The sequence below is a fragment of the Emys orbicularis genome, chromosome 2 (assembly GCF_028017835.1).
Source record: "Emys orbicularis isolate rEmyOrb1 chromosome 2, rEmyOrb1.hap1, whole genome shotgun sequence".
Taxonomy (NCBI): domain Eukaryota; kingdom Metazoa; phylum Chordata; order Testudines; family Emydidae; genus Emys; species Emys orbicularis.
Genome location: NC_088684.1, coordinates 30,367,489 through 30,511,667, shown reverse-complemented (window position 1 = coordinate 30,511,667; position 144,179 = coordinate 30,367,489).

Below are 144,179 nucleotides of genomic sequence, written 5' to 3'. Positions count from 1 at the left end.
CATGAAAGTTGAACTTACAAATGTAGAATCATACAAAAATAACTGCATTTGAAAATAAAACAATGTGAAACTTTAGAGCCTACAAGTCACTCAGTCCTACTTAGCTAATGCTGCCCACATCTTGTTTACAGTGTCACCTGAAAGTGAGAACAGGTGTTCGCATGGCACTGTTGTAGCCGGTGTCGCAAGATATTTATGTGCCAGATGTGCTAAAGATTCATGTGTCCCTTCATTCTTCAACCACCATTCCAGAGGACATGCATCCATGCTGATGACGGGTTCTGCTTGATAATGATCCAAAGCAGTGTGGACTGACGCATGTTCATTTTCATCATCTGAGTCAGATGCCACCATCAGAAGGTTGATTTTCTTTTTTGGTGGTTCAGGTTCTGTACTTTCTGCATCAGAATGTTGCTCTTTTAAGACTTCTGAAAGCATGCTGCACACCTCAGATTTTGGATGGCACTTCAGATTCTTAAACCTTGGGTTGAGTGCTGTAGCTATTTTTAGAAATCTCACATTGGTACCTTCTTGCGTTTTGTCAAATCTGCTGTGAAAGTGTTCTTAAAACGAACATGTGCTAGGTCATCATCCAAGACTGCTATAACCTGAAATATATGGCAGAATGCAGGTAAAGCAGAACAGGAGACATACATTTCTCCCCCCCCCCCAAATTTAATTAACACATTATTTTTTTAACGAGCATCATTAGCATGGAAGCATGTCCTCTGGAATGGTGGCCAAAGCATGAAGGGGTATACGAATGTTTAGCATATCTGGCAAATAATACCTTGCACCACCGGCTACAAAAGTCTATGTGAATGCCTGTTCTCACTTTCAGGTGATGTAAATAAGAAGCAGGCAGCATTATCTCCCATAAATGTAATGAAGCTTGTTTGTCGTAGCGATTGGCTGAACAAGAAAAATCCTACATTTGTAAGTTACACTTTCACGATAAAGAGATTGCACTATGGTACTTGTATGAAGTGAATTGAAAAATACTATTTCTTTTGTTTATCATTTTTACAGTGCAAATATTTGTAATCAAAAATAATATAAAGTCAGCACTGTTCATTTTGTATTCTGAGTGGTAATAGAAATCAATATATTTGAAAATGTAGGAAAACATCCAAAAATATTTGATAAATGTCAATTGGTATTCTATTGTTTAACCGTGTGATTAATCACAATTAATTTTTTTAATCACGATTAATTTTTTTGAGTTAATCACGTGAGTTAACTGTGATTAATTGACAGCCCTAGTTTTAAGACAAATTTTTGGTCTCGTGTGTATATGTCTCATTGCAGGTATTGGCAGGGGTGACATATAAAGAGAGTGTGGGTTATGATGGAACCTCTTCATCTTTTTACTTTCTTTTTAGGGTGTTAATAGATTTAAAATGAACCCTTACAACCTTAGCTGTAAGATTACATTTTTTGTGGTTGGGATTATATAAGAAAGGTTGTATTATCACTTTCATTAGTAATCCACTTTTGTGAATTTAGAACTCAGTTCTGAAAAGAGATTCTAGGCTGAAACTTGCCATCCAAGTTTCAGCTATGAACACAATTTTTTCTTTCTAAGATATCTGATAAACATCTGTCTGACCATTTGAGTTTTGACTGGGTGGAAAAGAATTAGTGGTGTATAAGTTTCAGTCAGTCTTTGGTGTTTTCAAGTAATTTCTTTTATTGGACTAACTTCTGTTGGTGAGAGAGAAAGACAAGCTTTTGAGCTTTGTAAAATTAAGTTGTGCAAACTCTCTCTACTGACATTAACAGCCTTAATAAGCCTGACAGCCATTGCTTTGATAAGAAGGCAAATGAGATTTTTTCTTCTTGCATGTGCAACCCATTGCCCTGGAGCGTGCAAGGTAATAATTTCATTCTTGGGCAGCAGGAACAGTGAAAGAAGCAGCAGCAGTAGCAGGGGGCACACTGGATTCCGTTGGAGCACACCTGCTTTAGGAGACCATTATGGGAATATATTAGCCTGCAAGAGCCAGAAAAGGCATTCTGTAGAGGAAGTTATAGGATCCACTTAAAGATTATTTTTTTATTTGCTTCTCTTTGTGAGGTTTAATGAATTTTACAGGCAGAAGTTAGAAATGAATTAATATTTTGCTTGTCTGATAACACATAATGAAATTTAATTGTTTTCCTTAATGAACAAATACACCTCTACCTCGATATAACGCTGTCCTCGGGAGCCAAAAAATCTTACCGCGTTATAGGTGAAACCGCGTTATATCGAACTTGCTTTGATCTGCTGGAGTGCGCAGCCCCGCCCCCCCCCCCGGGAGCACTGCTTTACCGCATTATATCAGAATTCGTGTTATATCGGGTCGCGTTATATCGGGGTGTAGGTGTACTACTTAAGTTTCATTCATTATTATTAGCAGTACAATGACTAGCTAATCTGACTTGTATTTCATCTTTGTAAAAGAAAAACACATGGGTCAGCTATCCATTTTTCTCAAGGAAAGCCAGTTCACCAAGTTTTAAGCTCCCGCCCCCAGGGCCAGATTAAGGCAGGGGCTATAGATGCTGCAGCCCAGGGTCCCGGCTCAAGGCAGGCAGCAATCTCCAACTCCAGGCTGCTAAAAGTCCCATGGCGCAGCAGGGTGCTCAGGCAGGCTGCCTGCATGCCATGGCCCCATGCCGCTCCAGGAAGCAGCTGGCTGCTAGCACATCTCTGCAATTGCCATTCGCTGGTTTCTACGGGAGTGGTGCTTGCGGGTGCGGGCAGAACACAGAGACAAGCTGTCCCCCTCCCCTCAGGGGCTACAGAGACGTGCTAGGGGCCAGCCGCTTCCAGGAGCAGTGTGGGGCTATGCCGCCGGCCGGGAGCCGCCTGTGGTAAGCTCCTCCTGTCCAGAGCCTGCACCTCGCACCCCCTCATTCACCCCAACCCCTTACCCCAGATCAGAACCCCCCTCCTGCACACAAACTCCCTCCCAGACCCCGCAACCCCTTCTGCATCCCAATCCTCTGCCCCAGCCCCCTCCTGCACCAAACTCCATCCAGGAAAATCTAATAGCCCCGGGCCCATAGGAGCATTAATCTGGCCCTGCCCGCATCCACAAATAATGCTACCTATGCAAGTACATGAACTAATACATTATGTGTAAAATTTGTTTGGGGAACAGAAAGCTGTACTCCTACCATTTCTAGCTTGTAGATCCTATCAGACCTCTCAAAACTAAGTAGGAGTTTTCTTGGCTAGTACTCTAATGGGAGACAGCTATGGAAAATCCAATGTGCTTCAAAAACTGAGGCTAAAAATAGAGGATCTAAGTGTTCTTTTCTCCAGTTCAGCACAAAATCCGGGATTCCTGTAGAGTGTTAGCTGACCCTGACCCTGAAGGTACCCATCATTCAGATGAGAGGTAAAACTAAGGCCATGACTACACCTGGGTGAATAACAGCTTATTCAGGTTGCTGGCCATTCTGAAAAATTGAAAAAAAAAAATCACTCCAGATTGAATGAAACATTTCACTCAACCCCAAACAAACAAAATTTCATTTAGATTTTCAGCTGTTCTTGTTTTGTTCATTAGTTTTAAACAACATTTAAGTAAAAAAAAATCAAAACAAAAAGTCATTTCAAATAGAAAACTAATTTTTTTTTGTTTTTAAAAATGTCAAATGTTTCATTTTAAAAAATTTATACAGTTTTTATTATTTAAGAATTGGTAAAATCAACAAAAATTCAGAAAAGTTTTCAGTGTCATAAAATTTGGATTTTTTTCCTGAAAAAATTTTGGTTGATAAATTTTGCCCAGCTCTATTCATGACACATTTACGAACCCACTTTAAGAATAGAGCCATTAATTCCAGTGCAGTGGCAAGTTCCACTTCAGTTGATTACAGTCTGGCTGCCTGCAGTTTCAGTTGGATATGGAAACTTAATAGACTGGAAGTTAAAACAGCTCGTTTATCTTATGGTGAAATTCACCTTGTTATTGTGCAGGACTATGTAAATTATCTCTGACTCACATATGGCCCATAGGAGGCTGCATAGTGAGAGCTGTGAGATTGCCTCCTATCCATTTGTACACTGCAGAAAGGGCTGTGATAGAATCAGGGCCACAGGATGCATGATTACATGGACCCATTGAACCTCATGCCCTGAGAAAGTGGCATGGAAGTTCTGTGGCCACTACCAGATACCAGTTTTTGGAGGGGTGGAGGAGAAGGAAACATTGCAAGATCTGGGTTCAGGAGGGATTAAGTAGGCAATTGTTGATATGAAACAAAGAGATAACTCTCATTATATCCAGAGAGAAGAGGCACTACATGCATTTCAGCTGAGAATAGGGTCCTTATTTTGAAAATTAATCATTTCCCTTAATACCGTGCTTTGCAAAGTGTTAATCCCATCCAAATTAACAAATTGCTAATACTGATATTATAAACTAACAATTGCATGTATTGTCTCCATGAGAGTATCTAGACATGAATTTGTGTGAGTGAACATAAGCCATTGTGTTAATTAGCTTCATTAAGGAATCACTACTTTAGCTCTGTTAATTAGTTTGCCTAATTGGGATAGAGAATTATTGTTGTTGCAGCAGCACAATTCACATAGCTCAAGTTAAGATCATTTTGATGAGTTGTTTTTTTTTCCTAGAGTGGCTGGGTTTTTTAGGCAGTTCATCCGGTGCTAAAAAACCTGACTTGGAAGTGTATCTGGTACAAAGATTTCTGTGTAGAAATATTTTTTAAAAAGCAATTGGTAATTGTTAAAGTACTTTCAAATTTAAGTATTTTTTAAATCTGTAATTCTATCTTTAAAAACATTTTTTCCAGATTACTGATCAAATGGATAAACTGATTATGGCATTTGAAATAAAAGTCAATTAAGGAATATTACAAAAGTGGCTAATAGGAAAATACTAATTTTCATTGTGTATGTTAGAATTTCAACAGACACCTGCCATCCTTAGTATTATTTTGAGTAGTCATAATCATGTATCAAGAAAATGATCTGGTGACTAAGGGGCTTCTAAGAGTACATATTGTCATGATATACAGTAATAGCTCCAAAGGAACTATTACAGTGTTTCATTTTAAAAGATCTGCACTTTTGAATGTCACCATAGTTCACCGCTTGCAATATATACTGACGCAATAACAGAACAACAGTGCATTTCAAACACACCACAACACAGAATGAAACAGATTGGAACGAGTCATGATTTTTTTTTTATTATTTAAAAGCCAAAAAAACTGGCAAGTGGTGTTCAAATCTGCTTGTCAGCATTCAATCCATTTGGTTTCTTGACTATTCATTTGTTACATTCTATTAACTTTTCCTTTTTCAGCTCTCCAAGTTCAAAAAGAATACTGTTTGCTCAGATATATTACTCACCATATTTCAGTGAATAAGTCTTTTTATTTCATTCATAAGCACTTTATGAATATTAAGAATTTGAAACTCAAGTGATATGATTGGTCACTTAAGTCACATGATATATTTCTGTTCATGGACTAAATGGACAACACTCTTAGTATTTATACTGGATAGTAGATGCTAATGGAGAATTATATTAATTCTGCTTCCCACAAATATTTTCCAAAATTCTGTTAACATTTGCTTCCACAGACACTCTTTTCAGCAATTCTAAAAGTGACTACACTTGGTGAACATATGCAGAGTTCAAGTGAATTCATTTATTTTAAAAATTGAGTGAATATTTGCAGATTCCCCCCCCCACACACACACTAAGATTTTATATAGCATCTTTCACTCTGAAGTATTCTGAAGTGCATTATAAGCTATAGACATACAGCAAGAGGTAGAATCCCTCACAAGATAACCCATACACAGCATGCTGCAGAGCAGGGTATCATTGGACATGAAAACAGTATAGGACACATCACTGAAGTGCCTCCAAGAAAACAAACTCTTTGTGTTACCTATAGAAGGAAAGAGGGAATTGAAGATTATATTCAGTCACTTGCAGATGCAAGTATCAGAGGGGTAGCCGTGTTAGTCTGGATCTGTAAAAAGCAACAAAGAGTCCTGTGGCACCTTATAGACTAACAAATGCATTGGAGCATAAGCTTTCGTGGGTGAATACCCACTTCATCAGATGCAAATTACTGAAGTGGCTCCTGGGGTTTTTTAAGTGGAGCTATTTATGGTGAAAATGTTTGTTAGTGGGTTACTTTTCACTTAATTTGCTTTAGACTGCATTTGGGAAAGGTTTGAAGGCCAAACTGTTCACCATAAGATAACATAGAGGGCTGCCAGAAGAAGGAATACTTCAAAGAGAAAGCAGCTAATGGGACTGTGATAACTGGTGGATTAATCCTGGCTTATTTTATCTAGCATACCAAAAAGAGTAGCCATGGCACAAGAATCTAAGCCAGGAACTTCATCTGTTTTCTAAGATGTAAATCAGAGTGGAATTGACTAGGAAGCAAAGTTAGTTTAGACTACGGACCATGTGAGAGAACTTGGTCCAGAGAGAAGTTGCTCAAGAAGAAGACAGTAGAACAGCCTGTGTCCAAACACAGTGAGTGTCTAAGAAGAAGAGGAAGGTCCAGGCCCAAGGCAAGCTGGGTGGACACATTTGATGTCAATGTGCCAATGGGAATTGTGCTTACTAGCTTGATAACTTGAGCCCTGGTCTATACTACGAGGTTAGGTCGACTTTAGCCACGTTAGGTCGATTTTATAAGCAATCTGGCTACACAACCAACCCCGTTCCATCGACCTAAAGGGCTCTTAAAATCGACTGCTCTACTCCTCCCTGGTGAGGGGAGTAGCACTAAAATCGACCTTCTTGGGTCAAATTTGGAGTAGTGCAGACGCAGCATTGTGTAATTCAATGGTATTGGCCTCTGGGAGCTATCCCAGAGTGCTCCAATGTGACTACTCTGGATTGCACTTTCAACTCCGATGCACTAGCCAGGTACACAGGAAAAGCCCTGGGAACTTTTGAATTTCATTTTCTGTTTGGTCAGCGTGGCGAGCTCAGCGGCACAGGTGACCATGCAGTCCCAGAATTGCAAACGAGCTCCAGCATGGAGCAAATGGGAGACACTGGATCTGATTGCTCTATGGAGAGAAGAATCTGTGCAGGCAGAACTCCGATCAAAAAGAAGAAATGATAATATATATGCTAAAATCGCAAAGGGCATGGTGGAGAGAAGCTATACCAGGGACACACAGCAGAGCTGCGTGAAAGTTAAGAAGCTCAGGAAAGCCTATCACAAGACAAAGGAGGCAAACGCCCGCTCCGGGTCAGAGTCCCATACATGCCGCTTCTATGATCAGCTGCATGCCATTCTAGGGGGGGACCCTACCAGTACCCCACCACTGTCCGTGGACACCTGCAAGGGAGGGAGTCTCACAGAATATGGAGGAGGATTTTGTGGATGAGGAAGAATAGGAGAATGCGCAGCAGGCAAGCGGAGAATCTGGTCTCCCCAGCAGCCAGGACCTTTTCATCACCCTGGAGCCAATACCCTCCCGAGGCAGGTTCCCGGACCCTGAAGGTGGAGAAGGAACCTCTGGTGAGTGCACATTTGTAACTACACTACTGAAGAATTGGGATGCATTTGCGGCTAGTACAGCTACTGGAAAAGTCTGTTAACGTGTCTGGGGATGGAGCGGGAATCCTCCAGGGACATCTCCATGAAGCTCTCCTGGAGGCACTCTGAAAGCCTTTGCAGAGGTTTCTGGGGAGGGCTGCCTTATTTCATCCTCCATGGTATGACACTTTAGCATGCCAGGCCAGTAGCAAATAATCTGGAATCATTGCAGCACAAAGTATGGCAGTGAATGGTCCTGGGTTTTGGTTGCATTCATGCAACATTTGGTCTTTATCTTTCTGTGTCAGCCTCAGGAGAGTGATATCATTCATGGTCACCTGTGTTGAAATAGGGGAATTTTTGTAAGGGAACAGTAAAAGGACCCCGTTCATGCTGGGCTGTTTGCGCTTGGCTAAAAGGGATCATCCCAGAGAATAGCCACGCGGTGGGGGGAAGGGTGTGCTGCACATCCAACCCAAAACCACAGCCCCTCCTTTTAAACGGCAAACCCAACCAGCATTGCTTGCTATGGGTAAGGAGGGTGCTGCAGTTTGAAAACATTCCCACATGTTATGAAGGTGGAAGAAGCCAACCTCGCATACCCTTTGGCTTACCATGGCTGCTTGGAAACCAAATTCTGTTGCCCAGCTGTGTGAGATGTGTCACCATACCAGCAGGCGCTCAATATAAAAGGCAAAATGCAACCTTGGACCTAACGCACATGTGCTGTCTGCTGTGAATTGCTTGATTCACTGTGAAAGAGTCTCCCTTTTGTTCTCAGAAATGTATCTTCTTAAATTTTACTCTCCCTTTTTATCCCCCCTGCAGGTGCAAATGTTTCTATACTCCCCGTATCATCTCTATCCCTGAGGTTATCACAGATTAGAAGGCAAAAAAAACACTCTCGCAATGACATTTTTTCCGAGCTCATGCAGTCCTCCTGCACTGATAAGGCACAGCTTAATGCATGGAGGCATTCAGTGACAGAGGCCAGGAAAGCATTCAGTGAGCATGATCAGAACATGCAGGAGGAGATGCTGAGGCTAATGGGGGAGCAAATGGACATGATCAGGCGTCTGGTGGATCTGCAGGAAACACAACAAGACCACAGACTGCTGCTGCATCCATTGTATAACTGCCTACCCTCCTCCCCATGTTCCATATCCTCCTCACCCAAATGCCCAAGAACGTGGGGAGGAGTGGGGGAGTCTCTGGGCACCCAGCCCCTCCACTCCAGAGGATGGCCCAAGCAACAGAAGGCTGTCATTCAAACAGCTTTGATTTGTAATGTGGCTACAATAAGCAATGTGGCCTTGTCCTTCCCTCCTCCCCTACCCCACCCAGGCTACCTTGTCAGTGATCTCACTTAAAAAAAAAAAAAGAATGCATGGATTCAAAACAATAGGGACTTTATTTCCTTTGCCAGCTGTGGTCGAAGGGGGGAGGGGGGTTGGCTTACAGGGAAGTAAATTCAACAAAGAGGGTGGTTTTGCATCAAGGAGAAACACACACACCTGTCACACCGTAGTCTGGCCAGTCATGAAACTGTTTTTCAAAGCCTCTCTGATGTGCAGTGTGCCTAGCTGTGCTCTTCTAATCGCCCTGGTGTCTGGCTGTTCAAAATTGGCCGCCAGGCAATTTGCCTCAACCTCCCACCCCTGCCATAAATGTCTCCCCCTTACTCTCACAGATATTATGGAGCACACAGCAAGCAGCAGTAACAATGGGAATATAGGTTGCACTGAGGTCTAACCTAGTCAGCAAACAGCGCCAGCGAGCTTTTAAATGTCCAAAGGCACATTCTACCACCATTCTGCACTTGCTCAGCCTATAGTTGAACAGCTCCTGACTACTGTCCAGGCTGCCTGTGTATGGCTTCATGAGCCATGGAAGTGAGGGGTAGGCTGGGTCCCCAAGGATAACTATTGGCATTTCAACATCCCCAAAGGTAATTTTCTGGTCTGGGAAATAAGTCCCTTCTTGCAGCTGTTTGAACAGCCCAGAGTTCGTAAAGATGCGAGCATCATGCACCTTTCCCAGCCATCCCACGTTGATGTCGGTGAAATGTCCCTTGTGATCCACCAGTGCTTGCAGCACCATTGAGAAGTACCCCTTGTGGTTTATGTATTGGTTGGCAAGGTGGTCCGATGCCAAGATAGGGATATGCATTCTGTCTATCGCCCCACCACAGTTAGGGAACCCTATTGCAGCAAAGCCATCCACTATGACCTGTGCATTTCCGAGAGTCACTACCCTTGCTAGCAGAAGATCAGTGATTACCTTGGCTACTTGGATCACAGCAGCCCCCACAGTAGATTTGCCCACTCCAAACTGATTCCCTACTGACCGGTTGCAGTCAGGTGTTGCAAGCTTCCACAGGGCTATTGCCACTTGCTTCTCAACTGTCAGGGCAGGTCTCCTCTTGGTATTCCTGAGCTTCAGGGCAGGGAAAAGCAACTCACACAGTTCCATGAAAGTGGCCTTACGCATGCGAATGTTTCTCAGCCACTGGGGATCATCCCATACCAGCAACACTATGTGGTCCAACCAGTCTGTGCTTGTTTGCTAGGCTCAGAATCGGCGTTCCACTCTATCAACCTGCCCCACTGCCACCATGATGTCCCAATTGTCACATCCCGTGCTTTCAGGAACGTCTGTGTCCATATCCTCCTCACAATCGTCCTCGTGCTGGCATCTCCTAACCAGGTTCTGCACATGCTGCAGGATAATGCGCGAGGTGTTTACAATGCTCACAACAGTAGCGGTGAGCTGAGCGGGCTCCATGCTTGCCATGCTATGGTGTCTGCACGGGTAACCCAGGAAAAAAGGTGCAAAATGATTGTTTGCCATTGCTTTCAAGGAGGGAGGAAGGGAGGGGAGAGTGACGACATGTACCCAAAACCACCTGTGACAATGTTTTTGCCCCATCAGGCGTTGGGAGCTTAACCCAGAATTCCAATGGGTAGCGGGGACTGTGGGATAGCTACCCACAGTGCACCACTCTGCGAGTCGATGCTAGCCATGGTTTTTAGGACGCACTCCGCCGACCTACTGTGCTTAGTGGGGACATACACGATCAACTATATAAAATCGCTTTCTAAAGAATAACTTCTATAAAATCGACCTAATTTTGTAGTGTAGACATTCTAAGTTATTGCTCCTAACAGGCCCAGTAAGTTGAGAAGTGCTGATATTCCTGCATGTACTCTGGAACTGCCAGCGGGATGATAACACACACATTTCTGGGAGGATGTTTCTTTCTTTGTGAAACTAACCAAAATGTTAATGTTACACACATTCAGATACTGTACCAAACTATTGCATCTTACCTGAAAAAATAAAAGATGCAATGCAATGATGACAAAATGAACTCACCAACCCAATGTCACATAAGAGGTTGTTTTGTTTAACCAAATCCCTTTTTTTTTTTTCCAGCTGGAGCTCTCTCTGCAGTCCCCTGAGCTCTGATTGGCTCAGCGTCACAAGCTTCTAGTGGAACTGTGAAACCATGAGAAGCTGCCTGTTGTACTAGCTTTAAAGCACACCTCAGCATGCACTCTTCTGCTGGGTACTCCAGCTGGGATACTTACACCAGAAGAATTCTCATTCCCTGTCAGAAACAGAGAAACTAAGGTTACCACTTCCAATGACTGCGAGAGGAAGAAGAGGAGGGGGGAGACAAATGTAAATGGCATTAACAAAAAATAGATTCAGCTTGGCTGTGTTAGCTGTAACTCAAAGTCCCTATGCTGCATCTATTTTAGTCAGTAGGCAGTTTGGTTTGCCAAATGCTAGCTTAGGGGCCTATTTTACAGAGTAAGGATTAGTGTCTTAGTACAATTAGGAAGGATTGTTGTAGTAATGGGAATAAAGGCAAATCACAATTTTTTAACCAGACTGAGTATTAGGGAATGTATCTGCCCGTGGCAGTACCTGAGGTTCCATTATTAGAGGTGTTCAGAAAGAGAATGAATGAATTTCTAGAAGGATTAGTGTAGTCATGAAAATCCTGTGTTTTGGCAGGGGCTTGGATTAGATTTGAGAAGTCCTCTTGTAAAACCAGCTAATTGTGGTTTCATGTAAGGGTAGAGCTGGAATGGAATAGGGGATTTTACTATTGAAGACATGAGGAGTTTGGGACTATGTAAGGAATGAAAAAGAGGATCAGGCTTTTGGGCCAGGACTCTGAGACAAAGCAATCTGGATAGAGGAGGGCAGTGTTTTGGAGCTGAAGCAAGCATGAGGAGCGATGAGGGATGACTCAAGGGAAGAAACTGCATTCCCTCTTCTTGGCCTAGAAGGCTGGCAGTTTAAAAAAAAATCAACTTGTGTTCAGTGCCAAATTACTATGCTGATGCAAGCTGCCTGACTCCCAGGACATAGTAAACATCAAACAAGGCCAGTTATGCACCCGAAAAAAACTCTTTTTTTCTCCTCCTGCTCCCAATTCACAGAACCTTTGGAAAGTAAAGAACCATAAAGAATGTAGCCCCAGCTGAGCTGACCCAAGTGAAACTGTGGAGCCAACAATGGGACACTTGGATCAATTTAGCCCTCCCGGAGAAGTTTTAAAATAAAATATTTCTAGTAACCTCTGATTGAGGGTTCTGGACCAGCCATTTGCCATCAGCCAAAACTTAAAAGAAATGGATTTTTCTAAGCCATAGTAAACTACACTGACAGGAACACTAGTGAGAGACTCATAACAAATTAGTACTGAGTTTATTGAATAGACTGGAATGGAGAAAGAGAACCTGTAATGGTGTTGCTGGTCAGAAGTGCCATTATGGGAATCACTGTGCTGAAGTCTGTGCCAAATCTGGTGCTACAATTTGTTCAAAAACCAGGCAAGCCATCCCATGTTACGTCAAACCAACCATAGAAAAAAAGGAGCAGGACTCATGACCCAGCTGCTGAAATGCTTCCAGGAGATTAAAAAACAGATTCCTTTATCCCATTATCAAGAATATCAAAGGAATTTTTAAGTGAGCTAGGCAGGAACCAAGAACAAAGCAAGGCCAATACCAGATCCAGGAGGTGTATACACTGATAAGCTGTAAAACATGGGAACCATTAAGGAAACCTGAAACCTCGAATGTCTCTGTAATGTTTATTATACATATATCACAGAGCTAGCTATTCACAACACTTCCCTTTTCAAGGCTGGAACTAAAAGATTTTTATTTATTGTAATGAAAATGTTAGAAAGGGGAGAGATGAATGACTGGAAATGTTGAAAGTGAAAGGGGAAAATCTATATTTGTCCTATAGAATGGTCAATAGGGAAAATTCCTTCCTAGTATGTACATTCCAAAGGAGTACCCTGAAAGCATTAGAGTAGCTGAAATAATATTAGTATTAACAGCCAGTTGGGTCACCTGCAGTGAGTGTCCCTATTGTATTTTTTTAAAATGTTTATAATAGGAAGGGGAAATGCTTATATAAGGGTCTCTTGCCTTTGTATTTTGATATTGTGCCTTTGACATGTGGTAGTAATACTGCCTAAGTTGATAAAGGCATAAACAAAACAACCACCTTCATGGTATTCCATTGTAACACAAAGATTTTGCTGTTTATTATTACTGAATTTTGTGTATGCTTACTGCATAAAGGCCTTCTAGGAAAAATCCAGATGCTGACCAGTTAAAAATAATGTTAACAGTAATTCTGATAAGCAAAGTTCTTTTTATAGTTGACAAAAGGAAGGAGAACATTTAATAATTATTTGATACATTTTACATATGACAATTTAACGGAATACTGGACAAAAGAGATCTGCAGTCCAGTTTTGTCCCTAGATGGCATTAGAGACTAAAACATTTTCCTTACCCTAGCAATGTTTCCTCCAAACTACGTATAGAACAGAGCTCACCTGCATCCATCCTGTGTTGTAGGCAGTGAAGGGAAGTGTGCTGGCCATGACACTAACTCTATCCTTTGAATGTAAGTTGTGTTCCCCAAAGGCACATGAAGGGAACACACTTGAGTGCTGGCCTTTAAACGGGGGATAGTATAAGGCGATTTTCATGCATCCCTTTTGTGTGCTACACCCCTCACCTGTGTGCCCCATGCAAAGCACCAGCAACAATCTGGCCCTAAATATTTTGTAAGTTATGCCTAGAATGGACCAGATCCTTAACTTGTGTAATTCATCATAGCTCAGTTGAAGTGAAGCTATGATACTTTACACCACTGAGGATTGGGCCCAATATAATCAATACATGTGAAAATTCTTTTTGTTCCGTTCAGTTTAAAATGCTTTTACAATTAATTGCCTGTGAGAACACATGGAATTCTGTTTAGGCCAATGACAGGGCAGATTCCACATATTGAGGACCCCTGACTGTCTCCAGTCTACCTGCCTCCAGGTTAACTCACAGTTCAATCTGTTGGCTTGGAGGCCTGAGCTCCTTTCAAATGAGACAGTACTAGGTGTGAAGAGACGGGATCTCTGCGGTAGAGATGGGCAAAACAAAAATGGATACATAGTGTATTCACTGAAATGCCAATTCAGGTCAAATGACATGACTCATGACTTTGCCAAATAGTATCAGCCCAAAAATAAATAAATATTCAAGCTATATTAATGAGGGGATTTAGGCACCATTCACAAAAACACCAGAGGAGGAGCCACTACTGCCCTTTATACCCTGCAGCAAGAGTACTTACCTTTGATGTAGGAGATCTAGGTTCAAGTCCCCATTCTGCCTCAGTCAGAGCAGGGATTTCAGTTTGGCTTTCTCACATCTGGGTAATTACCCTACTTAATGGGCTATTCTTGGGGTGGGGAGTGCTCAATCTTCTATTAAAGCTGTTCCACTTTGTAATAAACAATTAAATATTCATTGGGCCAGAAAGAGTGAGATCGATTCCATAGCCTGGTGGTTAGGGCATCTATCTGAGAGGGGGGCACCTGGGCTTCAGCCTTACTCCTATGAACCAAAAGGATTACTCAAACAAGTCTTCTGTGCAGTAACTAGGACTCAATTCAATGAACTGGATTCCAGTGCAGATCACAAGCTGCTGGTTTCACATACTCCCAGCAATACAAGCTTGTCAGGAAACAGATTATATCAATTGAAATTTCCAGATGGTCCTAAAGGGTAGTCCCGTACCATGTGTTACAATAATCCAAAACAGCTTCAGAATACGTTTTCCCAGTGTTTATGTAATGTGTGTCTACTTGTATGTTGTGCTACAGTTTGGGATGCTGAACAACCTTTGTTATTAATTTTTTGGGATTTTTTTTTAAAGTACTTCAGGTCCCCATAAGCTAGTGCTGGGAGCAGAGAGAAAGAAAGATGGTCTTCCTTAGTTTTGAACCATACATTTTGTAGGGGAAAGGCAAGACCCTGCAGTTATTACCCAGCCATTCAAACCTTCAATTGCTTTTTATCAGTTATTTTGGTTGAAAACTTTAAAAAAGGTAATGGTTGAAATGTTTAATTAATGCAGAATTTATGTACGCCATGTATTGTTTTCTAATATAATTGACAGTCTGTGGGAGTGCAGATGAATTTTTCTAAAGACATTATTTGTTGTTGAGGAGCAGAAAACTTACTTGGTAAATCTGTAGGTGACCTTGTAGCATATGGTAAGGCCTGTGGAGGAGGTAATTCCTATTTCTGTAAGATGTTTTTATGTATTTAAGTTTAGAGTCTGGCTCTGCCTCTGTATAGGGTGGAATTTGTTCCACGTTGTGAAAAATGGCCTCCTCAGGCAATGTTTAAAGGGAGGAAAAGGTTGACTAAGTTGCAAAAAGTCATACTTGATGCAGAAAAAATAATTCATATTCTGCACCATCTTCCTCCCCAACATAAAAAGACACTAAAAATCAAAATAAGCTCTTTTCTTAATGTATCACTGAGATCTCCTTCTCAGTAAGCAAAAATAACAACGGCATTTGGACTTGAGTGCTGCACTTTGCATCCATTTGTGCTTTTAGTGAATACTAGCTGCTCAAACTCAATGCAAGCACCCTGTGTTAAACATATTCCTTTTTACTCACTTATTTAGATTTATTAGAATCAGCAAAAAAGGAGCCTGTCCTAGGCTGTAGGTGCATTTGCCAATAATAAAGACACACTTCGACATCAAACTAAAGTAACAGCAATATCCACCCTGTATGGACCTTATAGCAAAGGATACGAGATTAGGAGGAGGAAGATACCATTTTCCCTAAATGTTACCCCTCCAGCTCCTAAAGTCCCCAAAAAGAGAGCCCTTGCAGAATGCTCTGCAGGGCAACAAATGCAGGCTATTTTTGACCAGAGGTCTGGGTAAAAGTGAGTTTCACAGGAGATGGGCCATCACAAAAAATGCTCAAGAGCAAATAAATTAATAAGACGAAGGTTTTCAAGACTGACCAATGATTTTTGGTTGTCCAGTGTGAGAGACCTTATATGGACCTGATTTTTCAGAAACTACTGAGCATCTCTGCTCTGTAAATAAGATTCTTTGAGATGTCTCAAGCTGGGCACCTATAGATTGAGGAAGCTAAAATCATTAGTTAATCCACAAGAGGTTGGTTTAAGAGCCTAACCAGACAGTTGGGGTGGGCTGTGGTAAAGGATTATTAGAATGATAACAATAAATAAAATTGACGTAAAAAACTACATGAAAAGAAGTTGCAAAGTCAAGCACTCGAAAGTCAGGAAATGCCAGAATGCCTGTGCAACCTTAATTCAGCCCCCTTGTACCTGTGCATTATTATACAGTCTTTAATTACATAATCACATACTATTCTTGCCACAGGACCCCTGCCTCATTCAGTGCATAGGACAGGCAGTTTTCTGGGGATGAATCGAGATTGAATACTGAAGGAGACAGTTGTCTGTAAGACCCCCTGCTTTCTTTATTGAAGAACTAGAAGCTGTGTAATGAGTGATTAAGGGGTTTGCAGGAAAAGTAAAGATGATGTAATGGAAAGGAAGATAAATACCAACCTGGTCTCATGGTTAGAGAAGCTGAATGACAACATAGAAAATTAGCTCTCTGATCTGATCGAATATGACAGTATTCCTAAGGCTGCCTAGAGCCAAGATAGGTGAGGTAGGGTGGGAGGAGGAAATTAAATCCAAATAATACATTTTAAATAGTAATCTATAAAGCACTTGCCATGATGTTTTTGAATGCATACACAAATTATGGGTAGTTATATTGGTAGCTTATTAAAATAAGTCTGACTGTATAAACCTATATTTTTAATGTATAATTATAAAACAAAACTGTTCTATGCAAGCCAATTATCTCATCATATCTGGAGATATTTTATCAAACAGACATCGTAAGCATGAAAAACAAGCCTATTTGACTTCCACTAATAAAATAAGTTAAATCAACCATGAAAATATGTACACATTACAGGATTTTTAAAAAAAAATCATATGGATTACTTAATTTAAGCTTCACTGAGCATTAGTTGTCTTCATCAATATAGCAATTTCACTTTATTGTCCATGTCTAAGGGCTCCCTTATTGTGCATGTGTCTAGATGCAAAATGTTAACATCATGATTTGTCAAGCATTCAGGGTAAACAATTTATGCCCATTCTGGGACACTTTTAATTTGCTTATTATAATAAGTAGTGTAACTTATAATAAGTATTTGGTGGAGCTGAAATGCAGTGCAAAGGAATTTTAAAAGTACTGGGATGATTTCAACCTTTACACTCCCCTGAATAATGTAAGGATGCATGACTGCCTTCATACAAATAACGTAGTTATCAGCCAATCATGCAGCATCTGGAATAACATTCATGACCTTCATCTCTCAAAACACATGTGTCTTACTTCATGAGATAAAGGAACGGCTCCACTAACTCAGCCAGTAGAGGCCTCTGATATACACATGAATTGGTTTGACCTTCTCTTCAGCAGAGGATAGTAATAACTATATACCTTTGCATCAGTTCAACACAACAGTTGAAATTTTCAGGGCTGACATATGCTGTGATGAGTAGTGACCACCTCTGTTTATTGAGCAGTTAGTGCAGAAGGACATTAAAACATTATTCATGAAACACCAGACTGTGGTTAATACAAGCAGAAGATTAGAAACTGTTTTTAATATCTTATTTCAGCTCAGGCCTTAAAGAGCTCACAAGCTTAGAGGTTATAGATGGAAAAGATGTGTTAGAACTACAGTGCATCACAGTACTCACATTTTTTGAACACTGAATGCCTGTTGTTCACCAGCAGGGGAACTCTTAAGAGGTACAAGAGAGAAAGTGAACCACATGGAATAGAGACAGCAATAAGTCAGACTATACAAACCAGTTTTTTGTTCATCATAAGTTCAGCATTTGTTTGTCATAAGACAACTCTTAATGCACCTATTAAACTATGAAACTACAAAAGCTCTTTAATTAAATCAGCACAAGATAAAGAGGAGCTGAGGGTTTCATAGTCAACACTAAAGATCTCAAAAAGGGACTCCCTATGTAGTATTTGTTATTTGGATTATTTTAATGCCTAGAAATCTTAACCAAGATCAGAGAACCTCATTGTGCTAGACACTGTACAGACACATAGAAAGAGAGAGTTTTGCCCTGAAGAGCTGACAATCTATTTAAGACAGACAAAAGGGTGGGAAGACAGAGGCACAGGGAGGGGAAGTGAGTTGCCCAAGGCTACAAAGCAGGTCAGTGGCAAAGCTGACCATTCTCTACTCACCAGACTATGCCGCACCCTCCCATTCAAGCTCTATCCCACACTTTGTCAATGGTTTGTCACTTACCCAATGTATATGTGATGTAATGACTATATTATGTACAATAGTATTTGATTTTCCTTTATGCGGATACTTATCATACAGTTTTTTAAAATGTTCTATATAACATGTTACATATGGTCCATATGTAATTAGCCTGAACATTTTTTTTAAAGTGCTGGGTAAATAATGGACAGGAGACAAGTGATAATACATTGCAGCATTTACTTGACCTTCCATGTGAGCTGGGTACTTAAGTGGCATTTTGAGCCTTTGAAAATCTCCCCTTGGAGTTTTAAAGCTTGGCCCCAAACTCTTTTTGAAGAGTTCAAGAGACTCAGAGAAATAAAATTACAGCTACTTGTAAAGCTTTTGGGGGTAGATGGAGGAGGGTATTTTCCTTACTGGTTTTTCATTATATGCTAGTCACAGAAATCTTTTACACAGCTGAACACATGAAAATCTGAAATACCATATAGGCACTCACAGACAGATCTCATAGCATCTATACTATAGCTGCCTCTTGCTAGGCTCATCTAAATTCAAATGGAAGAGAAAGATCAAACTATTAAATTATGAAGCCATTAAGGAAACTGCCTTCCCTTAATGGGTAATATGCAGTGTCCCCACTAGTGCTTAATTAACATCACTAACAAAGCTTAGCCTAATTAATAACATGACAAAGCAGTTTTGAAGTTAATGAAAAGAAAAACTGTTTCCAAACAGTATTGCATAACCAAACTGCTAAGTGTGGAGGAAAAAATATACCTACAGAAGAGAAACTTCCAGGTCTCAGTTAATCAAAACTGTACATTTCGCCATACAGACATGTGGAGAACAGACTATGTGTCTAATATAAAGTTGATAAATTAAAAAAAAAATCTTTCAGCCTACTCAAATCACGTAATTAAAAATGTAAGTGATAGCTTTAGACACTTTTCAAAGCAAAAGTGATCACCTTGCAATGGATCCCAAAGCACTTCTCAAATTTAACATATGCCTGGCATATCCAGAATGAGGTAAATCTTTGCCCACCTGGGGTGGTACATGGCCGCTCATGTTGTATGAAGAAGATTCAATAAGGCTTCCACTATAAACAAGTTTGGGTTGTGTGATATTTATATCCACAATGGTTAAATAGATATATTTGTAGTGTTATTCTAAAAGCAGCTTAGCTGGCCAAATTCCTATATTTGAGCCCTGTCCTGTATCCCTCACACAAAGAGTACTCCCACTGACTCTCATGGGAGCAATGGGTGCATGTGGGAAGTTAGCTCATGTCCATTAGCCCCAGTCCTGTTTTCTCACAGAAGTTAATGTGAAACCATTCATTCTGATAGAAAGAGAATTGTGAGGGCCTGGTCTAGAATAATAATACTAACATATATCTGAATTTGCAATGGAGTATTTTTGGTATTCCATCTATTATGCCTGGTAAACTATTGTTTGTTTTATTAAGTGCATATGCAAATTCATAGCTAGGTTTTTGATAATAGAACAAAGTTGAATTTAGTTGGCACTGTTACTGATTCTACAACTGCATTTGCTTACAGCATTTCCTTTTTGCCTTCCTGTGCTATAGCCTTGATTCACTGCTAGATGGGTTCTCTAATTATCTATTTTAATTTATCATGAAAGAACAAGGAAATTTTTTTCCAATATTCATTATTTCTCTATGGTTATTGACATTATATTGTAGCATAAACCTGAAAGTTGGTACAGTCAGTAAGACTAATTGTATTTTAGGTTAAAATCCCATGTCTACAAATATTTGTACAATATTAATCATGAGTTGTAAACCTTTAAAATCTTCTGCTCTAAATATGTACAGATGATATTTCAAGGAATGCAGTTTGTGTGTAGAATTCATCTCATTGTAGGGGGATGACCAATATAAATTTATTGTAGTTTCTGGGTTTTCAGATTTATTTTATTTTAATTAAGCTTTGTAGTTGTAAACAGAACATTCCAGTGGCCACTATTAAAAAGACAACAATTACCACTCCAGATACCTCCAGAACCTCCAGAACTTCAAGAAGGGAAGACTTGGATTTCACAAGCACAGCAGAGTGGGTAATATGTTTTTTATTATGGCACCCAAATATCTCTTACATTTATTAAGTGTAAAAATAAATAAATAAATAAAAATCAGTCAATGCAACAATAAGGTTGCATAGTTAAGGACTCAAAAGTCAGGAATTGCCACATTGTTCTCAGATCGTGGATGCACATGGTATATATAATGTCTGTTTTGTACTGAACTCATGTGGGGTTATATGTTTGAGCCTTCATATCTATAATGAAGAAGCACCAGTTAGCTAAGCCCAACTGGTACCATCTATCAGCATGCTTCCTAAATGCATGCTTGCTGATTTTAATGTTCGCCAGTAAGTCCACGGCTGACTAATGCTGATAGCCATTAATACTAAGTATGCATTTCTATTATTGTGCTACATTCACTCTAAAGGTGAGGTTCATGCCTTTTCAAAGTCCAACACAAAATCTTTATGCTTCAGATCCGCATAAGCCTCATGTTGGCCCTTTGCACAGGAGTCAATTTCACTCAGAGTATGAAGTATAAGAAATCCTTAAAGCAGCATAAGAATTCAAATCCTTGCCAGACCTCCAGCTTTTTAGATGTTCCTAGAAATTATGTTCTTAAAAACATTAAAAAAAACAAAAAAGTTTGCAGTTGAAAATTCAAGCACTCACAACTGTTCAAGAGCATTTAACACTGCACAGTAATACTCCACTATAGTTCAGGGCTGGAAGTGAACAATACCATATCCAAAGTAAACTTCAGGCAGTGCTTCAATAAGTAGAATGTAGTTCCCCACACTGGAATCTGTCCAGAATATCACTGTGTAATAGCACAGTGGCATCTTTTTTGGCCACAAGTGATCAGGAAGACCTCAGTTCTACAACTTTGCTAAAAGACACTACCTCCTACACCCGGGGCCGGCTCTACCATTTTTGCCATTCTACCAAGAATGGACGGAATGCCGCCCCTTAGCATGTGCTGCCCCAGGCACATGCTTCCTCCGCTGGTGCCTGGAGCTGGCCTTGCCTACACCATGGGCTTGATCCTGTTTCCATTCAAGTCAGTGGAAAAGCTCCCATTTACTTGAATGGTTCAGAATCAAAGCCCAGAGATCCCCCTAACACATTGCTATTGCACTTGTTCAAAGCTGACTTGGAGGGAACATTGTTACTTATTGAATCAGCAACTCTACTACAGAATAATAATTTACCCATTTTTCACAGTACTTTCTATAAATATGGTAGGCAATCATGTAAGAGCAGCAGCATTATATTTAGGACTTTATTGTTCTTTTAAAAAGAGAAAAATAACTACATCAGCAGTTCAGATAGAGTGATATTTGCATTACCATTGCTGGTCATTTTAAGAAGTAAATAACTAAAGGAATTCTGTATAACCCCAGGGGATAACTATGTAAATGTTGTTTTCAAGACTGAGAATTTTTATGTGATTGTAGCTTTTCTTTTCAAAGGGAATAGGCACATGCAAATTGATCCCACAACTTTTTCTTTTGTTGCTGGAGTCATCCCGCATGATAAATAATTTCTATACAAAAAATTGGTGAGCAAATTAGTAGTGTAACTTTTACAAAGTAATTGGAATACTATGGTGTTTTGATTATAAGCAAGGCAGATGAAACTGTGAACAGTAGAAAGAAATGCCAGGAGGTGTGTACTTGCTTAATTGTAAAACTTCATCATACAAGACAAAGGATCTGAACCTTGTCGTGACACATTTCAAAGCTGATTTTTTTTCCCTTTTGGGTCCCAGAATAATTATGATTTTTTAGTTACAGAGAATATGTAAATAGACTCTTCCTTCAGGAAAATAAGAAATGACTAATAAACAAGCTGGGCATTTTCAATGGCCATTAGCACAGCTTAAAATGAGATATGCAAATTAGCAGTGCTCCAATAAATTGATTGTTGGTTCACAGATTCACTCTTTAGAATTATTTAAAAAACCATAGGGAAAGCCATGGAAAAGAATTAAAAGTATTCCTGTTCCATTTTACTTAGATGCTAGTCCAGAGGTTTTAACAATCTCCTTATCACAAGTGACAGAGTTTATTAAGATAATTTGAGGGTGATTCTTGTTTATGAGGTAATAATCATAGTCTAGGCCAATAGACTCCAATGCCAAATGTGTCCAGGATACAATTATTACTGAGCCAGGAGGTACCCTCAAATTATTATTACACTGCAATATTGTTAATTATATATTATTATTTAAATGTCTAACAATTAAACTTTTTAGACATTCTATTAATGAGTTAAGAATATTGATAACTGAGAGGGAGAAAAAGCTGAGGCAGCAATTGTTGTATTCTTATGGATGAGAGCAATAGTGAATCAGAATTTGGGGATTTAGTAGGCAGTTGGAGGACAGAAACTTGCATGGTGGATTGTTACTGAAAACTAGCGCTAGATAAACTGGCTTGGAAATAACTCTAGTCCACTCCCTAGAACCTTTACTGATTCCTAGAAGTGAACTCAAAACAAAAAGTTCATTAAGGTTTGGAAGAGTTTTATTAAAGACCCTTGCATCCATCCCATTTTCTTCTGAGGCTAACATCTAATCTCACAGTAGAATCATAGAATATGAGGGTTAGAAGGGACCTCAGGAGGTCATCTAGTCCACCCCCTTACTCAAAGCAGGACCAATCCCCAACTTTTTTTTTTTGCCCCAGATCCCTAAATGGCCCCCCTCAAGGATTTAACTCACAACCTTGGGTTTAGCAGGCCAATGCTCAAACCACTGAGCTATCCCTCCCCCCCTCCAGTGGTGCAGCTGAATAGGATCCAGTGGAGGACTTGCAAGGGAGCTTGGGTCTGTGAAGAAGGAGGCTGTGTATGCGGGTTGGAGGATTTGTGTATACGGGGAGGTGAAATCTATACTGGAGCTGAGATGGTAGAGTTGAGTGACCTATCATCTAGACTGATCTCATGCATAACACAGACTAAAAAAAATCTCACTCAATAATTTCTTCAGCAAGCCCATTCTGTTTAAGGTAAAGAATATCATTTAAAAAAGTAATTCAGTTTTGACTTAAAGACAAATGACTGAGAGCCCCCATATCCTTAGATACGTTGTTCCAATAGTTAATCACCCTCACTGTTCAAAATGCATGCCTTATTTCTAGCCTAGGCATACTGTTTATTTCTGTTTTTAATTATCAGCCGCGGCACATTTAAAAGATATCAGAGCAACTCAAGGCTTGTTGAGTCACCAAATGAACATTTGAGTCACCAAATGAAATTAATAGGCAGCAGGTTTAAAACAAATAAAAGGAAGTTCTTCTTCACGCAGCGCACAGTCAACTTGTGGAACTCCTTACCTGAGGAGGTTGTGAAGGCTAGGACTATAACAATGTTTAAAAGGGGACTGGATAAATTCATGGTGGCTAAGTCCATAAATGGCTATTAGCCAGGATGGGTAAGAATGGTGTCCCTAGCCTCTGTTCGTCAGAGGATGGAGATGGATGGCAGGAGAGAGATCACTTGATCATTGCCTGTTAGGTTCACTCCCTCTGGGGCACCTGGCATTGGCCACTGTCGGTAGACAGATACTGGGCTAGATGGACCTTTGGTCTGACCCAGTACGGCCTTTCTTATGTTCTTATGTTCTTATGAACTTGTGCTGGCCTGCTACTGTTATCATTACTGTGTTTCTCCTTGTGCTGATACTGACCAATGGCTTTTTTGTAGTATTTCTTCTGTTAGCCAGTGTCCAAATTAAAACTATAAAACTGGATTAAAGAGGTTTTTTAAAATAAGGAATAAAAATCTCTGGAAAAGTTGCCCCTGAAAAGCTTTACAAAGAAATACCAAAAAGATTTCATAACCTTTTTTGGGGGAAATGAAAGGGTGCAAGTGGATAAGGTCATTTCTGGAATGATGTCAGGATTTATAAGGAAAATTGAGATAGTAAGTAAGATCAAAGGTTAACTCTGATATAAGCTGCAAAAAATATTGTTGATTTAAAGTTTAGCAAATGAAAATTCATAGTGACCAACTTCAGTTACAAAGATAGTCAATAGTGTACTGGACTAAGGACATCAATGAACAAAAGGTGTACTTGGTGACCATATGCCAGGCTGGCTAAAAATACATAGTAAAATAAATAACATATCAAAGCTCCCAGATTGTTCTGCAGCATAGGGGTTGCTGGAATACACAAACAACAAGGGGCCAGAATGGAAAGAAAAGTTGGGCTGGATAATCTAGCTACAATTTTTTAAATCAAGGAAACAAGAGATGGAAACAAAGTGTTGAGCTATTTTAGCTATTGAAATATTCAGTCTAAAGAACTACCATGTATGGTTATGAAATATTAAAGTTGAAATTTAAATCCAAAGTAGCTAGAAAATTCTGAGATCAAGCTAGCTTACTTTGCTCTATGTTTACCTCTGCCCAGGGCCGGTGCAAGGAAGTTTCGTGCCCAAGGTGAAACTTTCACCTTGCGCACCCCGCCAGCCCTGCGGCAGCTCTCCGCCCCCCCCTCCACCCTAAGGTGCCCCCCCTGTGGCAGCTCCCCCCCCCGCCCTGAAGCCCCCCGCGGCAGCTCCCCCCCCCCGGGGAGCCATGCGGCAGCTCCCCACCCCAGTTCACCTCTGCTCTGCCTCCTCCCCGAGCATGCCGCCCCCGCTCTAATTCTCGTCCCCTCCCAGGCTTGCGGCACCAAACAGCTGATTGGCGCCGCAAGCCTGGGAGGCAGGAGAAGTGGAGCGGCGACCGTGCATTCGGGGAGGGGGCGTAGGAATGCTGTAAAAAAAAAATTGGGGGCACCACTTTTTGGCGCCCCCAAATCTTGGTGCCCTAGGCAACCGCCTAGTTTGCCTAAATGATAGCACCGGCCCTGCCTCTGCCAGCCTATGCATATGCATTATGATAGGGTTTTTTAGGGTCTATGATCACACATAGAATTAAGCAATGTGATGAAGTATTGGGCAAATATTTATTTAGCAAAGGTGGGCTAATTCAGATTCATGGAAATTAGGCCATCTACTACATTTCCCTGCCAGGGAAGACTATTCCCTAAAATATAATTTCTAGTGCTTTGTTCAGTCTCTAGCTGTAAAGGTCCCAAGCAATTGTATTTTATTACTTCTCTTGGGAGGCTTTTCCACACTTTAATAGATCTGAGTTCGAGGAACTTACCTTATATTTAGACAAAATTTTCCATTTCCTAATTTCATGCCATTATTCCTCTTTCCTTTATCTCACCAAACAGCACCATATCACACAAAACCATTTTTCTCCTTCCTTGATTTGTGTTCACCATATTCTGAGCAAGCAATACATAGAGAAAAATCTACAAATAAAATAAGTATTCAGCAACAACTCTTCTATGCCTTTCTGTAGCAGCCTTGAGTTATATGCATTGCAATCAAATTAATTAATTAATTATTCTCTTAAACAAATAGGTAAAAAAAGGTTCATTGGAACCTCTGTAAAGACATTCTATGGGCTAAATCAATGTATCTCACACTAAAATGTTAATTGTAACAATCATTTTATTAATATTAGTCATTATTTATTGGGAGTCAAAGATGTGCATCACACTTTACAGTCCTTGCTTTACTGGTATTGGAAGTTTACAATCCAAACTCCTGATTCTGAAATTTCATCAACTCCGCATGAAAACAGGGTCCTGCCTGTGTAGATTAGATTTCATGATTGGGGACTAATTTAAAAATAACAGAGAAATTGTTACCATATGAGGCAGGTAAAGGGAGGACAAAGTATGTACAGGATCCTGAGATTCTTTATTGTGCCTATTTTTACTTTACAAATATTGTTTGATTGGTTTAGATTTTTTTTCCACATTTTTTTAAAAATTGGCACAATGGTGAAGTCTGCTTTATTGAGCTAACCAGATGTGTTGAGTTTTGAGGAAGGATTTGAAGCAACTTCTTCCTAAGATTTTTGCCACTTGGCATTGAGCAGCAGGCCAGACAAATGCTATAGTGGTCAGCATTTATTTTTTCATAGGCATTTCTATGGCATTTATCATCATAGTATCGGAAAACCAACTTAAGTCAAGGTGTATATCCCATTAACTGATTACGGGACTGTGCAATGAATGTAAACCCCCCACTGTATCACAATTGCCAAAATTGTCTTATTAATGAAACCCCCTAATTAAGGTAGTTGTTTGTAAATAGTTTTTGTGGGTGGTTTTTTTTTTTAATTAACTCTTGTTTAATGGCTGGGAACAAAAGTGGTAAAAGCTTGTCTGGGTTGCAGTCATCTGCCTCACCAATGTCTAGATATGATTTACAGTAGCAATATTTGAGTTTCAATGTATATGAGTAAATTATTTTAAAGGTTTGTATCTTGATAAATGTTTAAAGTGGCTGTAATTCAAATGACACTGGCAGTTACATAAGAACTGGAAGAAACAAAGTGTGGCCAGTACCAGTGGTGGAAAACCAGGAGTCCTTATAAAGCTGATACACTAAATGCTCTCTCTGATGTAAAGCTATTTATTTTATTTTATTTTATTTTATTTTATTTTATTTTAGTAGCTCCTAAGAGACCAAGTCATGGACCCAAGGTCCCATGAGGTTATGCTATGTGCTAATATAGAAGAAAAAGATGGTCCGTGCCCCAAAGTTCTTTCAGATAAGTAAATGTGATGTTATGAATCAAAAATAATATCCTTGTTATTGTTCTAAAAGTGAAAGTCACTTACTTCTGAGAAGTTGGAAATTGACTTAGCCTCACAAATTCAAGAGGCTCTTCTGTGCAGGTCACCTTATTCCATCAGGGCTGTAATAGGGCAGTAGTGCTGGTAATAGTTCTCAATATCTGAGGGAAGGAAGAGAGAGTGTGTGTATATTTGTTTTAAAAAATAAAAGAAAACAAACATAAAACACACACCCCCAACACCACACTCCTCTCAGAGACCTGTGTTCAACATTGTGATCATAATGATAATTCATTTACTATGTGTGGCTGAACATAAATGTTCTATGCAGACATTCATGATAAATATTGTGTTGACACTGCCTTCCCTTGAAGTATTCAACTACCGTTAAATTGTGCAATGAGTTCACTGAGTCACTATAAGGTAGTTCCCTATGCAACGTACTACCACTTTACTTTTGATACTGTAGATGTAAGCGAAGGGGAGAGAGTCCCCGTACAACCCATAGTTCCCTGGATAGCTGTGCTGGAATGTTACAAAGCAATCTAAGAATCACACTTACGTGAGCTGCTGGAATATAAATATTTTGAATGAAGACTTTTTATTTGTATGGCATTTTCTAAAGCACTCATTGGACTAACTCTGCCCCCACTGAAGTCAGTGGTATAACTCCCATTTAGAGCTCATTGGGAAAAAAATTTCCTAAAGAAAAAATGCTGATTCATTGAAACCAAAACTGTGAAATAGGGTCATTTTTTATGAATTTCCCAACTTGAAAAATTGGAAAGTAATATTGCTTGTTCCATTTAGATAACATCTCTTTTCAGATCAGCAGGCAGAAGTATTTCAAAAGGCTAATATAAGAATGATACTTAAGCACAAGTCCATGTATTGCAACATAACTACAAGCAGTCAATATGATTTTGCAAGTTAGAAAGTTAGCAGACCTTTTTGTATAACTGCAGCAGATGTTTCTGTCTGTGCAGTGAATTCAAAGCCTCTTTATTGGCAGAGAAATCATACCAGCTTTTTAATAGACTATAAATTAACATTACACAGGCTTGCTCAACAAGCTTTTAATCATAAACGGACCTTGGCTAATGGCTCTCTCTCCTGGACTACTACTGGCAAAGACAAGAGAGCTGGTGTCTGATGGTCAGTCTGATTTTCAACTCATATGCCATGTCTTTAAATTGGATCTTCAGCAACCAGCTGCTTTTTCCTGGCAAAGGCAATCTATTTACAGAAAGTGGTAACATTCACCAGGACAATAGTGTAGAAGAAGAATTATTTACTGGTTAGTCATCTGACTTCCAACTTCAAGTTCTGCCTTCTGAAATTTCTCTGATTGCATCAAATGTCTGACTATTATTTTGCATGTGAATTGGCGATATCTTAAAAGGCATTATATTCTCAGGTCAGTCTAAAATCAATGGTTTGACCTCAAGAATTATTTTCAAACTATAAACAAATCGGCTGGAATATTAATTATCAAACAGAGGTGCATAATATTTCCTTAGCTTGATTCAGAACCACACTGTGATCTTTTGCAAGATACTCTTGTTCTGTATGCAAAATGTTCTGGGGTAAGACCTTCCATTCCTCAGAAGTATGAAAATGTTATTCTGCTTTTGGGATCTAGTCAGAACTGTGAGTGCAAACTTATAACATTCCACAGTAGCATCTGGACAATAAATTGACTTATTGCTTAACTGGCTCACCTTGACTGGTGTTGAAAGAGATATCCCTAATACTATTTCCCTTTACAGTGGATTAATTGTGTGCTCTGGACTTTTCTGTGCCATTAAAAAGTAGAGCTGTGATGTAGTAAATGAGAAGTGTAGAGGGGCAATGTCTGAGCAGCAAATGCTGGCGTCCTCAAGCAGGCTGAACAGATGCAGAGGAATTGGGGGAATAAGCTCTTGGGACCTACTGTTACATCTGCTTTTGTCAGCCTTTGACCACCAGCCATTGCACAGAGTGAAGAAAGTGCCTGCCTTGCCTCCACCTCACTCACCCATGCCTCTTTTTTTTGAGCTGTGTCCAGACAAGTTGTATAGATTCCAGGAGTGAAATCCTGACCCTACTGCTGTCAATAGCAAAACTGGGGCCAGGATTTCAGCCCAGGATTCCAGCTACAGATGCCCAATGAGGACTGTTATATGGACCTTAGAGAGTTTCTTATAGGTTATATTTTTTCAGTTACCCTACTTGCCACAATATTACCAGTAACTTGGGTTTGGGATTTTGATACCAGTGACTTGGTTTTGCCTGTAGCACATCATCAGACAGTGATTCTTCTCAACACTAAATACAGCGCATAAAGAAAAAAGGGGGGAAAACAGTTAAAACTCAACATATCAGATAAGTCTTTATTGTATTACATACCCTTATCCCCACCCCACCCCACCCACCCACACCTTTGAATGGATTATTTTAAAGGAAAAAACCTTTGCCTGAAATTTTCTTAGATGGCATTAAGGGTGGAATTTGCCAAAGTGCTGAATGTTGGACTAACTCTTCTATTTAAAGTCAATGGTCAAATTCCCTTGTTCTTGTTGTGGGGGTCAGTGGTGTGGTAACTTTCTGATTCTGTTGAACTCCAGTCCTGTTTCTTCTATAGACAAAATGCACAAAAAGGATACTGAGAAAAGAGTAGCAGAAGAGGAGAAAAATGTACCTTCTGTATCTGATGCTTGCAGTTCAGTTGCTAGAACACCATAAATGATTGCATGGCATACAACCCATGTAGCCAATCCTAGCGGGTGAGAATTAGTTGTCAAACTAGCCATAGAAAAGGTTAGATTTGTCCTGGTTGACTACGTCTGACCTTTCTTACACAGAAGGCAAAAAGAAAAAAATGAATTGACACATCAAGTAGTGACTAATAGTAGGAACATTAGATTCACCTCTCTGGGGTCACTTAGGGTATGTCTACACCCAGCCGCTAGTTCGGCGGCTGGGAATCGAAGTTCCGGGTTCGATTTATCGCGTCTGGTCTGGACGCGATATATCGATCCCGGAAGCGCTCGCCGTCGACTGCAGTACTCCAGCTCGGCGAGAGGAGTACCGCGGAGTCGACGGGGAGCCTGCCTGCCGCGTGTGGACCGCGTCTGAACCGCGGTAAGTTCGAACTAAGGTATGTCAACTTCAGCTACGTTATTCACGTAGCTGAAGTTGCGTACCTTAGTTCGAAGTTGGGGGTTAGTGTAGACCGGGCCTTAGAGTACTGCCATAAAGATAGTGACATTTGCTTTCCTGTGTACTCTGGTCTTGTCAGGACATCCTTTAGGACTGATGTAAGCAGAATCTGAATGAACTATTCCCAGACAGCTAGTTTGGGAGGGGGAGAGACTTCAGGAGCAAACTGTATTTACATGAACACACCTACTCTGCATCGGTATCTAGAAGACAGGAATTATGTAGCTCCAAGTGATCAGCTTTGGCTGGTGTTGGGTTACAAATCACTTTAGTATTGAATTCAGGGGTAGTGAAATGTAGTTATCTTCATGGTATGAATAAAGGGGAGCAGAACTGTGCTGACCTTGTCCCAATTGAGGGGTCACCCTCAGCTGAAAGGAACTCGCTAAGCCAGGGGCTTGAATGCCAGACCTCAGTAAAAGTAAGAAGGGTGGGGACAGGCATAGGTGCCAACTTTCTCCTGCGGCGGTGGGTGCCCACGCCCCCACCCCTTTCCCCACCCCTGGCCCCTGCCCGACTCCACCCCATCCCCGCCCCTGGCCCCGCCCCCTTTCCAAGCCCATCCCCAAAGTGCCCGCCCTAACTCCACCCCCTCCCTGCCCCTATTGGATCTCTTCCCCAAATCCAGGCCCCGCCTCTTCCCCCAGTGCGCTGCATACCCCCTCCTCCCCAATCCCTCCCTGCCCCGCAAATCAGCTGTTTCGCGGCGCAAGTGCTGGGAAGGATGAGGGAGACCTGGTGGCACACTCACGGAGGAGGTGGAGATGAGCTGGGGCAGGGTGCAGCCACGGGGAGCTGCCGGTGGGTGCTGAGCACCCACCAATTTTTTTCCATGGGTGCTCCAGCCTCGGAGCACCCACGGAGTAAGTGCCTATGGGGACAGGTGTCCAGCCAGGAGGGGTAGCATCTCCTCAAAGGGACATGGTCTCGTTTAACCTGTTCATCACCACTGTTCAAAGACAGACCTAAATAGGCTTCATTAGGAGCCTTTAGTTATGTTAAAGTGCTCAAATGAAAGCTGAAAGGTCTTGAGATGGGGCAACGTTTCTGTCCAGTCTGCGAAGAGCTGAAAATCACTAAGAGACTGATGTGCAGAGGTCACAGCAGAGAGGCAGGTGGTAGCAGAAGGTAACTGACAGTCATCTGGCAAACGAGCAGCTGGCGAGGCAGCCAGCGGAGAAGAACCACTGCTGGTGGGGCGACCAGCCAGAGCAAGTGCACATCTGAACCCTGGGTCCTCACAGACCAAGGACAACCACTGTGAGGGGGTATAGTGAGGAAACAGAGTGGGGCACAGAAAAGGAACTGTTAGTTGTAGATCTCAAGAACATGAGGTAGAAGGCACTGCCCAAAACACTCTGGGGTGGGTGTCCTGCTCACAGTTGTATGATTATGAATCTTGCTTGTGGCATTTTCCCTAATTAATGTCGAGTGACTTCCTTCCTTTCATTAAAAGTTTCTTTTCTCCACTCAGACTCTGTGCTTGTACGTGGGGAAGTATTGCCTCTGAGAGGCACCCAGGGGTGGGGTGTAATTTTCCCTGGTTACTGGGTGGGGGCTCGACTCGGTTCTGTGTTGTATTGATGGAAAGGAACCCCTAGATATTGAACCCAGCCTGGTTGCTGCTGGCTCCACCATGGCAGAAGAGTTACATTTTAAAAAAAAGAAGATCCAGTGTGTGATCCCCAGGTCTCAGCAGGTGTTGTCTAGTGACAACGATGATGATATTGGCTGATATAGTGAGGGCAATGCAGCCCACAGCTTACTGCCATACTGAACAAAGTGCCAGCTGCTCCCTAGCAAAGAAATGCCAAAAAAGGGGCAGCAAGCTTGTCCCATCAACATTGCCCAATCAAAATAAATTTGAGTCCATGTATATATACAGTTTATGCTTTCTCCTATCTTAGAAATAATCTATTCTATTGTAGTAACAGTTCTGTACCTTTGCTAGAATCCTTAAAGCCCCCTCATCATCCATTTTCTTAAGCAAACTCACTTCACACCACTACTATTTTAGGTGTTTACATGGCCCCCATCTCCATAATGTGTGAGCACTTCAAAGTCTTTAATACCCCTATGAGGTTGGAAAGTTCTATCATCTCCATTTCACAGATGGTAAACTGAGGTCCAGATACTCAAAGATATTTAGGCATCTAACTCCCATTTATTTCAGTGGAAGTTAGGTGCCTAAATACCTCTGAGAATCTGGGTCTTAGGGTATGTCTATATTGCAAAGAAAAATCCGCAGCTGACCTGTGTCAGCTGACTCAGGCTCATGGGGCTTGGGCTGCGAAGCTGTTTCATTGCTATGTAGACTTCCAGGCTCAGGCTAGAGTCCAGGCTCCAGGATCCTCCAGCCTCACAGGGGCCTAGAGCCTGGGCTCCAGCCCAAGCCTGGAAATCTACACAGCAATGAAACAGCCCCATAACCTAAGCCCAGTGGGCCTGAGTCGGTGTCTAGTAGCTGTGTAAACATACCTTCTGTGACTTGTGCAAGATCACACAAAAAGCCTGTGGCAGAACTAGGAACTGAACTCAGCTCTCCAAAGTCCCATGCTAGTGCTGTAATCACTAGATCTTCCTTCCTCCCTTTCCCTATTTAACCCCCTTCCATGCTTTCTTTCAACAACAAATTTACATCATATGTAGGTAGATTAAAATGACCTTCCTTTCACACCCTTGAAATCATTTAAGCCAAGAGTTTGGTTCAACCCTAAAGGTGCTCCTTGTGCATTTGCACATATGAGATCCATTGTCTGGCTCTTGGTTTACTGCATACATTTTAACTGATACGGTTCCAAAGATAAACCTTAGATAACATTAGTGAAATGCACTAGGATTGTGTTCTCAGGAGGACGAGAATGTTTTGAAGAAGCTCTTGTTGCTATGTTTTTATTGGTTTTGTCAGTGTTTAATTGACTAGACTTTATTCATGTATATGATTCAGCTGTTTTTTTTTTCATTCATTGTTCATATGTTGCATCATTACTTATATTTGTTCACAATAATTGCCACAACTGTTTTTCACTTATCACTAATAGAGTCTGTGCTGATGTGACAATCAGTTTCAACCTGCTGATTAATTCAAATTTAATATAGGCTAGAACTAATATTGAGAGAAGTATAAGGATATAGCCTCTTTAAACTTAGTTGCAAGACACACAAGGAAATAGTTTCAGGTTCACATCTCCATGCAGGATAATTAACTTTCAAAAATATTTTTAATAGGATGGAACAAAAAGTACAGTTCTCTGGAAGAGGGCAAATGTAATAGGTATATAGGATGTAAAATGGTTACAAAAACAAGCAGGAACATGAACATTTTAGCCAAAGCAATAATTGTAATAGTGAATTGCTTTGGGAAACCTATAACAGACACAGTATGAATGACTGTGTAACAGTGAACAGTTACAGGAGAGGAGGGGAGGAAGAAAAAACACAAGTAGCTGACTCCAATCAACCACTTATCTCAGAGGCTGAGTGGAGTTGCAGGGGTCTAGGGTTTACATAAGGTAGACCCAGTTCATTCTAAAGAGCAGTGGTAGAGAAACAGTTCCCAAGAAGGGTAGGAGACTGGTAGAATGTCAAGAGGAAAAACACCCCCAAAAAAGTACTGAGCCAGGGGAGAGTGGGACACTGAGCCAGGGGAGAGTGGGACACCAACTGGTACCTGACTCCCTAAGAAACTTTGGACTCACCTGAGAAGTAAGAGAACTTATGGGGGATGGGACTTTGGATGCAGATGATGGTAAACTAAATACAGATACTCCCTTCTTATAAGGACTCCTACATTCTCTGGCTCTCTCTCCCCCCCCCCCCCCCCCGCCCCTTCTGTGGTGGTCAAGACATGCTGGCCCACCAAGCAGTGACTTGGTGATATATGGAGCTGTGGGATTTGGTGCTTAGCCAGAAGGCCAAGTTACCTTCATGATCATTTCTGAACTCCTTGGGGTTGGTGAGGACCTACCAGGTCACAGACAGATTAACAATAGTCCCCTCTGTGCATATACTGGGGTACACCCCAGTGGGTGGGAGTGGGTCTTGATGATTCTGATTATATTACTAAGCCAGGTGATCAAAGAAATTTGAAGTATAACAGTGTTCTGAGACAGAAGGGGAGGCAGAATGACCGACGAGAGGCACCTACATCACAGGGCACTGACTTCTACCTGGAGCTTTTAGGTGGGGTCTCACACACACTGCCCAACCAAAAGGGTCAGGGAGAAAGGAACAAGCTGAGGAGACATGTAAGATTTTGCTTTTGCACTTTACCATCCTAACTAGTACCTCCCTAGCTTTTGCATTATTTCAGGCCAAATATGTGATGCAGAACTGATTTTTTTTTCTTTCTGTTTTTCATAATTTTTCTCTTACTACAGCCCATGAGGCTTTAGACTGCAATTGTGGGGGATGGGACGGGGGACTATATCTTTCCAGAAGATATGGGGAAGGGAGAGTGGCTTGATCCTACCCACTTGTGTTCCCTATCAAAAGGGCCTGGACTAAAGGGTCCACTTCCATCAGTGTCTTGCAGTCAGGGCTTTAGGCCTCTGAGTGCATGGGAAACATGGATGAGTGCTATATTTAATTTTTGTTGTTGTTGGTATCCTTTTGTCTGTGAGCGATGGTGGGAATTGCAACCTATGATGTAGACGGTTTGCAATGTCTCATGGGATTGAATAGTCCAATCCGAAATTTGCATGATCTTTGGCAGTTATTGCAAATGTATATATCTTGGTTGGGAGCTGCTTACTCCTACGGGCTCTTTTCTCTTCAAGCTGTAGGAGCCAGCTTCGGTCATGGACTTTGATACTCTATTGGAGACAATGGTGCCACTTGTTACAATCACTTGCCAAGATTTCCCATCGGTCAGGATCAATTCCAAATTCCTTCATAACTTGTTTGCATGTGTCTTTATAGCAAAGCTCGGGACATCCTGTTGTTCTTGTTCCCTCAGATAGTTCCCCGTATAGCATGTTCCTGGGTATGCAAACATCTTCCAACCTACTCAGATGGCCCAGCCAGACATCATTCCTTGAGCAGGGCTGTCATACTTGGTAAATTGCCCTTTGAAGAACCTCTTCATTGGTGACTTTATCTTGCCATTTGGTGTTGAGTATGCGGCGTAAACAACATAGGTGGAAACTGTTTAACCTTTTCTCCTGATGAGCACAAGTTGTCCATGTTTCCCCACCATACATGATAGTGCTGAGGATGCAAAATTGAACACTAGCATTTTGGTCTTGATGGTAAGCTTTGAGTTTTCCATGCTCTTTTAGCTAGTCTAGTAAAGGTGGTGGCAGCCTTTCCAATGCGAACATTTAGTTCTTCATCCAGTGAGAGGTTGGTAGTCATTGTAGGACCTAAATAGCTGAACTTTTGGACTACTTCTAACTGGTTTGCATTTAAGGTGTCAAGATTCCTTCCCCACTCTGAACTTTAGGGTAAAGATGTGGGGGACCTGCATGAGAAGCTCTAAGCTCAATTAACAGCTTAGATCTGGTCTGGCTGCCACCACTCCCAAGCACTAATTCCCTTCCCTGGGTAGCCTTGAGAGACTTCACCAATTTCCTGGTGAACACAGATCCAAACCCCTTGGATCTTAAAACAAGGAGAAATTAACCATCCCCCCTCCTTTCTCCCACCAACTCCTTGTGGATCCAGATCCAACCCCTTGGATCTAAAAACAAGGAAAAATCAATCAGGTTATTAAAAAAGGCTTTTAATTAAAGAAAAGAAAGGTAAAAGAAAACCCTCTGGGAGAGATTAGCAAACCAGCTACTCTCACAGACAACAGCTCCAAACACAGAGGATGTTCCCCTAGGCAAAAACTTACACAAAAAAATACCCAAATACCCAATTTGATTATTCCTCTAATTTCACAAGACAAGTTACAAAGAAATAAACATAAACCTATTTATTCCCTTCACTAATACTCACTACTTGATAAGGGGCTGAATTCTGGAGCTTTCCCACTCTGGTCAAAAGTGAAACTCAACAGACAAAGGGAACTTCCCTCCTTCCCTTTGAACCATCTTGTCCTCCCATTGGTTCCTCTGGTCAGGAGTCAGCTAGGCTAGATGAACTTCTTAACCCTTTACAGGTAAAAGAGGCATTAACCCTTAACTATCTGTTTATGACATAAGGTAATTGAAGGATCTTGTGGAACTCCCTGTCCTAATACAACCGTTTTCTTGATGCTGATGGTGAAAGCAAATACCTGACAGGTACTTGAAAGGCGGTCCATGAGTTCTTGTAGTGATCTTCATCGTGGGCTATGAGGGCAGCAGCATCAGCTAATAGTAGTTCCTGATTAACACCTCTTTGACTTTGGTCTTTGACTTAAGTCAGGACAGGTTGAAGAGTTTCCCATCAGATCTTGTGTGGAGATACACTCCACCTTTCATGTCCTTAAATGCTCAGTTCAAGAGTACCGAGAAGAAGATTCCAAAGAGTGTAGGGGCAAGAATACATCCTTGCTTCACCCAGTTTTTCATCCCAAAGCTGTCCAAAGTGGACCAGGTCAAACTGGACAGTTGCTTTCATGTTGTTGTGGAATGAACATATAAGACTTAACAGGGTTGGTTAGCATCCTATCTTTTCTAGTACTGCAAATAGACCTGTTCTGTTGACTATGTTGAATGCTTTGGTTAGGTTCACAAAGACGATGTTCAATGGCCGGTTTTGCTGTCTGCACTTTTCTTGGAGTTGATGCAGAGAAAATATCATGTTTACAGTTGATCTTCCAGCTCTGAATCTGCACTGTGATTCAGGGTAGAGATGATTTGCCAGCTGTTGTAGGTGGACTAAGGTGACTTTTGCTAAAGCTTTTCCTGCTAGCGAGAGACCCCCGTAGTTGTTGCAATAGCCCTTTTCGCCTTTATTTTTATACAAAGTGATGATGTTTGCATCATGCATCTCTTGTGGTACCTCACCCTCTTTCTAGCATTTTAGTAGCAGCCTAATAGGCTTTCCTGCACTTTAGGATTTCCGCTGGGATGCTATCTTTTCCAGGAGCTTTGCCACTTGATAACAAATCAATGGCCTTGCTTAGCATTTCTACAGTGGGCTCCACATCTAGCTCTGACATGACCTGTAGAGTTGGTATTTGGTTCAGTGATTCGCTGGTGATGTTTCTGTCTTGTACATTTAGCTCTGTATAGTGTTCAATCCAATGAGACAACTGCTTGTTTTTATATGTAATGATTTCTCCATGGTGCAATTTGAGAGGGGCAACCTTGTTGACAGTGGAACCTAGAGCTTTCTTCAGGCCATCATACATAACTTAGAGGTTTCCTGTGTTTGAGGCTGTCTATATCTCTTCAGAGCTTGATCCAGTAATGATTTGCACAGCATCTGCTTACTCGCTGTACCTCTGTTTTTTGCATGTCAATGTCTCATTTTGGTGATCTCTGACTTCTTGTTGTGTTCTAGATAGGCTGTGTTCTTAATGTTGATGAGAGGTAATAGTTCTGCTTCATTTTCTTCAAACCAGTCCTTATTTGATGATCTCTTTCCCCCAAATATAGCTAAAGCTGTTTCATGGATTGTTCTTAAATCTTCCCAGAATTCCTCTGCCTTCTCTAGTAATGACTTCCCATGCATGCTAAGTTCAAAAGCCTTCACAAACTCCTGGCATTTCCTCTGGTTTTCGGTGTTAATAGCATTGATTTTAGGCTTGCTTCTAGGTGTTGCTTTATGTAGTTTCTTGGCTGTAATTTTCACTTTGCTAATAATCAAGGAGTGGTCAGTTTCACAATAAGCACTGTGGAACATCTGAATGTTCTGCACTAAGGGTAGGTCTTTCTTCCTGATGATAACAAGGTCTAAGGGTATGTCTACACTACGAAATTAGGTCGAATTAATAGAAGCCGGTTTTATAGAAATTGGTTGTATACAGCCGATTGTGTGTGTCCCCACATAAAATGCTCTAAGTGCTCTAGTCGGCGGACCGCGTCCACAGTACCAAGGCTAGCGTCGACTTCCGGAGCATTGCACTATGGGTAGCTATCCCACAGTTCCCGCAGTCTCCGCCACCCATTGGAATTCTGGGTTGAGATCCCAATGCCCGAATGATGCAAAACAGTGTCGCGGGGGGTTCTGGGTACATGTCGTCAGGCCCCTCCCCCTCCGTCAGAGCAACGGCAGACAATAGATTCGCGCCTTTTTACCTGGGTTACCTGTGCTGACAACATACCACGGCAAGCATGGAGCCCGCTCAGCTCAGCTCACTGTCACCATATGTCATCTGGGTGCCGGCAGACGTGGGACTGCATTGCTACACAGCAGCAGCAGCTAACTGCCTTTTGGCGGTAGACGGTGCAGCATGAGTGGTAGCCTTCATCGGCGATCTGGGTGCTGGCAGCCGTGGGGCTGGCAGCCGTAGGGCTGCATTGCACCAGCCTTTTGCCTTTTGGCAGTAGATGGTGTATTACGACTGGTAACCGTAGTCTTTTCCTATTACAATTTGGATCATCGCACGTTAGCAGAGTCTTCCCTGAGCAGCAGATCGTGCAATAGGCCTGAAGGCCATCGTCATCATACAGGAAAAATGTGGCTATCAGTCGTAGTACACTAACTGCCAAGCGCCCAGTATTTGCTGCCAAGCACCCAGAAGATGCCGAGGGCTATCAGTCATGCTGCACCGTTGTCTTAAGATGTAAAAAATAGATTTGTTCTGTATTCATTTGCTTCCCCCTCCCTCCGTCAAATCAACGGCCTGCTAAACCCAGGCTTTTGAGTTCAATATTTGGGGGGGGCCATTCTGTGTGACAGTTGTTTGTGTTTCTCCCTGATGCACAGCCACCTTTGTTGATTTTAATTCCCTGTACCTGTACGCCATGTCGTCACTTGCCCCTCCCTCCCTCCCTCCCCTGGTCCGTCAGATACTAGTTTTGCGCCTTTTTTCAGACCAGACGCCATAGCTAGGACTGGGATCATGGAGCCCGCTCAGATCACCGCGGCAATTATGAGCACTATAAACAGCACGCGCATTGTCCTGGAGTATATGCAGAGCCAGAACATGCCAAAGCAAAACCAGGACCAGCCGAGGAGGCGATTGCAGCGCGGCAACGAGAGTGATGAGGAAATTGACATGGACATAGACCTCTCACAAGGCACAGGCCCCAGCAATGTGGAAATCATGGTGTTACTGGGGCAGGTTCATGCCGTGGAACGCCGATTCTTGGCCCGGGAAACAAGCACAGACTGGTGGGACTGCATCGTGCTGCAGGTGTGGGACGATTCTCAGTGGCTGCGAAACTTTTGCATGCGTAAGGGCACTTTCATGGAACTTTGTGACTTGCTTTCCCCTGCCCTGAAGCGCCAGAATACCAGGATGAGAGCAGCCCTCACAGTTGAGAAGCGAGTGGCGATAGCCCTGTGGAAGCTTGCAACGCCAGACAGCTACCGGTCAGTCGGGAATCAATTTGGAGTGGGCAAATCTACTGTGGGGGCTGCTGTGATCCAAGTTGCCAGGGCAATGAAAGACCTGGTGATATCAAGGGTAGTGACTCTGGGAAACGTGCAGGCCATAGTGGATGGCTTTGCTGCAATGGGATTCCCAAACTGTGGTGGGGCGATAGACGGAACCCATATCCCTATCTTGTCACCGGAGCACCAAGCAAACCGTAAGGGGTACTTTTCAATGCTGCTGCAAGCCCTGGTGGATCACAAGGGTCATTTCACCAACATCAACGTGGGATGGCCGGGAAAGGTACATGATGCTCGCGTCTTCAGGCACTCTGGTCTGTTTCGAAAGCTGGAGGAAGGGACTTTCTTCCTGGACCAGAAAATAACCGTTGGGGATGTTGAAATGCCTATCGTGATCCTTGGGGACCCAGCCTACCCCTTAATGCCATGGCTCATGAAGCCGTACACAGGCAGCCTGGACAGGAGTCAGGACCTGTTCAACTACAGGCTGAGCAAGTGCCGAATGGTGGTGGAATGTGCATTTGGACGTTTAAAAGTGCGCTGGCGCAGCTTACTGACTCGCTCAGACCTTAGCGAAAAGAATATCCCCATTGTTATTGCTGCTTGCTGTGCGCTCCACAATATCTGTGAGAGTAAGGGGGAGACATTTATGGCGGGGTGGGAGGTTGAGGCAAATCGTCTGGCCGCTGATTACGCGCAGCCAGACACCAGGGCGGTTAGAGGAGCACAGCATGGCGCGGTGCGCATCACAGAAGCTTTGAAAACGAGTTTTGTGACTGGCCAGGCTACGGTGTGAAACTTCTGTTTGTTTCTCCTTGATGAACCCTCCGCCCCCCCCCCCCCCACCCGGTTCACTCTACTTCCCTGTAAGTCAACCACCCCACCCTCCCCTTTCCTCTTCGAGCACCGCTTGCAGAGGCAATAAAGTCATTGTTACTTCACATTCATGCATTCTTTATTAATTCAGCACACAACTAGGGGGATAATTGCAAAGGTAGCCCCGGATGGGTGGGGGAGGAGGGAAGGAAAAGGACACACTGCAGTTTAAAACTTTAACTCTTATTGAAGGCCAGCCTTCTGATGCTAGGGCAATCATCTGGGGTGGAGTGACTGGGTGGCCGGAGGCCCCCCCACCGTGTTCTTGGGCGTCTGGGTGAGGAGGCTATGGAACTTGGGGAGGAGGGCTGTTGGTTACACAGGGGCTGTAGCGGCGGTCTCTGCTCCTGCTGCCTTTCCTGCAGCTCAACCATACGCTGGAGCATATCAGTTTGATGCTCCAGCAGCCGGAGCATCGACTCTTGCCTTCTGTCTGCAAGCTGAGGCCACCTATCATTTTCAGCCCGCGATTCAGCACGCCACCTCTCCTCTCGTTCATATTGTGCTTTTCTGTAATCAGTCATTGACTGCCTCCACGCATTCTGCTTTGCTCTGTCAGCGTGGGAGGACATCTGTAGCTCTGTAAACATGTCATCACGCGTCCTACATTTTCTCTTTCTAATCTTCACTAGCCTCTGTGAAGGAGAAACATTTGCAGCTGGTGGAGGAGAAGGGAGAGGTGGTTAAAAAAGACACATTTTAGAGAACAATGGGTACACTCTTTCACGTTAAATTTTGCTGTTCACATTACACAGCACATGTGCTTTCGTTACAAGGTCACATTTTTCCTCTTATATTGATGGCCTGCCGGTTTGGTGTGAGAGATCACTCACGCAGTGCCAGGCCACAGATTTCAGCTTGCAGGCAGCCATGGTAAGACACAGTCTTTTGGCTTTTTTAACCTTCTTAACATGTGGGAATGGTTTCAAACAGTAGTGCTCTCATTTCCCATACCAAGCACCCATTGGGTTGGCCATTTAAAATGGGTTTGCAATGTAAAAGGAGGGGCTGCGGTTTCAGGGTTAACATGCAGCACAAACCCAACTAAGTCCCCTCCGCCACACACCCAATTCTCTGGGATGATCACTTCACTCCTCCCCCCCACCGCGTGGCTAACGGCGGGGAATATTTCTGTTCAGCAGAGCAGGAACGGGCACCTCTGAATGTCCCCTTAATAAAATCACCCCATCTCAACCAGGTGACCGTGAATGATATCACTCTCCTGAGGATAACAAAGAGCGATAAGGAATGGATGTTGTCTGCATGCCAGCAAACACCGGGACCATACGCTGCCATGCTTTGTTATGCAATGATTCCAGACTACGTGCTACTGGCCTGGCGTGGTAAAGTGTCCTACCATGGCGGACGGGATAAGGCAGCCCTCCCCAGAAACCTTTTGCAAAGGCTTTGGGAGTACATCCAGGAGAGTTTTCTGGAGATGTCCCTGGAGGATTTCCACTCCATCCCCATACACGTTAACAGACTTTTCCAGAAGCTGTACTGGCTGCGATTGCCAGGGCAAATTAATCATTAATCATTAAACACGCTTGCTTTTAAACCATGTGTAATATTTACAAAGGTACACTCACCAGAGGTCCCCTGTGTGCCCTCAGGGTCTGGGAGCACGCCTTGGGTGAGTTCGGGGGTTACTGGTTCCAGGTCCAGGGTGATAAACATATCCTGGCTGTTGGGGAAACCAGTTTCTCCGCTTCCTTGTGGCTGTGAGCTATCTACATTTTCTCCATCCTCATCTTCCTCGTACCCCGAACCCGCTTCCCTGTGTGTTTCTCCAGTGAAGGAGTCATAGCACACGGTTGGAGTAGTGGTGGCTGCACCCCCCTAGAATGGCATGCAGCTCCGCGTAGAAGCGGCATGTTTGCGGCTCTGCCCCGGACCTTCCGTTTGCTTCTCTGGCTTTGTGGTAGGCTTGCCTTAGCTCCTTAATTTTCACGCGGCACTGCTGTGCATCCCTGTTATGGCCTCTGTCCTTCATGGCCTTGGAGACCTTTTCTAATATTTTGCCATTTCATTTACTGCTTCAGAATTCAGCCAGCAGTGATTAGTCTCCCCATATGGCGAGCAGATCCCGTACCTCCCGTTCGGTCCATGATGGAGCTCTTTTGCGATCCTGGGACTCCATCACGGTTACCTGTGCTGATGAGCTCTGCGTGGTCACCTGTGCTCTCCACGCTGAGCAAACAGGAAATGAAATTCAAACGTTTGCGGGGCTTTTCCTGTCTACCTGGCCAGTGCATCTGAGTTGAGAGTGCTGTCCAGAGCGGTCACAATGAAGCACTGTGGGATAGCTCCCGGAGGCCAATAACGTCGAATTCCGTCCACACTACCCCAATTCCGACCCCCTAAGGCCGATTTTATCGCTAATCCCCTCGTCGGAGGTGGAGTAAAGAAACCGGTTTAAAGGGACCTTTAAGTCGAAAGAAAGGGCTTCGTCGTGTGAATGTGTCCAGGCTTAATTCGATTTAACGCAGCTAAAGTCGACCTAAACTCGTAGTGTAGACCATGCCTAATTGGTGCCAGTGGCCTGATCATGGATCTCGCCATGACACTTTGTGGCGATCCTTTCCTGTAAAATATGACTTGCTAATGCACATTTGGTTTTGGGCGCAGAATTCAATAAGTTATTGGCCATTCTCTCTCATCTTGCCAATGCCAAAATGTCCTAGGCAATCTGGGCATGAGTTGTTGTCTGCACCGAATTGTGCACTGAAGTCACCAAGGGGGAAAAGTTTTCCTCCTTGGTGACTATGTTTAATAAGCATAAGGTAACAGTGGACAAGCAAGCAAAACAGTACTTACACTGGAACTGCCTGCAATATAAGCTATTCTTGTTGAGTGTATACTACATGTTTACAGGCCAATTTCTGCTTCCAGGTACACTGGTGAATTCCATTTTCCTGTTGTATGCGTTGTTAGTCAATTGCCTCAATCTTTGAACCTTTTCTAAAGGAAAGATGAAAGAATCTAAAGGTCATCACTAGGAATTGCTAATAGATGCTACACATTTGTTACATTGTTCATATGGCAGTGTCTAGAACCTTTCAGGTCAAATCAGCAAAGATCAAATTTCTTCCTAAAACTAATAAGGGAATTTGAAATTGCAATATAAAGATAAGGGCTATCTCTTCAGTAAATCAGCTCATGCAATGAATGGGCAAAGAGGTCTGTTACTAGTTTCAGGGATACTAAACCATCAGGGGCTAGGGATAAGAGCATTAGATAGAAGGAGGAAAAATGCAGACTCTCCTAAATTGTCTGAGGCTAGAAACAGTAGCTGCTTCATTAGTGTAAGCTTTATTGGGTAAGTGTGCCAGCAATGGAAACTAAACAGCTGTTACAGGATAACTTGTTTAAGAGAGCAATACCATATTTTGTAAAAGTGGGCCATTACAGTGAGTTGAATAAATTGCAGTTACCTCCAGGATCATTTTAATAAAAGAACCTGGACAATTATCTGCACTTGCATCACATAATTACATATAATAGAATTAAACATCCTGGAATTGTGTGAGGAAGTAGAAAATGGCTTGGAAGATATTCACCAGAGTATACAGAAAGCAGATTAGATTATTAAAAGCATTTGGTAGTTACTAACACAGATGAAAGGTACTGGGCTATAAATTACATTTACCACCATTTGACAAGCATGTGTTTATCCTATAGATAGACTTTTGTTTTTATAAACGAATGCTGGAAGTAGCCTACCACTTTGGCTGCTTAGTTCTGCGACACCCACACATTTGCATCCATCTTCCCACGCTCTTTACTCAACCTTGTCTTAAGAGAATCAGTCTTCAAAAGGAATGTTCTGCATTTCAGTGGATGAAACCCTGTCAGAAATCCAGTATGTAACTCCATTCTTTTGAGATGTCTCAAAACATTTTGGTACATTGCTCTGCAGTATCAGATAATATGTGGTTATAACCAATTGTTATCTGAAATAAAGACTTTCTTCTGAAGTATTCTTTGATCACTTGCAGGTTGCCAACAATCATTTCTTCTAAAATCTTTCCTGTTCCAGATGACACATACAATCACACAAAATCCCACCAGTTATACCAGGATGTGTACGCCAGGACACTTTTTAGTGTGTATTTGTTATATTGCATTTGTAACCATTCTAAACTACACTGTAAAAACAGACTTTAGTTTTAAGTTTCAGTCATTGTTTGGTAATACTGAGTATAGGCATATAAACATTATGTATAAAAAAAAAGAAAGAAAAAAGAGAGACACTGTCTAGGATATAATGTAGTCTGGCAATGCCAGCTACTTACAGATTCTGTTTAAGGCATTTGCAGCAGAGTTGTTGCATACAGTATATCAGACCAGCCCTCTTCGATGAGCCATTCCAGCTTCATTGAACCTGCCAAAAAACAAAATGAAAGACAATGAACCATTGCAAATGGATGCTATCATGCTCAATATATTAAAGCTGAAAAATAATTACTTGTCTTGCTGAGATAAGAGCTGCAGGCAACATTTTCAGTGCTGGAAGATACTGACTATATAAACACTTAAACCTAGTTTCTTTGTCCTGTAGCAGACTCAGCTTTAGACTGTAACTTCTTTCTACAAATTCTAAAGCTATGTAACTAAAACTTAATGTCAAGTGAAAAATAACATAAGATAAAAATTATTTTACCACTAGAACCTTTAAAAAAAAAAAAAAAAGGTTGAGGTGTGTGTGGACCACTTATTTTGACTCGGAAAGCAAAAGGGGATAATGTGCATAGGTTGCTAACTAAGCATTTGCATCTCAATATATTGTCCTTGATTGCATGTGCATGCAGCATGCCGCAAAAAATGGGTAGATGCACTTCATGCACATGCATATTCACGTCAAAGCTCGGCTGTCTCTTAATATACTGACTAGTATATATCAACTTTGTAGTTTCTGAAAACACTGACACAAGGATTTCTTATCTGTGAAATTAGTCATAATCAGTATAGCAGTGCATTAGAAAAGAAACATTTCCTTTCTGAAAAACATTACCAGAAGTGTCATGTGTGATGTGTTTGTTTGAGTAAAACACCTCTCATAGCAAATGCATTTGTTTTACTACTATGGAAGTAAAAATAGTAAAGGACATAAGTTATGCCTTAGCTATATTATTTTCTGTGTTTATGTACTAATTCTGCATGCTTGATAAAAACTCGTGAGACATATATGGTTAGAACAAGTAAAATATTCTGTTATTAGATAATGTGGTAATAGCACCATGAGCTAATGCAGCTTCAAATCACTAATTCCAAAAGTGACTTCTGGTGCCACAACTAGTCATGAAATATGAACAAATGCCACAACTGTAATAGACTCAGCACAGATCCTAAAATGTGGGACTATTTCCACTGAGCTGCTAGTGCCATTCTGCTGAAGGGATTACTTTGTTGGGTAAATTCTTCATATTTGCTTTTCCCATCATTTTGTCATGGTTCCATATACTCCCCCTGAATCTCGACACAAAGGTGCATTGGCTCACAGTGAAATTCAGAGGATGATCACTCTTTTGATCATCTAAAATCTATACTGTAGAGGTGACTACTTCACCTAAGGCCCAAATCTTGCCAGAAATGGTCATAACTTCAATTATGCAGAGGGATGCCCACAAACAGAGAATTGTGTGATCAGGGTCTAAATTAGCAGTAAATTTCAGCCCCCAAATTGTGTTATGTAATCAAAGCTAGCATCAGTCTACATATTTTCATCAGTTATTAATGTCAGCCCTTCATTAAACATCTCTAAGCCTATGTCTACATTACGCACCTTTTAGCGACAAAGCCGTGCCGCTACAGCCGTGCCACTAAAAGATGCGCAGTGTCATAGGCGCTGACTTTTGTTTTTGCCAGTGGGTGTTTTTGAAGAGGTAGGTGTACATGTTTTGTTTTGGTTTTTTTTGGGGGGGGGAGGGCACTGCCAGTTTTGGGGGGAGGCTATTTTCAGTGTATCTATACACTTCTTTCATATTCTAGTTATTGAATGTGTATAATTGGTATCTTTACTGGTCCCACACCGCTCCCAGAAGCAGCTGGCTGCTGGCACGGCTTTGCAGCCCCTGGGTGGGCGTGTGTGGGGGGGGGAGAGGTGGCAGCTCTGCATGCTGCCCCTGCCCCCAGCACCAGGAACCGGCCAATGGGAGCTGCAGGGACTGCGCTTGCCTGCGCGGGCAGTGCAAGCAAATCTGCTGCCCCCTTCCCCCACAGGGGTTGCAGAGATGTGCCAGTGGCCAGCCACTTCTGGGAGCATCGTGGAGCCATGGCAGGCAAGCAGGCAGCCTGCCTGAGCCCTGCTGTGCTGCCAGCCGGGAGCCGCCTGTCGTAAGTGCCTCCCGGCCAAAGCCTACACCTCACACCCCAAACCTCTGCTCCAGCCTAGAGCCCCCTCCTCCACCAAACTCCCTCCCAGAGCTTGCACCCCTCACTCCTGCACCCCAACCACCTGCCCCAGGCTCAGCCAATGCACATCCCACAGTTGAGAATGTTACACTGATTTGTGACAATCCCCGAAGGATTTTGGATCTATAAACCACAAATGACACTAATTGCAAGTAAAATTCATGAAATATCCAGTGGATTCTATAAGATTAGGTACAATATGACCATATGACCCCTGCACCCAAACTCACTCCCAGAGCTTGCACCTCTCACTCCTGCACCCCTGCCCCAAGCTCAGCCCAGAGCCCCCTCCCACATTCCAAACCCCTCAGCCCCAACCCAGTGAAAGTGGGGGAGAGGGAGCGATGGAGGGAGGGGGGAATAGAGTGAGCGGGGCAAGGCCTTGGGGAAGGGGCAGAGTAGATCCTGGGTTGACTTTAAATTCAAAAAGTGATCTTGGACATAAAAAGGTTGGAGACCACTGTTCTACCCTTTATTTCCTGTCTTTTAACTGGAGTGCCAGAGAATGCTTTCAGGATCATTTAAAGATCCTTAATTTAATTTAATGACAAGCCTTTTGTTATCTTAATCACCCTGCCTCAATTTATAAACAAACTCCCTTCCCCATAAGGGCAGAAGTTGTTAGTAGCACAGAACTCATCACATTCCACATTCAAGCTCTGGCTCCTGGGTGCTGAGCACCCACTCTTTTTTTTTTTTTTTCCCCCAGTGGGTGTTTGAGCCCTGGAGCACCCACAGAGTCGGCACCTAGGCACAATGTAGCCAATCTATGTCGGCAGGACAGAGCTCTCCCATTGACCTAAAAAAAAATAATTAAAAAAATCCTCCTGCAAGGAGAGGTGGTAGCTTTGTCAGCAGGAGAGCTCTCCTGCCTAGGAAGCGCTGTTCACACCAGTGCTAGTTTCGGTAAAACTTTTGTCTTTCGGAGGGAGGGGCAGGGGGCGTTTCATACACCTAAACAACAAGTTTTACCACTGAAAGGGCAGTGTAGACAAAGCCTAAGACACTCAAGAAGCATTACATTGTTTGTTTATTTATTTATTTTTAAATAAGAGGGGGTTTTTTCTCCCTTATATTCCAGATGTCACTACATAGTTTTCAGAATATCATCCACAGACCAGGAGAATTTAACAGAGCACTTGCTCGTCTTCAGTTGAAGAGCTGTGGACACCAGAACTGGACACAGCATTCCACTAGTGCTAAATAAAGAGGTAATATAACTTCCCTGCTCCTAATCTAGATTCCCCTGTTAATGTATCCAACGGTCACATTCACCCTTTTGGCCACAACATTGCCCTGCGAGCTCATGTTCAGCTGATCATCCACCATGAGCCCCAAGTCTCTTTTTAGAGTCCTTGCTTCTGAGGATAGAATCCCCTCTTGTATAAGGGTGTCATCGAGTCAGGCTCAAAGGGCCATTATGCAGGTGTACAAAAGGAGTAGAATGCATGCATGGAATTTCTTTGTGAAAGGGCCACTCACTATTGTAGTGTCTGAGGCACAATCTCTCTGAGCTCACCCTAGGGTGTGACCCCCTTTATGGACTCTGTCATGGACAGTAATTAAGTGTCCAAAATTGGCACTTAACCAAACATTAGCAGAGCTTTAATTTATTTTTTTCTGGAAACTGCTAGAAATTATAGCAACATTAGTTATTGCTCACTCCCACTCCAGTCATATTCGGTAAGCACTGCTATTATGCTCCTGAGTCAGGGGTCCAAGGTTCATCTTGGGTGGCTGGCAATTTTCAATTTTGAGCAAGGCTTAGGTACAAGTCTCTCGGGGGGAGGGGGAGAGGAACAGTGTAACAAAGGAAATTAAAGGGAGGACATATTGAAGCAAGGTCAGGGGCCAGGCAAAATTTACCCAAGAGGAGAGAGGCTAAGGCCTAGATAGGTAGCAGTACAAGGAGTGCTCCCTGCCTTGCAAGGGGGAGATTAGTTTTTAAATAAACATGTGCTAAGAATGAAAGCCGAGTAAAGTTATAGCTCATGGGGGACCCTGTCTGATTTAGTGTTAATTGGAAACTGATAAGGCCACTGACTGGAGCCTGTGGGCAAATGTTTTTCCTGTCAAGATGTTAATAATCAGGTCTATTTTCCAGAATTCCTAATCTGATTGCAGGGCACAGGGTTGGTGTAGTTTAACGGCTATAAATGTTCCATGCTAAACGTTGACTGTAATGTGAATGTTTTAACTTATTTGTTGAGACTTCAACTTCTGTAACAAGATGTACAGAGAAATAGGGACTGAAAGGAGTAACAGAACCACTAAAAATTACTGTCACTGAGGAGTATAATGAAGTAATGGCTTTTTCAAGGAGTCTGGAGGTCTGGGTTAGTAACAGTAGGGTAAGAAAAAAACCTTTCTGAAGGCCCACTAGAACCCACATATTTATCTGATAAGATTGGGGTTAAACGATCTCAAAGCTGTCTCCTCAATTATTTAAAGAGGCTAAAAACAAGATAATCTTTTTCTAAGGCCTTTTTTACACAAAATAGTCCCGGCATGTGAAACCATATAATCAGACTGAAAAAATGAAGTGAATGGACAGTTAGTATTGTATACTGCACAAGCTGACAGCCTAAAGAAAAGGAAGAAATGTTACATTCTGAATTATTATTGCTTCAGTGGGCTTGTTAACTGTTTCTGTTTTGCTGTTGCATAACTGATATTTTGGATGTCACTTGAATTTATTCTTGCATGCTCAACTGGTCTTAAATGCTTGCTTGAAGCACTAGGCCTAACTATGATCTCACCTACAGCACTATAGAGCAGGATTAACACCAGTTCAGTCAGTGTAAGACCAGTTTGACTTCAGAATGAAGCCCATTAAATATTGATGCTATGGCATCTCTGTTTCAATCAACTTTCCATTAGATATCTAAGTAAACCCTCCCAAATCAACCTCTCTGTGCAATTTCCCTGTAACAAGCCATGGTTCTCTCTACCCAATGCTTTTGGGGGACTGCTGGCTCATCTTTCATCTCAGCATGAAAATCTTAGGGCCTTTTTTCTTCTCTCATCTTTTGTCTGTTGAGGGGAAGAAGGGTGGCAGAGGTACACTTTCCAGTACATCCCAGGGAATATTAATGATGGAATGATGACAAACTTCCTGTCCCCAATTTTGAAGGAACAAGACCAAGAAGCCTTTACCTGGTCCTTCCTTTGCTTATACCCAGGGCCGGCTCTAGGCACCAGCAAAACAAGCTGGTGCTTGGGGCGGCACATTTTTAGGGGCGGCATGGCCGGCGCCAGAATGCCACCCCTAAAAATGTGCCCCGGCCGCCCTAGCTCACCTCCGCTGCCGCTCGCGCGCCGCTACTCGCCCTCCCTCCCAGGCTTGAGAGCCTGGGAGGGAGGGGGAGAAGCGGCGCCCACACCGCGGCCACTCGGAGTCTCCCCCTCCCTCCCAGGCTCTCAAACCTGAGAGGGAGGGGGAGATCCCGAGCGGCCGCGGCGCGCGAAACACTTGTTTCACGCGCCGCTGCTCCCCCCCTCCCTCCCAGGCTTGAGAGCCTGGGGGGAGGAGGCCGGGCTGGGGATTTGGGGAAGGGGCGGAGTTGAGGTGGGGCCAGGGGTGGGGGTAATTAAAAAACGGGGTGGGGGGGGCGGCCAAAATTATTTTTGCTTTGGGCGTCAAAAATCCTAGAGCCGGCCCTGCTTATACCCTTGTCCTTTGTAAGGATTTCTCAAGGTGACAGATGGTATAATGTGGGGGGATCTCAGTTCCATAAATAAAATGTCTCATAGGCACCAGTTTGTTGATAGGATACATTTTATAGGCCCAAATTGTAAGCTCCATTGTGAAAAGTGAGTGAAAGATCAGTGAATGTCATAATATCCTAGATCAACTATTTATGGGGTCAGAGATGAAAAATGGAGACAAAGGCCTAATGACATAATTCAAGGACTGCATTAAGATCATGCCTGGTAAACAATTTTTGGTCCCACATTACTCTTAATGGCTGTGTCAGAAATTAAGCTTAAATAATGGACAAAATCACTAGGGGATGGGCTGTTCCACTCCTCACTGCCTCTTAGGGTCATCAAAAAGTCTTTTTTGGGGAAAAAAACCCAATTACTGGCTGTGACGTTTTGGGGATCACCGACACCAGTCAAGAGTTCTGTCACTGCCTGCCCTGTAACCATGGGGGTGCCTTGCTGTTGTGGCTCAGATCCCTGACACACAAGCCTGCCTGCAAGTACAAGGTCTCACCACTAGCCTAGTTACGCCTTGCAGGGTGACACCAACAGCACTTCCACTCTTAAGTCTCCCCAAATCTATCCTCATAGGCAGCAGGTAGAATAGGCCAGGGAAGGCTCTGCCTCCCCTGATGCTGCCGCCAGACACATGGTTGCAGGTTTGGCGGGGGAGGTTTTTCTTTTATTATGCCCCATGCAGGTTCTAGGGTGGCTGAGGAGGCAGTATGTGCTACCCAGCTTCCTGGGTTCATCAGTAATCTCCCTGGACTCCAGAGAGACTACTGATGATCCCAGGAAAAAGAGTAGAAAATACCGACTCCTCAGCCTCCCAGGAACCTGCATGGAGCATATGAAAAGCTCAGAGACACTGTGGCTTTTCCCAGGCAGCTTGGCATCTGGGGAGGGTAGGCACGGCTGCAGCTGGACCGGGGCTCCTTCGTGTGGGTTGGGGGGCGGGACAAGGGCTTCTCTGGGCAGGTGTGGGAGAGGAGGGCCTCTGACCAGCCTGGGGATCCAAGGGGGGTGAGGGCTCATTGCTCCATCCGTTGGGGGGGGGGTGGGGGGAAGGAGCACGGGCAGAAGGGGTGGAGCTGGAGTCTAGCCCCCCAAAAGGGGGCCTTTACCTGCCACCCATGTCCGTCCTTCCAGAGTTTTTAACTTCCAGATTCTTGGATTTTTCCCTTCTGGTTCATCACCCCCAAAGGTGTGAAACCAACCCCCGATTTATCAGCCCACTGTGACACACATACTCCACACAGTTTGCACAATAAATACCTGCTTCGGGTATAAAAAAACCCAAGGTTTATTTTATAAAAGAAACAGATTCAAAGATTAAATATTAATGGGGAGCAAATACATGCAAGTTACATCAAATAAACATAGAGACAATTTCAGACTTTGCACTTCTATATTGTATAAAATCCCTTTTCTAATACAAGATACCTATTGGCTTGGGGGTACACTGGGAAACTGTTCAAACTGGAGCGAGGATTCACTGTTCTGACAGCTTCCTGCTTAGATGCTGTCCCTCAGTTTCTGGATGGATTTCACTTCAAACCTATTCTGATTTAAAAGAGTTTGCAGGTATGTGTTCTGGGTTTTTGTTTTTGTTTTTCCTTCCTTCAGTCACTGTAGATATTCAAATGAGAGAACTGGGAATTTCCTCAATGTCTTTCCATTAACTTTAATGGTCCAGCCTTGTCTCTTCCTGGGCTGGACAATAGATGAGTAGGACATTAGTTTTGCGTAAACAACTGGCTTGGGAGGTGACCCTCCCTGTCTTACTTCTCCTGTGCCATGAAGTGGAGCTGAAGTTTGAGCACAGTTTTTCTATAAACATATGCAGACCAGGTTTTGAATTAATCTTATAATGACCATCCAGTTCAGAAGCTTTCAAGTAGGACATTAGTTTTGCGTAAACAACTGGCTTGGGAGGTGACCCTCCCTGTCTTACTTCTCCTGTGCCATGAAGTGGAGCTGAAGTTTGAGCACAGTTTTTCTATAAACATATGCAGACCAGGTTTTGAATTAATCTTATAATGACCATCCAGTTCAGAAGCTTTCATAAAAGACCTTACTTGATAGATTTTTGTAATAAAATGATATAATTAGCAATCAGCTGGTTTAACTGCTTATTTGGAGGGTTAAGCTTTTCTTTTCTCTCCCTTGAGGTATCTGGACCCTGGTTGTCACACTGTCTGGGAGACAGGTGAATAGGAAGAAATGAGCTTTACCATCATGGTCTCCTGGATCCCAGGATCCTACTGATTAACCTTTGTCCTAATCCTGAAAGATGACCTGACTGGGCTAGAGAGAAACCCAGATGATATCTTATCACGCCCTCCACTGACTTTGGCTAAATCCAAATACCACCTGGAATGTGAGATGTTGACTCTCCCCTCATGTGTCCTTTTCCTTCCCCACCTTTTTTTCTTTCCTATCCCTCCCCTTTTACATTCTGACCAAGAAAAGTGTGGCATAGTCTTGGCGGGCTGTATTTTGCAACACTACTGTGAGCCTGTGATCAAAGAGGCAGCTAAAAACAATGCCCTAAACAGCCCAGTGCTAGTACAAGACTGCCAGGTCTGGGTTGGGAATGACTAAAATAACTCTGCCATATTTGTGTATTTTCCAACAGGGAGATTGCAAGTAAGTCAACATCAGAGACAAAAGCTGCGTTTTCTATCTTTTTGCTGTTCTTTACTCTCCCCTCTTGTGTGTGTCTTGCCCCCCCCCATTTAGAAAATAGAATCAAGCTTTTTCAGCTCCAGACTATCTCAACTGTTTTCATCAAAAACTACAAATAATGTCTTTTATACCATCTAAAAAAAAATTAAAATAGGCATGCTTTCCTTCTAAAATGTCTCAGCTCAATGGACAGGGAACAAAATATTGTTAAAATGAAAACCTCATTTAATAGTTGACATTTACAATGTGTTTAACCACAGGCGCCGACTTTTCAAAGTGCCAGGGGGTGCTCAACCCCCACCCCGCCTCTTCCCACCCAGTTCTGCCCCCTCCCCCAAGTGTGCCACATCCTTGCTCCTCCACCCTTCCTCCCGCAGCCTCCTGCACACCACAAAATAGCTGTTTGCAGTGGACGGAAGATATGGGGAGGGAGGGGAAGGGGCTTATCTGCGGGGCTCGCTGGCAGGCAGGAGGTGCTGAGGGGGTGGGGGGAATTGATAGGGGGGCTGATGATGGGTGATCAGCACCCACCAATTTTTCCCCATGGATGCTCCAGCCCTGGAACAACTATGAAGTCGGCGCCTATGTGTTTAACTATTTCTTTTCCTTTTCTCTATCTTTAATAAAAGTGTAAAATTTCTTTTACCAGGGTGTTGCCATAGTACTACGTAGGCTGAGGTCTCTGTATACCAAACCTTGTTTTAAAAATGTTAGTGTCATACAGTACTGTACAGTGACAGGGTCACATTAACACCTTTAACTCGCTGGGCCCACTTATTCCATTGAAATTAATACAACAGTTCTTCTGCTGCAGGACTTGTCTGGAGGAGGAAACATGTATTTTTGCCTGCTCCTTGGAAGCAGGGAAATAAATGTAGAATGAGTCTGTCTTTGCCTGTACCTATCCCCTTATAAAAGACTTGAGACCAATGAATAGATCTCTTCATGGATATAAAATTTGGATCTGCATCCAACCACAAACATGGATATTTGCAGGGCTTTTCCAATGAAGCAGGTAAGGTAGCTACCCTAGAGGAGAGGTAAGAGCCAGCCAGCTTCCCCTAAAAGACTTATTGAGAGAAAGGCCTCTGCTCCCCCTCCCAAACAAAGCTAACATAATGTATATTAGAGGAAGGAAAGAACTGCAACCTCTAGAGAGAACAGGGAAGTTTAGTGGAAGCAGTGCTAGTCTCCCCTTGGGTACTGGTTCCCCTCAGGGCCGGCTTTAAGCTGATTCCCCAGAATGGGGCCCCGTGCCTAAGATGGCCCCGCAATGTCCGGGGCTGCCGGAGGAGCGGGAAAAAAAAAAAAAAAAAAAGCTGCGTCCTGCTTCTCCCCCCTCCCTCCAGCGCTTGCGCCGCCATACAGCTGATCAGCGCAAGCCTGGGAGGGAGGGGTGAGGAGGAGGAATGTGGCGTGCTTGGGGAAGACGTGGGGCCAGGGCGGGGATTTGGGGAGGGATCCAATGGGGCAGTGAGGGGGCGGGGCTGGGGGCGGGGCCAGGGCGGGGATTTGGGGAGGGTCCAATGGGACAGGGAGGGGCGGAGTCGGGGCAGGGCTGGGGCGGAGTTGGGGCGGGGGGACGCGAGACAATTCGCATCCCGGCGTGGGGCCCCGCACCTGCTAAAGCGGGCCCTGGTTCCCCTTCTGGCACTGGTTAGGCAAACAATGAGCTGTGACACTTGCTAACCTCTCTCACTTTCTTGCTACTTCCTCCCAATCCACTCCTACACCATTTGTCTGTTTTGGCTACCTGTTGCATCCTGTCTCATGTAAATTGGGGCAGATCTGCTCATTGACTAGAGTTTCTAGCGGCTTCCATCATATAAGTAAAAAGCTTCACCCAGTTTGCTGTGTTGTGACAAAAAACTTTGCGCAACTCTTGTTACGTTATCAAATGTGAGTTTCCTGAAAATTACTAGGAGCATTCTTGAGGGTCCTTAAAAACATTTTTACCTTGATTAATCAACTTCTGCAAATATATTGATTTTTAACCTTTCTTCTTAGACTGTAAGCTCTCTGCACAAAATGTATTGAAATTATCCTTGTACTTAACAGCATCTAGGTTCATGTGAAAACTTTGTGTAGAGGTTCAGCACTAGTGCAAGTGTGCATAATATATCCCCATGCTATAAACAACTAGGAAGTTAGAGGCAAACTTGTCCAACGCTCACATAAGGAAATTAATGAGGAGGCTGTCTCTGAGTTTCTGGTTAATCTCGAGGTGGTGCTAGCAGGTTACTGGTAAGTTTGGATCACTTTTACTGTGCTATTGTACCCTTTTGAATGTTTTGGGGCATTGTTTTGGTGTGCTTTTTGGAAAGTAGAACCTTGACTTGGAATTCCCAAGATTCCTAAAGTTTGTCTCTCTTGCAGGCCTGAGTAAGATAGTCTGAGATCCTAGAACCACATTTCTTAATATGTGGCCTAGGGTGGACCACCCTAGTAAAGGTGGATTCATACCCTCCTCCCTAAGAGTAAGGGGCCTGATCTGCACTGAGTGTGGGTTCATATATTCCAAAGCCAGAAGGGACCATTATGATCATCTAATGCAAACTCCAGTACAACACAGGCCATAGAACTTCCTTAAAATAACCCACAGAGCATGTATTTTAGAAAAGACACCTCATCTCGATTTAAAAATTGTCAGTGATGAAGAATCCACCATGACCCTTGATAAACTTTTCCAATGGTTAATTACTTTCAAATATTTATCTCATTTTTAGTCTGAATTTGTCTAGCTTCAACTTCCAAGCATTGGTTCATGTTATACCTTTATCTGCTAGATGAGAGCCCGTTATTAAATATTTGTTCCCCATGTAGATACTTGTAATAAAGTCACTCCTTAACCTTCTCTTTGTTAAGCTAAGTAGATTTGGGCTCTTTCAGTTTATCACTATAAGGCATGTTTTCTAAGGGCCGGTCTACACCATAGATTTAGGTTGGCTTAATTACATTGTGCAATGTAATTCAGCCAACCTAAGCCCTGGTATAGAAGAATTCTGTTCTAATCTTTTAATCATTCTCATGGCTCTTCTCTGAACCCTCTCCAATTTACCTACATCCTTCTTGAATTGTGGGCACAAGAATTGGACACAATATTCCAAGCAGCTTCCCCCCATCTGGTCCTTTCTCTACCTGCAGACTCAGGCAGACATCACCCCATTGACTTACATTTTCAAGCAAGAGAATTAGAAACACTGTTGTTGTGTGGGGGGAGGGGTTTTTTTGGTTTGTTTTTTTATTTTTTTTAAAGCTGAGTTTAATTTCCTCACATGACTCAGGCAGCCAGGGCTCTTGGCCTTAATTTGGACGTTTTGTTTTTTGAAAGGATAGTATATTCTCATCGTGTGGTGGTGTTTTTGGCTTGAGTAGATTTGTGATAATCTTACAATTTATGCGTTCTGGTTGATATTATGAAGTTATGAAATCTCACTATGAAAAAATGCTGCATCACTAATCTCTCTCGGTATATGTATCCACCTGGGGCTAGCAGGGTAGTGTCCTTGTCTGCCTAGAACAGATACAAAAGGAAGGTACTTAACTTCTAACACTACTTTGGTCACCACAGTTTGCTAGAAAAATAGCTGCATACTTTCAAAACCAGTTTTATTTTACCCCTCTGAAGGGAGGTGGGTAAGAGAAGGTGGGTAAGAGAAGAGCAGTAAAGCTACTCAAAGCCAGAACAAAGGAAGCCAGGAGGAAGAAGAAGGAAAGGGTCAGACTGAAGGGGAAAGTAAGCAAGCTGACTTAGTGGGAAGAAGGCCCCACATTCCAGCCCAGAAACTGCAATGAAGCAGGGATTCTGGATAGCCCGACCACTGCCCAAAGAATGCCTTGGAGTGGTGAGGTAACTGAGTCAGGGAAATGCATAAGGGTTTATTCTATATGATCTATAGTCTATTGTGCTTGATATGATTAAGTAAAAGAGGAAATAAGGTAAACTCTGGGGAAAGTGTGTGTGTGTGTGTTAAATGCTTCACAACTACTGCAAGCCTCCAGAGAGGGTTAAACTGTATTCCAGAAGCTTTACACCTTTTTGCATGGAGTGCTGGAGAGTCTGTGTTATGAGTCAATACTTATGAGAAAGGGAAGCTCACGTGACTGGGCATATCTTAGTCACATGGTTAACTGTGTGGCATAAGCTCCGGAGTCCTTCAACAATAAAAGTAGTAGAGCAGTGACATCATAGAATCATAGAATATTAGGTTGGAAGAGACCTCGGGAGGCCATCTAGTCCAATCCCCTGCTCAAAGCAGGACCAACATTAACTAAATCATCCCAGCCAAGGCTTTGTCAAGCCAGGTCTTAAAAACCTCTAAGGATGGAGATTCCACCACCTCCCTAGGTAACACATTCCAGTGCTTCACCACCCTCCTAGTGAAATATCAAACAGATGAGATATCTGGTGGTCTTTCTCCAGACCGTGTATCCAGTGGTCCTCAATTTTCCCTTAAATTAGTATCTAACTTGACTATGAAGAGTTCTTCCTACTGGGTTTCGTTAGAGAACACTCTGAAATGTGATTCTGCATGTTTTTGCTCAGCAGATCTTCACTGAGTGCATTCAGCCATACCTGTTACTTTGGAGGGAAATATTTTTTCTTACTGTTAGCCCTGGATGGGGGAGGGAGTGACTCAGTGGAAAGAATATAATTTTAAAACAACTTTGGTCCCAATCCAAAATCCTTTGAAATAAATGGAAGTCTTTCCGTTGACTTAATGGACTCTGGATCAAACGTCTTGATGATTTAAGATGTATTTCAGTTTTTCCAGTCACAAACTATTTGGAAAGCAACATATTTCTTTCCAAATTTAGTATAAACATTTTATCACTAGACTAAATGCTAACCAAACAGTTGGGTTTGCATTGATTGTGTCTGCATTCATTTTTGTCTAAAGCAAATTAACTGACTATTAATTGCAATAAAATACATCTAAAATGTAATGGTCTACTCAGAATTTCTCTAATTTAAAGCATTATGTTAAAAATAATTTAATAATATTTGCTTTGTGTGATTGCTGAAACTTCCATATATTTCGACTAAACCCCTAGAGCAAAATGGTTTTTCTTTTGACTCCTGTGTGAGATACTGGCTAGGCCACTGGTGCATTTGATAGCTGGCTAATGATTGGCTAAAAATTGTGCACACAGAGAATCTGTCCTAAAAATTCAACTACTTTAGTGACCGCCCCCACCCCATAAACCCCTTGTCAAGGCTGTATCCCTACTTTGAACTTTAGGTTACAAATGTAGGGGCCTGCATGAAGACTTCTAAGCTTAACTACCAGCTTAGTTCTGGTCCGCTGCCACCATCCCAAAGCTAATTCCCTTTCCTGGGTAGCCTTGAGAGACCTTCACCAATTCCCTGGTGAATACAGATCCAAACTCCTTGGATCTTAAATAAGGAGAAATTGACCCTTCCCCCCTCCTTCCTTTCACCAACTCCTGGTGAATACAGATCCAAACCCCCTTGGATCTTAAAACAAGGAGAAATCAATCAGGTTCTTAAAAAGAAGGCTTTTAATTAAAGAAAAAGGTAAAAATCATCTCTGTAAAATCAGTATGGAAAATAACTTTACAGGGTAATCAAACTTAAAGAGCTCAGAGGACCCCCCTCTTCTGTCTTAGGTTCAAAGTACAGCAAACAAAATAAACACTCTGGTAAAAGGTACATTTACAAGTTGAGAAAACAAAGTAAATCTAAGATGCCTTGCCTGGCTTTTACTTACAATTTTGAAATAAGAGAGACTTGTTTAGAAAGATGGGGAGAACCTGGATTGATGTCTGGTCCCTCTCAGTCCCAAGGGCGAACAACCCCTTAAACAAAGGACACACACAAAAGCCTTTCCCCCCCCAAGATTTGAAAGTATCTTGTCCCCTTATTGGTCCTTGGGGTCAGGTGTCAGCCAGGTTACCCGAGCTTCTTAACCCTTTACAGGTAAAAGGATTTGGAGTCTCTGGCTAGGAGGGATTCCATAGCACTGTACACAGGAGAGCTGTCACCCTTCCCTTTATAGTTATGACACCCCTGCTCTCCCTTGCTCCTCTTGGTTGTCTTATCCCGTTACGTCTTGTTTTAGGGTGGGGGCTCTTTGGGGCTGAGATTCTCCTTGTGTTGTGTGTTTTATTCAGTGATTACCATAAAGGGACTCCTTTCTGGTTGAGCCTAGGGTTGCCAACTTTCTGATTGCAGAAAACCGAACACCCCTGCCCCACCTCCGCTCACTCCATCCCCCCTCCCTCTGTCACTTGCTCTCTCCACCCTCACTCACTTGCTCATTTTCACTGGGCTGTGACAGGGAGTTGGAGTGCGGGGGGGAGGGGGAAGGGCTCAGGGCTGGGGCAGGTGGTTGGGGCATGGGAGGGGGTTCAGGGTGTGGGCTGCAACTGGGGCTTACCTCAGGCAGCTCCCGGAAGTGGACGGAATGTCCCTCTGACTCCTGGGCACAGGGGTGGCCAGGGAGCTCTATGTGCTGCCCCCACCTAAAGGTGTTGCCCCCGCAGCTCCCATTGGCTGCAGTTCCGGGCCAATTGGAGCTGTGGAACTGGTGATTGGGGCAGCACATGGGGAGCACATGGAGCCCCCTGGCCGCCCCAGTACCTAGGAGCCAAAGAACATGCAGCCACTTCCGGGAGCCACACTGAGCTGGCCGCTACAGCCAACTAGATATTTAATGGCTTGGTCAGCTGTGCTGACTGGAGCTGCTTGGGTCCCTTTTTGACTGGGCATTCCAGTCAAAAACCGGATGCCTGGTGTCAAAGTCAGACTCAGGACTCACAATTTGTCAGACTACTCTGTTTATTAGCAAAGCGTTCTGCTAATACACCCAGATAATGTGGGTAATCCATTCTATTTTAACAATATAATTCATTCTACTTTCACAATCCCTCCTTTTGGTCAAGCTACGCAATGACCAACAATTACTGGGTTCCACATATCAATTGTTCTTTATCTCTTTGTTCATCAGTGATTTTTAAAATCATCATATTAGCACTCTGGTTTGGGGCAGCAATCTGTGTGGCATGTCTTACACAATTTTGGATGCAACAGGAGATTAACTGAAAAAATACAAAAATCATTAGGATTCCAAACAAGATAGTCAGGGCTCCCTGAAACAACCAGTTTCCTATGCCAGAGAAATTGAACAGGTTACTTAGCCACTTCCATAAAGAACTCGGCTCTTCATGGGGAAGATATGCAATTTGTTCGAAGTGGCTAGCGCGATCTATTACCTCATTGGTGTTGTCTGGTATATACACACAACATTCTTTTCCAATGAGAGCAAGCCATGCTCTATGACGGTTTTGGAGGGCCATCTGTCGGATCGCCCCTGTTTCTTTGGCCAGGGCTCTTAAACTTTCTCCGGTTTCATTTGCCATTATTTCAACTACTGCTTGTAACCTCAGGAGCCTTTTTGCATGGTGTATAACTCCCCCAAAGGGCACAGGGTAATTCTCCTTACGAGGAGTGGTGTTATTTGCATGGCATTGAAAGATTGTATTGTTTTCACTAAGGTTACTGTAGGGGGAACACGAGATTGATTTCTCTGTTTGATCCCAGGTTGAGAAAAAATTCATATCCCCATACACCATTGGCCACAATATGCTGAAGGCAATGTCTTTTCCCCAGATCCAGCCCTGTCCCATTACACACCCAACACCAATGACCTTTTCCCTCCACCACACTTATCCATTTAGATACATTTATTCCTACCGCTTTCCAGGTGTCATTGCTGTTCCATGTTTTGTTAAACGGACGAGGTCCTCCAGTGAGGTCTGGGGAATTGAGTGGGATTGCCAGGACAGGAACACCAGTTTGAGAGTGGCCTGGGATGTGGCTCCATACCCAGCAATTAGAAATATTAAGGGTCTGAGCTATCCACACTTGCTGCTGGATAAAAGAATTGTCATCGTGGACTCCCCAGACCTTAAGACACCAACAGCCAAGGAACAGGCACCACCAGAGACGCATGTTGGAGGCAAGGCCCTTCTGGTTCTGACAACCTCAACTGAGGGAACCGCAGTCATGGTTTTACGTCCACCAGGCAGCAGGCGCTAGGCTCACTACTGCTTCTTTTTGGGCCTTGCTTTAGGTCATCGTCTGCTTCTGGCAACCCTTACGCGAGCGTAGATTGTAAGGTATTGCAGGCTGTTCCTCTACGTCTTCTTCTGGAGTCAAAATTGACTCTGCGTGGTCCTGAGGTGATGATTGATTCACTGGGGGTGGTGCCTTCTTACACTGTGAAGCATGTATCCACGCTGCGATGCCAGATAGTTTAACAACTGTCTGGGTAGTAAGCAGTACCTGATGAGGACCCTTCCACCGGGGCTCCAAGGTGTGTTTTCAATGATGGTGCCATACGTAGACCCAATCACCTGGCTCAAGGTTGTGGCAAGCGTCAGAGGTGGGTTCCGTCGGCCAGGATCGAACCAGTGAATGGAAGTGACTTATGGCTTGCATTAATCCCTTGCAATATTGAAGGAGCGTACTGTGAGTCAAGTTCAAGTCTGGGACTGGAGTAATGATAGCAATAGCTTGCATAGGGCATCCCATAACAATTTCAAAAGGACTCAATTTATGCCTTTGGGATGGAGTGGATCGCATTTCCATAAGGGCCCATGGTAAAGCTGCTGGCCAGCTTAACCCTGTAGAGCAGTGTTTCCCAAACTTGGGACGCCGCTTGTGTAGGGAAAGCCCCTGGCGGGCCGGGCCGGTTTCTTTACTGGCCACGTCCGCAGGTCCAGCTGATCGCGGCTCCCACTGGCCGCGGTTCGCTGCTCCAGGCCAATGGGAGCTGCTGAAAGTGGCGAACAGTACATCCCTCAGCCCGCGCCGCTTCCCGCAGCTCCCATTGGCCTGGAGCAGTGAACCGCGTCCAGTGGGAGCCACGATCAGCTGAACCTGTGGACGCGGCAGGTAAACAAACCGGCCCGGCCCACCAGGGGCTTTCCCTACACAAGCGGTGTCCCAAGTTTGGGAAACACTGCTGTAGAGTCACAAATTTTAGAAAGCTTATTTTTAAGTACACCATTTCGTCTTTCAACTGCACCTGCACTCTGTGGGTAGTAGGGACAGTGCAACAGGTGTGTGATATGTAATATACGATCCAAGTGTTGAACAAGTTGTCCAGTAAAATGTGTACCCTGATCACTGGACAGGGTGGCAGGAATTCCCTTGGCAGGCATAATATGATTTATCAAACATTTGGCCACAGAAGTGAGTCAGCCTTGCGACAAGGAAAGGCTTCAATCCAACCAGAAAATAAACATACCATAACCAAAATAAATTCATATTGTTGACACTTAGGCATTTGTACAAAATCAAGTTGCCAATGCAAGAATGGTGCTTGGGGTAGGCCCCGGAACCCCTGAGACACTTTTAAAGGTTTACCAATATTGTGGCTTTGACAAGTGGTACAGGCGACACAGTGGCGGGCTGCAAAAGAGCTGAAAAGATCTGAAATGGGGGCCCACCATCCTGACTTAGTTACAGCAGAGACCATCCCCTCCTTTCCGACATGCGAAACACCATGTAGCAGGGCGGCCAGAGACAGGTAGAGTGAAAAGGGGGCCACAAAGGCACCGGTAGGTGAACACCAAAGGGAATCAGGATATAGAGAACAACCTTGGGCAACCCAAGAGTCTTTTTCGGTTTCTGGGGCAGAGTCTTGGAGCAGGGTGAGGTTACTGAGGGACCATGAGGGTAAGAGGAGAGTGGAGGACAAGGGATTCAGACATTTTGACTAGGCGCACCGCGGCAGCCACAGCGCGCAGGCAGGGGGGCAAGCCTTGGGCAACAGGGTCCAAAGTGGCAGAGAAATAAGCCACTGGGCGGTTCTTGTCTCCGTGCATCTGAGTGAGAACTCCAAGTGCACACCCAGATTGTTCATGGCAGGAAAGGGTAAAAGGCTTAGAATAGTTAGGCAGCCCTAAAGTGGGGGCAGAAGCCAAATCCTGTTTGAGGGAAACAAAGGCAGAGTCGGCCTCAGGGGGGCCACGGCATGGGGTCAGGCACAGAGAATCGAGTGAGATCCTGGAGAGGTTTTGCAAGGGAGGCCTATTGGGGAATCCATTGCCTGCAAAATCCAGCCATGCCCCAAAACTTTTGAAAGCTAAGCATAGCTTGGATATGGGTGGGAGAAAGTGTACAGGAACCCTGGGAGAGGAGAAAGCCAAGGTATGTGACAGAGGCTTGACAGAGCTGTAACTTAGAGCGAGAAGCCTTGTGACCCTTGTTTGCTAGGGCAGTAAGGAGCACTAAAGAATCAGTTTCTGAGGCAGACAACGAAGGGGAACAGAGGAATAGATCATCTACATATTGGACTAGTGTGGACCCGGACGGGAAAACAAGGTCAGCGAGGTCTCGGGCTAATGCTTGGGAAAAGTAAGATGGGCTTTCAGTATACCCCTGTGGGAGCGTGGTCCATGTGTACTGTTGCCCCTTGTAAGAAAAGGCAAAAAGATACTGGGAGTCAGGGTGAACCGGGACAGAAAAGAAAGCAGAGCACAAATCAACAACAGTAAAATGAGTTGCACCTGGTGGGATAGAAACCAGAATCGTTGCTGTGTTAGGGACAACGGGAAAGGGAGAGAAAAATCATAGATAGTCAAAACACATTCACCCGTGGGAGTGAGAAGTAGTAAAGGAGCTAAAATTTCCTAAGGTTCCCCGGCGTCCCGTCATTGCTGTGGGACAAAGTAAGGCTGGGGACTGTCGGGCTGTGCCGACAGGAGGTCTAGCTGGTTGTTTACAGAGCTATTAGGCTGGTGCAGACACTCGTTCTTCCAATGTCCGGGCTGCTTACAGTAATTAAAAACATCCCAAAAACCCGAAAATCCAGTTCCACGGCCCCTCCCGCCCCTCCCGCGACCACGTCCCCATCCCGGGTACTGTTTGCCCTGCCCTGGGCCATTAACTTTTGGGAGGACTGTTCCTCCGTTCCTTTTAGAGTGAGGTGGCAGTGCTCTGCCACTGCTTGCAATTTGTCCATGGTTTCGGTCTCCCACCCAACACTTATTTGCTTTAGCATACGGCCAATAGCAGGTAGGAGGCTATTAACAAACGCATGAGCCAGGGCGCCCTGTCCATTTTCACCCGGCTGCTGTATACCAGAATGTTGCAGAAAAACATCAGTCAGCCGGGTGCGATAGTCGCCCGGGCTTTCTCCCTGTCGCTGTTTACAGCAATGTATGGCTGCCCAGTTGGTTTTAGGAGTCCATACTCGAGGGATGGCCTCATGTAGGTTTTTAGCTCGGTCTTTACTTTTTTTTTTTTTTTCGGTATTCAGCGTCAGGACCGGTGTCTGGCAAAGTAGAGTGTCGCTCACTGACGGGCCAATTGGCTGCTGTGAGCCATTTTTCATGCTCGCTAGGGGTTACAAGTAGCTTGCACAGTTGCAGGAGGTCTGCCTCAGAGGGTTCATAGGTGTCGCACACTAACAAAAATTCCTCTGCAAATTTGGTAGGATTTTCCAGGGGCTTCGGAAAGCCTTTTACAATTGAATGGAGCTCTGTACGAGTCCAGGGTTTATAGCTCCAAGTGGGACCCTCTTGTTGGCCCCCAGTATGCAGGATTCGGAGGGGAGCGCTCGGTCTGGTGGTGGGAGAGGAGGTTTCCAATAAAGCTTTTAACTTATCATTTGAATCTTTGAGAGAGGTGAGTTTTGATTCTGTTCACCTACGATTTGCCTCTTCCCACCACTGCATGAAACAATCAACCTCTCCTTTAGCCAATTTAGTTTTAGGTTGGCCGAGTTTGTCTTTTAAGACGTCCACTCGGTCTTTGTTCCAAGATCTTAACAGTGGCCACTGAGTTTTGGGATTCCCCTGAGTTAGCCTAGACCATTTTTCCAGAAATTTACAGGAGTCCGGACCCTTCCTAAAATGCATAAAATGAGCCAGCATTCCTTTAGGGAACTGTCCTGACTTAGACATCTGGTTACCAATACAGGAGGACTTCACACACCAATCGCACAAGAAGGAAATTCGGGTTCGTCAGAGCGATGCCCGGTGCAACACACAAAAGGAGCCCACAGGCTACTGCCTCAATCGCTCTTGCTTTCATACCAAGGGTTTTACCCAAGGCGCGATGCGGCTGTGATTGTGCAGATTTCACTCACTCAGACCACGGGGACAGGAACCCTTTGGTCAGCTGATCTCCGGACGGAGACAGCGCCCAGACTCAAACACTTCCACAGGGAGGACGGATAGACACAGAGACAGGACAGTCCTCAGACTGGACAAAACACAGAAATAATTACCTGACCAGATTCCTGATGTCAGATCCCGGGATCCCTACCAGAACAGAGTGGGAACCAACAGGTTCGATGACGTAGACTTCACTGTGGTTGTGCACCCTTCCGTTCCGGCAGATGACCGCTCGGGCCAAATGCCCAGTTTCCGGCTGCCACGATCGTCCTACAAAAACAGTCAGGAATCACAGGCCCCAGTGAAGACAGTTGCCATCTCGGTGCAACCTCCAAATTGTCAGACTCAGGACTCACAATTTGTCAGACCACTCTGTTTATTAGCAAAGCGCTCTGCTAATACACCCAGATAATGTGAGCACCATGCAAGACTCAAACTATCTTATTTATACAGATAAAAGGGCATGAACTTAACAAGATAACAAAAGGAAGCAGAACTGATAAGTTTACCTCGGGCTAGGCATACATATTTTATTTCCTTACTAACTATTACCGATCTCCTGTTAATGTCCCACCATTAGCTTAAGTGGACCTATTGTTTCATACCTTAATGTTTCTCTTCCTGACAGCTATATTTCAACATTCCTTATTCCTGCTTAAAGGAACATACAGCATTTCTTTAATCCGTTCTATTTTAGCAATATAATTCATTCTACTTTCACACTGGCAAACCCTAGTTGAGCCTGTAGCTGCTAGTGTAATATATCAACTAATTATTTTTAACGTATATGTGTTTTGTTCAAAGAACTTTACAGACATAAAATCAGTGTCTTTGACAGGAAAAGATTTCAAAAATCCTAATTTTATGGCTTAACAGGACAAATAAATGCCTCATGATACATGGAGAGGTGGAAGGTCAGGGGATGGCACAAATGGGAAGAAAAAGAGCTCATGAAAGAGGTTTTGTGATTAACTGTATTTGTTTATAGTGTGGTAGTGACTAAAAACCACTAACCGTGATCAGGGCCCCTGTGTGCTAGATATTGTACAAATATATATAGGAACACACTGTCCATCCCTTGAAGAGTTTGCAATCTAAAGTGTGTGTGTTTGCACAAACTGCAGGTTGTAATAATTGGAATTTGTTTTAGGTAACTTCTTGGTTATTTTTTTTTTGAGCTCTTATTTAATAGTTCAGTCACAGTCAAGTATAATAGCAGCAATATGGAGCATTTGGGTGAGTATTAGTAGCTATTAGCTCAGCTGAGTGATTAGGATAGAGAGGTCTAGACAGGATTCAGAGAGTTCATCATTTAAGAAATTGGCACTGCATTCCCTCATGTTCTTGCCAACTCTTACAAATACTATTGCTTGACGAACATAAAAGATTTCACACTGCGGGTTTCATGAGAAATATGTTGTACATATGTTTACCCAAACAGGAAGATAATGCACTAGATATTTGTAACTGGAACCACTCTGAGTCTGACCAAAACAACTTCAGTACAGTCCCAGTTGTAATGTAAATACAAGCCCTGTGCACTACCCTCAAATCACTTCCACTTCTGTATTCTAGCTGATGGCAGGAAGGATGATCTTGAATCAAAGTGCTGGATTGAGACATAAGAGATCCTGCTTCAATTTCGGGCTCTGCGACAGTAGGGCAAGTCACTTAGTTTCTCTGTGTCTAAATTCACACTCTATAAAACAGGTATTATAATAACCATTCCCTACATCACAAGAGTGTTTTGTGGATACATTTATTAACGCTTACCCCATAAGGCTTTATGGAAATATGCTTATGAATGTATCTATGACATAACTGGAATATGTCATGTAACATATCTATGTAAAGGTTATGATCTACTGAATATATTCATCCTATTTGTATGCATGTGTCATTATTGTATTTGAAGTTATGAATATTGGCTGTATACTTGTTTGATTTTAAATAGCCTTAGTAAGGCATTTGGCCAGCTTCTTGAGAAAGGAATATGCAAATTAAGTGCCCAATCAAGAAACACTTAATGAACAATGGATCTTGGAAGGCTCCAATCCACATAAGAAGTCTTCCTGGAGACATTCAAGATAGCATGTGGGCAATGGCTGCTGCCTGTAAAAACTGAGTCATGCATGGACATGTGCCTTGCCCATGTGACTCAAAAACTCCATCTTGGAGCTGGACTTTGCATAGAAGAGAAGAGGGGGTCTCCACCCACAAGAGAAAGTCTATTTAAGCCCGTGGGAGACCCCTCCATTTTGTCTTCATCTGGCTCAAGAGGTGGCCTCTCCACCCCCAAAGGATACCTGGAAGAAACTGAAACAAAGAATAGTAACCACAGGGGATGTGAGAGATTGCTGGACAAAGAAGGAGACTAGTCTGTAAAAGGAAGCTTAATGAAACAACTGTAAGGGTGAGGTTTTATGTGTATTCAGTTTTAATACTGTATTAGGCATAGACTTGTGTCTTTTGTTTTATTTTGCTTGATGATTCACTTTTTTCTGTCTGCTATTACTTGGAACCACTTAAATCCTACTTTCTGTATTTAATAAAATCACTTTTTACTTATTAATTAACCCAGAGTATGTATTAATACCTGGGAGAGCGGGGGGAGAAAACAGCTGTGCATATCTCTATCAGTATTATAGAGGGCGAACAATTTATGAGTTTACCCTGTATAAGCTTTATACAAGGTAAAACTGATTTATTTGGGGTTTGGACCCCATTGGGAGTTGAGCATCTGAGTGTTAAAGACAGGAACACTTCTTAAGCTGCTTTTAATTAAGCTTGCAGTTAGTGGGACGTGGTTCAGACCTGGGTCTGTGTTTGTCGCTGGCAAGCATGTCTGGCACAACCAGGTAGGGTTCTGGAGTCCCAAGCTGGCAAGGAAGGCAGGGGCAGAAGTAGTCTTGGCACATCAGTTGGCAGCCCCAACAGGGTTTCTGTGATCCAACCCGTCACAATAACCCTTCCCTACATCACAGGAGTGTTTTGTGGATACATTTATTAGAGTTTATGAGCTGCTCCGATACTATACTGAGGGGTATACAGGTACTTATTAGAGAAGCTGTGTACGTTGCTGCAGTATGCTTGGCCTTTTTGATATATCTCAAATATTTAGAAAGTGTGACAAGCTGAGGGATGCTGCAGCCATTTACACTAGAGCGCCTCTAAAAGCATGTATGAAATTGCAGAGAATGCACACAACATTCTGCAATAACCTGCTGGATCCCATAGACTGCCTAAAGAAAATCCAGCACTTTTAGCTAAGCACTAAAGTTACCAAGCAAAAGTGAATAAGCACTGTAGCTGGAAGCTTCTGGTACAGTTATCAGTAGTGACATGGTTAACAGGTTTGATTAGGTGGTGTCACTTTTTAAAATGGGACTTCACTATCTTACTCACAGGCCCATTTTGAAAAGTGACCTAGGAGCCTAAGTCCCTTTGACTTTCCATGAAATTTACAAAACAACATAGGCATCTAGCTTCCATTGAATCCAATGGAAGAAAGGCACCAAGAAGCTTTTGAAAACTCCAGTAGGTGCCTAGCTATCTGCAGGTGACATTTAAAAATCTCGTCCTAGATACTTAGGGCTAAATCCTACTTTTCTTACTCACATAGGTAACCTCATTTAAATGCAGGTGGACTACTCATGAGCAATGCAAGCAATGTTCACAAAGATCACACTTTTATTTTATCTCATATATGTTCTTATCTTATTTAGATTCTCATCACACACCCAATCAACATGGTATCAGAGAACTCCCATTTAAAGTGACTACTTACTTAATATCTGTCCCCAATAGCTAATCAAAAATAATATGATAGTGAGTGTAAATTAGGACATTGTGACCACAAAAGATAACAGTATCTGTAATTAATCACTGAAGTGGGAACAACTTAAGATAAAGTACAGAGAGTAAGGCCTGGTCTACACTAGGAGGTTATGTCGAATTTAGAAGCGTTAAATCTAATTAACCCTGCACCCGTCCACACAACGAAGCTATTTAGTTCGACATAGAGGTCTCTTAAATTCGACTTCTGTACTCCTCCCCAACGAGGGGAGTAGCGCTAAATTCGACATGGCCATGTCGAATTAGGCTAGGTGTGGATGGAAATCGACGGTAATAGCTCCGGGAGCTATCCCACAGTGCACCACTCTGTTGACGCTCTAGACAGCAGTCCGAGCTCGGATGCTCTGACCAGCCACACAGGAAAAGCCCTGGGAAAATTTGAATTCCTTTTCCTGTCTGGGCAGTTTGAATCTCATTTCCTGTTTGGACATCGTGGCGAGCTCAGCAGCACTGGCAACGATGCAGAGCTCTCCAGCAGAGATGGCCATGCATCTCAGAATAGAAAGAGGGCCCCAGCATGGACTGATCGGGAAGTCTTGGATCTGATCGCTGTGTGGGGCGATGAGTCCGTGCTTTCCGAGCTGCGATCGAAAAGACGGAATGCAAAGATCTACGAGAAGATCTCAAAAGCCATGACAGAGAGAGGATACAGCCGGGATGCAACGCAGTGCCGCGTGAAAATCAAGGAGCTGAGACAAGGGTACCAGAAGACCAAAGAGGCAAACGGACGCTCCGGATCCCAGCCCCAGACATGCCGTTTCTACGAAGCACCGCATTCCATCCTGGGTGCAGCCGCCACCACTACCCCACCACTGACCGTGGATTCTGAGGATGGGATATTGTCGACGGCCGCTTCCTCGGAGATGTTAGCGGACAGGGAAGATGAGGAAGGAGATGAGGAGGACGAAGCAGTCGATAGCGCTTACAACGCTGATTTCCCCGACAGCCAGGATCTCTTCATCACCCTCACAGAGATCCCCTACCAACCGTCCCCAGGCGTTAACCCTGACCCAGAATCAGCGGAAGGATCAGTCGGTAAGTGTTTTAAACATGTAAACATTTATTTTGAACAGAACATTCATATTAACAGTGGGTTTTTCATGATTTGTTTGCCCTAGGCGCTTAATGTTTCAGTCCTTGGCAGTGCAACTACTGCAAAAAAATCTAACAATCTCCGGTTTATCATGATTGGTTTGCCCAAGGAGCTCTACTGTTTAGTCCTTGCCAGTGCAGCTACATTAAAATTCGGTCTATATGACCGGGGATAGAGCTGAAATCCTCATGGGACATCTCCATGAAGCTCTCCTGGAGGTAATTGGAAAGCCTTTGCATGAGGTTCCTTGGGAGAGCGGCCTTATTGTGTCCTCCGTAGTATGAAATGTTTCCGCGCCAGGAGATCATCAAGTATACTCCGGGATCATTGCCTTGCAGAGCAGGGCGGCATACGGCCCTGGTCTTTGCAGGCTTTCCCGAAGCAGCCATTCTTTCTCGGTCTCTGAAATCCTCATCAGAGTGATGTCGCTCCCAGGATAGGGATGTGAGTTCCATCTATAGCCCCACCGCAGTTTGGGAATCCCATCGCGGCGAAGCCATCTATGATGACCTGCACGTTTCCCAGGGTCACTACCTTTGACAGCAGTACCTCAAAGATTGTGTTGGCTACTTGCATCACAACAACCCCCACGGTAGATTTGCCCACGCCAAAGTGGTTCGCGACTGACCGGTAGCTGTCTGGCATTGCAAGCTTCCAGAGGGCTATGGCCACTCGCATCTGGACACTCAGGGCTGCTCGCATCCGGGTGTCCTTGCGCTTCAGGGCAGGGGACAGCAACTCACAAAGTTCCAGGAAAGTTCCCTTCCGCATCCGAAAGTTTCGCAGCCACTGTGATTCATCCCAGACCTGCAGCACTATGCGGTCCCACCAGTCCGTGCTTGTTTCCTGGGCCCAGAATCGCCGTTCCACAGCATCAACATGACCCATTGCCACCATGATGTCCACGGCGTGGGGTCCCGTGCTTTGTGACAGGTCTGTGCCACTCTCAGACTTCATGTCCTCACCGCGCTGCCGTAGCCTCCTCGCCCAATTTCTCAGCATCTGCCTCTGGAAAAGGTGGATGATAAGGTGCGAGGTGTTGACAACCGTCATAACTGCAGCGATGGTCGCAGCGGGCTCCATGCTCACAGTGCTGTGGCGTCCGCGCTGTCACTGACCAGAAAAGTGCTCAAACTGATTGCCCGCCGGCGCTTTCAGGGAGGGATGGCGGGAGTGACGGTTGGATGACGACAGTTACCCAAAACCACCCTAGACACATTTTTTTCCCCAGAAGGCATTGGGGGCTCGACCCAGAATTCCAATGGGCAGCGGGGACTGCGGGAACTGTGGGATAGCTGCCCACAGTGCACCGCTTCCAATGTCGACGCTTGCCCCGTTAGTGTGGACTCACAAAGTCGAATTACCGTCCTTAGTGTGGATACACACGTTCAACTTTGTAATATCGATTCCACATATTCGATTTAAGTAAAATTGAACTACTCTCGTAGTGTAGACATACCCTAAGAAAGATGCAAAGGTGTAACTGTCGATCTCATGAGCTTCTTGAAAAAAGAGTAGAAAAATATTTTATACATATGAGGAAGATCTTTAACAAAGCTTGAAACATTGATCATTGGGGATGGGAATTACTCTGACACTGATTTTTGTGGAAGGATGCACATTCCTCAGGTATTACAAAAGTGTTCACTTTGACAGTTTTTTGAGCAGCTTACCAGAGGTTCTTATGGAGAAGGGTTTAGGAAATAACTCAAATTGTAGAAGTATGTAGAAGCTGATCAATTTATTAGATGTTTTGATTTAACTCAGTTTTTAACAGTATGCTTGACAAGTATAAAGAATTTTATAGATTTACTAAAAGGTACATTTCAGAAACATTCAATTAGAACATTAATCTGAAAAATGATATCTGCTTATTCCATTTGCAGATGATTCAATGCATATTCTTATAAAGAACATCTAAATACTGTATCTCAGAAAACAATGTAACTAGGGAAACATATAAAGAGCAATATCAAGATAAATATTTTCTATACTGTAAAAGGAAAAAAGGTCTGCTAGAAAAGAGGAATGGGAGGGTAATGGAATCAGCCATAGCAATTAAACATAATGCAAGGACAAAGAATTAATGAACATTAATGTTCACAGATCAAATAATAATTGGGGCCAGATTCTGTTTCCCATATAGGGTTTAAGACCCACTGGATTTCTTGTGAACTAAGAGGCTATTCAGCATGAGTAAAGGAATCAGAATCTGTCCCCTAGCGACTTTCTAGGAATAATTATATGTATTAAATTGAAACGGTGAAATGTTGTGCAACATTTCTCAGTTCAAGGCATAGTCCGTCACTTGTTGAAGTCCATGACGAACTCCCAGTAAAGGGACCTGGGGCTAGATCCACTAAAGAATTTGAGCACCTACACTGTCACCTTATGTGCTTAAGTCCAACACTTAAGCACCAATGCTATCCTCAAAACCACTGCTTAGCCACTGCCTAACTCTATAGATACCTAAAGTCCCTAAGCTGCTGCCAATGAGCATGCACACAATGCCTCACTCATGGCACCTATCGACCTATCTTGCTTCTAAGCCCCAGCAGGATCCCCAAAGTAGGAGTTCTCTATCCTATATCATCTGCAGGGCTCAATGATAGCAGGCATGCTCTGAGCATGCCTAAACCCCCACACAACAGCCAGAGAAGGAGAAGGTGCTGTTCCTCCCCGAACCTTAACTCAGTGGTTAGCTCACTCATCTGAGATGTGGGAGATCAGGGTTCAATTCCCTCTCCCCTAGATAAAAAGACCAGATTTAAACTTGGGTGTCCACCCCAAAGTTCTCTAACCACTGAGTTATGGGATATTCTGATGTGAATCTTCTGTTGAAGCTGTTCTGCTGTGAATAAATAATGAGCAAGTCATTGCAGTAGGGGGACTGGATGCTGGGTCCCCTTCCTCAAAGGAAAATGTCTTAATCATTGAGCTATGGGGCACCTTGGGACAGATCTCAACCTGACCTGTTGGAATTACACACCTTCCAATGTCCAGAAAAAAGAAAATAAAATAGAATTGTCTGTAGGTTCCCTCTCATTACATAAGCCTGACTCATCACCAGATCCGGTACAGGGGTCATGTAATTAAGGCCTGGATCATAACGCAGATGCACAAGCTGGCCAAATTAAGGTTACACGGACATTCTTAACTCTGGCATTTCGTAACTTTTGAGTGTTTAACTTTGCAACCTTAATATAATGACTTACACACACCCTTAAAGAATAAGGATATTTTGTATGTATGTACTATTTGATATTGAAGTGAGTTTCCTAAGGTTTGCATGGGTTCTCAATCATGGAAAAGAGATGCATACTAGCATAAACAGAGTGAAGTTGCTATACACTATCCAAATAAAGTGTACAAATACATTACATTTTATTGCATCAACATTTGGTAGAGATTCTCAGCGTGAAATGTCAGGAACCAACAGTAATCAAACCAATTAATGTACTGTGAATACTTGGGAGTAGGGTCGGGGGACAAACACTTTTTCATGCTGTATATATGAAAGCATAACCTATTCTTATAAAGCAAGAAATGGAAACATTCACAGAACATGTTAGTGTTCAGCCTCTATGTGTATATTGTGCATCTAGTGTCTGATAGCACTGAAAGATATAATTTAAGTTCTGTTTTGAAACCTTTTTTGGTAGAAGTTTGTTTGGGCATTGTTGTTGAAGAGTGTATAAAGATTGTGACAAAGTTCCTCCTCTATTTTGGTGGGTCCTGCGCTTATTGGTGGATTTTCTTGCCTCAGAGATTCACCATGTGGGTTGGGGAACAGCCCAGAGACCTTCCCCTCTGGGAGAACCCACAGTCCAGGTCAATTGGGAGGTTTGGGGGGAACCCGGGCCCACCCTCTACTCCGGGTTCCAGCCCAGGGCCCTGTGGACTGCAGCTGTCTATAGTGCCTCCTGTAACAGCTGCATGACAGCTACAACTCCCTGGGCTACTTCCCCATGGCCTCCTCCAAACACCTTCCTTATTCTCACCACAGGACCTTCCTCCTGGTGTCTGATAACGCTTGTGCTCCTCAGTCCTCCAGCAGCACACCCTCTCACTCTCAGCTCCTTGCGCCTCTTGCTCCCAGCTCCTCACACTCCCACCACAAACTGAAGTGAGCTCCTTTTTAAAACCCAGGTGCCCTGATTAGCCTGCCTTAATTGATTCTAGAAGCTTCTTCTTAATTGGCTCCAGGTGTCCTAATTAGCCTGCCTGCCTTAACTGGTTCTAGCAGGTTCCTGATTACACTAGTGCAGCCCCTGCTCTGGTCACTCAGGGAACAGAAAACTACTCATCCAGTGACCAGTATATTTGCCCTCTACCAGACTCCTGTACCCCACTGGTCTGGGTCTGTCACAAGATATAATCCAGCAATTCCCCAGAAAAAGGTTGGTTACATAAACATATTAGGTGAACAATTATATATAACATTTGTCTTTAAAAAGCCATAAATTACAGTGGAGTACAATTGCTTTATCCTCTTACTCAGAAAAGTGCTATTTCTTTATGTCAATAGTAAAATTGCATTGTATTAAAAAATAATTTGTCTTTGACAGCATTTCATTTTGTTTTCTATAACTGATTTGTAGCAATGCATTTAAAAAAATATAGCTAATCCTGGAACATGTGGTTAAAATATCTGAAGATTCTGCAGCTTTATCTCCTACATATGTGTAAAGAGCTCTTTTGTGGGTGCAAGATGAGACTCCATTAATCCAGCAGTATGTTTTAAAATAGCATTAGGGTCTTTACTTTAAATTACCCAAAAGCAAGAAAATGTATAGTCAAAACAGACAAATATCCATTAACTTGCAGTGTTCTTTTAAAATGTAAATGAAAAAGATAAAGTGGCATGAGAATAATTCTGATGCTTGTGATCAGGGCATACATTACTGCTATCATGGAATCATGCTGGGAAACATCGTCTCCTATCATCAGATGAAGTGTCACCTCAGGTTGTAGGCATGAGATGCTTAATGCAGAAACTACTTTAGTCCTCATAAAACCAAAACTTCCCTACAGTTCCTCTTACTAGAGTTTATTTATTCTAACGATCTAAAAGAAGCATAGAAATACAAGGTGCCTCCCTCCAGGGCTTTCCTTAGGATTTATGGGGCAATATTATTATTTATGCAATATTATTAAACTGTTGCTCCTATGCCCGATGGCAGCCCAGGCTCGCAGCCTGGTGGGGAAGGGAGCAGGCAGCAAAGGATACCAAGTCACCCAGCCCACCTCATGGTGGTGGAGAGTCACAGTTCCCGTAGAGACCCCCGTACCCACTCCCTCACACAGAATGCGTGGCGCCGGCGCATTTGGCTCTGTGAATACAGCTCTTGTCTAAGGAGACTGCAGTGCACGCTGGGTGCGCGGGAGCCGACCTGCTCTTACCTGCTGTCATGGGCGGTGGGTGAAGCTGCTGTTTGGGGAGGCTAGCTCCCCAGCCTGCCTCTTCTGCCTGTGTCCCTGCCCATACTCCACCCCTTCTCTGCCCTAGGGTGACCAGACAGCAAGTGTGAAAAATCGGGACAGGGGGTGGGGGGTAATAGGAGTCTATATAAGAAAAAGACCCAAAAATCGGGGCTGTCCCTATAAAATCAGGACATCTGGTCACCCTACCCAGGCCCCGCCCCTCCCCACTGTCTCCCTCCTCTGTTCCCTCCCCCACCCTGCTCACCCCCATCCAGCCAAATCCCTGAACCTAAATCAAGCAAATGACATTTGAAAAAAACACTCTTCTGCAATTTCTTTCTAAAGAAAATGGAGCATGTTTTCTACTGCATGCCAGAAGGTGAAGACTGGACATGCAGAAGACACCTAATTAAAAGCACTAAATTTGGGAATAAAAAATGTCAGTCACAGGTTTTTTGATATACCCTGAAGTCTGTCAGAGATTTATTTGCAAAAACTTTGTAGTAAGGGCAAGTCAGCTGTCTTGCTGAATACAACATTAAATATTATGGAATACATGATGCAGCTCTTCTCTGTTTTACATTTTCTTAATCAGTATTTCTAAGCTGATTTTAAATGTACTTTTAAGCCTTCATAAAGTAATCATTCCACATTACTACATATTTAACTCACTGAAACAAACACATTATTTTAAATTAATCAGTCACAGAGGTTTAGTGTGTTCATAACAATGTTCATTGTTTTTAGAAAAAGGGAACACTAATTTACTTTGTGATCTCCATAACAATAGACATGTTTATGAAATTTCACCATCTTTAAAAAATATGTTTCCAAAGATTTTAAGCACAACAAAGAATTTTATATCTTACTAAGGTACTGATTTTACTGGAGGGTTCTCTTAAAACTATTTCATCAAATAGTCAGAAGTAAAGAAAGGAAAACTCATTTGTCCAGCTACCTGGAAGGAAAGGGGTGTTGTCCCTTTAAGGGCTCTCTTCAACAGGGAGGTGAAGGGAGAAAGGGATGGACAGAAAGGACAGGAAGACTTTGGAAGCAAGTTTTTTGTACTATAGTAATTAAAATTAAAATGTGTAATTTAGATAAAGGTGGTCTTTTGAAGGATTTATTGAAGAAAAAAAAAAAACTATATGTCTGAAGATCCAAGCATTTAAGGCTGAAGATGGATACTCAGACTGTGCATCTAAAAATCTATGCAAGGATTTTTTTAGAGATGTGATTTTATAATCTTCACCAACACACTAACAAAATATTTTTAAAGCAAATTTTAAACTAAGGATCTGTAGACGAACAGGATCTGAGTAAATATTATAGGAATGCACAACTGTTTTTGTCAGTAAATTCAGAAAATGACAGTATATACCTGGGGGTTGGCAAATGCCTGTTGAATGGCTTCATTACCACTTGAATGGCTCTTTAACAGTTTCAGTGTTGTGCTAATAGGTCTGGCAGGCTGGAGGCTTTTTCACTTTTAAGTTACTAGATCCCCTCTGGAGGAAGACTCACCAGGCTACAGCAACTAGCTGCGGGAGCCTGCCAGAAGGGTCAGAACAGGGATAGGAAGAAGTGGGAGGGTGGACACTATGATCCGGGGGTGCCCCAAATTTTCAGGTGCCCTATGCAGCCATGTATGCTGCGTATGCCTAAGGACAGCCCTACCTCCCTCCTCCAAAGAGCTTGCAATCGAAGTTTTAAAATGAGGTGGGAGGGTGAGTAAGGGTGACATGCAACAGTGATGGGGAAAGGACAAAGGTGAGGGGTGTGTGTATGTGTGTGAGAGAGAAAGAGCATGTGCAAGAGGGAGAATGCTGCTGCCCGCATTCTCTAGACATACTAGAGTGTGGAGACCTAAGACTTGGGGAGATCTGGAGAATGGAGCTGCAGGAGTAAAGGTGAGAGACAATGGAGGCTTGGATACCGTACAGCAGAGAAATAGAAGTGAGTTCAATGCAGTGAGTCATTGCAAATCTGTCTGTCACCAACTCTACAAAATTGCCATCAGTGATGTAGGAGAAGGAAATTTCAGTGCCACAGGTGACCTCAAGTAAATCTCAGGATTGTGTGTGTGTCTGTTTTCCCTGATCTATGATGAACTTAAGCAAAAAAAGTAAACAGAAGTCTGATGTCCCTGATATCAATGGTGAACATTTCTGAATCAAACTTCATAAAATAGAACTAGATTCCATTTACATACTGATTCAAATGAGTCATCTTATTTATATAATTCAGTATGGAGGGAAACACAACTCCCTCTTCCTCAAATCAAAGAACATTTAACTTTATACTCAGCACAAAGATCTACAGTGCATTGTTTATGTTATGTTTAAGTTACTTGCCTTACAGTAAAACTTTAAGTACATTACTTTCTATAAAACTTGTAATTCCAACATTCAGCTTACATTTTCAGTAAAATTACTTCATTTCCACAAGTCTGAAATTTTCTTTACCTTGATTATACTTTCAAAATCCATTACCTCTCCTACAACAGCTCAAAAATAATTTCACTATGATTGTATTGTATCAAACCTTTAGCTATCACTCTCCATGCAATAGACAAACATTTATTTCTTTAGCACCAATTCAAAGGGGGAAAAAAACTCTTTCCTTGATTATACTAGAACAAAGCCTTAATAACCTGTTTACTTATGATGTGAAAAGGTTATGTGTACCATTTTCAATGTTTAATATGATATTCTTTCTACTTGTAGAGGTAGGTGGCCTAAAGTAACAATTCTTATCCCAAGGTACCCTCATATCCTGTGTTACGTGAGGAAAAGGGCATCTAAATCCTACAATTGTCAAGCATTACCTACAAGTACAGGTGTGCTAAAAGACCTGTGGGACCCCACTAGAGAAATCCTCCCAGTATTAAAGTGAAACATTGATAACTACTCTTTGAATAAAGTCCTTCAAACAGTTTTGCACCCAACTTATAATAATTTCATCTAGTAATGTTTCCCTAGTGTTTTTTTTAATTTTAATATCATGGATGATTGTCAAAAGCCTTACTAAAATCAAGATGTGCCATAACTACTCCCTCCCCAACTAGGCAAATAATCCTGTCAATGAAGGGAATTAGGTTGGTTTGGCATGATTTGTTCTTGACAATTCCATATGGGCTACTACTTATCATTCTGTTATCCTCTAGGTTAGAGGTGGGCAACCTGCAGCCCGTGGGCCACACACAGTCAGGGTAATTTGCTGGCGGGCCACGAGACAATTTGTTTGCATTAGCCGCCCACAGCTCCCAGTGGCCACGGTTCGCTGTTCCCGGCCACTGGGAGCTGCGGGTGGCCATGCCTGCAGACGGTCAATGTAAACAAACAGTCTCGTGGCCTGACAGCGTATTACCCTGATGGGCCATGTGCGGCCCGCAGGCCACAGATTGCCCACCAGTGCTCTAGGTGCTTAAATTATTAAGCAATCAATTTTTATTCCAGTATGTTTACAGGTATTGAGGTTAGTCTAACTGGTCTATGATTCCCCAAGTTCTCTTTGTTCCCCTTTATAAAGATAGTAACTGTTTGCCCTTCTCTAGTGCTTTGAGACCTCACCTGTCCTCCATAAATTCTCGAAGATGATTGCTAACAGTTCAGAGAGTGTTCAGCTAGTTCCTTAAGTACCCTAGGATGAATTTCATCAGGCCCTGACAAGTTGAATGAATCTAACTTATCTAAATATTCTTTAATCCATTCTTTCACTATTTTGACTTTTGTTCCTTCCCCCTTGTTATTAATTTTAGTTGGGTCAAGCATCTGGTCACAATTAACCTTTGTAGTGAAGACTCAGGCAAAATAGGCATTAAATATGTCAGCCCACTATTATCGCTCCTCCCTGACTAGGTAGATGACCTACAATTTACTTTGTCTTTCGCCTTCTCCTAATGTATTTACAGAACCTCCTCTTATTGCCTTTTATGTGCCTTGTTAGGTGTAACTAATTTTCTGCCTTTTCCTTCCTCTTTTTGTCTCTACATGTTTGTGATATTCTTTTGTATTCCTATTTAGCAATTTGTCCATGTTTTCCACTTCATCTTGTAGGATTCCTGTTTTTATTTTTCAGGTCATTAAAGATGCAGCCATATTGGCCTCTTACTATTATCTTTCTTTCTTTCTCTCTCAGTGGGAGAATTTGGTGTTGTATCTTTAATATTGTCTCTTTGAGACACTACCAGCTCTCCTGAATTTATTTTTCCCTTGGATTTTCTTCCCACTAGTCTTTACCCACTAGTTATCTGAGTCTGTTAATGTTTGGGGTTTTTTTTTTTAAGTTCATTTTCCTTGCTGTGCTGCTCTTACTCATTTCTTTCCTTAGAATCATGAAATCATTATTTCATGATCACTTTCACCCAAATTGACTTCCACCTTTAGATTTGCAACCAATTCCTGCCTGTTCAAATCTAAATTGGTTGCCCTCTTTATTTCCTCCACATTCTGAAACAAAAAGTTATCCCCCATACATTCCAAGTACTTACAGCAAAACACAAATTGCCCAGTGTTACTTTTTCCAACAGATGTCTGGGTAGCTGAAATCCTTCATTACTACCAGGTCTTGTATTTTTTGGATATTTCTGTTATTCTAGAAATGCCTCACCCACCACTTCCTCTTGATATGGTGGTTTATAGTAAACCACTGCCATGATGTCACCCCTGTCTTTTTTTCCCTCCCCCGCTTTATCTTTGCCCTGAAACTTTCAACTGGTCTGCCTCTCACCTCCCTCTTCACCTCAGCACAACATTCTGCTCCTTCCCTGTCCCCCTCATCGTTCCTGGACAAGTTATATCCCTCTACCAATATTCTATTCATGAGATTTATCCCACTAAATCTCTGTGGTGTGAATTAAGTCACAATTTAGCTTATGTACCAATACTTCCAGTTAGTTCCTGGTCCCCATACTCCTTGCATTTGTGTGGAGACATCTTAAATGTCTATCAGATTGCCCCACTGTTATCACTCGTATTATTGTTCTTCCCCTGGCCCCCTCGACACATACATTTAGCCCCCTGTTCAGGTACTTTTTTATACCTACCTGTAGGCTTTTGTCATCTGCCCCCTCTGAACCTATTATCTTTGACTGAAATACTGTTGTGAACTCTCAAATATTATCTATTTCCCCCCCAGCATCTTTATCATTATTAAGACAGTTTGCAAGGACCTTATTACTCAAGATTGTCTCATAATTTTTGGCTGGTTCCACAGTGCTGTCTGATGCTTAGCAGGATTTCATAAATCTTCACTTTCATGAATCCTGTTTTATGTTGGTGTAATTCAATGGATATCAGTGAAACTACTCCAGAGTTCAGAATTGGGACCTTCCATCATTTCCTTGGACACATTTTCCTTCTTCCACCAGTAACTACATAAATGTTCCTGTCTCCAGGAGACACTGGGGAAATTAACAGGCATCCAAAGGGGAGAGAGTGCTGAATGCAAAAGTGTGACTATTTGGAATTAATCTGAGACAGAACTATGTGGAGTAAGGAGGATGGGGAGATATTATGAGAGGAAATTAGCTTTGCCTTGAGCCTTAAGACAAAACCAGACATTGTTGCTGAATGGGGAAGGTAACGATGCCTAGCCAACACAACCCAGAGGTGTACATTCACTCAGTAAGTCGGTTAGTCTGAAGTAGCGTATGTGCTCAGTAGCCTCTACCTGGATCATCACAGCTGCTACCACATGCTAACTAGAAAGTTCATCAAAGCCTTGTTTTTTTGTCAGCTCTTAATAGTTCTAATTGCCTAATTATCTGCTCCAGTGGAATGGTAGAATGTTGTAACATTTCTTTTCCCCTCCAGAAATGTGCAGTCTCTAGGAAGCTACCCATCTGCTGCTTTTGTTAATACTGAGGTGAAAAATTCATTTTAGCTCCCAGGGCTATCAACCTCATCCGTCACTAATTTTCATTCACAAAGGATCCACTGTCCTGTTGTTCTGATTCACTCTAATGTTTTTAAAGAACTTTAAGGCAGAGAGTCTAAATGGTCTCTATCAGAAACAGGGAGATCTACTTATTAGTCCAAACGGCCTGTAAACCTGTTGAACATAAAGAGACGCCCAGCTTAGAAAGTTCAGAACTGTGGTGTTTCCCATTGTGGGTATCAGTTGGATCAATTTAAGATGCATATACGCTCTGAGACCAAGCATTAGTGGTCCTTCTGTTTTTGTGATGAACAATTTTAAGACAACTTGACCCCTCATTGTGTTTAGCTTATGCAATGCAGGGTGCTTATATATTGGTCATGCAGAGGCTCACGTAGATTACAAGCAATTGCTCCCACATGATCATAAGAGATTTTGAGATCTTTAACTGCCCATACCATTCTGTGGGTACTACATGCACTGGTGCACCAGCAGACATTTTCAATGTAACCTGGATACATTTTTCCCCAATGGTAACCTCTGAGCTCTTGATCCAGATGGACTGCTTCCACTTACACTTAAGTGGTATATAAGCAACAGCTTTCTAAAAGGCCATCATCCAAACTAAAACCCAGCATTTTACAAAGATAACTGTCTATTTATAGAACAATTAGTTGAAATTTTCACCACTGGGCAGGGGATTAAGCCAAATATACTGAACTGCTTATGAAAAGTCTCATCCATCTGGTGCCTTCACAAAAAAATTACATGGCTGATGCGGAAAATGCTTTAAAAAAATAATAATAAAGTCTTGAGGTGAGCAGTCTCATTGGAACAGAGATCTGAGTAAGGATTCCTGATGTAAATAAAGGGTTTGCAGGATTAAGTCCTAATTTCCTAAATAGGTTTTAATCTGTATAAAATACAATATACTTGGATTTTGGTAAAGTATCTGCTGCTTTTCTTTCTTCCATTATATTTGTAAGTCTGTAATCTCCTCTTATCCTCTTGATCCTTCTTTTTTTCCTTTAGGGCCTTCCTTCCCGGTCTTTGAGGTTTTAGCCTTTCCCACAATATATCATATGTACCTAGGTACTATGATGGGCACAATATTTTTATATCCTGTGAGAATATAAGGAATAATCAGTCATTATGTTGCATCCTAACTTTTTGTTTTCAAACAGCTTTTCTTATTATAAACAAGACACAATTCAGATGTTTCAAATTCTGTGGGGATGGTTGTTTTCCACTAACTTTACAATATGCTTTCAATATTAAAAGACTAGTGCTGTTATATTGTTAATTAATTGCTTCTTCCAAAACCAATGCAAAAACTATTCATTTTATAATTATATAACTGTAACACCAGAATCCAATATTATGAAGTAACTTGTGTTAATATGTAGTTCCCAAAAGACATGTCAGTATCATTGTATAAGCCATTATACCATGGAGTCTCTTTTTATTCTGATTAAAGCTGTAAAATAATCATAAGGAGGACTTTAAAACTAGGTGTCTCACTGTTATTATACCATGTTCATATAAAGGAAAGAGGATAACTTCTGTGCTAAGAAAAAAGTCATAAAGAACGTTCACCAGAAGGGGGTTGTGGGGGCATTAAGCTGAAGTTAATGTTGGGACCACATAACACTGTCATGTTGTCTTTGTATCCGTCCTAATCATTAGTGTTTAAATGCTCAAACTCAATATCTGGAAGACCAGGACATGAGGAGTTAAGAACATTCATTACAATTAAAAAAATCATACTCCAAACCTAAAAGACCATCTTGGCCGGGGAACAACGGATCAGCTCTTTGCTTTCTCAGAGAGGATGGAATCGGTATTGTTCCTCCTGAATCTGAGGTTCAGCTAATGGGTATAACCTCCTCTCCAGCACCCTGACATAGGCTTTGCTGGGGAGGCTGAGGAGTGTGATCCCCTAGAGTTGGAACACACCCACTGATTTCCTTTCTTAAAGAATGGGACTGTAGCACGCGATGACACACCGGTGCGGCGCCTGGTCATCTCAGGAATTAGCTCTTCCAGCCCGGAGCACCCTCTGCAGGCCAGTTTCTCACCTGCCACTGGTCCCCATGTCCTTCCAGGACCCCGGTGCCCCTCTACATCAGGGTTCTGCCCCCAGCAGTAACCCACAACCTAGGTCTCCCCACCCAGGGGAACCCCCCAACCCTCTATCCCCACCTTCCCTCAGTGGCTACTGCTAGTCATCATCTAACCCCCCACTCACAGGGGCAGACTGCAGTCTGTAAACCACTCATCATCGGCAAGGGGGGGTTGAACCAGCTGCCTCTGCCTATTCCTAGGCTATACCTCTGTAGCCCCCATACCTTTCCTGGCCTTTAGCAAGGCCTGCAGCCTGGGGGTTTTCCAGGCCTTTCCTCCAGCCTGCTCCACTCTATGTACCCTGCTCAGCTCCCAGGCAGCCAGGTCCTTCTCTCTCTACAGCTAGAGAGAGACTCTTCCTGAGATTCTGGCTCACAGCCCTTTTATAGGGCCAGCTGTGGCCTGATTGGGGCGTGGCCCCAGCTGTGGCTCCTTCCCCAATCAGCCTAGCCTTTCACAGCCGCAGCCCTCTCCAGGGCTGCTTTAACCCCTGTTCTTCAGGAGTGGGGCAGCCACCCCACTACAGGGACCATCACCCCCGTTTGCCAGTCCATAGATACTGCACCTGCTTTCCATGCAACATTGAAGAGAAACGTTAAGAATGACACCCCAACATTGTTCAGTGCTTTCAACATCTCTTGGTGAATCTCATCCGCCTGTGCTGCCTTACCAATATGAAAGCACAAAAATAACCACATGAACCTTGCCTGGACTAGGGATACCAGACCTACCCCTGGGGATGGTGTCAGGTACCCCATTTGGTGGTTAGGCTACCTAGGTAACCTGACCAGACTCACCCCAAAAAGGCAACATGGACCTGTCTCATGGGCTCACCCCCTGTGAGGCGAAAGGTGAGGTGTGGGTGTGATGCCAGAATGGCAGCAGCAGGAACGCACCATGATGAACTGGTCCTCCGCAATGGAAACTGGCTCTAGGGACATGGAACGTCACTTTGCTGGGGGGAAAGGAGCCAGAGTTTGTGGAAGAGGTGGAAAAGTACCAACTAGATGTAGTTGGTCTCACCTCCAGACATAGCACTGGCTCTGGAAACTCCAATCTCTTTATCTGCTTAAAACTTTTCCCAGTTCAGTCTTTAACATCTTCTACTACAGTCTTTTCATTGGGGGCCAAGCAGATCTGCTGAATTCCCAAAATGCACGAGATAGGCTTACTGTAATCTGAAACTTTCCTTCAATTGCACACCTCTGCTGAGCTGCAAAATTTATATATTGTACAGTTCTTTTTTTATGAATATTACTTTTATACTGAATGTCTGTTTTAGTCCCTAATCCTGCAAGAACTGATGCATGTCAGTAACTTGTTATGCACGTGAGCATAACTCATAGAATTCAACTCAGGTGTCTACATATTTTATAGGATTGTGGCCTATGTCTTCCAATAAAGTTTTGCACAATTGTCAGGTTTCTCTTGTTGTGTAGGGATATAAAAGAAGGTACTAACAGTGATTCCCCCAAGTGACAGTGACCCCCTCATAATTTGTCCCCCACACTTTAAAATCCAACAGTTTTACCAAGTACAAAAATCTCTTGGGTCTTCTGTTAAAACTTGTAAGCTACTGTCTGTAGAAACCATTGATTGTATCTATCCTGTGAAAGATACTTTATTACTGTGTAAAACTTACAAACAAGTTAATTGACTTTGTTCTTGAAGTAATTGATACAATGTAAACAAACACTATACGCCATTAAGTGACTTTCACTTCATTGTAATAGCAACGGCTCCTAGGACAGACCCCCACCCTCTGTGATTAAAGGGCCGGGAGTCTCAAATGAATTAGCACACACCCCAAAAGTGGTGGAGACAGTAGATTAAAATATGGTTAAAATATGGAATGTATGCTGATGAATGCTTGATATACATGAATGGTTAGGAAGGTGCCAGCCTAAAAAGGGAGTATCCATCGGCTGAAAAATGTGTCAAGTGGATGACCAGACAACCCCCGGAGGGTAAACTGGGATCCACCCCATCATCTGGAAGGATGAGAAACACAAACTTTGGACAGTTTGGAGCCACCAGGAATGTGCCCAGGAATGTGTCCAGGAATGTGCCATCTGCTGATTGAGTCAGCAACAGCAAAATGAAACAGCTCCCATTGACTAACATAGGAATTAAATCCTATAAGAATGGACTCTCAAGACTGATGACTTTGAGTCTCTGGTTCTGCTGCCAACCTCCAGGAGCATCAGGTGCACCTGACACAGACTCGGCTCCATCCTCATGACCAAGATACCTGGCCAGTAACTTGGCATGAGCAACTTCTAGGCTGGTAACTATAACACCTATTCAGAACTTGAATGAATGATTGTGTGAATGAACTTCTCTCTCTCTCTCTCTCTCTCTCTCTCTCTCTCTCTCTCTATATATATATATATATATATATATGTGTGTGTGTATGTATAAGAAATAAGTAGTCAAACAACGTTGTTTACTTTTATCTTTTGCTTTATCAGTATATTTACTATAAATGTGGCATCTTTGCCTTATCCCTCTTAATAAGATCCTGCTGGTTTTTATTCTATTGGTATAACAGTTGTGGTTGCCATTTTGTTAAGAGAAGAAAACAAAAACATTTGCTAAAAAATTATTAAACAAGTAAATAAACAAATGCAGGTTTCAATTTACTTATAAAGCAGTTTCACAGGAAAACCAATACTTACTCCTATTCAGTGAGGGAGGGAGGGAGGTTCTTAATGTGGAATAGTATCCTTTCATCTCTGTGTTGCCTATTAGGATTGTAAAATCTTCAAGTTAAGGACCTAGTCTTCTTCAATTAATACTTATCTATAATGTGCCTAAGTTACTGTTGGTGCTATATAAACATTTATAATGATTAATATAAATTACCATTCTGGCTTTTCATACAACTATTGGACAGCAGGATTTGTCTAAACATAATATTTTCAGTCATCCTAATACCTATGTTACGTTGCCCTGTGTTTTCATTTTTCAGTTATCTCTAATTATGCTTCTGTACATAAATGTGAGCATAAAAATGTCAGGGGAAAATATCCATACTAAATCAGATCATGGTAATATTCATCTGTGTTTTAATGCACTAACATCAAACAAGCTAAACTGCTACTAGGGGTCAGATAAATCATTAAAGCATTCAGTGCTGGCATAAGCTTTTTCTTTTACATTAACATTTGTCCAAACCGAAGATGGAATTCTTCTTTCATATCTTCACAGATCTCAGTTTTTGCTTCTCTGCTTTCCCTCTATGCATGGATCTGAGTGATATATCATTGGGAGAACGAAATATTGGAAATGAGATCCACTGTGCAGATCTAAGAACAGAACTTTGTCCAACATAAACTGTGTGTATTGTATTATAACCATTCTCCAGCTGGGGAGAGGGGGAGGGAGGAGAGAAGGGGGAATGTGAGAACTGTCCTGTAATGTTGTAGTGGGGTTTTGAGTTGAACACAACTGGTATTATGAGTTCCTTTTCTGCAAAGGACACACTAACAGAATCAATGAAACTCCATGAGGGAAATAAGCCTCAATACTTTATTAACAAATTCATAGATTTCAAGGCCAGAAAGCACCATTAGATCATCTATTCTGATCTCCTTTGTACATTTTTACTCCGTTACCCCCATTTTGAAATGCAAATTTCTCTGGCAAAATGGAATGGAGCTCTGGATCAGGGCAGTCTGCCTGGTGGGCTGTCCCAGAGCCACCAACCCTGAAGTCCCCAGCTCCAAGTCACCCTGGCAGGCAAACTGCTGAGGATCTGGCCAAGTGAGCTGGCAAGAAACTGGGCTGGTTTCCAAAAGAAATCTACCTGGCAATCAGAGTTCCATCAGACTCTTCCAATGGACCATAGTCACTTAGGTGAAATCAAATAATCTCTGAGAAACATGTAGTTTTTGACAAACTAGCAAATTCTGATTAAAAGTGTTCTGAATAACTTTTGTGGATCTTTTTTGTACCCCATCTCATTGTTCAACACATGTTTTAAGAAGTATGGACACCAGAACCACCAGCAGTATTCCAGTATCAGCCTTTATCAATGCTGTATACCCATATTTGCAGAAACTTCTGCAGGACTGCTTTCAAAAAGGTGGGGAGGGGAGGGAGAGCGGGAAGAGGAGTGGGGAGGGTTGAGCCAAAAATGCCTGAGAATTTAAAAAGTGGATGGTAAAAAAATGAATCCCAGGGATGATTTTAACATGCTGATATTCTAAACAAAAACACTATTTCACTAGGAGGGTGGTGAAGCACTGGAATGGGTTACCTAGAGAGGTGGTGGAATCTCCATTCTTAGAGGTTTTTAAGGCCTGGCTTGACAAAGCCCTGGCTGGGATGATTTAGTTGGTGCTAGTCCTCCTTTGAGCAGGGGGTTGGACTAGATGACCTGCTGAGGTCTCTGCCAATCCTTATCTTCTATGATTCTATGAAAAAGAGCTCTCAACCACGCTAAACCGTCTGTATCCGCTTCACTCTGATTCAACGGATATTCCAGGTTTCAGAGTGATGGATAGACAAACTGACAATCCTCAACTTTTTATATAGATACTATTGTTTTGTTTATTTTGTTAAACCCTTACAACTTTTTTTCAGACTTTCAATTTCATGTATTTTTGCTAGTGTGACCGTATTCAATGACTTGGTAGAAAAAATGCAAGTTTATTCAGAGGCAAATCCTGTCACAGCCACAGCACAGAATTCCCTTGCATTTGAAACAATGTTAAGCTTTTGACTTGGCTGATCACTATGCATCATTGGTAAATTGCTGTCACATACTTCAGGGAGTCATATCTTCCCACTGCTGGGCCACCTATCAGTTCACTGTGCGGGTCTGCTGGTTATTCAGCAACAGAACCCATTCCAATCCTAAATCAAATATGGCGCCAGCTCTGAACATGAACAACATTTACAATATTAATTTGAATATTGTTGATACTTGATATATTCAGGGGAAAATCATACATTTGATTCATCTCCAATCACTACTTGCTGTACCATGTGAACCAAAACAGAGCTTAATCTTGATCTTGCTCATAGGACATTATTTCTTGAGCATCATCCATATGCCCATCACTGTACAGAACATAGCGTTGCCCTTTTTTTTTTTGACCCAAAAGGCTAGTCAAATTTGGGGGACTTGAGAATGTTCCAGTTGGAAGGAAAAATTGGAGACTGGTGTTTTTGATGCAGTCTTCTTTCTTTACAAGGAGCATGCAAAGTCCTGCTTCTTCCTGTTGCTCCTGCAACCAAGAACAAAAGGAACAGTTTCTTAGCTTACAGCCTCAAGCCTCTTTAGCCAACCGACCCAAAAGTCCTCTTTAGCTTTTCCCAGCATGTCACTATGCTCACAGGCTACTGCCTGGCTTGCTTTTTGTCTGTCTCTGTCCCTCTCTTCTTCTATCCTTGGTTTCTGCGTGTTCTCTTCCCTCACAAGTATACACTTTACACACAACAATACTAACCAAAAAGCCTTTCCCCCTCCCCCCCCAATCCAAAATTCATGGGCAGGCTCTATTAAGCCTTATTTTATGGGTGGCCCCTTATCTGTACCACAACTAACTTATGTGAAAGACACCTCAATTTCAATGAGGATTCAGCTCAACCCATAACAAGATTTAACCGAACTCAACATCTTAGCTAAGGTTTTGTCAGCTGGGAGTTGATCTCTGTATGTCTTACAGCAAGGAGCAATTCATTTATAACTAACATGGTTTAGTTTCTATAGACCTACAGTAGGTCATCTAGAGCACAATAGCTGCCAACTTATTTCAAATTATAATTGGACTGGATGGGGAGAGGAGCTTGGAGATAAAAAATGAACTGAAATGAATTAACTGAAGTATAGTCTGACTATGGACTATCATGCTTGTGGGAAATACTGTCTTCTGCCAAGTTTATTAAATAAATCACTCTCCAAGATTAAGATACAGTATCTGTTAGAACAAAAGTATGCTGTGCATATCTTTGTGAAGGAACGTCTTGCATCCTGAAATATTTCTTCCACACATGTTTGGAATTGAAAGTTTTACTACAATATAAGTCGTATTAAACTATAGTCTTTCCTTTCCATTAGAATGCTACCTGACTGAAACTTATTATTTATATTGTTGCTCAATGTGCAATTTAAAAATGTTGTTTAAGAAGTTTCTTTAAACAAGCATTTCCATAATAATGATGTCAGCTCCTAAGGCGTGAAGATATTTTGGTGATAGGTATCCTGACCTATAGATAAGAAGAAAGTGTGCATCTTCCTATGTTTTGACCAGCCCTTTGAAAATTATTCCATAGAATAGTCTCCATCATTCCCCGACAAAGACTGTTCCATAATCAGGTAGCCTATTATGAAATACTTCTTGATATTCAGCCTAAGTTTCCATTTCTATCCCATTAGTTCATGTTATACCTCTTTGGATAACACTAAAAACCTTCTTCCATTTTTGGTGTTTAAATATCCCCCATATCTTCATTATTTGTAGTCCATTTAATTGATTTTTTGCTAAGACATTATTTTAGTTAAGTTTCACTGTTTAAACATTTTTCTAGTCCTGCTCTGAGCTGCTCTTAACTTGTCAATGGCCTTCTAGTAATGAAGGAGGACAGAGTTGTGTCTAAGATAGTAGATGTGCTCTAACCAGCAGGGCCGTAGCAACAAAGAACGTGACCCCCTCCGAACGGTGGCCCCCTCCGAACATATGTCCGGGCGGGGCCCCTTACAATGCAGAAACTGGAATGCGGTATTTATTTTGCCACTTTTAGGGGCCCCCTTCCTTGCGGGGCCCCCTCCGGTCGGAGGGTACGGAGGGCGCTCGCTACGCCTCTGCTAACCAGTGCCATACAGAGAATTGTCACTTGTTTCATCCATGGCATGATGCCTCTGTATATGTTTGGCCTATGTTTGTGGGCATTGGTTAATTCAGTACTCATGCTTCACAATATGCGTTAAGTATCAGAGGAGTAGCCATGTTAGTCTGTATCCACAAAAACAATGAGGAGTCAGGTGGCACCTTAAAGACTAACAGATTTATTTGGGCATAAGCTTTCATGGGTAAAAACCCCCACTTCTTCAGATCTGTTAGTCTTTAAGGTGCCACCGGACTCCTCGTTGAATATGCGTTAGTCACTCCAGTTGCCTGGAGAGCAGAAAGAAGAACATTTCAGCATGAGAGCTAGAGGAGGTATTTAGAACTAGATATATAGATAGATAGATTTGGGCATGAGAAACTAGGTACTCAGTCCATGATAACATTTGGACAGGTTAAGTATACAGATATGCTTCACCTACTTACTCATGAGATAACACATGATCCTGCAAAATGCTGAGCTGTTCCTGTGAGGTCAGCATGAGTTGAAGGCACTCAACACTTTTCAGGATCAGGCTTATAGTGTACAGCAGCAGATATGAGCATAAATTAACTCCCGTTCAGAAAGTGAAACATGATGTGAAAGAAACATGTGTTAGCTACTGTAGATGTGTCAGCCTAGCTCACAAAATTTCCATTGACCATGATGGAGTTTAGTGAATTGTGCATTCATATTCCACTGACACTCACAAGTGAAAAGCATTTTAGTGTTTGTTACATAGCTTACCCAGTAGAGAAACGCTGACTGTCCATTTCAAACAAAACTGCACGACTATTTGTATAAAATTGAAAATACTTTCACCCCTTGAAGATGCAGATTTTCAATATCACAGGTGCATTTAAGAACATGATAGTTATCAGTAATCTACAAATCTGTGCTTTATCTGAATTGTCAGATTTTGGAGATCACAAGTATTGGGTATTAGGCTTAATATGGGTAAAACTTTGAATTATCATTTAGATACCGTATCATAGTCGTAAATGTTTGTGCATTATCAGTATAGGTTCATTTCAATGTGATTCTCTTTCTACACTTAAAGCTATCAGGTGTCAGAGAAAAAGGTAGAGTAGAGATGAGAATATCTACATATAAAAAAAATAAGTCACCTATAATTCCACATGCACAACACTGAATCATAAGGAAGGGAGTATTAAAATGATTTCATGCCCGTGTAATAGTTTATGGGCTATAGAATTTAAAGATACAGAACCAAATACATCTCAGGTGTAAGTGGGCACAACTCCATTAGGTTCAAAGTATGAATCTGGGATGAATTTGGCCACTGAGGTATATTCAGAAAAACACAAGCTGTATAACATGAAAAAAAAAACAGAAAAAATGTGGACCTACTTGCACAACTATTGGTGATCTTCTGTTAAAATGGTCATGCAAAACAAGTTATATATTGCCCAGAGGTCATGTTGTGGTTTTAGCATAACACCAGAGATCATGGTTGCTTCTATTCCTTTCAATTAGTTCTTCACTGTCATGAAAAATTGGTGGGTAACTCAGAATAATGCAAAAGTCACTTGTCAAGAAAATATAACAGGAGTTGGTATATATGGAACTTTTAAAAGCAGCTTTAAATGATTTTCCTAAGAACTGTGGCAACAGCATTTATAATAATATTTTGTTAATGGAAAATTCATTCCCCAAAGATTACTCCCTTACCTGTGATTTATATTATGTGCTAGAGGAATGAAGCTCTGTAAGAGGTTTTTTATTTAAATACCAATATTGTAAATAAGATGCATTGCCAAAAGAAAGTTGCTGCTTTAAGCAATTCAGTTTATATAATTTAAAAAAAAAAATCCGCTTCCTGTCACTGTACTGCAATAGCTGATGATCCTTTTGTTCTCAGTGGCATTGGTAGTGCTGGCTGAAATTTTTCAAACGACAAGTGCGGGTTTTGTTTTTTGTTTTTTAGTTGGTTAGGTTTTTTGTGGGCGACAGGGGAAATGTTCAGAAATGTATTTTTTTTTAAACCAAAATTAAGTGACAACTTTTTTTTTTCCTTTAGAATGTTACATTTTAAAAATATCTTGACTCTTTGTCCCCCTTGGCAAATATTGGAATGATTCTAGAAGTTTTTCACTCATCAAAACCCCAGTTTTCAAAAAAAGGAAAAGATTGTTAACAATTCAAGTACTGTTTTCAATAACATTTTCAATGTTAGGTTTTTTTAAAACAAAAAGCGGATCTATTTTGAATCCATGAAACACAAACTACTAAATTTCAAACATCTATATAGTTTTCAGCTAGCTCTGGGCCGTGCCGAACTTCAGGGTGGACAAAGTCCTGTCCTGTGCGATGTGCATCTTAAATTACTAGTCACCATGATGTGACACATTGACCTAAATGAACGTTAATCAGCTCACAGTGGGTTGACTGTGCATCAGTTAATGGATAACTGATTCTATTATTTAAAAAAAAAAAAGATAGATCTGCAATCATTAGGAACTACCAGGAACCACCCAGAAGTACATAGCTAACTTATATATTGCTATGATCTTTCTTCATTGCCACGATTCTCCCTTCCCTTGTTTTATTTTATATTTCCAAGGTATGTCTTGCTGTGATTAGACTAAGATATTTATCTATGTTGTACAGTGTCAGAGGGGTAGCCGTGTTAGTCTGGATCTGTAAAAAGCGACAAAGAGTCCTGTGGCACCTTATAGACTAATAGACGTATTGGAGCATAAGCTTTCGTGGGTGAATACCCACTTCGTCAGACACATGTGGTGGAAATTTCCAGAGGCAGGTATAAATACGCAGGCAAGAATCAGTCTAGAGATAACGAGGTTAGTTCAATCAGGGAGGATGAGGCCCTCTTCTAGCAGTTGAGGTGTGAACACCAAGGGAGGAGAAACTGCTTTTGTAGTTGGCTAGCCATTCACAGTCTTTGTTTAATCCTGAGCTGATGGTGTCAAATTTGCAAATGAACTGAAGTTCAGCAGTTTCTCTTTGGAGTCTGCTCCTGAAGTTTTTTTGCTGCAGGATGGCTACCTTTAAATCTGCTATTGTGTGTCCAGGGAGGTTGAAGTGTTCTCCTACAGGTTTTTGTATATTGCCATTCCTAATATCTGACTTGTGTCCATTTATCCTTTTACGTAGGGATTGTCCAGTTTGGCCGATGTACATAGCAGAGGGGCATTGCCGGCACATGATGGCGTATATTACATTGGTGGATGTGCAGGTGAATGAACCGGTGATGTTGTGACTGATCTGGTTAGGTCCTGTGATGGTGTCGCTGGTGTAAATATGTGGGCAGAGTTGGCATCGAGGTTAGTTGCATGGACTGGTTCCTGAGTTAGAGTTACGATGGTGTGGTGCGTGGTTGCTGGTGGGAATATGCTTAAGATTGGCAGCCTATGAAAGTGAGGGATCGTTGTCCGGGATGGATTGTAGATCACTGATGATGCGTTGGAGAGGTTTTAGCTGAGGACTGTAGGTGATGGCCAGTGGAGTTCTGTTGGTTTCTTTCTTGGGCTTGTCTTGCAGCAGCAGGCTTCTGGGTACACGTCTGGCTCAGTTGATTTGTTTCTTTATTTCCTCATGTGGGTATCGTAGTTTTGAGAATGCTTGGTGAAGATTTTGTAGGTGTTGGTCTCTGTCTGAGGGGTTGGAGCAAATGCGGTTATACCTCAGCGCTTGGCTGTAGACAATGGATTGTGTGGTGTGTCCGGGATGGAAGCTGAAGGCATGAAGGTAGGCATAGCGGTTGATGGGTTTTCGGTATAGGGTGGTGTTAACGTGACCATCACTTATTTGTACCGTGGTATCTAGGAAGTGGACCTCCCGTGTAGATTGGTCCAGGCTGAGGTTGATGGTGGGGTAGAAGCTGCTGAAATCGTGGTGCAATTTTTCCAGAGTCTCCTTCCCATGGGTCCAGATGATGAAGATGTCATCAATGTAGTGTAGGTTGAGAAGGAGCATGAGTGGACGAGAGCTGAGGAAGTATTGTTCCAGGTCAGCCATAAAAATGTTGGCATATTGTGGGGCCATGAGGGTGTCCATAGCAGTGCCACTGGTCTGGAGGTATATATTGTCACCAAATTTGAAATAATTGTGCATGAGGATAAAGTCACAGAGTTCAGCAACCAGTTGTGCTGTGGCATCATCAGGGATATTGTTCCTGACAGCTTGTATTCCATTTGTATGTGGGATGTTGGTGTAGAGAGCCTCCACATCCATGGTGGCTAGGATGGTGTTTTCTGGGAGATCACCAATGCATTGTAGTTTTCTCAGGAAATCAGTACTCTCTATGTTGTACTATGAGAGAAATCCTGACCTCAATAAAGGTAAGGAAAGTTTGCCTTTGACTTAAATTGGGCTAGGATTTCATTTAAAATCGTATCCCCAGTAAGGTCAATGGCAAAACCTCGAATGGCTATTGAATATGGTCAAGATTTTTCCGTATGTACTAGTAGAACATGTAGCCCAATTGGGTCCTGATCCTGTTCAAGACCTCTGGGCACTATCACAAACATAACAAATTATAATAATCTTAATAGGGCTGTCAATCACAGTTAACTCAAGTGATTAACACAAAACAAATTAACTAGATTAAAATAATCTTGATTAATCACAGTTTTAATCATACTGTCAAACAATAATAGAATACCAATTTATATTTTTTATAAATATTTTTGGAAGTTTTTCTACATTTTCAAATATATTGATTTCAATTGTAACACAGAATACAAAGTGTACAGTGCTCACTTTACACTATTTACATTACAAATATTTGTACTATAAAAAAAAACAAAAGAAATACTATTTTTCAATTCACCTCATAAAAGTACTGTAGTACAATCTCTTTATTGTGAAAGTGAAATTTACAAATGTAGAATTAGTTTTCCACATAACTGCATTCAAAAACAAAACTTTAGTGCCTACAAATCCACTCAATCCCACCTCTTGTTCATCCAATTGCTAAAAAAAACCCCCAAAAACGTTTATTTACATTTACCAGAGATAATTCTGCCCATTTCTTATTTACAATGTCACCTGAAAGTGAGAACAGGTGTTTGCATGGTTCTGTTCTAGTCGGTGTTGCAAGGTATTTATGTGCCAGATATGCTAAACATTTGTATGTCCATTCTTGCTTCAACCTGTAGATTATTTTTTTACAGTGCAAATATTTGTAACCAAAAATATAAAATGTAAGCACTGTACACTTTGTATTCTGTGTTGTAATTGAAATCAATATATTTGAAAATGAAGAAAAACATCCAAAAATATTTATAATTTAAATTAGTATTCTATTATTGTTTAACAGTGCAATTAAAACTGTGATTAATCATGACTATTATTAATCTCATGATTAATTGCAATTATTTTTAAAAAATTTTTACCAGACCTAAATTTTAATTATGTTAATGATGTAAATGTTTGAAAACTAGACAGTTGCCATATTTTGATGGGAGATGGTATATCTATAGATACACAGTAGTTGTAAGGTAATTTTTAGTGTCGTTCTTTAACAAAAGAAGCTTATTAATTGGAAGTAAATAAATGGAAACAATAGTTGTGGGGCTAAAAGTCAAGATGTAAGGTCTTGAAGAGCTACACAGGGAAGCTTGCACTCAGCATATCATTATATTAGTATGCCTTGTCAAGCAGGAAGGAGGGGGGGCATGCAGTTGGTGCTTTTGGGACCTGATGGCATAAATAGTGAAAAATGTGTGCTCTGAATGGGAGCTGTGCCAAGACTAGTTGGCAGAGCCTACTTTTAACTAGTGGTGAGGGGTGTCAACAATTTTTAAATTATAATGTAAAGCTTCATCTTCTGCAAAATCGGTTTCCACTTCTTTTGTATTTCCATGAAAATAAATGGACATGTTGCAGTGTCTCACTCTGGAAACCCACAGGAGCTTTCAGAACAAGTGTGGCGAGTAAGACTATTCCCAGCAAAGGGCAGGAAATGCTGTAACTGAAAAGGGTCATGACTTGTACTCATGTTCTGCTAACCTTTTTGAAATTACACCAAGATTTTTTTCTACTTCCCTGCTTGTTTTCAGATTTCCAAGATTTTACCCCCACTAAAACAAAACAAAATCAAAATAACACCAAATCTCTTCCTCAGTGTTCAAGCCACTCAGCAAGATTCCTTTTCAAATCTATGGCCTCAGGCAGAGTTGATGATATTTGTTTACTATTTTCACCATTATTTCATTGTCAAAGGATAAAACTTGGCTTTCTTCATTGACTGAAATGACTTAGTAACCTACTGGCAGTGGTCTGATCATTGTATTATCATTTATTTTTATTACAGCCACATGTACAGGTCCCAACTGTGGTGGGAGTCCCAAGGTGCAAACACATAGTAAGAGTCCCTGCCACAAAGAGTTTACAATCTACAGACACCATATGCACAAAAGTGTGTGTGTGGGGGGGTGAACAGAATCACAGCGTGGACAAGATCATATAGCAGAGCAATGGCAGAGCCGAGAACAGAATCCAGGTTTCCTGATTTCCAGTGTGATGCCTATCTACTTAATCACATTTCTTCTTATAATTATGAATTTTAGGTGCAGTAACTTCCTTTTTGAGCAGCACTAGTTTGAGGAAATGTAAGTGATCTCTTTTGGATGAGATGGTAAGTATTCACTATTTTCAGAAACTGTTTCTCTGTTACTTATTTGAAGTCAATGCAAGTTTTTGCCTGAGTAAGCACATCTGTAATGCTGTGTGTGTGCACACAGGTGTGTGAAATATCTACGAAAAAAATGACTCCATGTTTCAGGTTCTTGTAGCTTATTATGAACTTGAGAATGGGTCCCATTAATCAAAAAATGAAAAGTTTTGGGGGGGTTTAGTTTCTAAAGCAGAAATTGAAAATGGGTCCCTTTAAAGGTTTAGATTTTACTAAAGAAATCCAAACCAGATGAACAGGTTTAGATCAGAAGATTCCCATCTTAATTCCAACATGAAAATGAAAAGTTATACATTTTCTTTTCTAATATGAAGATGTTGCTTGACTCTCTTTTTGGATTATATGGGTACTTACCGTTTCTGTTAGGACTTCAGGCAGATTTCTGTCATTCTAACATTCTCTAGAAGGTCAGGATATTTCTGAAATGCAAAATGAACAAACCTAAGGCCCCAACTCTAATGCATATGTACTTAACTTTAATCTATGTGAATCCCATGGCTAGGGACCTAGAAGAATGGAGCCCCTCTGCTCCCTCTGTAGGGGTGAAAACAAAAAACCTGCTATGTCCAACTTCATTTACACAAAGGATAATACAATATTGTTTATACATAAGTCCACTTTTGTTTGAGTTTTGTTTTAATTGAAATTTGTTTTTGATATTTAAAGTTGATGATAGACTATCACTACTGAACTCATGAAAGGGCATAGAAATTGTGCAGGATATGCCTTGGGTCAGAGGACACCCAAACAAAAGCTATTATTGGTAACAAAGCTTCGGCTTAGCAATGAAAGTGAAGGGAAAAGTCTTTGTCTACCCTAGGGAGCAAGAATTCTGTCCAAGCTCCTGTTCTAGTCTCTGTTCTCCACCTGGAGATTCTGCAACATGTTCTGGAACAGCCTTCCGAGGGAAATAGTGGGGGCGAAAGACCTCTCTGGCTTTAAGATTAAGCTTGATAAGTTTATGGAGGGGATGGTTTGATGGGATAACGTGATTTTAGTCAATAGGTCAATAACGTGCCATCGCTGGTAATTAGTAACAATGGTCAATGATGGGATATTAAAAGTTACTACAGAGAACTTTTTTCCGGAGGGTCTGGCTGGAGAATCTTGCTCGCATGCTCGGGGTTCAGCTGATCGCCATATTTGGGGTCGGGAAGGAATTTTCCTCCAGGGTAGATTGGCAGAGGCCCTGGAGGTTTTTCACCTTCCTCCGCAGCATGGGGCAGGGGTCGCTTGCTGGAGGATTCTCTGCAACTTGAAGTCTTTAAATCATGATTTGGGGACTTCAACAGCTGAGTCAAGGGAGAGAATTATTCCAAGAGTGGGTGGGTCAGCTTTTGTGGCCTGCATCATGCAGGAGGTCAGACTAGATGATCATAATGGTCCCTTCTGACCTTAAAGTCTATGCGTCTATGAGTCTATGTGTGGTGGAATCTGCAGAACTGGGCCAAGCAGGCCAGCAGAAGCAGAACTGACTTCACAGCAAGGCCTGACGATACCGGGGCGTGGTGGCGCCTCTGCTGACAGGGCCGGCTCTGGCTTTTTTGCCGCCCTAGGCAAAAAAGCCACCCGCTGCCCCCCCCACCCCCCAGCGCGGCAGGGGAGGGCGCCGAGCCCGGCCGCGGGCCCGCAATCCCCGACTGGCCGGAGCGCCGGGGGGAGGGCAGAGAGCCCGGCCGGGTCTCTCCGCTCTCCCCAGCGGCCAGAGCACCGGGAGCAGGGCGGAGAGCCCGGCCGGGTCTCTCCGCTCTCCCCAGCGGGCAGAGTGCCGGGGGGAGGGCGGAGAGCCCCCGGCGGCCAGAGCGCTGGGAGCAGGGCGGCGAGACCGGCCGGGGCCCCGCTCTCCCCGACCGGCCGGAGCGCCGGGGGGAGGGCGGTGAGCCCGGCCGGAGCCCCGCCGCGCTGCCCCCCTCCAGGCGCCGCCCCAAGCACATGCTTGGTGGGCTGGTGCCTGGAGCCGGCCCTGTCTGCTGAAATGACTTCATAGTGCTCCAGCCCACCTGACTGGTGAAAGAAGAACTAAAATCACAGAACTGACCATGATCTTATTAGATTGGAGCAGACTGCCAGAAGACAACCACCCCAGACTCTCCTTGACTACCACTGACACTAGCAACTCGTGAGTGGAGTTTGGGGGGAGACAGCACTCTGTCTCCATAAATTGAACTCTTAGTATTTGGGAGTGAGTGCTTGACCAGACTCCTGATGTACTGATTAGGAAACTCCATTTTCTTATATGCAAATTTATTTATATGTGCATAAATTGTGTGCAGACACACTTTTATGTTTTTGTCTGTTTTACCCCAAATAAAAAAGATACTTGTGTCTTTGTTTCCAAGGAAATCCTGAGTGCTTGCAAGTGTGTGGAGGGCAACACTTGCAAAGATAATTGGGGGCTTATATTTTAATTTTCCATAGCCAGAAGTAGGAGTAGAGCTCCAGATGGGGTATCAACTCATACTTTTATTTATTTTTTAAAAGGGCCCTTTGTTGCTGCAATTGGCACCTGGCAGGAGGGTCACACACATAGCAGATCCCATTACAGTAATCTTAAAGTTAAGCATGTATCTAAGTGTTTGCTGGATTGGGGCCTAAAACAATTATTTAGATCTTAGGATATGTTCATAAAGAGAAAGACAATTCTCAGAAATCTGAGGAATTCATTCACTACCAATGATTACATATATTAACTTGCCTGAAAAGCTGTTCAGTCAGTCATTAAATCTTTGTTTGATAAATGTCTTTAATTTCCTAGTGGAAATATTTTTTTTCCTAAGCTAGTGTTTTAGTTTATCCAATAGAATGCTGAAAAATACATATAAAACTTGAAAGTTCTGTTGCAGAGTCAATGAACCTTGCTGTCTAGTTTAAAAATTCACCTAACATAGTTAAGTGAGAGGAAGGATTGTTCAGTGGTTAGGGTGCTGGTGAAGGACTCAGTAGACCTGGGTTCAAGTCCGTGCTCTATCACAGATTTCCTGTGTGACCTCAAACAAGTCACTTAGCCCCTCAGTTCCCCACCTGTAAAATGGGTTAATAGAAAATTACTACCTCACAGGATAGTTAAGATAAATACATTAGAGTGTGAGGCACTATAACAGTATCATAGATTTAGGTTTGAGTTGAAAGTGACATGTAGGGTCTTAGCACAAGTACCATATCTGCACAGGTTGGAGGAAGCAATGGAGGGAATTGTTACAATTAGTTCAAAACTTTAAATTTATTTCTCTGATATAGAAATTTACAACTGGCCAAACTGGAGAACTTGTGGTTTTTTTCCAGATGCTTTTTTATGCTCTAGTTAATTGAGTATAGGTGCAATATGTTCTATAAGATGGGAATGGAGTTTGTGGTCTCAATACAGTTTCCAGTAGCTAGGTAATTACATCGCAAAATTACTATAACTGATATTAATTGGCATTCTTTTGGGGGTTCCTAGAGAAAAGCAATGTATTATGGTAAATGCAGCTATTTTCTCACTCCAAGGGTTTAGGTGGCAGGTTTGAAGAATACTGATGGGACAGCATGGGAAAGATTACAGTGAAGCTATCTGAACTGTGTCTGCTCAGTGAATAAATAGAGGCTGCACCCTTTAGTACTGCTTGTCTGGTTTCGGTCATGAGCACTAAATCCACTGGAAAATTAAAAGCCATATCGTTATCATGCCAATTTGAAAAATGATACAATAAATGCATAGTAGCACACCTAGATCCTGAGGGGAAGGGATAGCTCAGTGGTTTGAACATTGGCCTGCTAAACCCAGGGTTGTGTGTTCAATCTCTGAGGGGACCATTTAGGGATCTAGGGCAAAAATCTGTCTGGGGATTGGTCCTGCTTTGAGCAGGGGATTGGACTAGATGACCTCCTGAGGTCCCTTCTACCTTGGTATTCTATAAATGGTACTGTATACATATAAACTATTTAATAGAAAAAAATAGTGGCAGTTAGATCCAAACCTGATTAAGCAGGAAACATGATGAAATTGCAGAACTACTAATTGGTATGTAACCTATCACTGAAATCAGCTTCTGTACCAGAGGACTAGAAGGTAACTAATGTGACACCATTTCCCCCCTCCCCCCAAAAAAGGCAACAGTGCTGGTGTAACCCATGTGCCTAATAGGGAGATATCTCTTTAAGAGATCCATTGGTAGGAGTAAGCTGTGTATGGGTCATTGTTGCTAGGTGTTTGCCTGTGGTAGTTTTGGGTATGTACCAATAGGTTCACTCTTGCTGGAGTCAGACTCCATGAGGGCAAACAGTCAGGGCAGCTGCTTTGCAGAAGGCCATGTGCCCTGTGTGAGTTTGGAGAAGCTGAGCCCAGGAGGAGGAAGCAGGCTGTTGTCTCTAACTCCAAAGTATTTTGCAGCAGGGTTTTCTTTAACTCTATACACTTAACTGAGTGGTTGGTTAATCAGTTAGCTGACTGGCTAGCAGTGATTTCAGCAGAGGAAGAGTCTGCATGGATTCCAGCTGAAGATTCCTACGAGCAAGTGGAGGGAAGATGTTGTTTTAGACTCAGCAGACTGCATAGATTTGGTGATCAAAGACTCTAACTGAGACTTAGGTGAACTTTCAGTTTCTTCTCACTGTATTTCTGTGGGGACTGAACTGTTCAGATTTTAATTTGTTTTTCTTTATTTATGTTTATGTATATTTGTGAAAGTAATGTCTGTGGATTATCAAATAGTCATGTCATGTTGTAAAAATTAAATTATTTGTTTTTTCATCATAAGATTTTATGACGTTATTTAATTAAATTAATTTCTTTAGTGCCTTTTGGGACTTGAATGTGGGGAGGTTGACCCTATGCAATCCTTGCTCAAAATCCTTAGACTGAACTCTGGGTCTCCAGCTACTCTTCTATGGGAGTTGGGTTTTTTTTTTTTTATGCACCGGAAAAGGGTAATGAAGGGAACTCTAGCCGACCCAAAGATTACTGGCAATTACAGGCCGGTGAGACAGGCAAATTGATTGAAACTATAGTAAAGAACAGAATTATTAGACACATAGATAAATGTGATATATTGTGGAAGAGTCTATATGGCTTTGGTGAGGCATGACTTCCCTTTACAAATCTATTAGAATTATTTGAGGGACTGAAAAAGCATGTAGAGAAGAATGATCCAGTAAATATAGTGTACTTGGATTTTCAGCAAGCCCTTGAAAAGGTCCCTCACTAAAGATTTTTTGGAAATTAAGTACCCATGGGAGGGAAGGTCCTCTCATGGATCAGTAACTGACTGAAAGATCAGAAACATAGGGTAGGAATAAGTGGTCACTTTTCATAATGGAGAGAGGGGAACAGTGATGTTCCCCAAGTATCTCTGCTAGGACCTGTCCTGTTCAACATTCAATAATGATCTGGAAAAGGAGGTGAACAGTGAAGTGGTAAAGTTAGCAGATAACTATATTGAATAATATTGAATTAAGTCCAAAGCAGACTGTGAAGTGTTAGAGGGATCTCACAAAACTGGAGGACTGGGCAACAAAATCACAGATGGTTGAACATTGATAAGTGCAAAGTAATGCTCATTTGGAAAAAAATAATAACCTCAATTTACGTACAATGATGGGTTATGAATGAACTATTACCAACCAAAAAAGACATCTTGGAGTCATTGTGGATAGTTCTCTGAAAATATCTGCTCAATATGCAGCATCAGTCAAAAAAGCTAACAGTATGTTAGGAACTATTAGGAAAAGGATACAAAGTAAGACAAAATATCATAAGCCACCATCTAAATCCAATGTGCTCCCATACCTTGAATATTCTCCAATTCTGGTAGCTCTATCTCAGAGAATCTAGTGGAACTGGAAAAGGTTCCGAGAGGGACACAAGGATGATCGAGGATATGGAACAGCTTCCACACAAGGAAAGACTGAAAAAAGATTGGGGCTGTTCATTTTAGGAAAGAAATGAGAATGAGGGAATATGATAGTAGTCTATGAAATCATGAATGGTGGGAGAGAAGAATACAGAGGTGTTATTTACCCTTTCACACAATACAAAAATCAGGGAGTCATTCAACACAACTAAAAGGCAGCAGGTTTAATGCAAACAAGAGGAAGTACTTTTCACACAATGCACAATTAACTTATGGAACTCATTGTCATGGGATGTTGTGATGGCCAAAAGTATAACAGGGTTCAGCAGAGAACTAGAAAAGTTCATAGAGGACTGGCCTATCTATGGCTATTAGCCAAGATGATCAGGGACATGACCCCATTGTTGGGATAATCCTAAACCTCTGTCTACCAAAAGCTGGGAGTGGAAAACAAGGGTGGCTCGCTCCAAATTGTCCTGTTCGGTATACTGTTCCGGAAGCATAGGTGGGTTACCATTAGTGACAGGATACTGGATAAGATGGACCATGGTCTGTCCCAGTATGGCATCTCTAATGTTCACATTTTATTCCTTTTCAGAAAAGCAGCATAGTGCACCCCACAGCACATCCTCTCATATAGTCAGAAGGATTCTTTTTTTTCAGATGATCTGTTGAGCATCCTCTATCCACCCTGTGCTGGCCAAGCTGAGATTTAGCCTACACTTGCTAATCTAAACATCCAAATGCCCCCCCAAAATCTCAAGTAAATTTGGTACAATCCCTGGAGATTTATACCATAAGTACATTATGCAAACACGTCATATTCACCACCTCATTTCCAAATTATTCACTGGGGCCTTTGCATTAGCCCGGTGATTGTGAGATCAATTAGATAATTCCAAAGAAAGATTGTTTAGAAAGACATTAAACTGAGTAATAATTTTTGACTTTGTAGAAAAGAAGCATGTAAATTTCTATAAAACTAGATAGAATAACATCAGAACCACTTCATAAAAAGCTTTTCCTTGATTTTTTTGGTAGATTGTTCAAGCTGTTCTTCAGTACAGTCTATGGAGATCTTTAAAATTTTCTTTGAGAAAGCACAAACTAATTATCTAACATATCAATTTGCTATTGCAAATTGGGATTTTCTGTGATATTTAATGCAGATCTTTCACTCAAACTCTAATTATTTTAATTAGTTTTGCCTGTTGTCTCTCCTTTTGCAGGGGGGCGTGGCGGATGGCAGAAAAACAGTGTCATATCCATATCTCATGCTAAATAAAAAGCACAGTGGTAATGTGAGGGGTTTTTTTTAAGACCTTTGCCTGACCCCAAAATCTGTATCCAGAACTATGGCAAGGCTTCTGGGGTTTGTAGTTCCACTGGGCAGTGGTAGGATCAGGCAATTGACTGTACCTCTCCCTGATGCCACATATGTGTTGGCAGAGGGGTTGGGTATGTACCATCTTCCCAAGCTTCCTGTAAACAGGGTCTGAATTAGTTCTCCCCTGACAGCTAGCTGGGAGGGGAGAGACTTCCGGAGAAAACTGTATTTACACGAACACACCTACTCTGCCAAGATATCCAGCAGATAGAACACACGTCACAGAACAGAGGCAGGTGGCAGCAGAAGGTAACTGATGGGTGGCCGGCGAAAGTGGAAAGTAGTCGACCAGCGGGAGTGGCTGGTGGGGCGGCCAAGTGGCGAGGAACTACGGTTGGCAGCAGGGCCGGCTCTAGGCACCAGCGCTCCAAGCATGTGCTTGGGGCAGCACTTTCCAAGGGGCGGCACTCCAGCCCCCCCCCCCCTCTTTTTTTTTTCTTGGGGCACAAAAAGCCGGGAGCCGGCCCTGAACCAAGATGTTCCCTGTCAGCTGAGGCTTTCAGGCTGAGTTGGAACTGACGCTGCAGTTCTGGCTGCAGTGGCTAGATGGCGCTCATGGCAGCCGGAGTCGCACAGGCTGGACTGCAGTTCAGGCTGCCCTGCCGCTGGAGAGCCGGAGCATCATCCCCCGGAGCTGAGCCCGGGCTGCGGCAGCGAGAGGGGCTCAGCTCCGGGGGATGATGCTCTGACTCTCCAGCAGCCGGGCAGCCTGAACTGCAGTCCAGCCTGGGTGTAAGGAGCCAGGGAGGGCGGGAGGGAAGTGGGGCCCAGGATGCAGGGAGGGAGGTGGGGTCCTGCTGCCGCTGCTGCTCTGAGTCTCCCCAGGGCGGCGCGGCGTTTCCCCGCCCGAGTGGGCTGTGCAGGGTGCCGCCGGGCTGGGCAGGGGGCGCAGATCCCGGCTCGCATGCTGATAGGGCGAGTGGCTGGGCAGCCCAAGCTGCCAGGGAGCTGCTACCGCCCCCTCCTGCCCCCGGCCTCAGCCCCGCGCTGCCTGCCCTGGGCGGGGAGAGGCAGAGCCCGGCTCCGAGCGGGGCAGCGGGGGATACTGCCCTGCCGGGGGACCTCCGCGGCTTAGGCACCTGGGGGTCAGTTTCTGTCCTCTCGGCTCTGCCTGCACGGGGCTGGGGAAGCAGCTGTCAGTGCCTGCCCCTCTCAGCCCTTGTACCCCCCATCCCGCTCGCAGCCCCTCCACTTGTACCTCCCCCATTGCTCCTTCGCTGCACCCCTTCGCCTTGTACTCTCCCTTCACCCACACCTCTCCCCTTGTACCCTCCCCCAGCCCTCTCCTCCCGCACCTCCCCCCTCTCCTGCACCTCTTCTCCCGCAACCCTCCTGATACCCCCTCTCCTCCTCCGCAAGTACATCACACCCCGCCTCTCTGCCAGTGTAGAGCCCCCAAGCACCCCCACACCCGCTCCTCTGCCTGAACCCTCTTTACTAGCTCCCCATCCCTTTCTGGGTACAAGGTTTGAAGGTTAGTCCCTATGCCTTCCATGTGCATTTGGAGCACTAAAGATGGGGTTGCAGGGGCGAGATTTATACTAAAGTGAAATAGAAATAGGAGAAACGGTTTGATCCCCACTGCAAGTGTAAATGGGGATTGCTGTGGTGAACAAGGAGGTCATGTTTGGGGGGGGAGCTCAGGGCTGGGGCAGCAGGGGGTGCAGGTGGGGGGGGAAGAGAGAGCCCAGGGCTGGGGCGTCAGGGGGTGCGGGTGGGGGAGGGCACTGGTGGCGGGGGGGGGGAAAGAGCCCAGTGCTGGAGTGGGGGGCAGCCAAATTTTTTTTTTGCTTGGGGCAGCAAAAAACCTACAGCCGGCCCTGGTTGGCAGGGTGGCCAGACTGAGCAAGTGCTCAGATGACAGAGCAAGAAAGGTGCCTTCTTCCCCAGGTGGAAGGTGAATTCACACAAATGCACCTCTGAACCCTGGGTCCTCACTGACCAAGGACAACCACTGTGAGTGGGGTCTGGTGAGGGAGCCGAGGGGGGCATAGTAAAGGAATTTTTAGTTGTATAACTCAAGAACATGAGGCAGAAGTCCCTGCCCCAGGCACTCTGGGGTAGGTATCCTGCTCACAGTTTTATGATTATGAATTGTGCTTGTGGCATTTTCCCTAATTAATGTCAGGCAACTTCCCTTGTTTCATTAAAAGTTTCTTTTCTGCACTTAGACTCTGTGCTTGCGAGTAGGGAAGTATTTGCCTCTGAGGTGCCCGGGTTGGTGTGTAAGTTTCCCAGGTAACTGGGTGGGGGCTCGAGCCAGTTCTGTGTTGTATTGTTGAAAAGGAATCCCTAGATATGTAACCCAGCCCTGGTTGCTGCCAGCTTCACCTGCCAGCGGAAGGGTTACATCCTCTCACTTTTAAATGGCTGCCTGAGCTTCCTCAGATGTCCCAAAGAGACAGTGGAAAGGAGGGAGCAGTGGTTAGGGAGATGGGAATCCTGTGGGCTAACATCTCAGGATAAAGCAAAGGTAGCAAGTAACAAGAAGACAAACAGTGTCAGATGGGAGGGAAGAAAGAAAAGCACAACTGACTGAAATGTTGCAAAATCAGGTGTTCTCACAAGATTTCCACCACTTTGTCCAAGTGCCAGATCAGATTTCCAACCAGGACCACTGTCAGGGTTCCCTATAGAAACCCCAACCTGAATGCCAATCCTCAGATGTGGCAATGTTTATGTGCATACATAAGTTTGAGTATGTGAGTAGTCCCATTTAAATCAACGGAACTACTCACAATGTTGAAAGTTAAGCACAAGTGTGCATCTTTCCAGAATTGAGGTTTAATTTTGCTATTGTATGGCTCTAGATCCCGGCACAGTTAAGTCATCAAATCTGTTATCTTGTTACAAAAGATAAGCGATTACAGAGTGTAGGTGAGAGTGAATAAAAATCAACAGGACAACCTGGAGCACATATTACATTAAACATGGCCACACACAAAAATATCTTAAGGAAGGCATCCTGATTCTCCGCAACTAACCCGGATTGGCTGTTCTCAGATTTAGAATTGATTTCATACATGCTGAGGAGCTCATTCTATAAGTGGTCTGTCCTCCATTTTGAACACATCTCTTGGTTCAGAGAGCAGGTCAGGCAGGTAAACAAACAAGAGAAAGGGAGCAGGATATGAAGGAAGAGACAGGGATAGATGAGAGACAGCAAATGCTGAATATACAGCTTCAGTCTAGCCTGTCTTCTGCTAAAGTGGGAAGGAAAGTAGAAATAAACAGGAGAAAGGAATTAAAAATATTGATCCACTTTCTAATTTCTAGACCTCCTGAATGTTTGTTTGTTATTTATAATTACTCCTATTTAATAATATCTTACATTTAATGTGGCTGTCCTCTTGCCTGGCTTGGTGTCCTGAGCACTGGTCTATGTATGCTCCTCTTTCTCTCTGAGAATTGTGGAAGTGAGGCTGAGAGTGGGTGTGCTTTGCTGTTTATTGGTTAACTTCGGGATTTATTTTATTTTAAAACACTTGTCTGCCCTCTATGCTGACATGGTCATGTGAGGTGGACAGACCTCCGTTTGTTGTGAATTCTGAGAGTTTAATCCATGGCCACGGGTTACAGATTTTTGCCTCGAGACTCTGTGTAGAGTGTTCTCTACCTTTGGGGAGTTGATTCAGTTTAAAAATTTGAGATATGCCTCCCCCATGAGTAAGGCTGTTGTGTGTTTTGCCACACTTAGCCTTGCTGAGCAGGTGGTTGTGGAGGGGACTGATGTGTGGGGTGTGTTTGTCCTATATTTGGATCAAATTTATTCAGCTGTGGGCTATTGGAAATGCATTCTGTACTGTTCAGGATAGTTTTGAATTTGTATTTACTAAGTATTTCTCTAATAATGGGAAACAAATAAGTGCTGTGACAATCCAGCTAAGATTTTAAACTGATTCTTCAAACCTGAATTTTAGAGCACTAGCCCATATGCCTTATTTATTTTTGAGACTGTTTTAAAAAAATTAAAGCTGGATCCTGATAAGGAAATCAGTACTTTAAACAGATGTATTAAAAATCCAGTTTTATAATTTGTGAATTAAAAAAACAAAATCAAAAAGAAACAAAAACACATGCCCTATTTGTGAAGGAATGTTTAAAAAAAACCCACCTGAGTAATTCCATGATATTTCTCATGCAAATCTCTGATACAAATGGTGAGATTTTTCCTTTCTCAACTAAGCTTTTGATTTCTCAAAGTAGCTGCTCAATTGCTCTTCTGTTATTAAGAAAAGTGGTGAGCTTCTTTTTAATGGAGAGAACATTTCTGAAATGAAGGATTCCCCAAAAAAATTATTAGTGGGGCCTCAAAATGGGTGGTGCTTCTTCCTTGTCAGAATGTCACTTGACAGAAGTCAGTTCAAGAGCAAATTGTCTCCTTCCATGTTGATTTTATTTATCATAAGAGGTTCTCTTGAGGCTAATAAGTAAACTAGTGCTAATTGCTAATGTGAATGACAATTCATGCTGTACCTTTTTTTAATAGAAGGAAAATCTTATTTTTCACACTATTAAGCTTCTTATGTTGTGTCAGTCACCATGGTATCACAGCACCTTACTCTTACCCATTCCTACTCAGTCTTTACAATACTGTAAAATCATTAACAGTTGTGTTGTTCCCTCTACTTTTCTAATTTATTAAACTGAAGATATTTTTTAAATTGTTGTGCAGGGTTTTCTGTTCAGATATAAAGAAAGAGAAAAATGTCAGTATTTAACATAACATCTTGGAAAATAAAGGGAATAAGAGAAATTAAGAACCTGACTTGGTTCTCATTTAAATTATAAAGAGCTGACAGAACCCTACCTCATAAAACATGATTGATAGATTGAGAGCACTCACAGATAAGGCTGTTGGTTTGACAAATGTATTAGAACAGGATATTAATTATTGGTGGAAAATTTTGTTTGATCATTCACCATTAATATTTTCCACTAAATGGGTAGCAGTGCTTTAAACAAAGGCTTGAAAGAGGTGCAGTCTTTTTTGTTGGTGTTTATTTAATTTTTTTTTTTTTTACAGTGTACCTTTATTTTAGAAAGGCCATGACAATGAGGTGGGGTGAGGGAGTTTTTTCTAAATCCGGCTCTCCTTATGTATTTTTCTGTTTCTTTTTTAGTGAATGCCTTGGCTTTGATCCTGACATCTGATCTGCACAAGCCAGCTCATGCACCTATACACAGTCCTACTGACTTCAGTGGACCCATGTAGATATAGGGGTTTGCCCAGATGAATCAGATTGCAGAACTGGGGCCTAAATGACTAAGTGTACAGAATAACTGGACAGGGTTCAATTCTGAGTTCAGCTGTGTGTCCATGCTAAGGAATAAGGGCACATAAGCCACCCTTACACCTCTGTGTGAGCTACCTACATCATCAAACTATGTAAACAATTGTTAGTGATGTTTTTACATAGAACTGTGGAAGAAATGGAGCCTCTGGAGAGGACAATGAAATGGCCTCCCAAAGGGCAATGTACTATCACCAGCCCTCTTCAATATACAGTAACTCCTCATTTAACATCGTCCCGATTAACGTTGTTACATTGCTCATCAATTAGACAAGACAAACATGCTCGTTTAAAGTTGTACAATGCTCCCTTAAAACGTTGTTTGGCAGCCGCCTGCTTTGCCCACTGCTTGCAGAAAGAGCAGCCCATTGGAGCTAGCTGGTGGGGGCTTGGAACCAGGGTGGACTGGAAGCCCCCTATCAGCTCCCCGCTCCCCTAAATTCCCTGTGTGGCAGCCACCCATCAGGCTATGAATTGCCCAGCAGTTCAGCTGTCCCTCCCGACACTGCCGTGTGCTGCTCCTGCCCTCTGCCTTGGAGCTGCTCCCGGGAGCATCCTGCTTGCTGTGCAAGGGCAGGAGGAAGAGGGGTGGTAATGTCACATGCTCCCCTCCCCCTGCTCCTGCCTCCTGCTCCTGTACCCCATCTCCACAGAGCAGGGGGAGGAGGGGACAACAGGGCTCAGGACAGAGGGAGCTTGTTGGCAGCAGCTGCTGTCTCAAATTGCTGATCTACTTAAAAAGGCAGTGTACTTAGAGTGGGGTCAGCGTACTTAAAGGGGCAATGCACATCTCTCTCTCACACACACATGGTGTGTGTCTCTGTCTCTGTCTGCCATACTGTCTCCCCTCCCTCCATCCCTGCTGCCTTGTAGAGTGTGAGACTACATTAACAACAATGTGTTAAGTTTTGAGGGCTCAGCCGAGTGCTAGTTCATCATTTAGCAGCAAAGCATTCCCTGGGAAATATCCTACCCTCTTCCACCCTCTGACTTCACCACCTCAACCAAGCTTCACAATCATCATTGCTGTGTACAGTATTAAATTGTTTGCTTAAAACTTATACTGTGTATGTATATATATATATATATATATATTCCTTACATATATATATACATATATTCCTTACATATATATATACATATATACATATATATATATATATATTCCTTTGTCTGGTGAAAAAAATGTCCCTGGAACCTAACCCCCTGACCCCCAATTTACATTAATTCTTATGGGGAAATTGGATTCACTTAACATTGTTTCACTTAAAGTAGCATTTTTCAGGAACATAACTACAACATTAAGTGAGGAGTTACTGTATATAGCAATGATAAGCCCATACAGACCAATATGAGGAGCTTCATTTATGCATCGTGTCAGAAGAGAAGGATGTCACCACTGTTGAGAACAGACTGACGTGCATTGAGCATCCTCTCATCTTATTACAATAAGAGCCTGCTTCACACCAACCCGACGGCTCTTTACCTACACCATCAAGAAGCAAAGCGGAAACTAATCATCACCTGTGTGAAAGTTACTAGTGACCCCCCCTTAACAGCTAGCAGCCTTTATGGCAGCCAGTGGCCATTAGGGGGAAGCAGATACCTCACTACACAGTAGCCTGAACTTTTGAACTGTCTTCTCTCCTCTGCCTTGAGGCAGAGGGAACTAGCTCCAAGCCGGTTTTCACTGACCAGATAGCAGAAGCACGGGTCTGGCAACCACCAATCAAATGTTAACAAGGCAAGGGCCTTTGTCTGAATGTGTATAAAGGATCTGTAAAATGTGTGTAAGACAGAGTTTTTATACCAAGGTGCAAAGCTCTCCTTTCTTCTGCAGAATAAAGCAACCTTTTCCTTATCCCTGTGTAGTAGAGTGAGTCGGGGCTCTACCCTGCCGGAGGCGGAGGGGAGCCACGCCGACTCACTGCAGATGAAATCAACAGCCGGTTAGCTCAGGACTCAGGCCCTCTGGTGTGGGGGCTGAGGAAAACAACAGTTACGGAGTCCAGGCCCTCTGGAGCAGGGGCTGGATAAACAGCAGTTTAGGAGCCCAGGCCCTCTGTAGCAGGGGCTGGGCAAACGGCAGTTTAGGAGCCCAGGCCCTCTGTAGCAGGGGCTAGGCAAACTGCAGTTTAAGGGCCCAGGCCCTCTGTAGCAGGGGCTGGGCAAACAGCAGTTTAGGAGCCCAGGCCCTCTGTAGCAGGGGCTGGGCAAACAGCAGTTAAAGGAGCCCAGGCCCTCTGTAGCAGGGGCTGGGCAAACAGCAGTTAAAGGAGCCCAGGCCCTCTGTAGCAGGGGCTGGGCAAACAGCAGTTTAGGAGCCCAGGCCCTGGGTCAGGGCGGGGCACAAACGGTCACAGCTCAAGCCCTTTGGGGCAGGGGTTGAGCAGACAAGTAGTTAAAGGAGGCCCAGGTTCCTACCTGAGCGTTGGGTGAGGGGGAAGCCTGCCACCCGTGCGTAGGGGTAGCAGGGGGGGACGCAGGCCCACCCACTCCACTGCGTCCCAGCCCGGGGCCCTAGCAGCGATTACTAGGGGTATCCTGACCGAAACACACTGACATCAGCTCACAGGCCTCTGCAGCCTGACCGGGGTCGGCTACCCCCGGGCTACTTCCTTGTTCCCCCTCGGGGCTTACCTCGGCGGCCGGGCTGGGTTCAGGCCAGTCCAACAGCATCGGCTCCTCGGTGGCGGGGCTGGGGGGCTGGTTCGGTAGTTCCTCCCCGGGGCAGCTGGCACGGGGCAGACGTGACTCCTCCTCGGGGCCGCTGGTCCGGGGCAGGCTGGGCCAGTCCTCCTCGGGGTACCGGGTCCAGGGCAGGCTGGGCCAGTCTTCCTCGGGGTACCGGGTCCGGGGCAGGCTGGGCCAGTCCTCCTCGGGGTACCTGGCGAGAGGGAGGCTGGACCGGCGCGGGGCGTTAGCAGGCGGTTTGCGGTCTGCCGGTGTCTCCCAAGCGGGAGCTCGGCCCGGAACGTCTGCTCTCTCCGGCCGGCTGGCTCCTACTGAGCTTTGGTGGCGGGCTTTTATACTTCCGGGTCGGGGCCGTGACCTCGGAGGGGCGGCCCCCGGACCCGGTAGCTCCGCCCACGCTGGGGATGGAAGCAGCTCTACCCTGCCGGAGGCGGAGGGGAGCCACGCCGACTCACTACACCCTGTCTGGCTGTTATTGGCTCTCAGCTAGGTGGACCCGACATTTCGGTAACAGTTTCTGGCGACCCAGATGGGACTTTCCTAGCTCGGACATTGGACTCTGGACGGCTGCGGCAAACTGGGAACGGTGCCAATGGGGTGTTTTGCCCCTTTTCTCTGCTTCACCGCGGCCCGTGGGGTTCGTGTTCCGATAAGGTGAGTCCTAATAGGATAAGGAGACACTATTTGGTTCTGGTTCTGGTCTGGTTCTGTTCTGGTTAACCGGTTAATGAATTTCTGTCTTATACATTTGGGCGTTAGGTGTGTGGACGGAACTGAGCCTCTCATTCGTAATTCCTCAGAGTGGAAGCCATCGCGTGCGATGAAGCTCTGAGGTCGAATTGGGATCCTTCTGTCCCGTCCCCTGTAGCGGTCAGTATTAGTAGAAATTTCTGTAATAGGATCCTATTAGGCCATAATTCCCTCTGTTCTCTGTGTAATTCTCTGTTAGAGTGTCAGCAGGCAGATGGGCGGGTCTCTGGTAAAACCCTCTAAGGATAGCCCTTTGGATTATATGTTAAGTAAATGGCCTTTACCCGGTGTTCAAAAAAGAAATAGTTACACCTTGTGTAAAAATTGATGTGGCTAGTGTTGTGGAAATTGAATTGTGGAGAGGATGTGCATTTTCCCCAGAACATATGCAGTGTATATTGTAGTAGAGGTAAAAGAAATGCAAACCTACCAATATAGGTTGTGTTGTCTTTTTCAGATCACTGTGTGTTTGAATGCAGAAGTTAGAAGTAAAAGGCAATCAAAAGTCTGGGAAAGTTAATTGTGTCCCTTTTTAAGTAAGAAGCTTTAAGCTGTGGATAGCTTTGGATCTGGAAGCAAGCCAGAAAGCATCTGTATTAATGCAATTTTCTAACTAATAAGGTAGAAGCCACTGAAACCTGGGCTGCCTATGAAACAAATACAAGGAAATATGGGGTAATTCCTCTGTTTTGCCTAAAATCAACAAGAGTATGTGTATATAAAGGACATATTTTAAGCAATGACTGACTGCCCAGAAGGGGTAGACCTCTGTTCTTTTGTCTTTCAGATAATCAGAGAAAACGGATGCCAGCTGAATAGCATTCAACGTACCATGCATTTACTGGCACAATAGGAATTATTTTTGTGTTCTGTGGCCAAAATTGTTGTTAAAATGCATACCAACAGTCTATGGAAGCAAGGACATGGAAGGTTAACCCACTCCCCATATTGCCCATGGGATCCTTCTGGCTACCTCAGATTTCTAGCCAGAGGGCTGGGGAGGGAGGAAAGCTATTGGACACCAGAGGTTGTACCGAGTGGACTCCTCAAAAGTGGGTGTGCTTGTCCTGGTTTGTTGCTCCAAAACTCTGTAATAAAGTTATTTTACTGGAAGGGTGTACATGGCATACATTGAGTAATAAGACTAATGTACTGTATAATGGCAATGTGTATGTGTTCATTGTTGGGAAAAGGTGTATGAGTGAAGAGTGGAAGTTTCCTTTGTAGGTTAAAAGAACCCAAGAAGGGGAGAAGGAAAAAGAACAGAACGAGTTAACTGGAAAAAAATAGCTAGCAAGCTCAGTCCAAAGATAAGATGCTTTCCCCATCCAAGGACACTGCCCACAGCTAAGACTTGGCTGACAGCCAAGAAAAGGAGGGCCTGAATGTGCCCAAGCAACTATGAGATCTGCAAAACACTGTCAGGCATTAATGAAATGTGTTAGGTTTCTTTTCTCACAGATAAAAGAAGTGCTACCCAAAGACCCTAGCAGCCCTGCCGTTCATTGAAACAAGGGGACTGAGTCTATGTAAAGATCCACCAACGAAAGACTGCTTTGGCTCCATGCTGGAAAGGCCCTTTCCAAGTCCTGTTAACCACCAACACCGCTGTGAAGTGCCAAGGACCGCCTAACTGCACCCATACTTCTCACTGTAAAAAGACCCCTCCACCTCGGGAGGACTCTCCAACTGATAAGCCTATTTCTCCTTCTAGCTCTGCTGTGCCTTCTGGACAGCAGGAAAAAGGAAAAAAGACAAGGTGAAGTGCTAGTAACCTCTCCCTTGTCCACTGACAGACCTACTGTGCCTTTGAATTTTTTTTTTAGAAGACGCAAAACCATTACAGGGTGATGTGCTAGTAACCTCTCCCCTGTATGATGCTGAACCATGACTGTTTCAGGAAAAGAGAAGAAGGAACACTTGCTTCATTGGAACCACCAAAGTCCAGGGATTCCTGCCTACAAGAGACATTAAGAACTGACCCTGGTGAAGAAACAAAGAATTATACACTGGCAGGAAGAAACTTGTGGGTCCCATGCTTGGGAATGTGGTATAGTACTACACCAAAGAGAAATGTATTAGGATATCAATGAACTGTGATTAACACTACACTAGGGACTGTTAAATTTTCATTACCTTTATCCAGTTTCCAGATCACCTCTACATACCCAAATTGCTCACAGGGGGCTGCCATTAGATTAGCACAAGAGAGGGCTTGGGTTATTTCCTCTAGAAAGAAGAGAGACTTGACCGGATCCCTTTGTGATGGGGCCAATAGTGCAGCAGCAGTTTGGAATATTTTTAAGAACCAAGAACATGATGAGAAATTGGGGCAATTAGAAAAGGCCACTAGCCTTATTTCTGGGGCACAGCTAACCCAGATACAGGCTGGAATTGGTGAGTTACATGTTATCTCCGCCCTTAGTTCTATGACCCAGAAGTTGCTGACAGAAATGGTATTGAATATCACTAAGGCTGGGAAGGCATTGGAGTGGGATCTAGCATGTTCAGGCTTGGCCCACTGCCCTTACAGACACATCAGGAGTACTATCTGATCTGTGGCCATGGAGACATAGTTGGAAACTTTCTGGGTGGAAGTGCAAACGTTCTCAATGCTCCTTCCAAGCATATGGACCAATTAGGGGTGTGTGGGCTCCCACATACCGAATCCCACCAGGTCCATGGAGAGGATGCATGTGGAATTGGATAATTCACCGAGACATCTGGAAAATTAAACTACTGCCGATACCCTGGTGGACTTGGCAACTGTACAGAGAAAACTAAGGCAGATGGTTCCCTCCAGCTTGATCACAAATTGCGTAATGGGCCTGACAATTTTTGAGCTTGTCAGGCCCGAAGGGGGGACTGTGAAAGTTACTAGTGACCCCCCCTTAACAGCTAGCAGCCTTTATGGCAGCCAGCGGCCATTAGGGGGAAGCAGATACCTCACTACACAGTAGCCTGAACTTTTGAACTGTCTTCTCTCCTCTGCCTTGAGGCAGAGGGAACTAGCTCCAAGCCAGTTTTCACTGACCAGATAGCAGAAGCACAGGTCTGACAACCACCAATCAAGTGTTAACACGGCAAGGGCCTTTGTCTGAATGTGTATAAAGGATCTGTAAAATGTGTGTAAGACAGAGTTTTTGTACCAAGGTGCAAAGCTCTCCTTTCTTCTGCAGAATAAAGCTACCTTTTCCTTATCCCTGTCTGGCTGTTATTGGCTCTCAGCTAGGCGGACCTGACATTTCGGTAACAACCTGGGATGGAATCACACTGGCTAATCACTCGAACCCTGTTTACATGGGGGTGACAGTGGACTGGACACTTTCCTTCAAAGTACATGTAGGGAAGATAAAAGAGAAAGTTAGTGTCTGCAACAACATCCTCCGAAAACTGGACACCTCAAAGAGGGGAGCTAATCCAGCTATTTTGTGAACTACTGCTATCGCCTTATGCTACTCTACAGCGGACGTATGCATGTCCAGTGTGGGAACAATCTGTCCATGCTAAGAAACTAGACCCTGTTCTACACAACAACTGTCATTTAATAACAGGATGTCTAAACCCAACAGCAAAGGATAGACTGTACTTGTTGGCATTGCACCACCTGATATTGGAAGGAAGGTAGCAAGCCAAAGAGAAGGATCGCAGTAGATCTAAAGCATCCATTATATGGTCAGATAGGAGTAACAAAACACCTTAAATTGTGAACGTTTTTTTACCAGTGTTATGCCTTTGGATATAAGAGTTGGCAAGCACAACTGAGGTTATGGAATGAAAGATTATGCGCAGTTGGACTGAAATAGATCTGGAACCCCCGGAGGAGCTTCTCAGAGGGGCGAATACAGACTGGTCAACTTGACGATGCTTGTACCGCCTGCATACATAAACTGGTAGCTCAAAGACTACAGGATCAAATGGGGCTACTCTAATGACATGAATACATGCGAGTACGGTGAAGTGCAGACCCTGGAGTACCTGCTCGTTTGCTGACTCCTTGGAGAGACCTGTACGAAGGAGGACCTTGCTACAGTGAGAAAAAGAGCCATGACTTGTGCACGGTTCTGGAAAAAATATCTAGTTTGTGACAAGGACACGAGAAGATGATCAGACCTTACACAATGGGGAGCTGATCTGCTACAGAGCTCTTATTCCTCCTCTCATGCAGGTAAGTGAGGAATGGTTTGGAAGGGGCAGGGAGTGGGTGGAGTGTTGGTTCTGCCTCCAATGCACCAGCCAGCAGAGCTGCGCAAGTACAAAGGAGAAAGTAAACTTCTGTGGGTAAAGGGCTGGTATAACTTATGTCTTCCAAGGGAACCTCTGACTTCACTTCCTGGATGATTGTAGCTACTTTAGCTGAATTTCAAGATGCTTCTCCAGTCCACAATAAGCAGATATCATTCAAAAAAGTTTGTTTAGCATAAGCTAACCTTGCAGGGATGTTCAGTGTTTTGAGTGTATAATCTTGCAAGAACATTTAGAAAGTAAAGGCAGGAAGGGAAATGGAAACCAAGAAAACTGACAGCTAAGTTTATACTTACAAGAAACTCATATGTTTGGAAGTATAGTGATTGGCAAGTGGTAAGATGCCCAAGTACTTTAACTCTGCCCCCCTTTGCATTCACAACCTTCCATCTTCTATTCTTTGCTTCATTATTTTTTTTAGATGCATTGCTTTTGGATCAAGGCCATTTTCTAAGGATTTTAATTAGACAGTAAGCAGATTATATGTTTTGATGGAAATCAAGATTTGATGACCTGAGAGGTAAACATGAACCAAAAATTGTTGAAATAAATATTTCCTTCCAAGGGTGTGCTCTCTGAAATGTTGTCAGTGTACACATGGTTATTTTTATATATGCTTATGGCCTAAAGAGCACCCAGACTCCACTGCAAAACTGAACACAAAAATATTAAATATACAAATAAAACCTTTCTAAAAGCTGAATTACTCCATCTGGAATATCTTGAATATTCCTAATTAAGCCGTTAATTGCAAAAGGGCAATGGCTCTTTAAAAAATCACTAACATTATAAAAAGAGGTGGAGTTCAAGAAAAAATGTTCCTTGTGACTGGTTCATAAGAGCAATCATAACTGCAATGAAAACAATCAGGAAGTATTCACATGTCTACACACCTGCCATTATTCTAGACCAGGGATCGGCAATCTTAGGCATGGGGCCTGTCAGGGAAAGCCGCTGGCGGGCCTGGCTGGTTTGTTTACCTACAGCACCTGCAAGTTCAGCCGATCACAGCTCCCACTGGCCGCGGTTCGCTGTTCCAGGCCAATGGAGGCTGCGGTAAGTGGCGTGGGCCAAGAGATGTGCTGGCCACTGATTCCTGCAGCCCCCGGTCTGCCCACAGTTTTCCCTGATGGGACTCATACCAAAGGTTGCCGATCCCTGTTCTAGACCTTAATAGTATACGATACTAAACAGTAGGAACTTCAGGCTAGATTCACAAAAAAAAAAAAAAAAAAAGGCAGACAAACTGCCTCATAACTTTTTTATCACAGTGGTTAGAATACTTTCCTGGGAAGGGGAAGACCCACCAGTTAAAGTCCACCACCACCACCTGTTTGAGTGGGTGAAAAGATTTGAACAGCAATCAGTCACTTCACAGGCAAGTACCCTAAACCACCGGGCTATGGGCTGGTCTGAAGTAGGGAGCCCTTGGGTTCTCCTGTTGAAGCTGTTTCAGTGTGGACAAATGATTTTTAAAAGCCTAGTAGAGTAGGGGACTGGATCCTGGGTCACCCACTTCTGAGGTAAGTACACTAACCACCATCAGGGCCGGCTCTGGCTTTTTTGCCGCCCCAGGCAAAAAAGCCTCCGGCCGCCCCCGCCCCCCCCTGCGCGGGGGGAGGGGGAGGGCGGCCGGAGCCCTGGGAGGAGGGCGGCGAGCCCCGGCAGGGGCTCCGCTCTCCCCCCGGCGGCCGGGGGGAGGGCGCCGTGGGGGAGGGTGGCCAGAGCGCCGGGGGGAGGGCGGCGAGCCCGGCCGTGGCCTCGCTCTCCCCGGCGGCCGGAGCGCCGCGCCGCGCCGCCCCCCTCCAGGTGCCGCCCCAAGCACAAGCTTGGTGGGCTGGTGCCTGGAGCCGGCCCTGACCACCATGCTACACCATCATTCTCATGCTGGTGCATACATACACACTTACCCACAGTGGAACAGCTTCCAGGAGAACAGTGTAAACAGAAAAGTAGTCATGGTTTTAGACATTGCAGAAAGTGCATTATTGTAGCTACAATGTTAATTTCTTCATCTACAAAGTCTTTGGTGCCTCATAAGTCCCACACAGACCTGATCCTGACAAAACATTTGGCTTTGGTGGTTCCCTGGCTTCTGCTGGAACCTATTCTGTATATAGCCCCTCTGGGTTTCTCCCTGCATATCTCTTCTCTGCCCAGTCATTTCCTGATTCAAAGTCTTTTCATTATGTTAATCTTTTTTGGCCCACCTCCCTCTCCAAGTGTGTATTTGCTTTTTCACAAGCAGAAAAGTGGTCATGTATTGCCATTCTAAGACAGCCTGCTCCCGTTGTGGAAAAGGGCCACAAAGCAACTTGTGCACAGCCCAAATTCTGTTCTGGAATAACATGGATTTGTTATATATATGCAGTCTTATTTATGGGCCCCATCATAACTATCAACTGCTGTAGAAGTTATTTTTTTTTATTAGGGGTCAGTATTCGGAAGCTGTTTGCCACAGGCATGATATTCATTCTGCAGCTCTATCTACAAGGGCTCAGTGGTCTTGAATCGGAATGATGGTGTCTTGCATCAAAATACTGCTGTGGGTGAGAGTAGGAGAGTTTGGAGATTAACTAGTGTCTTGAGCCCACAGAACCCATCATCCCTAATTTACCTTATCCTGTTATTGGGGGGTATCCACAAAGTCACAGTATGTCAGAATTGGAGTGGATTGGTGGAGAAAAATCAATGCCAGCTTCAAGAGCAGGGAAGCTCATTCAGGGAACACTTTTTTCATCCACGGTTAATTGGAAGAGAAGACGTTTCATACGGTATCAGTTGGATTAAGTTAAAAGCAATACATTATGTCCTAAAAGAGCTAAACCTATAATCCTGATCAGCCAAGATGATCTGATAATGGCTTAATACTTTTGTAGTAGCTTTTATCAACTAGAAAAGAGGTGCCACATCTTCAACTGTGCTATGATCATCTAATCTTCCCTGTTCCTGGGCAAAAAGAAGAAAGGAGAGGTGAAAAAAAGTATATATTTTCCATCACTACTCATAAATAGGTAATAGCCCGCTGCTAATTATGTTAAGCAGCCAAACAAAACAAAAAATAGATCTGGGAGAGGTGAATCCTCATTTCAAGGATTTCAAGTAGACAGTTGAACCCTGGGTTACCTGCCCATCAATGGGCCTATTTAAATCCAGAATCCAGAAAAGGTACCAAAGTCTTATTCTACATGAAGAAATTAATAGGCTGTAGCTATGATCATATACTTCCTCCTGTGGTCAAAAGCATGACTGTTTCCGTTAATGTTCTCCAAGATAATGTGAGCTGGGTGCCCCCACTTGTCCAGGGAGATCATAGCCAATTCACAGGGTAACCACACTCTATTTTTACCTTCTTTGCAAGGAGGATCTGCTTTCAATGACAAAATTCCTCACAGAAGACTAGAGAAATTTAAATTTACTTTACATGACATTTGAGAGGTACCAGTAAAAATGGAATATTCAGATGTGATTATATAAAAACTTTAGCCTTGAGAAGGAAGTCCACAAAACAGGGCATCTTCAAGGGCCTGGTCTAGACATAAGGCATAGTGCTAAGTCATTAGCATGGATGGAGCCAAATCAAGACAAGGGAAAAGCAGGGTTTAGTTGTTGTTGTTGGGTTGCTGGTTTGGGGGGGGGGGGGCATGTGGAATGAATTCTTACAGTAAAGACTTCTTATGGGTCTAAGCCCCCAGCCTCTAAAATTCAAGTGGTAGCCATTTCCAGCTCACTGGAGACAGCAAGCAGCAACAGGATTGTCTTCTCTTCAGATATAAGATATCTTATAGTTGCTCAACTCTACAAGGAGAACTCACTTTTTGGACCTTAACCTGAATTAACTGTCCAGACTAAACATTTTTTTGTTCCTTTGTTCAGAAGTGCCCTTAGATTTTTCTATCTTTAAAGGTTGTCATCCTGGCTGTAATCACTTTTTTGGCAAGGAATTTTTGGGAGTTAAGGTCTTATTGCAGACCAACAATACTTCACTTCTCATGAAGGAAAGTTGTTAACACAGCCTTTATTCCAAACATAATCCGATATCTTATTTTTTTCCTTCCATCCTTTTTTTCTCGCATGAAAAATATCCTCAAAACAAATTTAAAAAAGAATGTGCACACCCCTCTGGTATACTCTTGATGTCAGGAGAGTTCTACAAATCAAAATTGAATGCAGTACCCAATTCAGAATATCTCTAGCTCTGTTGATCTAACGGTCATCATTAATTTTTTTTAAAAAGCTGACGACTTCACCTATTAGATGGCTAAATTTGGTACTTTTCAGAAGCTTTCTAAGGTAGAAACTTCTTTTCCCCTTGACCCTTTAAATTTAGACAGACCATGGAAGTCTCCTGGTTTCAAGGATCATATGAAAAGAGATGTATGGTAGCCCCCAGTCATGTTTTCACACCTTCACTAAGTGTTACAAATTAAACAAGCAGGCCTCATCAGTCCTTGACATTGGAACGTGAGATCTACATAGGGTGACCAGATGTCCCGATTTTATAGGGACAGTCCCGATTTTTGGGTCTTTTTCTTATATAGGCTCCTATTACCCCCGTCCCGATTTTTCACATTTGCTGTCTGGTCACCCTAGATCTACATACTATGCTCACCCAGTAGCTGATATATATAACAAAAAAATGTCATAATTCATCCTTTGTTTCTCTCCCTGGTGACACAGTATTAGACATCCTATTGCAGTGATCTGTGGGCTCTCCCTGTAGCAAGGAGGAATAGGAAAATGTATCTTCATTGACACCAAAATTTCCTTTCTTCTGATGGCGAAGCCTACAGATCCAGCCCATCTGGCAAACGGTATAGTTCTCAGGGAAGCTGAAACTGCTATATTGTCCTCAATTTTCTTCAAGCATAATATATATACACACACCTTCCAGTAGTTGGAGTGAAATCTGAAATTGCCCTGCAGAAGGAAGTGTTTATATGAATTTTCTTGTATCTAATAATTTGTTAATTTAAAGTTAAAAAGAATTACTTCCAGAACTGCTTCATTGAGCTATCTCAAATTGATTGGATCTTCATGCATGTAGCCACTCCCAGCCTACCTTGATTGAGAGGTCTGGAATCTGTCTCCAAATGATGCAAACCAGACTAAGACACATTGTAATGGATCTGTGAAACACTTAGAGGAGAGGAAAGTGATCAGGAACAGTCAGCATGGATTCACCAAGGGGAAGTTGTGCCTGACTAACCTAATTGCCTTCTATGATGAGATAACTGGCTCTGTGGATGAGGGGAAAGCAGTGGATGTGTTATTCCTTGACTTTAGCAAAGCTTTTGATACGGTCTCCCACAGTATTCTTGCTGCCAAGTTAAAGAAGTATGGGCTGGATGAATGGACTGTAAGGTGGATAGAAAGCTGGCTTGATCGTCGGGCTCAACGGGTAGTGATCAATGGCTCCATGTCTAGTTGGCAGCCAGTTTCAAGCGGAGTGCCCCAAGGGTCGGTCCTGGGGCCGGTTTTGTTTAATATCTTTATTAATGATCTGGAGGATGGTGTGGACTGCACTCTCAGCAAGTTTGCCGATGACACTAAACTAGGAGGCGTGGTAGATACACTAGAGGGTAGGGATCGGATACAGAGGGACCTAGACAAATTAGAGGATTGGGCCAAAAGAAACCTGATGAGGTTCAACAAGGACAAGTGCAGAGTCCTGCACTTAGGACGGAAGAATCCCATGCACAGCTACAGACTAGGGACCGAATGGCTAGGTAGCAGTTCTGCAGAAAAGGACCTAGGGGTCACAGTGGACGAGAAGCTGGATATGAGTCAACAGTGTGCTCTTGTTGCCAAGAAGGCTAACGGCATTTTGGGCTGTATAAGTAGGGGCATTGCCAGCAGATCGAGGGACGTGATCGTTCCCCTTTATTCGACATTGGTGAGGCCTCATCTGGAGTACTGTGTCCAGTTTTGGGCCCCACACTACAAGAAGGATGTGGAAAAATTGGAAAGAGTCCAGCGGAGGGCAACAAAAATGATTAGGGGTCTGGAGCACATGACTTATGAGGCGAGGCTGAGGGAACTGGGATTGTTTAGTCTCCAGAAGAGAAGAATGAGGGGGGATTTGATAGCAGCCTTCAACTACCTGAAGGGGGGTTCCAAAGAGGATGGAACTCAGCTGTTCTCAATGGTGGCAGATGACAGAACAAGGAGCAATGGTCTCTAGTTGCAGTGGGGGAGGTCTAGGTTGGATATTAGGAAACACTATTTCACTAGGAGGGTGGTGAAGCACTGGAATGCGTTACCTAGGGAGGTGGTGGAGTCTCCTTCCTTGGAGGTTTTTAAGGCCCGGCTTGACAAAGCCCTGGCTGGGATGATTTAGTTGGGAATTGGTCCTGCTTTGAGCAGGGGGTTGGACTAGATGACCTCCTGAGGTCCCTTCCAACCCTGATATTCTATGATTCTATGATTCTATGTGGACTTACCTGCTAGAAGAAAGGAATTTTTAGTTACAATAAATGTCCCTATTGGACTCAGTAAAATGGAGGGGAAGGAATCTATTTCTGAGAAAGAGGAGCTGCATCTCATTATTTATTAAAAAACCCACTATGAAATAGCATGATTAAGTTCCTGACTACTATTTTTTTATGTCAACTGCTTTGTATTCATCAGTATATCCAGCCTCTGGATAAAATAAAGCATGGCAGCAGGCAGAGAACTGAGACCTTATCACCTTTAACAGGCATTCAGGGATACTCTAAACAACATTGAGACTATAAAATGCTTGAAATGTTTCAGTGTAGACACTTTTTACAACAAAATGAGGGGCTCTTCTGTTGGCATAGGTAATTTATCTCCCCAAAACACAGTACTTAGGTCAAAGGAAGAATTCTTCCATTGAACTGCCATTGTCTCCCCTTGGGGTTAGGTCAGCTTAATTATGTTGCTTTAGGGTGTGGACGATGTAGCTGGGCCAACCTAACTTTTTAGTGTAGACCAGGCTTAAGTAATATAGCTTAAATCTTTATACTAGCTGTTTTGAGATGCAGTGGTTGCTATAAAAATCAGCATTTGTCAAGTTACTATGGTGTGACATGTCATATTACAAATCCTTCCCCCTCTCCACTTAAAAACGGAGACATCTATAGTAACTGTATGATCATGTTTGGTAAATATTAACTTTGTAGTGACTCTTCAATATATAGCCCTCCTGTCTTCACCTTACTTCCTCCCTTCCCCCTCTTCCTCCCCACAACCCCCCGAACTACAGTGGAACTTAAATACAACAGGGATCTGATTCTGATTGATGATTTTTCACTTTATGAAAAAATTTAAAATGCATGAATATGCACAATTTAGGTGTACATAAAAATGTATTTTAAGTCATTTGCAGTAAACTTCCACCCATATTAACAAGCTTCAGGAAAAATCATGAATGATAGATGAAGCTATATTTCTGCATTTATAAAAGTAGAAACCACACTGATCCAAACATGTAGCATAAAATTGTTATTTATTGAATAATAAAGTTTTATGCTCAAGGCTACAGACATAGTAGTTATTGTTCCTACCAAGATCTTCTGACTAAAATTCACTCTAAGTACAGGCAGAGAAACATACTTTACAGTTAAAAACTACAGAGAGTGCTGTTTTTAATGTTATTTTTATAAATTATGTTGAAAATGCTCAGTGGTGATTTTTCTGGTAATGAGTAGAACTGGTCAAATAAAGCAAAAGCATGTAGACAAATATAAAATTTTAAAACAAATACATTATTCAACCAACTCTAGTGATAAGAACTGCAAAACTGGAAGGGAGCATAAGGATATAACAATAGCATAATGTGAGCAAATTGGTTCACTAAAGGATTCAGCAAAGACAGGAGTTCAGAACTTAAAGTGTAAGTGAGATTGAAGGGACCAGAAGGAAGAATGACACCTCCCTAACCAAAACCGTTTTCACAGCAGTGTAAATTCACTTAACCAAATTATGACAAAAACCATTACAATGATGGCTAGTGCTAAGGATGCTCCAAATTTCAACCTAAAAATTGAAGAAAACTAGTTTCAGGTTTGTCCTACATTCTCTTGCAGCACAATTCCAGGTATCAAGCAGAAATAAGGGAGCTTACATGAAAAGGAAAACTTTTTCTGAAGGGAAAATTAATCTATGATTAATGAGAATGAATGTTTCATGAAAAACAAAGGCTGGCAAAATTATGCACTAAAAAAAGGCTGCTATGGTAATAATAAATTATAGATATAGATGAGCTGTGTACACACACAATCAGGATTAGGAAAGTGCATAAGCACCCCCACATGCCCACATATTCAGCATGGTGGGTCTTGAAAGAGTACCACATGCATTCATGGGAAGACATTGTAGGAATCTAGGTAGTTGGGGTAGGTCATGCCAAATGGAATGGTTTCTAGATCAAATAACATGGTAGCATTATTCAGATAACTGCATCCACAGTATAATTGCAGATTTTACTTGAAAATGTGCATATTACACTCTGTAATCAGTTTGCAATCACTTTACAGATGTGGATGCTGAATAACTGTGGGCTAGATTGTGACTTAACTGTTTACGCACACAGGGGCATAAGCATTAAATAAATAAAATAAAAATAAATTAATGGAGATATCCTATCTCCTAGAACTGTAAGGGACCTTAAAAGGTCATTGAGTCCAGCCCCCTGCCTTCACTAACAGGACCAAGTACTGATTTTTGCCCCAGATCCCTAAGCGTCCCCCTCAAGGATTGAACTCACAATGCTAGGTTTAAGCAGGCCAATGCTCAAACCACAGAGCTATCCCTTTCCCCTTTCTCCTCACAACTCTGTAGGCTACCCAGCCATATCAGTGTTTGCATGTGATCTGTGCCACTTACACCCTCCCAGGGGCAGGAGTGCAGGGAATAGATGGAGCATTGCCTCCAACCCCTCTACTAGCCAGTATAGCTGTGATGGCACAAGTTGTGTCATTATTCAATCATAATATAGGCAGCAGCAAGGAGGAAGCGGGGAAGGAATTTTGAAAAGGGTGTCTGGGTCTTAGGGTCTCCTTAGGCAGCACAATTTATGTACCACCCCTTGCTCAGAGTTTTGTCAAGAGTTAACCCAGTGTGATATGACAATTGTGTCATTCTTTTCCTGTTTAAAAGAAGCCAGGACCAGGTCAATTCAGTGGCTGCCACTCAGTCTTGTATAAATCTCTTAGTTTTACAGGGACTTGCTTCGAAATTCACACTGAATTTATGTAATCAACTTCTAGGGCTCTGCTTAATATTAATTTAACCAAATCTCTACCACTGTAATGTTCATCTGTTTGTAAAGTACAGGATTTGTGATTAATGTTTGTTAGAAAATCAGAACTCATTCATTTGCTCAAGTTGTACAATAAGCATTGCCCAAGATGAACTATAATTTCTTGTCAGAGGAAATTAAAAAGATTCAGTGCAAAAATGATCAGATCAAGTTATTTAAATACACCTCTACCCCGATATAACGTGACCCGATATAACACGAATTCTGATATAACGCGGTAAAGCAGTGCTCTGGGGGAGTGGGGCTGCGCGCTTCGGCAGATCAAAGCAAGTTCAATATAACGCTGTTTCACCTATAACACGGTAAGATTTTTTGGCTCCCGAGGACAGCGTTATATCGGGGTAGAGGTGTACTTCATGATAATCTGATAATGATGTTACAATTTTTTTCACAACCTTAATCCAAATGTATTTAAGGTTATGTAGGCTACAGTATTTTAGACCTAATTACTCTTGTAGTTGTTGGGTTTCATTAAAAAAGGGAATCAAGACCCCAAATCAGCAAAGTACTTAAATACATATTTAACTTTACATGTTGAAGTCAATGAGACTTAAGCACATGTGTATTAAGCAAAGCACTGAAACATTTGATTACTCCCATGCCTAATGTTAAACATGTGCTTAAGTGTTTTCCGGAAACAGGATGTCAGTGCTTATGAAACAAGGAACTGATATCACTGGATAGAGTCAAGCAGTGTCTAAAAAGGTTCCATTTAAAAAAAAGCCTTTTAGCCTGTTTCTGTCTTTAAAAGAATCTTATATCAACCCATCTTATTTGTAAATAAAATCTCCAACCAGATATGCAGTGTTCATTGTTTTTTTATCTCTCAGCCCTTCTGTCTTGACCTGCAACACCTCTGTTTATTCATTATTTTTAATTAAGGCCACGAGTCTGTCACAGATTCTGTGACTTTCCGGGACCTCCAGGACTTCTGCAGTAGTGGTGCAGCTGATCCCAAGTCTGGTCAGCTGGGGCAGCCATGAGGCCCACCGCACCTGCTGTTGCTCCGGCGGCCCCAGACAGCTTGACCCGGGGGATGCCGGAGCAGCCCCCCCACCGGAGCAACCGCGGCGCATTGGAGCAGCCCCACCTTCCTCCTGGAGTAGCCGTGGGGGCCCGGGCTGCACCCCTTCTCCCCCAAGCCTCCCCAAGCAGCAGCACCCTGGAGGCCTCCATAGCACCTAAGATTTAGTTAGGGATATATAGTACAAGTCATGGACAGGTCATGGGGCCGTGGATTTTTGTTTATTGCCCATGACCTGTCTGTGACTTTTACTAAAAATACCCATGATTAAAACATAACCTTACTTTTAATTACACCAATTTGCGGTGTATTGTAGTCTATCTAGATTCAGGGTTTGAATTCTAGGTCTCAAGAAGCAGAAAGCTGGTGCACTAGCTCACAGTGCTTCCCAACCCTATTTTTATATTTTAAAAATAGAAGTGGAAAAACCCACTCTACCCTAGAGATCAAAATATCTACTCTTAGGAAGGTGTTCATTTGGGGGAAGAGTCTATTTGTGTTCCTCTCCATTTGCCCCCTTTCAAAAACTGCATTTTTTACTGTCTTGGCTGGGCCTTCTAGAACCCTTTGATGTTGCTTTTACAGTATGTTGTCCACATCTAGAAAGCAATTCAAGGTGTCCCAGCTAGGACTGAGCATACTCCCCTCATAGCCATTACTATCCTTGAGAGAGAGCTGAAACCAAGGAATTGAATACAAGGGCCAAATTTTCTGCTGATATAACTCCACTGAAGACAATTGCATATCAGCAGAGAATTTGGTCTCAGATTACTTGGGAGGTATGGCAGAGTGCTAAAGTGGTCATCATGGTACATGTTTTAAACAAGAGATGGGCACCACATAATAAATTTGGGTTTGGATTCAGATCAAAATTTGAGCTTCTGCAAAGAAAAATCAGGCTCATTCATACAGTACAGAGTCAAACCTGAGATCTAACAAGTGTCTGACTAATTATACATTTGAGTTTTTAAAATGCGGTCCCCACTGTTTTATGCAATGTTAAAGATTTCCAAACTAAGCATGTAAATAATTATAGTGTAAAATAGGAATATTTCTTATATAGCTAATTTTTCAAATATGCATTTGCTTTAAAAGATAGACACACCTGATCTTGTGAATCATTTTTACTGGGAATACTGCTGTTAACAGTTCTTCAGTGCCACTACCACCAACACAACTGACCCTTATCACCTAGCAGCAGCGATTGAAGATGTTTAGAGTAACTTCCTGGTGGAGAGAGGTTAATGTGATGGGGATGTATGAAGGCTTGACTGCTCGTGCTGTCACTGAGTTTCCTTAGATTACAAATCTTCATGTTGCCTCTGAAGATGAACTCCATGGCAAGATTGTAATTAGATATAATTTGTCTTTCCCAAACTACTGTGTGGGGTCCACCATAACCACCAGAACTCTCACATAGGGGCCACACTTACTTCTAGTTCTTGTTGCTGTTCGGTTTACTGCAAGTCAAGTAAACAGATGGCAGGACAGACTTTGATTTGGGCTGGACGATGAGCCATTACAGTCTGAACATGAAGTAAATTGAGTTTAATTCCATAATACCCAGTAATAAATAGAAGCCTAATAGAATTAGATGACTTCCTGAATTAACTGACTGGACATTATCACCTTACTTCTGTACAGCAGTGCCTTGAAAATGCTGTTTAGTTCATGCACACTTGAATACCTAAATTTGAAGCACCTATTATTGCATGATTTTGGTGGTTTTAATGGAATAAGTATGTTTTTTTTAATCATCCTGAACAAGCATGACTCAGCTTCTTAGACTGAAATTTGCTTTTATGCCAATTTTCAGAGTAGCAGCCGTGTTAGTCTGTATCCGCAAAAAGAACAGGAGTACTTGTGGCACCTTAGAGACTAACAAATTTATTAGAGCATAAGCTTTCGTGGGCTACAACCCACTTCTTCGGATGCATCCGAAGAAGTGGGTTGTAGCCCACGAAAGCTTATGCTCTAATAAATTTGTTAGTCTCTAAGGTGCCACAAGTACTCCTGTTCTTTTTATGCCAATATAATTCATATATGCTGGTTAAGTGGGGGAAGTAGCAAAAGCTACCTACTGCTCCTCTTATAAGTCCATTTTCACCCCTACAGTCATGTCCTCAACACAGCCACTTATCCCTCCTCCATTTTGCCTTATATAGATCCACTGCAAAGTTCATAGCCATGACATGCATAGGAATATCAAGTCCCACAACATAGGGCCTCAGATGCATCGATAACCAATACAAATGAATTTCAGAGTTCTACTGCTCTCACACTGAAATTCACAGCAATAATGCTTGCAAATAAATTATAGAGATTCACAAAAGCACACTGACTCTAAAACAGGGGTTGGCAAACTACAGCCCGGGGGCTGCATCCGGCCCTTCAGATGTTTTAATCCGGCCCTCGAGCTCCTGCCAGGGAGCGGGGTCCGAGGCTTGCCCCACTCCGTGCATGCTGTGGCTACGTGCGGCCCCAGAAGCAGCAGCATGTTCCCCCTCCATCTCCTCCACGCAGGGTCAGCCAGGAAGCTCCACCCCCGAAGCTCCCATTGTCCATGGTTGCCTGCGGACAGGGCAGCGCGCAGAGCTGCCTGGCCACACCTCTGCGTAAGAGCCATAGGGGGGACATGCCGCTGCTTCTGGGAGCTGCTTGAGGTAAGCGCCGCTGGTAGCCTGCACCCCTGACTGCCTCCAGCACTCCAACCCCCCCACCCCAGCCCTGATCCCCCTCCAAACCTCTGAACCCCTCAGTCCCACCCTCCTGCACCCCAGAGCCCACACCGTCAGCCGGAGCCCTCACCTTCCCACCCGCACGCCAACCCTCTGCCCAGCCTGGAGCCCCCTCCCACACCCTGAACTCCTCATTTCTGGCCCCACCCCAGAGCCCACACTCCAACCCCCAATTTTGTGAGCATTCATGACCTGCCATACAATTTCCATACCCAGATGTGGCCCTCCAGCCAAAAAGTTTGCCCACCCCTGCTCTAAAACCTCAATGTCAGAGGTGTTTTTTTCGTTTTTTTTTTAATTACTGAGTTGATAATGGTACTACTCACTACAAAACAATAAAGAGTAGAAGTTGCCCAGATCTGACTGCTAGAAAGGACGGCCACTGTATTTCTTACATGAATCTGCTCTGAATTGGCAGAAAAGGATAGGGCAATGTAATCTATGACTATGCAGATCCAGTGGCTCAAAGCCTCTACATTTGGGGAAAGACAGCAGTAGTTGTTAATTTGTCCAACAGGAGGTATTACAACATGGTGTGTGTAGGTGTGAGAAAGTGAAAATTTCATCCTGTTCCCCTGCTACTCTATAGAATTCTGTACCCAAATCTCAGCTACTCAGTCTTTGAGAAGAGCGGTGAATTTCATCCTACCTGTGTACCAGACAACCAAAAACAACCTAACATACTCTAGTTATGTATCTTCATAATAAGACAATACCACTTTTTATATCGATGCCTAATCTGTATGTTATATTGTCCAAGCAAAGGACTTATGATCAAGGATATTGATGTATTTTTTTTTTTACAATCTACAGTACCCATTCTATATAATAAACATTTTTACTAGATTGTTATTTTCAAGTTGAAGCTGGTCAGCTATCTGTTGAATGTGATAGCTAATACTTAGCAGTCTCAAGATGTTCAGAGTGATAGATGTGGAATTTTTCTAGCACAGATTAGGTAAGCATTAAGGGTGCGTGAAACTTTGATGACAGATTTACAAGATATTAAGAATGCAGGAAAAGAGTGTGCAGAACAACTTAATTATAAAATAATGATTTTCTCTTCAAGCCTTTCCTCCCATTTCTTTGCCACTATCAGTACCTGGTCTGTGATTTAGTAGACCTAGGTTCAAAACAAAAACCTCTAGAAATATGTGCTTACCCCAGTCTCACCTCTGGAGGTATCACATAGCTTGCATATATCCCAAGATATCCCTCTTCTACTGTTTGTCCCTCTGAGGGAATGGCACTACAACCCCTAGCAACTTTTACTATATCCGTTTATGTGACTCTCAAGGTATGCTTAGGACAACCTCCCTGCACACTGAGTTTACAATTTTCGAGCAAAATATTGCTGAATGGATTTGCACTCAATATAAGTCAGATCAAAAGGCGATCCTAACAGTCTGGAGTTCTAGCACATATTCGTGTCAGGAAGATCAACAGATGGGAGGAAACTGCAGGACACCTCATTAGATGACTGTGGATTCATCTGCTCCAAAGACATAGGTTAGGACCCAAGAGACAGCCCTTCATTCAAAGTGTCCAAATGTTACTTTGGATTCCCAGCAGAAATAAAATATTTTGCTCTGGGAAAGTTTATTAATTTTTCCCCATCCCTTTTTTCTTGCATGCAAATGTTCACAAAGTTGATATTAATATTTTTGCACAAATGTATTTTATATATTTTGTTTTTCTCTCAACTTTTATGTTTTAGTCATCATGATCTTTGTCTGGAAGTACCCGATGTATTTTAGAATGCACATATTTATGAGCTGAATTCCCATCAGCCTCACAAACTGTGGCTTGGGAACATCTTTCACTTTGTGTGTGTCTCTTCCTTCAGAATAGTATGTCTGTGTTGCTGCTGCTGCTCCTTCCTGATTCAATCAATCTCCCAGTCCAGGGGGTGGCACTCTTCTCCCTTATTCAGAGTTTCCAGCAAGCTCCAACCCAGCAGGGCCTCAGTTAGGCTTCTAGCTTATGCCTGGAAAAGCCTTTCCCCATTCAGCTTTCTTTTCAGAGTGCTTCCTAAAAAAGAGAACTCTTTCCATCTGCTCTCCTCAACTATGGTCACCCAGGTCTTTAGAGAGATAAACCCAGGCCTCACAAGGTATCACCCAGGTTGGGGAAGCTTTGGTTTGTTCCTCCTTTTGTTTGCCACCTTGAATGGTTTGTGTTTATAAAGATTCTCTCCCGTTCAGCAGCCTTGGAGTGCTGCTGCTCTGGGACCACTGCTGCTCTGGCAGCCCCCATGCTAAAAATGAGGTACCATTCAGATGGCCTCAGGGCCATCTGTCCTGGGCCGCCCCAGCAGCGCCTGGTGCTGCTGGCCCCGGGGCCGCCCCACCAACCACCCAAGCAGCTGGCCCCAGTCTGCCCCACCAGCCACCCGAGCGGCTGCCTTGGGACCAGCTGCTTGGGCAGCCCTGGGGTCAGCAGCCTGGGTATCTGCAGCTGTGGAAGTCACAGAGGTCCCAGAAAGTCACAGAATCCGTCACTTCTGTGACCTCCATGACAGACTCACAGCCTTAATGAGTCTAGCTGTACTCTAGCTATCTCACTGAAAATAAAAGTGAGAACTCTGTAGTGCAGGCTTCAGTGCGGGCTGCACAACCCCACCAAATCCCCCTGGGTACGTACTCGCTTGAGGAGATGGCACTGAAGCCTGTGCCACAGTATCCTCACTTTTAATTATAGTGTGCTAGATAGAGTACATCTATCCCTGGTTGCAATGTGAATGTACCATATGTGGTGGGAGAGGAGGTTCTTGTAGAGGAAGGGGAACAGAGAAGGAAGGAAGAAAATAAGGCACCTATCAGAACAAAAATATACATTTTGGAACATCACTTCCAAGTGATAAAGAAATATGGCAAGAGATTCTTTTTGTTAAGGTCCATAAGTTTTGGTTGCAGGGTTGAAGCAAAATGAGAAGCGTTGTTCAGATTCATGGGTTCTTGAATTTGACATGCATGTCCTGGCTTCTCTCTAATTTCAATGCCAACCAATTAAGCTTTGGACCTGCCCTCATCTCCATGGGAACTTGTCCCATAATAACTGCATTATTTTCTCAATTTGTTCTCATAGTTGCTATGCTAAAATCTGTTGTCATGCTCTGGGCATAGCTTAAGCATGCCATAAGATATCTGAAATAGTTTTTAAATTGGTAATTGACATCCATAAGTGCTGATCTTTGTGCATTAGCTCACTTCCCAATATTTCCTGCTTTCCCCACTTTATGTTAATTAGTAGCTTTTCTGAAATTGCTCCACCTTCTTAAGTTCTATGCATAGTGCCTATTCTCTGGCAGCACAACAGAGCACCATATTTTCCTGAGCCTTTCTCTACTATTATCTCTGCTGCCAGTAAATTTGCGTCTGTTTTACTGTTGCTTTGCTTTGTATTATCCTGTCTTTAGTTCATCTGTAGCAGTCAGGCTATATCACATTTCTCTCTCAAAGTCTCCCTTGGTCTGCTTTTGACAATCCATTTTGACATGAGTTCAACTTTAATACATTAGAGGAGTTGAGCTGTTGCTTGCAATTTTTGTCTTCCACAAAGGGTGCGTGCTGCTTTTTTTTTTTTTTGTCAGAAGGCAAGTCTGCTTTCAGGGAGGAGAAGCACTAAGTACAAGTTCCTTTTAAGCATTACATATTTTTTGTCAGATCCTTTGGCAGTTTAAATTGTATTTTTGATGCTATTTTATTAACAGCAGCAGCTATCCCCTTATAGCCTGTAATTGTCTTATAGCCCTCAAGTGGCATCACTCGCATATTATTTTTGTAAGGTTTGTCTCCTCTGTTGGCATGTCCTCCCCCCCGTTCTCCCTCTCCTTTTGTCTTATTTGCTACTGGCCATTCATCATCTGTCAGTGCTCTGCTGTTCTATCCTCTGGTACTCACATTTTTTAACCTTCTGAAGTCTAGTTGTAGTTCATGATTTAAATGTATTGTCCTAGGAGAGTTGTTTATTTAAGTGCCTTGTTCTCTTCCTCTGACACTCTCTACATGAAAAATCTTGACTTTTCCTTCTGTTCTTTGGTCATTTGCTGTCAAGCAAGTCTGGCACAATGAATGCTGTACTGATAGCAAGGTCTCCTGCTTTTCAGGATTATTTTTAATATGCTGTTGATATTGTCTCATCTGTTCAACATGATTACATTTTGGCTTCCCATCTTCCTACGTGGCCCATAAATTGAGCACTTCTAAAACCTGAGTGTAATTGAATTTGTAGTCTTCAATTCCCTTAAAAGAAAAATGAGACATGCTAAAAATGAAGAAAGCAACAAAAATAGAAAACACTAGGGCATTTAATTTGCTAAAATAAAATACATTAAAATAACCTTTGCAAAGAAGGAACTTTTATTTCATCATATATACAGTAAAAAACAACCATGGATATTTTAGTTACTAATCACAATTATAAAATTTTAAAAGGACAATGTCACATTATTTATTTTTACAAAAATAGAATGAATATGCTCTTTAAGACAATACTGTATTGACAGAATTAAAAAATTCACTATTCATCCACGTGCATTCCAGGTACCAAAGTGCATAAAGGTACTTTGTAGGTTTTTTTACCAACTCTTTTCAATAAAAGAATATATCCTCCACTGGGTCAAAACCTGCACCCAACTTCATACTAAAACTTACAGTGAAGATGTTTTTATAGTGATATATATATATATATATATATATATATATGTTACCTTGTAGTGTGGCAGAATTAATTTTCACCCAATTTCTTTTAATGCATATCTATTGGCAATTGCGAGTTATTTAACATGCACTTTACCTGCAATGATCTATGTTGCTAATTATAGTAATAATATTCTCCAAAGAACAGTCAATTACAAATTGGTTCTGTCGAGTGGACAGTGTCTGAATCTTACTCATGTGAAATATGGAGGGCAGCAGCCAAGTATGAAACAATGATTTGTAGGGGAGGAATGGGTAGGACTGAGGAAAGGATGTGAAGATGCACATAGATCTCCTTCCAGATCCACAAAGATAAGGTGAAAAAGATAATAGCCAGGAGATATTATCTTCTTTGCATAGCTCCCCACACCTCCCCAATAGAGGTCTTAAATGCCACAACAGCCTGTAGGGAAGCCATAGAACTCTAGCACTAAGGAATAGCACTACAAGGAAGGCTATGAGGCTGTGGAGAGCCAGACCATATAACAATGCATATGGACTCTCTATGGGTGGTCCTGGCCTCCTACAGATCCCCCGGGATCCACATAAATTTCTGGGGATCTACCTCTCCCCTGATGAGATGATGTGGAAGAATCTCTGAAGGTGATTCTGGCAGAGATTTCCTCCCATAGAGACCTTCTCTTAGGTTTTTCTGCAGGTGAGGATAAACTGAGCCAAGGTCATTCTGGTCAGTAGGAAGAGAGGGTGTGGAGAACCACCTCCTTGGAGCTCATTGAGGGGGGGGGGAAAGCCTGCTATGGAAAAATGGGTCATCAGTCTCACCAGGTGTATCTGTTCACCAGCAAAAAAAATAAAAAAACAAAAAAACAACAACTATGCCCATTGCTAATTTAATTAAGCCTACAGCTGGAATAATTCACACTTGCTGTGTGGCTAGAGATAGAAGAGGAGTTGTTGTTTGTATTTTGTTAGTGCCTAGAGGTTGTAATCAGGTGTCTCAGCTAACCTTCACCATTACAGGTGACCCACCATTACAGGTGACCCCCATCAACCTGCCAACCCCACAGAAGCAGCCCCCTTCCTTAGACAAAATTAGCAGAGACCTGCTCACATCAGAAGGTGGCTCTCAAGTCTCTAAATATATGTTCCCTCCACCCCACCATGCTGCCACAGCTGCCTCTGCGAGAGCCGGGGAAAGTGTCCACATCACAAAATTTCTGGCCCTGTGATACAGGTAGGGGAATAGAAGGAAGTGTTCATGTGTCCCTGTAAGTGGGAAATAGGCTACTGGGGCCATGTCTGGGATGCCAACCATTAGGAGCTGTGGTGTGTAGGAGTCAGATAGTTAATTTTTCTGAGATGAACTCCCAGATGGAACCACAATTTGCAGCCCCAGCGGTGGTAGAGTGCATTTATTTGTTTTCCGAGAGGGAGTGGAATGCCTTTCTGCTGAATGGGTTGATCTGCTTTGGATCCAGAATCAGAGGCCTTCTGGGGCTTTCACTACATAGATGGTTTGAGATATTTTTGGCTAGATTGAGACCCATGTGAGCAGTTGGTATAATCAAGAAAATGAGTATGCATTGATCTGTCTGACCAGAAAGCTGTAAGTCACTATTTTTAGTAGTAGGCTAGTAAACACTGATTAAACATTTCCATAATCATTGTAATTTGTATTCACATTTATTGTATCCAGTTGCTAAAATATCTTATTTTTTAAAGTATCAGAGGGGTAGCCGTGTTAGTCTGAATCTGTAAAAAGTAACAGAGGGTCCTGTGGCACCTTTAAGACTAACAGAAGTATTGGGAGCATAAGCTTTCATAGGTAAGAACCTCACTTCTTCAGATGCAAGTCACTTCTTCAGATGCAAGTCATCTTGCATCTGAAGAAGTGAGGTTCTTACCCACGAAAGCTTATGCTCCCAATACTTCTGTTAGTCTTAAAGGTGCCACAGGACCCTCTGTTATTTTTTAAAAGCAGCTATCTATAGTAGAGAGTTTATCTTAAATCAGTCCCATTGAGATTCACAAAAGTACTTAGGTGCCCAACTGCTACTATAGGTTCCTAAATGCCATAATTTGGTCCCACAAAACACTGGATGAGCTGCCCCCTAATCCTGTGGGTGCCTAAACTCGCTCAGCACCTAAATTTGTGCAGTAAAAGTTCCAAAAGTGCCTAGGTTTCTGCCACTGCATATGCACATAGCTGCTCCATTCTATGTGGCCAGGTGCATAAGCCCCAGTGCAATGCACAAAGAAGGGGAAGATAGACTTCCCTCCACCTAACTCACCAGCAGAGCCCAATCTGATGAGTGTGTTCAGAGCTCACCTACCAGATCCAGCCTGTATAAGTGAGTTTACACAAAAGGGAGAGGGCAGAGGACCGGCCCCAGAATTTTTAGTCCAGGGGTTAGGTTACTCACCTGGAATATGGGCACCTTCACCTCCCCCCTCCGCATGAGCGGGAAAAGAGGTTTGAACAAGGCTCTGCCACCTCTCAGGTGAGTGTCCTACCCTGTGGAATACAGGACATTCTGATGTAGGGCTCCCTCAGTCTCCTGCTGAAGCTGTTCCACTGTGTATAAATACTTAAAGTCATTGTGCCAGCAAGAGAAAGCACACAAGCATAACAACTGTATGCCAGGTGGTTAGAGCACTTGGAGGTTAGTGCTCTAACCTAGGCACTTCTTCCACTGACTTTCTTAATTATTCAACAACAGGGAGCCCTGAACTGGGACTCTCCTGCATCCCAGATGAGTTTCCTAACAACTGGGCTAAAAGTGATGAGGGAGGTTCACCATCTCTCGAGGAGCTTCTTTCAAAAACTGCATGGGCACCTGTTGACAAGAGAGGGTTGGCAGCTGAGAATCACAAGCAGGTGGAGACACCTCCCTGCTGCCCAGAATTATGCACCATATGCCCGGAGAGAGGTGGGGCTTAGAATACACCTTCCCCCGGCATCTCTCCTTGGCTAGATTAGGCAATGAGCCACCTAGCATGCTGGCTTTTGTTAATTCCATTCTGAGGCACCTAAGTCCCTCTGTTCATTGTATAAGGAGTCTAGGAGCCTAACTCAGGCTTTGTGAATCACAGAGACTTTCTAGGTACCTACAAGTTATGTGTGATGATGCTGACATACATTCTCCATGCAGACATTTAGGACACAGCAGGCTAATGAGAGGTAGATTTACACCACTGCCTGCCACAAACTAAGTGTTCGTGCAGACAAGCCCTCTGACCTGCAATTACGCTTAAACCATTTTCTGAAAGGGGAGATGGTAATTTAGGGCTTCTCTACAAAAACATTCAATTCAATGCAAGCTGGAGGTATGACTGTACCCTACATTAGCCTGTCGTGGTCCTCTTTGAAACAGGACTAGATCAAAGCACACTAGTGAACTGTTAAAGCACGTTTTAAGGATTCACATGGACAGTTGGCCTGCAGCAGGCTCATGTGACTAAATTCATACTCAAGCTTACTGTGAATTAAATATTTATGTAGACAAGCCCTGAGTTTCCATATCTATTCATAATATGATCTCTTTGCTGATACTGCGACAAGGACACCACCAGCCGACTAGGAAGTTGAGCAAGCCAACCAAAACTCAGTACACATCAGCTGCCAAAGAGCCATGAGATTACAAGTTTTTGGCCACCACTGAAAAGTGGTGAATTTGAACAGGTGGCTTAGAGCTGAAAGATTCTGTAACTATTACCAACCCGGTGAGCTATCTAGATTACTGTAGATGAAGTCCTAAAAGAAAAAAATCTTGTGTCAATATTTCTGTATAAATGTTTCTGTAGACTCCTTGTTAACATGGAGGGAGAAAGCATGCAGTAGTTCACAATGTTTACCATGTAGAATATGTTCCTTTGCTTTGTAAGTAGTGATCTCTTATTGAGTGCTTCTTGCAAAATGTCAGTTTTGCCAAGGTGTATTGTGTGATTTATCAATTACAGAACTTCAGATGATCTCTCCATTGTTACAATTCCAAGGTAAAAGTAATATACACACTAAGGGTACATTCCCGCAATATGATACACAATTGCAGACCCTGTGAAGCTGGAACAGACTTCATTGAGACTCCATGATGTCACAGGGGGCCAGACTATCAGATCCCATTGAAGAATCAGAGCCTAGGGCTACGTTTTGCACTCACTACCCATTCATCCTCATTGCAGTCAGTGGGGTCTTGCCCTGGAGGACTAATTCTGTTTTCAGATACTTGCACACTCTTTTCCCATTGACATCGGTGTAAACCACATGTTAGGATGGAGCTGATCCTCAGTGATTTACTTACATTGTATTCAAGGTATTTAGTCTCTTCCTGTTAAATGAGCAAACTCCCATTCACCTTAATTTGAAAGGAAAAGAATAGGTCTCCCAAATTGTTACTCTGATATTCATTTTTTTAAGTTTTCATTTATTCATTCCCCACATTACACAAAACTTATCACTGAGCAACATGGGATAAATTCCTTAAGAAACAATAACCATCAATCATATATAACATGGCCCTCTCTTTTTACAGTCTTCTCAAAATAGCCTATTCGCTGTATAAAATGAGAACTACAACTCATTCCATTGTTATATGATGAGTTTTAACAGATTGTTTTATTCCATGCCAGCCATTTTTCCTGCCATTTGTAATTTTACAATATATTCTTCATATGAGGTAAAAAAAAAACCCCAAGATTAAGGATTACCTTTGAGGGAGGATGGATCTAAGGGATGATGGGGCGATCACTCATTACCAAGTATGATCATTTTCCATGGGAGTTATGGGTCCTCAGATGGCTAATAAGGCCAATCCTTGAACCACAAGTTCTATTACAATGAGGACAGATGTTTTCAGGCTCAGCAGGAGGCTGTTGACCATGACTGGGAGCCAGTCTCTCCTTCCTCCTGCGCCTCTTGTCCTCTTCAGCTTGTCGGCGAGCAAGTTCAAAATGCACGGGACCATCACGTAGGACTTCACTCCATTTTAAGAGATCCTGGGCAAGTGTCTCCCAAGTGTCAATGTAAATATTACACCTTTTAGGCTGTCCTTCAGCAAGTCCTTATAACGCTTCCATTGTCCACCCACGTTATGGTACCCTGCTTTCAGCTGAGAGAAAAGGACCTATTTGGGAGGCGATTATCTGGCATCCGGACAACGTGACCAGTCCAGCGGAATTGCTGACAGATGATCATTGCCTCAATACTGGTGGTCTTTGCATCTTCCAGAACGCTAATATTGGTGCACCTGTCTTCCCATTTGGTCTTCAGAATCTTACAAAGGCAGCGTTGATGGTGCTTCTCAAGGACTTTCAAGTGGTGTCTATAGGTTGTTCAAGTTTCGGACACATACAACAGTATTGGGAGAATAATGGCTTGATAAACAAGAAGCTTGGTGTCTGTTTGAATGTCTGTTCAAAACCCCTGTGCCATAAACGAGAAAAAGATACACTGGCACAGCTCAGGCAATGTTGAATTTCTGCATCAATATCTGCCTTGGATGAAAGATGACTTCCAAGGTAGAGGAAGTGATCGACATTCTCCAGTGCCACTCCATTGATTTCGATAGATGAGGCACGTAATACCTCATTTGGAGAGAGCTGATAGAGCACTTTAATCTTCTTGATATTAAGAATGAAACCAAGACATGCATAAGCATCGACAAACACATTCAAGACAGTTTCAAGATCTTTCTCAGAGTGGGCAAAGATTGCATTGTCATCAGCATACTGAAGTTCCACAATAGATGTTGTGGAAATCTTACTCTTGGCTTTCAGCCTGCTAAGCCTGAACAGCTTTCCATCCATTCTGTAAATAATTTCAATGCCAGCTGTCAACTTCCCAACAATTAGGTAAAGAATGATGGCAATAAAAAACACAAACATGGTTGGTATGATGATACAGCCCTGTTTGACTCCTGTTTGTACTTTGAAAGGTTCACTCTGGGAGCCAGTGCTGCTCAGAACAGTCGCTTTCATGTTATCATGAAGCAATTTTAGGACATTGATATATTTATCAGGACATCCAATCTTAGAAAGTACAATCCAGAGGGCACGGCGATTCCCTGAATGAAAGGCTTTAGTTAGATCAATAAAAGCCATGTACAGTGGTTGGTTTTGCTCCCAACACTTTTCTTGCAGCTGCTTTCCTGTGAAGGCCATATCCACAGTTCCTCGACATGGTCGGAAACCACTCTGTGACTCTGTATCTCCCGCCTAAACATTGCAGGCAAAGTTCTGGCGCGGATCCTTGCAACCTGCCTTCTGCCCCTGTCAGAAGAAATTTTACCGGATCTAAGGGATGGGATACATGATTGAATTGATACTTGTCACTTGTGCCATAATTTTGTTCCTTCTTTGTTTAGCTATTACTATTTTACTAAAGAAAGTTCCACATTAATTCCTGGCAGTTTGTGTCTGACTAGTCATTGTGAACAAAAGGATCCCCCCCCCCCCCCATACCACTAGTTGATTTTCATAAATTACATAATCACATTCCTTCTACCTAAATTCCCCTGTTACTTTAATTGGATAATGTATACCTCTTCATTTCATGTCTCTAAACTGGTGTGTAAGCTTGTTATAAAACTTAGAATGGCTGCTGCATTCCACTCCAATGATTGCTGTTTGTCAGTGGTTGTATGGAGTAATCCCTTTACATATGTGTTGTAATTTATGCATCGATTTGGAAAGATAGAATATAAATCAATATAGAATAATAGTAATCTCATGTTTGCTCTAACTCATCAATACAAAATTGATATATACTGGAATTGTCGTTTAATATTGCTGATTCAATCATGTGTGTGTGTGTGTGTGTGTGTGGGTGTGTGTGTGGGTTGATAAGACAAGCTCTGTGAATAACTTTCAGCCATTAGGTACTAAATATACTGGAAATCAGACACTGTGCTATATGATCTACTACTGAAAATGCTGCATTTCAAAGGTGCATGGATTTCTATAGATTTTACTCATGAAAAATCAAGACACACAAAACTCAACAAAAATGGAGTCTTCATTTTTCTTGTTCATTACTTTTGTTTTTCTCCTATATTATCTCCAAACAATTAACTCTAGGAAAATAAAAAGGGAAACAAACCAAAGGGAGGGTGGGAAAAACAAATGCAACCTTCTACAAATATTATCTGAAAATTAAAGGAGATTGGTGGGTGAAATAATATCTTTAAATTGAGAAGATTGGTGACTCATACATAGAAACACACTCTCTCAAAGCACATGCTAGTCACATTGATGAGTTGTTATGTTACTTTAAAAGAAAGCTGCACCTAATTTTGCTGAATAGTGTTTGGAAAGTTAACAAGGTAAAACAAACAAATACTTCAACTGTGTATTTTTCAAGCAAATAAAATTTTTAATGAATTCTCATTAACAATGTTTTGTTTGAATTTGTACGACAACAAAAACAGTCATTTCTCTTTCTTTTCTCTCAACTATCTCAGTATGGCAATGTTTCAGAATATTTCTGATTTTGCAGCTTTGCATGATGCTTATTAAGAACTAATGCATTATTTTAGTCACTGGGGTTAAAGCTCAGGAATTGTGATCTGAAGTAAATGGAAGCAGAAAGTCCCAGACTTGAGTGACCTATATGTCTGGGTCATACATGTGCTATAGTGTGATGTAAAATCAGTTGAATTAAGATATATTAAATCTGCATCTGGCTTTCATTACAACTGCAGTTAGTTGTTTTGTTGTTTTTCAGTATTGGCTAGTTTAATCTGGTATCAGGGAATCATTTTACCTAGGAATATCTGCATCATTTTTGAATTGGTATTTGTCTTCTATGCCATTGTTTTTCGTAAGGTGTGGGTAACACACCCCTCATTTTTGGCAACTTGGTGGGGGAGGGGGAGAGCTCTAATATATGACTTTGACTCCTGGCTCTTCCTCTCAATTTCCCACCTCATCAATGGTGACTTCCATGTCCATGATGATGTCATGTCTGACTCTGTCATCTCTTGTCTCCTTGCCTTTGTCTCCTTGTATGATCTTCAGTTGTGAATCATCTCTCCTGCTTAACCTTGTCTTCCTTAAGCGTTGCTCATTCTCTGATCTTTCCATTGCTGGGTTCCTTCTCTTTGACAACCACCTCATTTCATTCAATGGCTCCTTTCCCATTACCCCTCCAGATAACTAGTCCATGATCTCCAAGTTACTGATGTCCGTTATTTCTCATCCACTTGCCATTTCTTTCTGTTTGTGTTCAGTCAGTGATGCTCTCCACTTACTGCTCACTACGCCCATTTCTTTGTCCCTCTCTCTTGCTGCAAGATCGGTCCACCAATCCCAGTTCTGGTTTATCACCAGCACCTGCCTCCTCCATTCCTGTACTCACATTGTGGAGCACCTCTGGAGAAAGTGCTGTGTTGACATGGATTTACTCCACCATTAATTTATTCTTTCCTTCACTTTTGCACTCCTCATGGTCAAGAACCACTACTTCTCCTCTCTGATTGATTGCCACATCCACAATCCCTGATGCATATTCTTCACTTTTGACTCCTTCCTAAAACCCATCTGCAGTCCCGGTCCCGCCTCCATTTTAATGCAGGGCCCGCTGGCATTTTCAAAGAGAACATTAACAAGTTTTGATATGCTATTCCCCTTCCCTTACCTTGTTTGTCTCTTCTTCCCAAGAAATCGGGGCAGGATTTCCTTCCATCCCTCCACCCACACAGAACTGTGCAGGGGTGAGAAGGCCAGTTTCTCCTATTTGCTTTTCTCTTGTCAGTCAGAGCTCCCGGTATGGGGCCAGCTTTCACATCACTGCCCCGTTCTGTGCAATGGGACTTCATTTCTCCATAGTGGGTCCTCACATCTCCAAGCCAGGATTTCACTCCTGATTTGAAAACTATTGAACTCCCATGACAGCAATGGGAGAAGATAAGTTCTCAGAATTTTGGGAAGTCAGGCCATTTATTTAGGTGCCTAATTACAGATTAAGTAATTTA